At 44.2% G+C, this 144,179-nt stretch overlaps 2 protein-coding genes across 2 annotated transcripts; both read right to left on the bottom strand.

Annotated features, from left to right (window-relative positions):
- Window positions 1-1,799: 1,799 nt before the first annotated feature.
- C7H2orf73 (chromosome 7 C2orf73 homolog) lies at window positions 1,800-42,538 on the bottom strand. The gene is made up of 6 exons (XM_056853397.1): window positions 42,480-42,538; window positions 36,989-37,208; window positions 36,471-36,624; window positions 24,680-24,795; window positions 21,796-22,134; window positions 1,800-2,162 (listed from the first exon to the last, which is right to left on the bottom strand). The coding sequence occupies exons 1-6, from the start codon at window positions 42,536-42,538 to the stop codon at window positions 1,800-1,802; spliced, it is 1,251 nt and encodes a 416-aa protein (XP_056709375.1).
- Window positions 42,539-62,893: 20,355 nt separating this feature from the next.
- ACYP2 (acylphosphatase 2) lies at window positions 62,894-127,373 on the bottom strand. Its single transcript, XM_056852730.1, has 4 exons — window positions 127,288-127,373; window positions 123,245-123,261; window positions 117,942-118,051; window positions 62,894-63,015 (listed from the first exon to the last, which is right to left on the bottom strand). Exons 1-4 carry the CDS (start codon window positions 127,337-127,339, stop codon window positions 62,898-62,900), a joined length of 297 nt encoding a protein of 98 aa, XP_056708708.1. The 5' UTR covers window positions 127,340-127,373; the 3' UTR covers window positions 62,894-62,897.
- Window positions 127,374-144,179: the final 16,806 nt, after the last annotated feature.

The following is a 144,179-nucleotide window of genomic DNA, read 5'->3' as shown; positions in this document are numbered from 1 at the left end:
GCTCCTTCCATTGCTATTGCAAATGCAGCATGTAGTTTCCCCAACGCTTTTCTTGCCTCTGTGGGTCCCCCCACCCATTGCCACTACATGGTTTTTAAAAAATTGATAATTGACAGATCACTATGGGGGTGGGGGTGGTAGCTGTGGTATGTGACACAAGGAAAATGGTGCTAATGTGGGCCTTATTCACACAACATGCAAAGACGACTTGATTGCAGGCTTTCCCAAAAGACCGTATCAAATCAGGTTTGGGAAACATCTCAGCAAAGCAGGAAAAACACAGAAATTAGACAATTAGGGGATGCAGAAAACTCAGCTAAAGCCAAAGCACAACCCTCATGTGGAAAGAACCACACACTAAACACTCATCAGGAGCAACAGCCACTCAAGGTTCTCAGGCTAAAGCAGCCAAGCTGAAAACCTAGAGATGCTGCCTACTGTTTTAAGTGACACTGAGATATAATTTAGTTGCTGTATCACTTGCTTTAGGGAGGGAAGGCGGCATACTATAGCCCAATCTTGTGAGATCTCGGAAGCTAAGCAGGATCAGTACTTGGTAGGGAGACCACCAGGGAAGACTCTACGGAGGAAGGTAATGACAAGCCACCTCTGCTTCCCACTTGCCATGAAAGCCCCTTGCTTGGGTCGCCATAAGTCAACTGTGACTTGATGGCACTTTACACACACACATCTCTTGCTTTGTTCCTCCATTGGTTCCTTGGCTTCTCTTCCTCCTCCACTTGCCATATAAAGAAAAATAGGGCTCTTATCTTTCACATGGGGATACTAATTTTCACGTCCAGTAGACAGAAGATGCAGTACTTTAGCAGTTGTGGGGAAGCCTCCCTTTATCACCTTAGCTGAAGGAATCCTACACCCTCATTGTTCTTCTGCACTCTTGGCAACCATTACACCATGGTGTTAACATGGGGATAATAATAGTTGAGCTAATGGTTTTAATCATGGAAATGGCATGGCAAGAAAGAGTTAACTCACCTGTTCCATGGCAAGGCTTCTCAATTCATCTTGCTTCCACCCCTTTAAAGACTAACAGTGTAATCCTAAAGAGAGTTATTCGAGTCTAAACCCACTGAAATAAATGGGTTTAGACTGGAGTAACTTTCCTTGGAATTGCAGTTTGTTAGCCAAATTGCTCAGTTATGAATATTTATATGGGGAATTAGCAAATTAATAACTGGCAAATGACATAACTGCAGGATCTAACCTGTGTCTACCAGAGTCCATTCCGTGTTTCAAATAATAAGGCAGAAGCAATGGTTTTGCTTTTAAAAGGTTTACTTAATAATATATATACACACACACACAATTACATATACACAACACACATTCAGAGCCTATGGAATAAAGGTGGTAAAATAGAGACGTTCACCAATGTGGCAGTTTCCCTTTGAAGAGGGGCAATACTTCACCTGATCCTGTAGAGGGGGCGTCCAAGGTTCCGTGCAGCTAAAGGAGGGGAAAGGGGTAGGGATTCCCGTGGCTTAACCAGCGAGGCTGGACAGCTGGGTGGTCTGGCTTTGCTATGCAGACCAACAGAATAACAGCAAGTGTGGGAGGGAGAGAGAGAGCTAGTTTATGGATGAGAGCGACCCTAGTTATACTCTTTTTGGGGTGGGGGATGATAGGATTATCCCTTTGTGGTTCCCATGGTGAACAAAAGGTGAATTAAACCTTAATGGTCGGCTGCTAAGGTGTGACAGAGGGGCAATTGAGACAGGCTAACTAAAACCTATGGCTTGCGCAATTCCTGGAGGGTCAGGAGACGATAGCTGATGAGTTTATCTGGCTAGATACAAAGGCGCGAACAGCTGCGCCGGGCGAGTCACTTTCGCAATGCCGGAGGAGCAATCTTTTATTGCTGATATCAGGAAGGCTTCCGATGGGTCGCTAATCATGCAGATGGTTAGGTGGGTGCTGGCTACGTGTCTGGTTGTTCCTTGCGAAATGGCTTCTACTGGACACTCGAACGGGGTCACAGGAAAATGGATTCCCTCTGATTCACTCGGAGGGGCTGTCCTGCCCGTGGTTCCTTCATGCCTGTTTTGTGGGACAGTGTGGGAGCCCTTTCCATGGCGTTTGGGGCTTGCTGCACGTCTGGGACGGAGGCTACACATAGCTTCTGGGGTTGCCATGTATCCAGTCTGGGAGATGGCAAGCATGGGGTAACAAGTTACCCGAATCTTCAGTGTAACATGCAATTCTGAGCGACTGGTTTATGAGATACTATACCAGCCATTGCATTTCTCCTAAAATGGAATTTAGAGCAAATTTTGGGCTTCCATACCAGCATAATCCTTGTTTGTCAGCCCTAGCACAAACTGCATCTGGGAATCCTAAAGCATCCCTCTGTGTCTCAGGATGATGACCCTGTCCATATATTGGTGGCCAGTGGAGCATGGAAGCATCTCCTCTCACTGGCACAGAGTGGTGAATCAGACATCCACCATGGCAGTGTAGGTTTTGAAAGAATATTTCAGATGTTAATGTACCCCTGGCACCCAACTTGGGAATCACTTGTCTAGAATCCTTGAGAAATGATCTAATGGTTCTACGAAATCATCCCTTGCCTGTAGCAGAATTACACCACTGACTAAATTGCCCTGTTAGTTTGGAATCTGATATCTTTACTCAACTCTGTTTTTAATCTGATTATTATTAATCTCTTCCAGCAACTACATCCTCTGTTATTTTTAATCTGCAAGTGAAAGCAGTTGATAAGGGGGAAATTGGAAATAATTTGACAAATAAACATAGATACATACTTGGGTGGGGTCCCTAAGCTCTAAATAAAAACTTTCCTTTTGGAAAGAACTGGGTTATATATAAATACTGTTTCTTTTTCCCCCCCGGGAGAAAGAAATAGGTGTGTCTGCTGCATTTTAAAATTCCCCTTCGACAAAGAATCCAGTCAGGACCAGACGAAAGAATCATGTCTGGCATGTCAACTCCTTTAGCTCCACTAAGGGGAAAAAAATCCTTATCTTCCCTTTTAACAGTATAAAATCAGACATATATGCTGGTTTTCTCTCTCATACATTTCAGTGACCGCTAATATCACAGCAAAGACCATAACCAGGGTTTCATCGTAAGATGTGCTTTAATAAGCCGAGAACTGTAATTTATGTTTCTCATTTGAATCTGAGGGGCAGTGAAGAGTCTAGCTTTCTAAACAGAGGCCAAGTAATTAAAAAGCTTGATTGTATCACAGGCAGAAAACCAGTGTTTTTAAACCTGAGCAGACTAATTTCATTTAGGCTACAATGGAGGAAAAGTTCAGGTGAAGAAGTACCACAGAGCAGCGGGGGAGGGGAACTGGCACTAGAGACACTGTCTGGGAATGTTCCCTCCACACTGGTCCGGCTCAAGGTCACAGACCCAAGGCAGTCTGAAGCATTTCTTGCTTCCAGTTCAATGCAGCTATTTCTGGGCAACGAGTGTTGGCAAGCAGGATGTTGTTCTGCAGATGCAAAGGGGTGTAGTGACTCCCCTTTTGGTCCTGCCACCCAAATGCATCTATCAGCAAGCAACAGAAAAGTGATGACCACAGCCTTTTATGCATGGTCTGTTTCTGCTGGATCTGCGGCTCTCTAACTTCACAGTATTTGCAGTCGTATTCTCAAAACACTATGCACAGGGGCTTTCCCCAGCCCGAAGAAATTTCAGGAGTACCTTGTGATCAGTGATGCATCCCCAGCAAAAATGTGCAGCCTTTGAGTCCCTCCCCCTTGAAAACGCTGCTTTGTAATTGGCTGTAGTGTATATTTTTTTAATACGTCACCAGCCCCTGCCAGCCCCGCAGAGGGATTATTTCATTTTAACTGAACCGAGTGGCCATTTTACAGCCAAAGTAGAGAAGGGTCCGGACAAACACTCTCCCCCAACCAATTTGTTTCTGCCTACCTTAATGCAGAGGTCACAAGAACATAAAAACACTCACACGGTCATTTCCATCGTTCCATTGGTAATCTTGCACTCACAAATGGGGGAAAAGGCCTATAAGAGGACACTTATAAGAAGAGGGCAGGAAATCAGACCAACTCTGTTCCATCCCCAAGTTCTGAAAACACTGCCTGTGAAACTGACCAAGAGGTGCAGGGGGGAATCAGCTGGGCTCTGTTCCATCCCAGAGGTCTGAAAACACTTGCTGTGAAACTGACCAGAGGAGGCGGGGAAATGCGAGGGGAGAGCGAAGTTACTAAAGGTCTGAAAAATCATGCATAATTCCAGTTAAGCCCCGAAGCGACGCAAACTACCCATGCATAAAAGACCCATGTGTTACATCTGTTTTCTGTCACTATGTCTCTATGAATGAGCAGCAAACATCTTGAGAATTGGCATGGACCACATAGGGCTTGTGGTTGTCATGATGGAATACTTGCAAGCTCTTGCATCTGAAAGTGTCCTTAGTGTTGAAAATTACTTTTATTTAGTTTTAACACACAGCATAATCACAGAGGGGCCATTTCCCCAAAACTATTTTAATATGCAAGCGAAACACAATGCATTTGAATCCTCCACCATGGAAAAATAAACTCAGAAAGCTAGCAAGTAAGGAAGATACTACTCCCTTCAACTTGTCCTAGCATTATTATCTTTTCCACTGAAGCTTGTCTTCTCATGATGTGACCAAGCTATAAAATGAGATGGATTGATTCAACAAATTAAGCCATGGCCTTCAGTTTGCAAGACCTGAGCAAATTTGTTAATGATAGGAGATTTTGGAAGTTATTAATTCATAGGGTTGCTATAAGTTGGAAGTTTCAGAGGGTAGCCATGTTGGTCTGCAGTAGAAGAGCTAGATTTTAGTCCAGTAGCACCATAGAGATCAAGATTTTTGGGGTGTAAGCTTTTGATAGTCAAAGCTCTGGTGAAGGGACTTTGACTCTCGACAACTTAGACCCCCAAAATCCTGTAATCTTGTAAAGTGCTACTGGACTCAAATTTAGCTGTAGGTTAGAAGCAACCTGATGGCACATAAAACACACAAGGAAGATAGCTAGAAGTTGAAGAGCTTGGCTGTACTTTCATCTCATGAAAAATAGGCCAGGTTCTAAGGGAGTTAGAATTCTGAAACTCCTGGAGACAGGGAGAGATTGCTTGAGGAAATCATAGGCAAACACATGGAGGCAAGCGCTGCTGGCTGGTTCTCCCCCTTGTTGATCTTACCTTACTTTCTCTCTTGTTTAGCCTCTAATTATCCATAGGAATTAAAGAAGCATGGACAATTAGCTGCTAAAGAAGAAATAATCAGAGATAAGAAAGACAGTCACCAGCTCCTGCTTCCCTGTGTGTTTGCAGGGACGCTTCATGTCCGAATTAGACATTCCATAGAAGATCCTTGATTAATATCTCCAGCTTTTCTATTAAAAATGAAATGATAATTTGCAGTTTCCCATGGTTGTTTCGAGAGTCAGGGAAATGGTGCTGTGTTGGTGGTGTTTAATTTTTTTCCTGTCATGCTGTTTCTCCTATTTAAATCACACACACCCTTTTCTCTTGTGGAGCTAATTTAAGATTGGGGGGATTAACACTAGGATAATGGCATAGATGGAAAGGTTAACCTCCCCTTTCTCCAGAGCTATTTCCATGATCGTCAAAGCAGCCATGTGGGGCTACTAATTAGGGGTTTTAAAAGGGATGATGGTGGACCTGATGACAAATGTTTAGTTGGGTCCTGAGAACTGTCATCAGCCACAGTGTGGCTTCACATGTGGCTACTTTTGGTATGGTGACAAATAATCCACTGTTAACTCATTTTCAAATGTTATCATGCATTTGGTTGGTTCCAAAGATATTTTTAAATATGTGATCATGCATGTGATCATGTCTGAGTCAGCCATGTCAGATCACATGTGACAAGCAGAACTTTCTTATTGTTTGACATCACTTTGAACGCAACAGAGGCCATTCACACTTTTTGCTCCTTTAATCAAGTGATATGAAATAACTACGAGTTATAATGTGAAATGTGTGAATTAGTTCTTAGGGACTGACCTGGGGACCTAGGAAGCCCCAATGCATACTTAATTTACATTCAGACTGTGCCTGGCTAGAGCAGACAAAACACAAAAGTCAGATTCAATTATGGCTATTGGGTAGGTCTTTAGAGTGGACAGTTGCCTCCAAGGATTGCTTGTTGTGACCCACTGACAAAGGAGACTGCAGACTATTGAGATTCCACACAAACAAGGTAAGGAGGTGCAGAAAAGAGCAACCAAAATGGTCAGGGGGTTAGAGCAACTGCCCTATGAGGAGCGGTTAAAACACTTAGGACTGTTTAGCTTGGAAAGAAGGCGGTTAAGGGGAGACATGATAGAGGTCTATAAAATTATGCATGGTATGGAGAGAGGGACAGGGAGAAGCTTTTCTCCCTCTCTCATAATACTAGAACATGGGGTCATCTGCTGAAGCTGGATGGTGACAGATTCAAAACAGATAAAAGGAAGTATTTCTTCACACACCACATAGTTAAATTGTGGAACTCCCTGCCCCAGGATGTGGTGATGGCTTGAGTGGACATGTTAATGGAGGAGAGGGGTATTCATGGCTACTAGTCAAAATGGATACTAGTCATGATGCATACCTATTCTCTCCAGGATCAGAGAAGCATGCCTATTATGTTAGGTGCTGTGGAACACAGGCAGGACAACGCTGCTGCAGTTGTCTTGTTTGTGGGCTTCCTAGAGGCACCTGGTTGGCCACTGTGTGAACAGACTGCTGGACTTGATGGACCTTGGTTTGATCCAGCATGGCCTTTCTTATGTTCTTAAAATGGCTCAGTTCCCAGGTAGACAAAGACAAGGAGTTTACAGTATCCAGACATTACAGTGGTATTGTACAGATGGACTGACTTATCTGCTAGCAGGTAGCAAAAGAGGCTTGTGCTTCCAGTGGAAAGCCAGCACCATGAAGTTGGCAAGAAAGAGGCGGGCCTCCTTATCCGGTGGCAAGGCAGTATCTTATCAGTCATATGGCAATGAATAGAATTAATCTTGTCTTATAGGATTCACAAGAGGGAAGGAGGCATTGTATAGCCTGATCTCATCAGGTCTTGGAAACTAAACAGGATCAATACTTGGATGGGAGACCTCCAAGGAAGACTCTGCAAAGGAAAGCAATGGCAAACCACCTCTGCTTCTCACATGCATTGAAAGCCCCTTCTTGGGATTACCATAAATCTGTTGTGATTTGACAGCACTTATGTATGTAAATGTAAGGTGCACATGGTGACTAAACTGCCATGTCCATTGATGAATTGTTTCAACTATTAGTGACTATCTCTGTTAATAATGTGGCTAACTGGACTCTGGATTTTTGTAAATTGTGATTTCCACCTGTTGGAACTCAGTAACTTTGCCACTGCCAGCTTGATCAAAGCGGTAATTCCTATACATACTGGAGGTAATATATACCTCTAGGCCCTAATCCAAGGTCCTCAATAGGGTAATGAAGTGGCATTATTTTTGTGAATGTTAACAGGGTTTGAGTCAGGGCTATGAATATGTAGAACCATATTAACTTGAAATTCAAAACTACTGTTTTAAAAAGAGGAAATTGCCTACTGGGGAATCATCAAACTAGAGGAGAGATAACTGGTCGTATAACTGCTAGCAAATATTGGAAGGGGAATAGCTAAATTCTCACCTTGGGCTGCCAATCTCCAGGTGAGGGCTGGAGTTCTGCCAGAATTACGACTGATCTCCATACTACAGAGTTCAGTTCCCCTGAAGAAAATGGAGGATGGATCCTATGGCATCTTATGCCTGCTGAGCTCTTCTTCTCCCCAAACCCCAGCCTCACCAGGTTCTGGCCTCAAATCTCCAGGAATTTTCAGAGCTGGAGTTGGCAACCCTACCTCTTCCAGGGGCATTCCTGTAGTACTTAGCACTCCCAACAGTTTTCATGTGAACAGAGATATGGTTATTTCACATTACGACATAGATCCTTATAGTAGGGGTAGAGATGGGCTGCCAGCTGTCTGCTGGCGATGGGACACCCCCCCACCCCCTGGCATTTTTGCCCAGTTCTGCTCAGCTAAGCAGAAGTAAAATGGTGGGTGAAATGGGGGTGCTCAATCAGTGTCCCTGGGATGACAATGCCACTTCTGTTGCAGCCCAGAAAAGATGTCATCGCATCAGGTGATGCTGTAGCATGCCCCCCAAACTCTATGGTTCAACCATGTTTGGGGTGGATGCTAGAGTGTAACAGCCGGCACAATGATGCCACTTCCAGGTTGTGCCAGAAATGACATTATCATGCCAGGGACACCAGTCATGTGCCCCCCCATATATCTTTACGTCCCCTATCTCCAGTTGGTTTCCAGGCCTTGTCTGGCAACGCTAGGCACAGATAGGGCGGCCAGCCAACACCTGGTGATCATTGGGAGCTGGGGGGTGCCATCAGCAAATGGCATTATGTCAATTCCAGGGAAAACCTGTAAGTGACATCACTCACATTTACCATAGAGTTTCCAGTGAAGTGACATTGCTTCCAGTTTTCCCTTGAAAGTGATGTAATGCTGTTGTTCTGACAGTAGAGTTGCCAACTTCCAGGTACTAGCGGAGATCTCCTGCTATTACAACTGATCTCCAACCGATAGAGATCAGTTCATCTGGAGAAAATGGCCGCTTTGGCAATTAGACTCTATGTCATTGAAGCCCCTCCCCTCCCCAAACCCCACCTTCCTCAGGCTATGCCCCCAAAACACTGGCTCTAGCAAATTATACCATAGTGAAATTTAAAAGCTACTACCTACCTACATAGTGATATTCTTGCCTTTATGAAATGTTTGCTCATAACTGATGGGTCAATTGACTGGTGTGCCAACCCTAGGTACACTGCAAGCATGGTAAGCAGGCTGTTTTCTTAGTGTGGTAACCACCATATTGTGTAGAAGTATTTGGGGGGGGAATGTTTTGATGAACAACTGCAAAATATGCTTGTTACGAAATGGCTATAACCACATCTAGATATTAATTAATTTGCTTTACATAGTTAATAAAGTGTAGTGTCAGACTTGGGAGACCGAGGTTCACATCTACTCAAGTCATGAAACTGTCTGGGTGACCTTGGGCCAATCATTATCTCTCAACATAACCAAAGGGTTGGCTAATAGAACAGGAGAGGGGCAGTCTATATCTGCCACCCTGAGCTCATTGGAAGACGGGTGGAAGGCAAATGTTATAAGGAAGAAAAATGTATTTTATTATATATAAATCTGTTAGAATGTAACAGTATCATAATAATAAGTATTAATAGAGATTATAATTCAGTCCAGAAATAAAAATATAATAAAGAGGTAGAAACTCAAATGTACATATAGAACCTAAGTTCATAAGAGAAAATCATTCTATTAGGTAATTAATCTCCATCCTTGTACCCCAACCAGATGCCCGTTGTTTAATAGTTTGGGAATTGCTGAATTCATGGACTCTTGGGTATTCAGATACCCTGGTAACTTGGCTTCAGATGCATTGATAGCATTGCATTAGGTAGACCAATGGCTGATTTGGCATTAGGCAATTCTTGAGAACTGACTTGAACAGCAGTTATAGTCAATGAGTGTGTTTAATTAGAAGAATCCTGTTGAATTTTCAAGCTTTGGGGAGCCAGAAAACAATTGCAGCTGATGTTGGCAAAGGTACAAGAAATGAGTTGGATCAACTTCTTTTTTTAGATTTCTTGTATAGAGTAGATATCTAGCTGTAACCAATACTGTATCCCAAATAAGGGATGGGCAAGATGTCAGAGGAGTGATGTGAGGAAGTTGACAGCATGAGCATGACTTTGTGAAGCAGAAAGTTGGATTCCAGCCACGGGACACCAAATCCACCTCTGCTTCTGGCAGGCTTCAGTTGGTCTCTCTTGGGTTCCCGGTCTCCACCCAGGATGGAACCCTGCCTGCAGCTTCTTTCCATAACAACACAATCCCCTGTTTTGATGAACCAAAGCCCCCACAAGGGGAAAGGCATTAGAGGAAGCCACACCTTACTTCATCTCCTCTCTTTTCTCCACACTTGTTGCCAAGCTGCAGTTGAAAACGAAGAGGGCAAGAACCGGGAGGAGGCTGTAGGCCTGCTGGCGCCAGGCAGCCTCTGTGTTTCTGTGTATTTGTGTGCTCTGTCTCTGGCCACTGGTTCGCAGAACAGCCAGTCCTTGTCATTCAGGGAGCAGCTGCTGCCCAGAGCAGGGAAGGAAGTTTCTTTTTATTCCTTGAAGCACTTTTTGTTGTTGAAGAAGAATTAGCAGCAGGAGGCCGCATTCAAACTGGAATTAGATGTCTCAAACTTCATCTTTAGTTAGTCTTCTAAGGGGGAGAAAGGGCTTAAGCTCAGATTAATCTGTTTTTCCACTTTCTGCCAGCACTGGCTTTATTGTTTCCTCTGCCCAAGGTGAAAAGCAGGTGCATCAGACCCAGATCATGTGTATTTATGGGTGAGGGAAAGGTGGTCTGTAGCCAGCAGAACAAGCAGCGTCTACTGACTGCTCAGATCAGTATCACTGGACCCATTCAGGTCTATTGTGTGTAAAAGTCTTCCTTACAAGATAGGCTAGGCCCCATCAGTTTTTTCCTTTAGTTTGAATGGGACAGTGACGGCTATGAATGCTATGAACCTGACCCCTGCATGAGAAACTGGCACCAGCCCTAAGTTTCCTTTTAAATTAAGTTCTGCATGAACTCTTGGCAAAAATGGCCTTCCTCTTCAGTAGGTGTTCCGAAGGCTCAGCTGAAACACTTGAGGTGTTGGTATTGAGTAATCAGCAAGTAAGCTGAGTTTTAAAGAGGTCAGCATTGTCAAGAATGAGAGCTTTGGATAGCTGGATGGAGATAAAAAGGGCGGTGTCAGAAGTGCACTTAGAACCAAAGAATGAAAGAAAAGGATGTGGACAGAGTCGAATGGGTACAGAGAAGAGCTACGAGGATGATCAGGGGCCTGGAGACCAAGCCCTACAAGGAAAGGCTGAAGGAGTTGGGAATGTTCAGTCTGGAGAAGAGGAGGTTGAGGGGGACATGATTGGTTTCTTTAAGTATTTGAAGGGCTGTCACTTAGAGGAGGGCAGGGAGCTGTTCCTCTTGGCAGCAGAGGTTAGGACTCGCAATAATGGGTTTAAATTGCAGGTGGAAAGGTACTGGCTGGATATTACAGGGGAAATTATAGTAAGAATTTTCAACAGTGGAATCACCACCAAGGGAGGTGGTGAGCTCCCCCTCACTGGCAATCTTTAATCAGAGGTTGGACAAACACTTGTCAGGGATGCTCTAGGCTGATCCCGCATGAAGCAGGGGGTTGGACTAGATGGCCTGTATGGCCCCTTCCAAATCTATGATTCTAAAAAAGGGATGACACTAAATGTTCCAAAGAACAGATTGGCAAGCTTCCACCATGCGCACCACATAAGGCCAAATGCAGTAGTGGTGGTCCACCAGGGGCTGGGTAAGCCTTTTGTTTTTGTAGTCCCAACCAGGTGACCAAAGCTGGAGCATTACAAAGACCTTCAATGGTCTCCATACATGGCTGGTGAACCACAGCCAGCTTGTTGAGTCACAACTTGTGTTGTCTGATTTATTACCCATAGTAATCTAAGACGACACTTCAGTATGAGGAACCCAAGCTAAAGAGGTCTATATACTAATGAATATTGGGGAGCAACCACAGGGGGCCCTCTAATCTTTATACCCCTGCTTATGGGCTTTCCAGGGGACACCTGGTTGGCCCTGGGGGAAGCAGGATGCTGACCGGATGAACCACTGATGAGATGCGGGAGGGCTCCTGTTAAATTCTTATGACTGGCGGGATGTGAACCTGCGTAAATTCTCTCTGCTTTGTGATTCCAGTGAAATTTTGATGGGCAGCAACATCCTCCACATGCTGAGGTGTAGATTATGCATTTTGCCCAATTCACTGGGTCTGTTCAAGAGGAAGTGAGCCAGGAGACACCTCCGCTTTTGTTAGATACAAGAACCATTCCTCTGCCATGAGAGTCAAAAGACACCAGGCCTATGCATTGGCGCTTGTGGCAAATCACGTCACCGCTAATTGCCTCTGCTCCGGACTCCTTCGTGATCCTCGCCTTGCCGCAAGGTTGATCAGCCAATTAGTTCCCATGTAGCTGCTTGGTAACCTAGGAGATCTGAAAGTTGCAAAAATAGTTCTGTTTTTTCTTCTACACTGAGAAGGCTTTTTGGTATTGTATCTTACTGAAGAGAAAACTCTGGATAGCTGGTGCATTTTTGAAGCTGCAGGGATGCTAATTTGGATCAGTTTTTCTGGGGTGATTTTTATTTCAGCCAGGAAGACTTTACAGAACGAAGGAGAGGACAAAGTGGACTTAACAGCCCTCCTGTTGCATGCCATTTCAATGTGACAGAATTGGTTGAGGTATTTATCATGTTTCAGGCTTTTTTTAGATCCTCTTAGCTCTATGCCCATGTCAGCCGTATTAACAGATAGAGGCGGGGAGACAGGTTGCTTCCACACACAACTCTTGCTCTGTGCCCCCCCCTCACAGAACAGCAACTGATTGTCTTGCAATCATCCACCTTCCAAATTATCCCCCAAGTCTGCCGCAAGGTTTCCCAAGCCTGCTTTGGTACAGTTTTTTTGGGATAATCACACCCAAAGCAGGTTTGGGCTCTATGTGGACAGGAAGGTGTGGATTTCCATACATCTCCACTCACATCGGATGCCATTTCATCCCTATTTCTCGTACTGCCGGCCAAACCCCCCCCCCCCACTGGTAAACTTTATGCTGTTTTTAAGAAAATAGTACTGCCAAGAAAAAAAACCAAACAGACACAGGGTGTCTGTTGTGGGGAGGGGAGAGATGATGAAGAAGAAGAGTTGGTTTTTATATGACAATTTTCTCTACTTTTTTAAAGGAGAATCAACCCAGTTTACAATCGCCTTCCCTTCCCCTCCCCACAACAGACACCCTGTGAGGTAGGTGGGGCTGAGAGAGTTCTGAGAGAACTGTGACTAGCCCAAGGTCACCCAACTAGCTTCATGTGTAGGAGTGGGGAAACCAACCCGGCTCACCAGATTAGAGTCCGCCACTCATGTGGAGGAGTGGGGAATCAAACCTAGTTCTCCAGATTAGAGTCCACCACTCCTAACCACTGCACCACACTCGCTGGATGAGGAGAAACATGGAGAAAATCCCTGGGCAGAGATACTGTTGCCACTGTGAATGCCTTTGCATGTGCAGCAGCAATTAGAGTGAAACATGGCATCATCCCCATGTGGAAACAAGGATAGACATACTCAAGTTTGCCCCTTTGAAAAAAATGGGGACAATTGTGCTGTCCAGGACAAGAAAGGAAAAGAGCACAAGTGCTGCATATGTATCCCCACATTTAGCTGACAACAAGGCTGCTCTCGGCCTCTGGAAATGTTAATAAACAAATAAATAAATAATGAAATGAAAAGCTTTCAAAGCTCAAAGAAGAGTGTGGAGTTATAATAGTCACACAGAGGCTGTTCTGGCGCCAAGGTGTTTCATGAAGCAGTGGTAACGTTTGAAAGCTGCTGACTGCCTCACGGAGCCCCAGGACTGTCACAAAGTAATGGTTAAGAGATTGATAGTGGGCTGTTGGGATCGTGTGACCCCTCCCCTGCACATGTGACCTCCTCTCGCCTTTCTTGGACTTAGCCATGACGAGTACAAACAAGGGTTCCTTCTTGACCAGTATTTGGTAGCCAACTTCTGATCCAGCAAGGGAAAGTTAAAGGAAATCCATGGATGAGACCTGTGTTTTTGGAGAGGGAGTGAGTGTACAACTCCATGCTCTCGATTTTTAAATTATAGATCAAGTTTGCACAGGGTCCATGGCTGAGGTACTCTTATGGTGAGGCTCCATGTAGTTAGGTTGTACCCTGTGGTAACCAGCAATGTTGATGCTTCTGGTAAGTGATTTTTAGCAGTCTTTGCATGGGGGTCATATAACATTAGACTCAGCCTTCATTCTCTAAGATGGTATAGGCGCAGTGGCTCAGTGGTAGAGCATCTTCTTGGCATGCAGAAGATACCAAATTCAGTCTCTCCAGTTAAGAGTATCAGGCAGCAGCTGATGTGAAAGATTTTGATGTGATGTGCAGCAGGTGATGTGAAAGACCTGGGACTTTGATGGACCAATGGTCTGATTCAGTAGAAGGCAGCTTCATATGTTCCTTCACAGATTTCTGATGGGACTGTAAACTCCATCTACAAGTGATAACATTCCTGCTATTATTTCTGGAGGAAATCCCCTGTCCTTGCCCAGGAACTGTTCACTTTCTGTCATTTTGCTTCTGATTTACCCATTTAACATATAAATAAATTAGAGGTTGAAGTGAACTCAGGGGGAGATATTTGTCCATGACAGCAAATGATGTAAGCAGCAGGCCCTAAACCTGCCCTACTCAATCTAAAATGTTGAGGAAGTAGACGTAGACACCTTTTTGGCTTTTGTGGTGGGGGTGTTCTTAGGGAGTACCTAAGAACCTAAGTGCATTGCATAAGAGTATGTGTTGCAGTATGACCAAGTAAGGCCTGCTCTCCTAAGTAAGGTGGGAGGCAGGCCACTTAAGCCTCTCCCATTGACCTGTGAGGACATAATGCCCCCTTTAATCTCCTCATAGATGCTTTGAAGAATTTTTAGTTCACAGATCAATGACCCAGCCAAAGAGTTTGTGTAGCTGCTTTCTGAGGTAATGCCTCTTATCCAGGATCCTGAACAATGCTTTTGAAATGTTACAAAAAGTCACTGCACATATTGGAGAGAAATGTGTCGATTTCTGGCAGCTAGTGCTGGGGAGTCATGGGGTTTATTATTCAGTGTGAATGACCCTTATAAATGCCACGGGTTTCAAAGGATTTCACCATGGTTCGGAGGGCTTCTGGTGAGAAACTACAAAATCATACAAAATAGTAGTAACAAAGGCTCAAAGAAATTGCAAGACATGTATTGCAGTATACATATAACGAGCAAAAACCGAAGTGGTGATAATATAACACAAAACCACAACAGTGACAAGACTGCTGAAGAGATATCGAAACGGGATACTAGCCAGCAAACTTGTCGCTGTCGCGGTTTTGTGTTAAATAATCAACACTTTAGGTTTTGCTCATTATAGGAGTACTGCAATACATGTTTCACAATTTCTTTGTTACTACTATTTTGTATAATTTCATAGTAGCTACGAGTTGTTGGATAAACACCTTGCAACCTCTGTCGCTGTGCACATTTTTTCCTGTCTTGTAACAGAGGTTTCTCCCCCCTTCTTCTTTTTTTCTGGCAAGAAACACCAATGGCTGCCTAGATCTGATGTTATTTGATCAAATGTTCCACAGTTAGAGACTCAGTAACTAGGGTGTCTGCATTAGGGAGCAGTTATGAAATAAGGGGTATTGCCTCACGTTCTGTACGTATATAGAGTAGGCATAGACCAGAATGGCCAACAGATGGCCCAAGCAAGGCCAGCATTAGCATACCTGAAGGGAGGGACGCTGCCAGGGCTTTTGATGGGCCCCCCTGGCTTCTACTTATCAGCAGATTATTCCCAGCTTAAAGACTGGGTCTACAAATTTGATGCCCTGATGGACAGAACACAGATTCTGAAATCAGGAACTGTTCCTTGGTTTAAACTTTTCAAAACTGACCATCTTAGAGCTTCTTATTTAAATAAGATAGGTACAGATTTCTTGTATATAGCCAAAGGCCATTACAATCAAGTACAAGCTTCTTATTTAGCCAACATACCCAATCCAAAGTTTAGAGCAGCCTTTACATCCCTACGGTTTCAAACAATGCCAACAGCTGTATTGACTGGGTGTTATTGCCGAATTCCCAAAGATCAATGTTTTTGCACGTGGAACGTCTATTCTGGAGGACTTCTACCACTACTTATTTGAATGCCCTCTATATGTGGGACCCAGGGCTAAATTTCTTGCTAGGTTGGTTTCTGGCCTAAACACTTGTCCTGGTGCTGAGAAATTAGTATTTTTGTTAAAAGACTCTGATGGGTTTGTTTCTTATAGAACCTCCCTGTATGCTCTGGCGGCAAAGAAAATAAGGTCTAATATGTTTGCTAAGAGAGCTGATCAAGTTGATTTTAATGGTTGCTAAGTCTCATTGGCCGATTGGGACACCACCACATATTTTAGCGATTATTGCTCTGTATCCATCAATTTAGCCTCAGTTTTATTATGTATATTTATTATCAATCTAGCAATTTTTAACCTAGTATTTTCCTTTTATTATGTATTTGTGGTAGTGTTGACATGTTTGTAATGGCCTAAGGCTATATGCAAATAAAACAATTCATTCATTCATTGCTTCTGCTTCCCTGCCTGTGCACCTGTCCTCACTTACAGGCCTCCTGCCACCCATGCTCCCAGCTGCATGGATTGCCTTGGCCTGTTGGGCAGGTGTTGTGCATGTGGCTGGGAGCATGTGAAATAAGAGGGCTCACAAATGAGCAGATGGGGAAGAATGCACAGATGGGTTGTGAGAAAGGGGCACATTGTTACCCAAATCCCTGGAAGCTACACTGCGAATTTGGTGACTCTACCTCGAAAAATGCCCCCTAGGAGAATTTTTTAAAGACATACTTTTCACAGTCTGTAATGGCCGCTTCCTCTCCAAAGAGTCATGGGAAAACTCAGTTTCCCATGAATGCTTGCAATGAGCCTGCACAACCTTTGATTTGAGCCAGTAATGAAAATCTTCTCTCTGTGTGCGCTTAATTCTTCTTAACTTGGCTAAGTGAATGGCTTCCATATGGTGAATTTCCCATTCCTGGTAGCTGCCAGCACTGGCATGAAAGCGGAAGAACTTGTGATTGGTGGCATCTCAGCAGTGACATGGAAGAGCCATCAGGTGGGGGTTGATTCCTGCTTCTACTAATAGAGGTGATTTGTAGAGGTAACAGTCCTTTCCATGGACCCTCAGTGGTGTGGGAACTGGTGTAGCATGGCTTGTTTCTGTATTGCTCAGAAAAATTATAAGCCCTTGAATCCAGGGGAAGAGCCTACATTGGAATGAACAAGATCTGTGGTATAGGCTCTGCTTACAAAGCTGTTGGCTTTTGACATGGCCAAGGAATTCAAAGGAGCTGCACCATGAAAGGGGCTCTAATCTAACATGGAACATAAGAACATAAGAAAAGCCATGCTGAATCAGACCAAGGCCCATCAAGTCCAGCAATCTGTTCACACAGTGGCCAACCAGGTGCCTCTAGGAAGCCCACAAACAAGTGCAGCAGCATCCTGCCTATATTTCACAGTACCTAATATAATGGGTTTGCTCCTATGATACTGTAGAGAATAGGTAAGCATCATGACTAGTATTCATTTTGACTAGTAGCCATGAATAGCCCTCTCCTCCATGAACATGTCCAATCCTCTATTAAAGCCTTCCAAGTTGGCAGCCATCACCACATCCTGGGGCAGAGAGTTCCACAATTTAACTATGCGTTGTGTGAAGAAATACTTCCTGTTATCTGTTTTGAATCTCTCACCCTCTGCTACACTCTCATCTGATGAAGTGGACTCTAGCCCATAAAAGATTATGCTTCAATAAAGCCTTTCAGGTATCACAAGATTCTTTTTTTTGTTCTTGCTGGAATACACAGCTACCTTGCTGGAATTTCCAAGGTTCTTGTGATGAATTGGCATCAGCCAGAAGACTGATCAGTGCCAGATCTTTCTTGGCTCCTTTCCTCCACCCCTATCCTTCTAAAAGTTTCCATGCTGAAGGCCCAGGCTAATATGCCATACTGGTTAGTGTGTCAGGCAAGGAGCTGGAACAACTGGGCTCAAATCTCTTCTGGGCTATGGAGGCTTAGCAAATGACCATGAGCCCATCAGAGTCTCTCAGCTTAACCCCCCCCCCACACACACACACATACACCAGGTTGTTGTTGTAGTGGAAGAATAGAAAACTGAGCCACTTTGGGTCCTGATTAGGGAGAAAGATATCAATTGAAATAAGCATAATAATAAGATTTTAAGCCAGGATGCCTTGTTTTCTTTGTAGTTTATAGTAGCACTAAGATTCCTCTCTTCTGTGTGCTTTGGATGACTTTTGCTTCTACCAGTCTGTATTCTGTGTATGGCTGAGCCTTGTCTGACAGGCCTGTCTGCACAGTCAGAAAATGTATGTTGCAAGCACATTTCATTCTGCAGGATATTCTTGCTAACGGCCACTCCCATTGCCACTGTATTGCAAAATATCACTGCCTGTTGTAATGACCATAGTAATTCCTTCTCTCCTTCACATAGTAATTCCTGGCTGAGACACACGAGGCTGCCAGGAGGAAAGTCCTGGAAAGCAGTCAGAAATAAAATCAGTGAAATACTTAAATGCTTCGATAAGTTCAAAGGACCCTGCCCGCTGTGTCTCTGCATGAGTCACTCCTCCTCAGTCTTCACTGATGGTGTGTAATCCTGACAAATCTCCACTACGGACATGGTTGGAGCTTTCACTTACTCCCAAAGCAAAGACACAACAGAACTGTACACAGCATGTTATAACCTCGCCTGCTTCTATGCAAGAGGCATGTGTATAAGAAATATATAGTAGTTATATACTATTTATTTATTTAAATATTTGTTTCCCATTTTTTCTCCCAAAAGGGACCCAAAGCAGTTGTATGAATTCGCTGGCATTGTATGCATCTGGGATGATACCACCTGGCACATAAAGAAATCAGAGATCTTTATTTCCTTTTCCAGGTTGAGCAGGAGATTCTCCAATTTGATATTTCAGTGCAAAATATCACAGCTGCGAATACATGCAAACCCCCCCTCCCAAAGCCAACTGTGAGAACCCTTTCACTGCAAGAGCCCTTGTCCTTGATAAACAGGAGAGAGCTCCATGTGGGGGAAATTCCATAATCATGTAATACCGAGACTCTGTCATAATCGTGTGGTATAACCCGATGAAATATTTATGCTGCTGTTTTCTCATCTCCCACAGTGTTCTTGTTCAGTTCATTGGAGAGCTGGTAATTGTGGGTCCAAAGTTTCAGTGTATGTGTGTGCAAATTGCCATCAATTTGTAGCCGACTTCTGGCGACCCTGCAACGTTTTCAAGCAAGAGACCAACAGAGTTGGTTTGCCATTGCCTTCCTCTGCATAGTGACCCTGGAATTCCTTGGTGGTCTCCCATCCAATTACTAACCAGGGCCAAATTTGCTTAGCTTCCAAGATGTGACAAAATTGAGCTAGCCTGGGCCATCCAGGTCAGGTACCTGCATGTGCTCAAAAACCTCTCCAGACAAAGCCAACTTCCCTCCCTCTCTATGCCCCAGTTCAGATCCTGCTTGGTTTGACCCACAAGAGAAAGGAGGAGGAGGAAATCCCCAAATATCAGAGTGGGTACACATGAATACAGGAAGCTGCCTTATATTGAATCAGACCCTTGGTCCATCTAAGTCAGTATTGTCTACTCAGACTGGCAGCAGCTTTCCAGGGTCTCAGGCAGAGGTCTTTCACATCACCTACTTGCCTAGTCCCTTTAACTGGAGATGCCAAAGATTGAACCTGGGACCTTCTGCATGTCAAGCAGATGCTCTGCCACTGAGCCACAACCCCTCCCCATTTTGAGGGCTCTCTCTTCAAGAGGTAGAGGGAATATATTGTGTCAACCAGATCCAAAAGCTCCAAGAGAACTAGTATTTGGGAGACAGTGAATGTCACTTGGGAAAGCAACCCAAGGCTAAAATGCAAGTGGGGTAGTGGTCCTTAAGTATTGTAGAATCCATTGCTTTCATCCTGCCACAATTGCTGATCACCTTAAACTTGTTCTTAGTTTCTCATTTTAGTACATCCCTCTTCAGCTTCTGACCTTAGTTTGGCATTGTGCTTCCCTCTGTTAAAGAGCGTGTTTGCTTTTGAGGGCTTTCTCTTCAAGAGGTCCTTGAACATTGGATAAAACAGCCTTTCGGCAAAGGACCCCCTCTAGCGTTAGATGTTGACTCAGCTCTGGAGGAGTCTATTCTGGCCTGTGATTAACTGGAAAAATTAATTACATAAACCAGCATGCTGAAATAAAAGGAGTTTAAAAGACACCATGTGACAGGATAACTCAGCTTATGCAGCTGCATCTGTTTGTCAGAGGGGGAAAAAGAAGCAAATATTTGTGGGCCCTCAGGCACAGGATCTCTGGGGTCCTATCACAGCCCCCTTCCTCTCTAATATTTCTGGGTCCACCAATAAATACTGACCAAATGGGTCAAAATAAATATGAAGAGCAACTATGTTGTTGGTACAGCAGCCTGTAAGCCCTATTCTAGAATAAAGGATATGTGTGATCTCCAGGCAAGTCCAAAACTTAACAATTCCTTAACACTGAAAAATTTAAGGGACTAGCTCTAAACGGTAAGGTTCCCTCAACCCCCAACATTGGCATTTGCAGGATCCAACCCTAGGCTTGTACTGGGTGAACTGCTGGCTGATAAGAATTCCCTGCCGGAAGAGGTGGAGATGGCAACTAGCTTAAGTGGAGAGTTCATGGAGAGAGATCTATAAGTGACTTTTACTCATGATAGCTAAACAGAACCTCCATGTTAAGTATGCCTCTGAATATACAGTGCATAAACCACAGGTTAATGGTTGTTGCCCTTCCAGCTTTCTTGTTAGTTTTTTGGAGGCTATCCACCATCCGAAACAGAACGTTGGGCTGGAAAGATTGGACCAGCAAGACTCTTTCTTATGTGTAAAGTGCCGTCAAGTCACAGCTGACTTATGGCGACCCCTCATGGGGTTTTCAAGGCAAGAGACTAACAGAGGTGGTTTGCCGCATAGCAACCCTGGTATTCCTTGGTGGTCTCCCATCCAAATACTAACCAGGGCTGACCCTGCTTAGCTTCCGAGATCTGACGAGATTGGGCTATACCATGCTGCCTTCCTATCCAAAACTCTTTCTCACTTAAGGGCTTATCTAGTAGAAAAAATATGGAAGATACTAGGTTTCAAATAAAAGGCATGACATTAGAAATCTATATAAGTACTTTAAAACTAAGCTGCATTCCTGACCTGAGATTAATACCATTCAAAGTTCCAGGAAAATGTTACAGCAACAGTGAAGGTTACTATAAAGGTGTCCTTCCTGACTGTGTCAAGCAGTGGAACATAACTTGCATTCTTACAGACTGGAGCAAATTGTCCCTTTTAACTGTCCTTATTTCCTACTGAAACAACAATAGCCTCTATCACAGGATGACACCAGATCAGTCAAAAATCATATTTCTTACACCTACGTGCAACCATCTGCAGTTCTTTTTACAAGCTCAGAATGTATTACTTTTAACGATATCAGACAGTAACTCAAAAGCATAATTACTTTAAAAACAACAACCAGAAACAGTTAAACGTTAGGGAAACAACATGTTTACTTTCATTCCTGACATTATTGTTTAACAATCAGTCCATACTAAACAAAACACCCTTCTCCCTTGCAAATGAGGAACCCAGATAATTTTGCCTAGGCACATGAGTGAAAAATCCAACTGCACCACTGGACAAACATAAAAGATTCATCGTTTTTATGAGCCTCTCATTTTCTGGAGGCATCAAAGCACGCTGCAGCTGTTGTTATGTAAAGGCAGAGTGTCTTGCCTTGAACAATTTGCTGGTGTCAGTTAGTGTTTGGCGTTACTAGCATTACACCAGGCCAGCTCCCCCTCACTTGGACAGCCCTTCTAGGCCATCTGAATTTCTACTGGAGATGGTTCCGCTGTAGGCAGAGGAGGTAAGCGGTCTTGCGATTCAGAGAGGGAAGTCTCTCCTCACTGGACGAGAAGGTGCCTCTCCAGCTGGACAGCTCAGATCCCCTTTGTTTTCCTGAGAAATCCCTACACTCTTCTGCCCCTTCTCAGGGGCGCTGGGGTCTGCCTTGGCTCTCTCGCCAATGTCTGTTTTTGATAAGCCAGTGTCGGAATCTGGTGTCTCCTGGGAATCCGGCAAGCTCAGGCAGGGTGAGGTCATACAGTTTTCCACTGAGTTTCCTTTCTCCGTTTGTGGCTGTTCCAACAGCACTGACCCTTGCGTGTTTGTCAGGGCTTCGGCTCCCTCAGGAACTGGCGTCCCCCTCGCTGGCTTTATCTCTTGCCACACAAAAGCACCCTGTCTCTAAAAAGGGGGGAAAGGTTGATGTTAACCAGGGGGATGTAAGTGGTGAGGAGTAGCAGCTGTAAGCTGAGTTCATTTGTTAGCTCAAGTGCTGGCACGGTGTCATTCTCTCTCCCCTCTGGCCAATGGAGAAACATTTTGATAGCGAGAAGCAGAAGAATGGCCGAGCCACCCGTTGTTCTGATTTGTGGAGTGGGGGAGGGGCAACGCTCACAAAGAAAGAACAACTTACATATTGCCCTCCCTGCCCCCACCCCCACCCTCCACCCCATATTCAGCGTCACAAGTGTTCCGGTACTTTGCAGTGTGTGACTTGCATATATTGCTGCTGGGCCAAGTCTATTCCCATTCAGTTTCAGTTCTCGCAACATGCGTTGCTATGGATACAGTTCTAAACCTTTGCTTTTTGCAGGCCAAAGAGATTTATGAACACTTTCCAAATGCCTTTTTGTCATTAAGGGTCACATGAGAATAACAGGATAACAATTTTTAAAAGGAGGGGAAGAGACCAAGAAACAGAAGGGGAAACCAGCAGAATGGGTGTGATAACAAGATCTGTTATTTAGAGATCCATTTCAAACTTTGCAGGACTTAGTGGGCAACTGAGCTAACTTGAATGGCTCTAATCTCACTTCTCCTGGCCTTTTATTGATTCTTCCCTTTTCATGGATCTCCCCTTCCCACTCTCATCACTTTTACCTCTCCCACATCTGTATCTTGTCGATCTCTTGTAGTTCGCAATCCTGCTCAACAAAACCAGCAACCATGTCATTTGGGGGTTCCAAGCGGTCTCTAACACAACACTGATGTTTAATAAGCATCTAGAAATAGTCACCTTTATCACTAGTTGTCAACATTCTGTCGCACTGGAGTGTGACAAAGAAACAGAACTCTGGATATGGCGAGGCAGATGAAAAGGCAGAATTATACAGGTAGGGTCAGGCTTGTTTTTAAAGAAAGAAGCAGATTTACTTCGTACCCCAATGGTGCACTCCATTACTTCCACCAAAGTAAAAGCATATTGGCGCTTTACAGTGCAATCCTAAACAGAGTTACACCCATTTGAGTCTGCCGAAGTCAATGTGCTTAGCAGGGTGTAACTCTGCTTAGGACTGCACAAAGTGGAAGGTTATGACTTGACTGTTCTGCCTGTCTGTGTTTTTATTTTTCTGGTCTTTTGCTGTCAGTCCTGTATTTGAATGGGATATGTATGTGGTCAGGTGTATATTTATTATGTCATATTAATTTCTGTTAACTATTAGGAGCCTGCATCAATGTTTTTGTATTCGTAGATACACATTTATTATTAAGATACGACATAAAATATCAACACTTTCTCTTTCTCTCATGACTGTTAACACATTTTCTTCTTTCCCCCAGAAGACACACTGTGGGAAAGCCTCTGACTATGCCTTGAGAGTCAGTGTGGTGTAGTGGTTAAGAGCAGTGGATTCTAATCTGAAGAACTGGGTTTGTTTCCACACTCCTACACATGAAGCCTGCTGGCTGATCTTGGGCTAGTCACAGTTCTCTCCGAACTCTCTCAGCTCCACCTACCTCTTCTTCTTCTTCACCGGGGTGTAGTGGTTTGGAGCGGTGGACTCTGATCTGGAGAACCAGGTTTGATTCCCCACTCCTCCATGTGAGCGGTGGATGCTAATCTGGTGAACCGGGTTGGTTTCCCCACTCCTACACAGGAAGCCAGCTGGGTGACCCTGGGCTAGTCACAGCTCTCTTAGAGCTCTCTCTGCCCCTTCCTACCTGTGTTTGTTGTGGGGAGGGGAAGGGATGGTGATTGTAAGCTGGTTTGATTCTTCCTTAAGTGGTAGAGAAAGTCAGCATATAAAAACCAACTCTTCTTCTTCATCATCATCTTCTTAAAATGTGGGAAGGCCCCCATAGGTTGGCTTAAAATTGCTCTGAGGACCAGATTCAGCCAACAAGGCTTGCACGGCACCGTTAACTGCACCAGTGCCTTGAGCTGGGATGGCAGCCCTTGCTCCCAGAGCAGTTTTTATCTATTGCCTTTTATCCCACCTTTCCTTGAAGGAGATCATGGTCTCCCACTCCTCTTCTCCACTGTATCCTCACAACAAGCCGGTGAAGTAGGGCAGTCTGAGACAAACTGACTGGCCCAAAGCTCACCCCAAGAGTTTCATGCCAGAAGGCAAGTTTGAACTCAGGTCTCCTTAGTGCCATGTTCTAACCACCGTTCCTATAATCCTTCTGTTTTCAGAAAGCAACATCAGTGTGCATGGCCCTTTGGGCACTGAAACTGCAGGGGTAGCCGTGCCGTGTCTGTAGACTCCGACTTTGTCCTGGGAGTCTTTGTTAAGGCAAGGAATAATAACTTGCCAAAATGCTTTACACCCTACCATGGCCAACAGGACAGCAGGTCAGATATTTATTCATACCTAGTACTGGCAATTCTAGCATGCTTAATCATGTTCCCTAGTGCTAGAACAATGTGCTGGAAACCTTTGGGTAAATTCATCCTTCTGGTTTCCTGCTGAGTGTTAATAGTACAGGATACACATTGCTTTACCTTCCCTTGGTAGGGGATGCAGGGAGTTGCTCTGGCATTATAGTGATGTTTGAAAGAGATCTTCTCTTGGAAAATGTTCGGAAGGCTGGTCAGCGTCTCAGGAAATGCAAGTGGAACTGGAATAGAAAACTGTCAAATTCACACTGGAAACCAGGGATGGGATCTGTTTGCACCACACCATAGACCTTGACCCAGATTTGCAGTGGGAAACCCACAGAGCCTGAAATGTGACATAGCAGGTTGGATGTTGGGGCTTCATGCTGAAGTCCCAGATTCAAATTCCTGCTTTGTCATAAATTTACAGCACACCCACAAACTAGTTACTCCCAATCAATTTACCCTACCTCAAAGGTTTCTTATTGTAATAATACTGCCCCAACAGACAAAGCACGAAAGGATGCTAAACAAATAAATACCAGAGGGCTGATTTGTTAGCTCGGAGGCATTGATATGAAGACCTGGGTTTAGATATAGGAAACCCAATTTCAGTTTTGGATTGGTACGGACTGTGCTCGCAGTCATTAGAGTTGGACAGATGCAGAAGCTCAGCCCTCCTAAAAGGGCCTACTTTTTGAGGGTCAATCTCAAAATCTTGTTCCTCATTGAGTGCATGACCTTGATACCTACAAGACATACATGCAGATACCCACCACAAAGATCCTCTGACAGTCCAGAATAAAATATACAGCTCGATATTAAATTGGGGGTGTGGGGTGGAAAAGGTAGGAATTCCCCTAGAGAGTCAGCATGGTGGAGCGGTTAAGAGTGGAGTGGTTAAGAGCAAAGGACTAATCTGGAGAACTGTGTTTGATTCCCCACTCCTCTACATGAGCAGCAGACTCTAATCTGGTGAACTGGGTTGGTTCCCCCACTCCTCCACATGAAAGCCTGCTAGGTGACCTTGGGCTAGTCACAGTTCTCTCTGAACTCCGCCCCAGCCACCTCACAAGGTGCCTGTTGTGGGGAGAGGAAAGGAAGGTGATTGTAAGCCAGTTTGAGATTCCTTAAAAGGTAGAGAAAATCAGGGTATAAAAACCAACTCCTACTCCTCTTCTCTAAAAAGAAAATAGCCCACATGCTGGAATACTCTATGGAGTACACTGATACAAGGCCTTTTTTCTCAAGCCTCTAGAGCTCCCTCACACCTTGGCTATGAATACTTGACTCAAGCTTGCAGGACAATAACTTAGTCTGCCCAAATCCCTCCATGCCCAAAGCTCCAGGGCAGAACTTCCAGCCCTGCCCCAGCCATTGTCAACCTGAGGACATCTCACAGTCATCCCAGCTTCTTTTTATCACTCCAGCACTAGTTGCCTCATTCAAGCTCCCCTGATTTTCAAACGCTCCAGTAAGATTTCAAGTTTCTACCCTAAGTCCACTCCCATTCCAGTGAAGTCACCACCTCCTTGATGATATAAGTAGAGGTGGATAAAAATCACTCTCTAGGCCCTCCTACCTTCATAGCTGGTTTTTGGACCCAAGCCTGCTTCCTCAACCTTAGGGGACTCGACTTTCTGGAACCCCACTCTTTGGCTGAAATCACTGAACTTTCCCCTTTTTTGGACCCTGGAAATGCATCCCCCAGACTTGCTTTTTACCATCTGTCCCTGGACTGGACTCTTGCTTGTTTTTTTCTTCAGGGTTGGGCTCATGTATGTTTTCTTTCTCCCCTTAATTCCCCCCAAACACCCCCTGCTAGCCTGACTGCAAGTTGGTCCCCTTTCCCTCTGGGTTTCCCCCCAGTAGCTCACAGGCAGATAAGCTTATCCAAAGGTTTTGTATTTGTTATTCGATTCAACTGTTTTACTATCTCATTTTGCAATTCTTGCAATTCCATGTTCAATGCTGTATCTTGCAAGGGGAATAAAGATTTTTCTCATTTAAGAGCGACTTCCCCCCTCATTCTGTTGGAGTGCTATCCTGAAGTAGGACACTGATATACTGTGCACCTAAAGGATGCTTTGCATGTTATAACCCCTGTACAAATACCTATTTGGACAACAGCTGGAGCATATCAGAGGTAGGTAGCTTCACACAAAGGGACAAATTACTTAGAAATCCCAGGCATTTTACATCCAGTGACTACTGTTTCCTTTCCTTTTGCTCCTTTGCCTCTCTGAATCTCTTCCCACTAGTTTCCCAGCCCTCAAACCTCCTTGCCTGCTCAACATCATTCCTGTCCTATGCACTGTGTGAATCCCCCCCAGCCTAAGTGACCTTTCTCTTCTCTCAGAAGCTGCGTGCTCTTGATTACACTCTATCTCCCTAACCAGCTAGAATGTTCAGGAGCATTCCATGACAACCCAGCAGCCCAGTGTGTGGCTCACAAATAGGTTGCAATCCATTTCCTGTCCCTCAACCTTCATGCTTACTATGAGATTAGCAAGAAGCTGTTGGGAAACTTTCAGCTTCTGACTGATCTGTACCCTTACAAGTGGGGGCCTATGAGGGAGGAAAAGTGCCAACCTCCCACTGGTCCCTTCTTCTTTCTCCTGCCTCTTTCTGCCCCTTGCTGCCTTTCTACACATTACCCCTCCACTCTCACTCTGCCTTGCTTGTCCACCCACCTGCAGCACTCCAGGGGCCTCCCTTCCCCACTGCCCGTGCTATCGTTGCTGGTTCTGCTGCTCTCCTGGCCACCTCCTGCTTTCCCTGCTGCCTTGCTCACTGGACCAGCCAAGGCTCCTGCCTTCTTGGCTGCTGCCTCTACAACTACCGTTGCCTGCCTGGCCCTCCTCTTCCCTTCTTTGCTATCTCAGTTGGTTGCTCCACTGGTCAGTTGCCTGCCCTGCCGCTGCTTCAATTGCCCCCCCCCTCCCGACTTAGTGGCATAGTTATCATAGTCACATCTGGTGAACTTTTCTAATTGTCTGCAGCCAAAAACAATTTACTGAGCTAGATGAGCCACTGGCCTATTCTTATAGGTCTAAACACAATTCCTTTGTTGTAAGATCCCATTCAGATGTAACAGCAATCCCTGCATGAGCATTTAGAGACTGTTTGGGAAAACCAACACCTCCACATAAAAGCTGTCTCTGCGGCTGCCATGATGTGCACCACCACTCTGCTTGAAGGCATTGCAATCATGCAAGTTATGGCAGCTACACGAACAGCACGTGGAGGCAGTAGTCCTCACAAATAGCACCCTGGGCCTTGACATCAGCAGGCCCACATGGTTCCAAAGTCTACAACAAGCCTAGCTTGCACGGGAGGTGAAAACAATAGGACTTGCTTCCAAAGAAATATATTTTGGAAAACAGTGACTGAAAGATATACCAGTCAATTCCAGTCATAGAATCACTGTGAGCCAGATCTCCTACCTGGACTCCAAGACCAATCATATATCTGCCATGGACGAAGCCAAAACTGGAAAAAGTTCTTGAATTTCAGGGTGGGCCTATTTCCTCAGCAAATCAAGGCAACGCGCCCAGCACATTTCTTGTGTTCTCCAAGCATCCCTGAAGGCCAAAAGCCAAATCCTGGAAATGTTGAAAACCATATTCCACCTTGTTTTGCTGTACTTTTGCTCCAAGACACTCATGCCTGAAGAATTCTGTTAGATTTGAAAGCTGGCCCTACTTGTAACCAGCCAGTCATTTAAATAAAATGAATTGTTTAGCTAGTCAATGCTTTTTGTTGAAGTGGCACCAAGAAATTTACAACAGACTTGAACAACAGCAACTAAATTTTCCCTTTTGGATGGCACCACTTCAGAATGCAAGAGGGGAAGGTTTATGGCTCCCAAAGGAGAAAAGCTAGCTCCTCTCAGAGGAAAGTTGTAGCTTCAGCCTCTCTCTGATGAAATGAGTTTTTGACAAGAAACGAGCAATTCATGTTAGGAAGCATTCTACACTGATTCCCTGCTTGCAGTCTGAAGCAGTACACATTACCATGTGGATTTTGCTGAACTGTTAGATCAAGTCTTTTGCTCTAGTAAACAAGCTTTGCCTATTTCCATGTCACCCCTTATGACTTACACTGCCTCCTAGATCATCTACATGACTCCTTCAAATCCTTCCTCAAAACACACCTCTTCCATGAAGTGTTTAGTTCAACCACCTAAATGATTACCCACAGCTGAAAGCTTCTGCTAGGATTTTTTGGTTTGTCATTGGTTCTGTTGGGCTTGCACTGCCATATTAGACCTGGGTTCTGCTTAGATTCTGTGGTTTGGCATTGATTTGACATTGGTTCTGATGGAATGGACTCCCTTCCCTCGCTTCAGTTGGTTTGGTGTGGATTCTCTAGTTTGACACTGGATGTATTGGGCTTGCCACACTGCTATGTTTCTGCTGGGATTCTCTAGTTTGATGTTGATTTTGTGGGGCTTGTTGGTTTTGGCCACAGGATGCGTGCTCTTGTGTTTGTTTGTTTTTGCTATTCTTTGCCCTGGAGAAAGCATGGATTTTTTCCCCCATAGCAAACAATGGAGGATGGCTGGGGCACCTTGTTCAGGGGCCCATAAAATGGACCCCTTGGTCCAATTCACTTGAACCTTGGGGATAGTTTAGTGGACAGGCAGCAACAGTTCTGCTGCAACTAATCTGTATTAAGTGAGCGTGCTCTTTTGCCTAAAAACACAAGGAGGTACCAGGCTGGATTAGGCCAAGATCCAGTTAGTTCAGCATCCTTTGCAATCATCCTAGCAAACAGCAGGCATGTGGTGGCTTGCCTAACATTAGCTAGCAGTCACCAAGTGGACCATCTCCTCCCAATCCTTCTTTATACTATTTGCTCACTGAATTGAAGTCTCAGCTACATGTAATTCTGAAAGTTCCATGCCCAATGTTGTTTTTCTAAACCACCATTATTAGGCTGTGGAGACCCAATTCTGATCACAATGCAAAGAAAGGGGGGGTTAAGCTCCCCCCATCCTTATCTACTGACCTGAAATCAGCCACAGGAAGCTGCTATTTTGCCCCACTGGGGAAACAAAGTTCCTGATACAGAAGTTTGCTGCTAGAACAGAGCAAAGAGTGACTTCCTGTGGTTGTCAGGGGGCAAACTTCACTCCCCGCTTTGTGTAGTGGTCCCAATCATAACTGGGCCCCTGCGCACCTGAGAATTAAATATAAAAATGCCCACAAGCTTCACACAGTTGAGTCCCAAGAAGTAAGTTTGCTCCTGCCTCCAACTGTTCTGCCAATGAGTCCATAGATGTTGTATTTTATTACATTAAATTGTTTTATCATTAACCCCTTTGGATGTTTTTAAACAGAAAAGGGCGGGATATATCTACTAAACAGCAATGAAACGATAACAATGTTGTTTAAGTGTCATGCTTTCCTAAGCTAGTGACACGATTTCAGAACATGTTTAGATGACTTGTATTTAAATTTCCGCCAACCTACACTGACTGAATATCCAACCCTCCCCATACACACACACGGATCAGACCCAAAACACACACACACCATCGCCACCAACGCAAATGTTTTGGGCAGGGGTCTGAAAAGGCAGAATTGGCCCACAGACCCAGTTTCTTTGTGGCTCAGTAGGTCAAAACAGGCTGGGTAAACCACTGCCGGGAGTGGCTTAAGAGTCAGACTCGTGAATCCAGACACAAAGCACTGCATTACGATTAGTGACCCAGGATGTCCTTTTCAGCTCCTATGAATCTAAACTAATGCCCAAAAAAAGACTAGCTGTCGAGCGCAGTGGTCATTGTTTCTAATGAGCACCAAAATGCTGACTTCTACATTGAAAAACAAAACAAAACATCATGTCCAACTCCTGTATAAGACAGACCCACTTCGCTTCTTACAGAATTTCCAATTGTGTGTAGCTGTTTATAAAGAAAAGCCACTAAGTCCCACATCTCCATGGCAGAGCGTCCTCTTGTTTCTAGGAGCTTCAGCCTAAATCCAGACAGACAGCCGACTTTGCCTTGGCAGTCTATAAACTCACGGACATATGAAAGCTATTCTTCTCCCCTTATAAACTCAGGGGTGCGACGGAGAATGTAATGTTCTGGGTGTGTGCTTAGTATAGCTCATCTATCCGTCATTCATAAACAAGCTGAATATTTATTGGTGATGAATTATATTATGGAGAAGCGAACCAGAGGCAGAGCTGCAGATCTGTTTGTGAGAAGAAGCAGAAGGGGCTTTAGGAGGCTTTTTAAAAAGGATTGAACAAATTAATGGAGGATAAGTCTATCAACAGCTCTTCTTCATGATAGCTAAATGGAATTTTCTCGGTCAGGGGCTGCCTCTCAATAACAAATGCTGATGGAGGGATGTTGCTTTCGTGCCCTGTTATAAAGTATCCAGAAGCATCTGATTGGCCATTGTTAGAAACAAAGTAAGAATGCAAGAAGAACACTGGATCAGGCCAATGGTCCATGTAATCCAGCATCCCGTTTCACAAAACAGCCAACCAGATGCCCCAGCAAGCCCACAAGAATGATCACCAAAGCCGTTCTTGTTACTGCTGCTCAGCAACAGAAAATCAAAGATACACTGCCTTGGAAAATGGAGGTTCCATTTAGGCATCGTGGTCAACAGCCATTGATAGATCTGTCCTGCACAAATTTGTCTAATCATCTTTTAAAACTACCTGTCCGGGTAACCATTACCCCATCTAGTGGTAGTAAACTCTACAAGAAAGCTATGTGTTTTGTGAAGTACTTTCTTTTGTCTGTCCTGTATCTACTGTCCATCAACAGAACTTGAGGGCACTTGGCTGAATTATTACAGGAGAGGGAGGAAAAGTTCTATCAGCTTCCTCCACACCAGGCCTAATGCCATACCTTTCTGTAACCTCCCCTGCTGGTCATCTTTTTCCTGAATTCATCAGCCCTCAATTGCTTGGACTTTTCTAGTAGAGAAGATGCACAGGCTTCCTTCATCATTTTGCTTTCTCTTTTATGTACTTTACCCAGCACTAGATTAGAGGCACTTTTTGTCCAATCCAGCTGGGTTCTTTCATGTTTTTGTGTTCATATTTTCTCCTGAAAACATTACACAGGAATAACTGGTTCTTATTGATGCTCATTACCGCATTCTAGGTCATCAAAGGCTGCAATATCATTGGCCATCAGTGCCTAGTTCAAAGGTTACAAAATTCCAACATGAAAAGCATTTAGATGTCAAAATTAGCATGCCATTAGTGTAGATCACTAAATGAATGAATATGTATGCACTGTCTGTACAACAGACATTTCTGCTAAGGCTTCTTCTTGCTGCAGCACCTCACATCCCACTATGTTTCCAGTAGTCCCATAAATCTCAGGAACAGCTTTCCAGAGAACATTGGGGGCAGCAGAGTTCATTCCATGAACTGGTTCCATTCACAGTTAATAGGATCCCACCACAAATTTTCCTAGCATGCACATGGCAAAAGTACACATACATGTGCATTTTTATATCTATAGATCTATGTACAGATTGTCCTCTAATGCCTCCATAAATCAGGGACCACCAACTATGTCAAAATAAGGAACAAGCACGAAGAAAGGAGTGAATGCTCAAAGCCAGAATAGCTTGCTCTAAAGAACATAACGATATCATAAATACTCTCCTCATTCTTATCACATGTGTTGGACATGCTCTGAGAACCAAGCACAAAAAGCCAGCAGGCTAACATTATAGTCTGTCCATGAGAAAAGAATAGAAGCCAAAATCAGGGAACCGAGAAGGTAAAATGGGTGCTACCGTTCTGTTCATTTCATACTTCAGGTGTCTCCAGCTGAAAGGTGACAACATGCAGACTGAGCAGCAGAGGTTGAACTAAGGGGAGATGGTGAGACAAAGTGATCGTTTCCCATTATAAACATACCCAGTGCCCTCTCTGGTCAAATTGGTTTTGGAGGCACTGTGGAACAGCTGTAGGACAAATGTGTACAGCACAGACCGGAATGCCTCTTTCAGACCCCCTTCAGCTCTCATCTTACTCCATTCCAAAACTGGAAACCTTGGAGCTGAAAATTAGGGCTGAGAAATTTGTCTAAAATACAGAAATTCCAAAAACAAAGAAGAGACAGAAGACAATTGGGCGTTCCATGGAGAAGAGGAAGACCCTGGAATGTAGATGGGAGACAGTGCCAGTATCAGGTTTTTGCACAGTGGGTGATCTCCTGAAGGCTGGCTGAAAAGCTGACCTTTGACTAGGGTCGACCTCCCACTTCCCAGCAGTAGAGAAAACAGAATGAGGATCATCTGCCTTCTCCAGGCACCCTTTCCAGACAGCCATTGCCTATTTTCGTAAAAGGAAATGGAGTACCAACTCTGTCGTGCTCTTTTTTGGCAGTGATGGGGTTGTGTGTGTGTGTTAAGTGCCGTCAAGTCGCTTCCGACTCATGGCGACCCTATGAATGAAAGTCCTCCAAAATGTCCTATCTTTGACAGCCTTGCTCAGATCTTGCAAATTGAGGGCTGTGGCTTCCTTTACTGAGTCAATCCATCTCTTGTTGGGTTTTCCTCTTTTCCTGCTGCCCTCAACTTTTCCTAGCATGACTGTCTTTCAGTGACTCTTGTCATCTCATGACATGACCTAAATACGATAGCCTCAGTTTAGTCATTTTAGCTTCCAGGGTCAGTTCAGGCTTGATTTGATCTATAACCCACTGATTTGTTTTTTTGGCAGTCCACGGAATCTGTAACACTCTCCTCCAACACCACATTTCAAAGGAATCTATTTTCTTCCTATCAGCTTTCTTCACTGTACAGCTTTCACACCCATACATAGTAATAGGGAATACAATGGCATGAATTAATCTAGTCTTGGTGGCCAGTGACACATCCTTACACTTCAAAATCTTTTCTAGCTCCTTCATGGCTGCCCTTCCCAGTCTCAATCTCCTTCTGATTTCTTGGCTGCAGTCTCCCTTTTGGTTGATGGTGGAACCAAGGAATAGAAAGTCTTGAACAATTTCAATTTCCTCATTGTCAACCTTAAAGTTGTATAATTCTCCTGTAGTCATTACTTTTGTTTTCTTGATGTTCAGCTGTAGTCCTGCTTTGTAGTCCTGCTTTGGTGATGGGGCTAAAAGGAGCTTAATAAAGGTACACTCTGCTCTTCCCAAATGGCCAGGAAGACAGCAGCTGTGATGGAGGGGCCCATGGGCACTCTGCGGTCAAGGGTCCATAAGAATCAGCGTATGGCCTTCGTGGGAGGGGCTGGTGGCCAGAGCTGCCTCCAGTTGATACCACCAGGTCTCCGGGAAAAAATTACCAATATTTATGTACGCTGATGACGCGGTAATTCTTTCCCAGACTAAAATGGGCTTGAAGCGAGCTCTGGGAATTCTGGCTACTCATTGCCAGGAGGATCAACTGTTCATTAACTATTCCAAAACAAAAGTAATGCGCTTCATTAATAGATATAAAAAGTCACAGCGGTTCATTGATGGTCATGAAATAAAACAGGTGAAATGTTTCAAATACCTGGGTGGTCTTCCAATATAATGGGAATCAAATAGCCCATAGGCAAGCAGTAGCTGATTCCGCTCAAAGAATCAACGTAGCCATTCTCAGATTTTTCTGGACCAAAGGGGGCCAATTCATTCCTGCAGCTATCCAACTATACAAGGCAAAAACCCTCCCAATATTAATTTACGGCAGTCAAATAGGGCCCTACACCAATTTTTCATTATTAGAAAGAACCCAAGCAGGTTTTTTGAGGCCCTTTTCAAAGTCCCTAAATGCTGTGTCAACATAATCCTGCGCCAAGAAGCAGGACTACTAAAAATAGAAACCAGGGTATGGATGGCCACCATCAACTATTGGCTGAAAATTCACCTCCAACCAACACTTGGGAAGAAAGGATAATTAGTAAATTGCGCACAATAGGATTGGACCCTATTGGAGTTAGGCCTTTAAAAAGCAAAAGATTTAGTATCCCAACGCCTTACTGACATTGACTTGCAAACCGAAACAGCACTCCTTCCAAGGTTTTATAGGCCCTTAAAGTCGTGGACAGGAATTTCTATTGCTCCATACTTGCCCACCATTACTTTCTCAAAGCTTAGGTGGGCCTTTTCTAGAGCCCGGTTTAATGCTTTCCCATGGGCTCTACTAAAAGGAAAGTTCCAAGGGCAGCCCATGATATGGGTTCATGCTCCTGCCCTGATAAGGCTGTTGAGTCAATGGAACACATTCTTTTGCATTGCAAAACCCATAGGGATGCCAGAAAGCAATTAATATTGCCACTTATACTACACAAGTATCCCGGATATGATTGTAGCTCTAATCATGGTAATGATTCACTGGTAAAATTTCTGTTGGAAGATAGGAACTCTACTGTTTCCCTCATCGTAGCAAAGTTCTGCCACGCTGTACTCAGGAAGAAGGGAGTTTAATCACCTTATGAGAAATCAAATTAACTGCATATTATTTAGGACTGAACCTCAATTGTAGGGTGCCGATCTGGTAACAAATATTAGAATGTCTAGATTATGTAGTCTGCAAATGTTACTGAATCAATGTAATAATGCCTTGATCCCCTTTTCCTGCTTTTTTTTTTTTAAAATTATGGATGTATTGAATTTTGTATGCTGGCCAATGGCTGTAAATAAAAGTATATATATACCACCAGGAGCACCATGTCTCATGCCCACACATTCACAATGGTGATAACATAATGTACAATTTACGGTTTCAACCTATGTCACCATAGCAACCATCAACAAGAGAAACACATGATGAACCATGGTTACAGAGAACTCTGGGCAGCATTTGTAGAGTTCAGAAAACTGCGTTCAATATACTTTTCTTTAAGACTTATGAGTGGGAGCAGAAGTATAGACAGTAAATAACGTATCCCATTACATCTTTGCAATGCTTCTAATTAACCATAGCAAACTTCTTCCTCAACTTTTGAGCAGCCACTACAATATGGCTACTTTGCAAATTTAATGTACTTTGGTGGTAAAATGTGATGGTTAATGGTGATATCTAGGTTCTGAGCCCACTAAAATAAGGAGCTCACTGCATCATGATCTGCGTGATCATGATCCAAGGGTCTAAGGACCGACATGAACGTTTAAACCCTGCCCATGCTGTTGTGGGGTATAGTGCTGCCAGCTGGATAAGAAGTGATGCTGCAAATTCCTAGAGCATCTTGATGTCACTTCCAATCCTGAAACACCAAGTGACATCCTGGAGTCAGTCAACACCATTTCCCCACTGCTGCTCCACTGAGTGAGAGTGCAGGACAGGGAGTACTGCCCCCTGCAAAACCAAGTAAGTGGCAACCCTAGTGGAGAGGAAGGAAAGCGATGTAATTTCTCCTTCAAAATGGGAGCAAAGATGGTTGTCATCCAAGAGTTGACTGTATATACTTATGACACAATGGTAACCTCATAGAACACTCTGAGGTTATTTAGGCCCTAAAGTTTTACATTGGTGGGGTTCCTATACCAGTGTACACGTGTTACGGGAAACCTCATGTGTTGAGGGCTACAGATTCAGAGAAACATCACCCATTTCAATAGGATTACTCCCACTACAATATGAATGTCTGTATCTGAAATCATAAAGAAAGTTCAAAATACAAATATCCTCCATGCAGATAAAATGATTCTGTGTAGGATTGCAGTCTTAGAGCTACAAGGTGGAGAACACAAAATAATTGAAAAATTAACAATTAAGATTCGATTACAATGGATTGGCTGTGCATGCTATGCAGCATGGGGAAGCAACCCAATCAAGTAGCAACAAAGATTTGTTGGCTGTTTTCTGTTCCTACTACATAACGTCAATGAAATTGCTAAGTAGCAAAATATAAAGTCTTTGTTTGCTACTGTTACATTTTAGTTTTTTTCAAGCGGGAGGGGGGAATTTAGCCTTACCTATTCCACGAGAAGGTAGCATCAAACTGCAGTACTTAATAGGCCGAGACAATTTACAGTTTGGCTTCTGGAAATCAATTCTTTGAGAGCTTTGCTTGTCATAAGATGGCTTAGGACGATGCACTAAGGGTTCGCTACATGGCCACCAATGACCCTTTACAGATAAAGGAAAGAATTGTGTTGGTCAACATCAAATCAACAGAGGTACACATATGTCGCTGCCTTATACCAAGTCAGGTCATTGACACATCTAGCTCAGTACATCTAGCAGCAGCTCCTCAGCATCTTTGGCAGAGGCTTTCCCCAAACCTGCTTCCTGAGACCCTTTTAGCGAGCGATGCCAGAGGCTGAGCATAGGACCTTGTGTTTATAATCTTGTTTGCAACCATTGGGCCGCAGCTCTAGCCCTTCTCTGAAGGTGCTGCTATTTCAAGAAAGATCTTGCATGGTATAGGCAAGTCATGTTGGTTCAATTATTTAACCTCTTCTCACTTTCATAATGTATAAACAACCCTCACCTCCTTGGCTTTTGGCTCTTCTGTGTCCAGAAAACCAATTGGTTTATTTAAAAACCTGGGATTGGTCTTGATGAACTTGACATAATACGGTTGAGCGGTACCACGCCATTCAAGCGACAGGTTGTGATCATGTCCCCTTGGTGTGTATCTCTCTTGGAACTTCTTTAGGATGTTACTCCTTTCTGGGAGCTCAAGGTTAAATATTCTGAAGGTGTCTACTCTGAAAAACACAAGTAGGCACAAGGACCATTCATTTCCCTGGACAGGTATGAATAAGTATTCCCCTACTGTTTCTTTTTTTGTTTTTTAATTCCATTCTGCTTTACCAAATAGTTTGTCCAAAGCAGCTAACACCTGGTCAAAATAGATTAATAACTCCAATATCAACAAAAACAGTATAAACTTAATAAAACAGCAGCAAAATAAAACAAAAGAGATAATCAAATCATTGCCCTGCACTACACACAGAAGGTGACCACAGAGAGGAAGTTAGGCAAAAGCACAAAGAAACCTTTGGCCAGAGCCCAGACTTGAACACATGAAGCTGCCTTATACTGAATCAGACCCTTGGGTCAGTATTGTCTACTCAGACTGTCAGTGGCTCTCTAGGGTCTCAGGCAGAGGTCTTCCACATCACCTACTTGCCTAGTCCCTTTAGCTGGAGATGCCGGGGATTGAACCTGGGACCTTCTGCATGCCAAGCAGATGCTCTACTACTGAGCTATGGCCCTTCCCCAACCCTCATCTACTTGGCTTTTGACTCTTCTGTGTCCACATAACCAAATGGTTTATTTAAAAACCTGGGATTGGTCTTGATGAACTTGACATAATATGGTTGAGGGGTACCACACCATTCAAGCAACTAGTGGTGCTTAATTTACATTATTTAAAGTCCACCTTTCTCACTGAGATTCAAGGCAGATGACACAAAGTAAATCAACGCAATCAGTAGGATGATATATCTAACAAGCAATGTAATAGAACTAGGGACTGCAGGAATTTGAAACGGAGCTGGTGTCTGAACAAAGCATCAATATTAAACATGACAGGGTGAACAATGCAGAACATGGTATTACAGCAGTCGAAACAGTATATTTTCTTGGGTCAATCTTTTATGATGTAGCCCTGTTTTACTTCCTATGACCTCCCGAACAATTCTGTTTTACGTAGTTAGCGAAATGCCAGATGTGTGGGAGCCTTCCTGACCTCCTCAGGCAGGCCGTTCCACAGGGTAGGGGCTGCTACAGAGAAGACACATATATGGGCAGTGGTTGACCTTGCCTATCTGTAGGGTGGCACCTGCAGAAGGTTCTGCCCAGATGAGCAAAGCTGTCATGCTGAGACACAGGTGAAGAGTTGGTCTTGCTGGTTTGAGAGCCCAAGGCCATAAAGGCCTTTGATGCCAATACCTTGAAATGTGCTCAGTAACTGATGGGCAGCCAATGGAGTAACTGCAAAATGGGTGTAATATGCATACTCCATCTAGCTCCCAAGAATAATGGAACTGTTGCATTCTGCACCAACTGAAGTCTCCAAATTAATTTAGAGGGGAGACATATGTGAGTGCATTACAGTAATCTAGTCTATTATATGGATCCAGGTGGCCAGGCCGACTGAGTCAAGCCATCTTCCAAGCTAAACTAAGTTGGGAAAAAGCATTTTTGTGGCTGAATTAACTTGCTTCTCCAGCAGTAACGGCAAGTCCAGTATAATCCAGGCTCTTCACCAAGTCAGCCAAACCCCATCAAAAATAGGAAGCACAAAACCGTTTAAGACCAACCAACCTCCCTTCCATCTTGTCTGAGTTCAGTTTTAGTTTGTTCTCTTTCAGACATTTAACCACAGCAGTCAGTGGCTCAAGACCTCTACCCCACCATTAGAGAACATGGATAGAGAGATATAGAGTGGAGTGTCATCAGCATATTGATGACATCCAGTTCCAAAGCTACTAATGATTTCTCTTAAAAACATTACATAGAGGTTGAATAACAGGGGGATAAGATGTGTTTCCTGTAGAACCCCCAGGACATCTCCTTCACTGAAGATAACTGATCTCCAATGGTCAGTTCTCACAATGGCGGGATGTGAGCAGTGGGGTGCCTCAGGGATCTGTGTTGGGACCGGTGCTTTTCAACCTGTTCATCAATGACCTGGAGTTGGGGTTAAACAGTGAAGTAGTCAAGTTTGCAGATGACACCAAATTATTTAGGGTGGTTAAAACAAAATCGGACTGTGAAGAGCTCCAGAAGGATCTCTGCTTACTGAAAGAATGGGCATTAAAATGGCAAATGAGATTCAATGTGAGCAAGTGTAAAGTGATGCATATTGGGGCAAAAAAATCCCAACTTCATATATATACTGATGGGATCTGTGCTGGCAGCGACAGACCAAGAAAGGGATCTTGGGGTGGTAGTGGATAGCTCAATGAAGATGTCAACCCAGTGTGTGGCTGCTGTAAAAAAGGCAAATTCCATGCTGGCCATAATTAGATGAGGAATAGAGAATAAAACTGCTGATATCATACTGCCCTTATACAAATCTATGGTGAGACCACACTTGGAATACTGTGTACAGTTCTGGTCACTACACCTAAAAAAGGGTATTACAGAGCTTGAGAAGGTGCAGAAAAGAGCAACAAAAATGATTAAGGGACTAGAGCAACTGTCCTATGGGGAGCGGTTAGGACGCTTAGGGCTGTTTAGCTTGGAAAGAAGGCGGCTAAGGGGAGACATGATAGAGGTCTATAAAATTATGCATGGTTTGGAGAGAGTGGACAGGGAGAAGTTTTTCTCCCTCTCCCAAAATACTAGAACACGGGGTCATCTGCTAAAGCTGGAGAGTGAGAGATTCAAAACAGATAAAAGGAAATATTTTTTCACACAACGCATAAATTGTGGAACTCCCTGCCCCAGGATGTGGTGATGGCTGCCAGCTTGGAGGGCTTTAAGAGGGGAGTGGACATATGCATGGAGGAGAGGGGTATTCATGGTTATTAGTAAGAATGGATACTGGTCATGCTGCATACCTATTCTCTCTAGTATCAAAGGAGCATGCCTATTATTTTGGGTGTGGTGGAACACAGGCAGGATGGTGCTGCTGCACTCGTCTTGTTTGTGGCTTCCTAAAGGCACCTGGTTGGTCACTGTGTGAACAGACTGCTGGACTTGATGGGCCTTGGTCTGATCCAGCAGGGCCTTTCTTATGTTCTTAAATTAATGAATCATGAAAGAAAAAAAGATGCATTTCTGAAGTGACAGAAATAGCCAATATCCTAGAACTAAGCCTGCAGATGGCTCCATCCCACACCTGTTAAATTTACTTGCTCACCTACACCAACTCTTTCTCCTGAATGCTTATGCCATATTTGGGAAGAAGGGTCATTAGGAAGACCTAGAAAACTGTGTATGTTCAGGCTGCATGCTGTGCTGTGGCACCAGCTCTTTACATTGGTATGTCAAGTCTGCAGACGTTCAACTAACTGGATATCAGAAATATTTCTCTTTGTTGATAAGCAGCTGTTCAGGAAGCTGTCCTTCTACCATTCATGAGCTGAGCTGATCCCTCCTCCACATTCCTCCTTACTCTGCTTAGTGTTCCTGATTGACCCTCCCCACCCGCCTGTCTTCAGTCACAGCCTTTCCTCCAGACATATTAATGACTTGCCAGGATCTCATTCCAGCACAAGTCTCACTTCTATTCTTATCCTTCTCGACTTATCAGCAGCCTCTGACATGCTGGGTCAACTCAACGTCTTTATCACCCTGGTGTATATGGTTTGCATGAAGCTCACCTCCAATGGGTTTTGTCTAACTTATCCAGGGGCTTTTTCCTAGCATCCTAAGATAATAAGAAACATCCTCTCCACGTGCCCGACACCCCCCCTTCCTGTGCCTGTCTATTGTATTCTGGTAATGACATCCTCTCTCCATTACAGGTTCTACATAAGGCAGTTTATGAGCAACATTGGCAGCCAATGGTCAATTTAATTTAAAACTATATTGTTTTAACTGTGTGCGTGGAAGGGTGCTACATGGACTTTCCACCTCCAGCATCAAAATGTCTTGGACCACTTATGCACCCATAATATAAATTGGTCCCACACAGGTTTAGTGTGGAATTACCATGATTCATTTGCTTGATTTTTACATAGAATCCAGATAACACCATAGCTATCCAAACTACTGAATTTGATTGTTTTCTGTATTGTTTTCTCATAATGATTCAGACCTGATTAGTGGTGATTTTTTAAAAAACTTAGAAATTGTAGTATGAGCCAGTCTTGTGTGGTGAGTCAAAGTGCTTTTGAGTGTTATTGTCCCTTTAAAATTTCATCTCTTTCTTTTTCTTCCAGTCTGATTAATTATTTCATGCATTCTCAGGGCACCCATGGATCTACTGTAACTTATTTATTCTTGTTTCTTTGGTGGGATGGTGTTGGTGGGTTCAGTGCTGTTTTGCACTTCTTAGCCAGCCAAAGCTACTGACCCTTTAAAAACAAATTATAATTGCTATTTCATAGTTGCCCTGCACAAATATCATTATGAGCTGTGGCTCTAGTTTGCTACAAAGTAAAAAATAAACATGAACAGCCTAAGCAAGACTATGAAGTAATTGTTTAGGTTGAAAACAAAGGCCTTTTATGCATGGACGTTTCCCGCCGACTGCTTCGGGGTTTCCTTTTGATTATGCTTGCCTTTCCCGACTGTCAGAGGCCGCCACGCTCTCCTCAAGCATTTTGCCTGCATATTCCAGATTCTGGCTAAAACAGAACCTGGAAAAATGGGCAAAATGCACGGGGAGAGCATGCATAATCAAAAGGCAGCTGCCGAAGCAGTCGGTGGAGGTGACCGTGGGGAAACATCCCTGTATAAAACGCCAAAGAAACAAAAGGAAAACATGCAAGGAGAAAAAGGACCTTTGCTAAGGAGATCAGGAAGGCTCGCACGATTCTCTCATTCCACAGAATGTGCAAACACATGTCCAGGAGGGCATTTTAACAGAACTGCAGTTGAATGGAACAGGATTGCAATCCACTGCAATGATTACTCTAGGTATCACCTTGCTTTTCCTGCACTGTCTTCTACCTTTGTGATTCCACTGTACCTTGGCTGCTTATCTACTAAATTCGACATCCTAGTCCAGTTGCACTGTGGATTGGATATCTTATGTTGTCTAATTGCACTGTCCACCCCCCACCCCCGGTAATCCATCTTGAGCTTCAGCGAGAAAGGCGGGCTACAAATAAACCCTTTCCCAAGTCCGTGAATAGAACTGGGCCTGTCTTCCAGCTCTTTCGGACTCCCTCTTAAAAACAAACAAACAGGCGCCCAATTCTCACTCGGCCCCTTCCCACAGCGTCCCCGCACGGGCCAGTTCTCGCAAAGAACTGCGCGTCAGAAAACCCTCTTTCGATCTCCTTCCCCTCCCGCCCTGCTGGGCGTGCTGCACAGGCGCCAGGGGGAAGAGCAGCACCCACAAGAGCCGCACTTACAACTTGTGCGGGGGCAGCCTCGGCGGGCCCTCCGAGCGCAGCTCGACGGCCGGGTACATGGCGGCGCCCAAGGGAGCAACACGGGGGCCGCGCGCGCCTCCGGTCGCCACGGCAACGAGGGAGGCGTCCCAGAAGGCGCCGCGCGCGGCGGCTGAATGGTTGCTAGGCGACGGCGGAGCGTGAAAGGCGAAGGGGCGGGGAAAGAACGCGGAGGGAGGGGTCTACGGCGCGCGCGGCGCTTTGCAAGGCCGCGCCTTCCCCCGCCATCGGGGAGGGGCGGGTGGAGCCCGGCTGGAAAGGGACGCGAGGCAAGAGTCACGGGGAAATCCCAAGGCCCGCTCTTCTAGTGTGTCTTGAGTAAAGGGCAACTAGATAAAAGGAGTGTATTCTTTCAAAAGCCTGCAGTTTCTATACCGCTCTTCCTTTATTGTCGAAGGCTTTCACGGTCAGAGTTCATTGGTTCTTGTAGGTTATCCGGTCTGTGTGACCATGGTCTTGGTATTTTCTTTCCTGACGTTTCGCCAGCAGCTGTGGCAGGCATCTGCAGAGGAGTAACACTGAAGGACAGTGTCTCTCAGTGTCAAGTGTGTAGGAAGAGTAATATATAGTCAGAAAGGGGTTGGGTTTGAGCTGAATCAGTGTCCTGCAATGATACTTTTTGATACTTTTTGCAGGACAATGATTCAGCTCAACCCCGACCCCTTTCTGAGTATATATTACTCTTCCTACACACTTGACACTGAGAGACACTGTCCTTCAGTGTTACTCCTCTGAAGATGCCTGCCACAGCTGCGGGCGAAACGTCAGGCAAGAAAATACCAAGACCACGGTCACACAGCCCGGATAACCTACAAGAACTCTCTTCCTTTATATTGTCGAAGGCTTTCACGGTCAGAGTTCATTGGTTCTTGTGGGTTATCCGGGCTGTGTGACCGTGGTCTTGGTATTTTCTTTCCTGACGTTTTGCCCGCAGCTGTGGCAGGCATCTTCAGAGGAGAGACACACAGCCCGGATAACCTACAAGAACTCTTCCTTGGTTTGTTTAAAGGCTTAAAACGCCACCTAGCTCTTGCCGTGACACATGAACACAGGAAGCTGCCTTCTACTGAACCAGACCCTTGGTCCATCAAAGTCAGCATTGCCTACTCAGATTACCAGCGGCTCTCCAGGGTCTCAGGCAGAGGACTTTCACATCACCTACTTGCCTGGTCCCTTTAACTGGAGATGCCGGAGATTGAACCTGGGACCTTCTGCATGCCAAGCAGAGGCTCTGCCACTGAGCCACAGCCCCTCCCGTGGTTTGATTTCGGTGCTCTCTTCTTCCGGACTTGTAATCATTTTATAAATAAAGCGTAAGCCTATTTGTCCATGGCCTGTTTTCTTTTTACGCCCTGTAAAAGTTTTTAGTTCATGGTATTGCATTGTTACTGGATGTCTCGTGCTATCTGAATTATTTTCTGTGTTTTGGAATCTGCCTTGAGTCTCAGTGAAAAAGGCAGACTGTAAGTAAATAAAACAATTTATTATTACCCACAGTCATATTAATATGAAGCTTGTTGATGGTAACAGCCTCCTAATAACAAGAGGTATGTACTCCTGAGGAATAGGGTTGCCAACTCCTGCTTGGAAAATTCGTGGGGGCAACGTCTTGGGAGGGTGGGGTTTGGGAGAGGAGGGAACTAAGCAGGGATGTGATGCCATAACCATGAGGGTTATTTTACTTCATTTATACACTGCTTTTCTCCCCAATGGGTACCAAAGCGGCTTTCAACATTTTCTCCTCATAACAGCTTTGCAAGGTAGGTTAGATGAGAGCAAGTTCACCCAGGAAGTTTTTATGGTAGTGAGGGAATTTGAACCTCGGTCTCCCATATCTTAGTCTGACACTCTAACCTCTACACCACACTGTCTGTGAATCACTGATTGCTTGCAACATGGTGTCTTCTCTGCTGCAGTCTTTAAATGGTGGTGGTGGAAAGTGCCGTCAAGTCACAGCTGACTTATGGTGACCCTGTGGGGTTTTCAAGGCAAGAGACAGAGATGTTGAGAGGTGGTTTGCTTTAAATGGTACCCTGGAAAAGAATCGGCTCACTGTCCTCTACCTCAGTTGTCTTTTGCTCTGCTCAGAGGAATGAACCCCAACTAATCCTATCTGTGCTTGTTGGGAAGTGTGTCCATCTGAGATTAAGAGAGTTTACTCCCAAGTACCTGTGAACAGCTTTACAACCATAACTGGGCACTATATCCTGGCTGTTGCACTGTTTCTTGAGGAGAGATACCCCATGAACAGGCAATCTCTTATGGTCATCCCAATAATCCCCATGGAAAAGAGACTCCTTCCCCCAACACATTGACTCTGGCCATTGGTCACTCTACTGTACTGTTAGCAGACTCCCTTCCCAGAATAACCTATTTTCTAGTAGTGACTTTGTAGAAAGGCAGAAATTCACGCGAGAGGTTTCTCCCCAGCACAGAGAGATGCAATGATGGGGAAAGATTTGCCTGACATTCTCAGAATGGAAGAAAGCTGTGGCTACCCTCTTGCTCCTATCAGAGGAGTGTTCTGCATCCAAGTCTTTGCCTTGGGAGTTTACTATTACCTGCTGCATAGTGTGGTTATCATCCTGTTCGTATAGATAGGCCCAGAGAGTCCTGCCATTCCATCTTGCTCTACTCCACTCTCATCCCTCTGCTACCCTGAGAAGGCCTCCTGCTACAGAAGACATTTGTCATAATTGCCAAGTGACCCATTGTCAAAGATGCCCACAAGCTACCCTTGGTGGTGGAAAGTGCCATCACATCACGGCTGACTTATGGCAACCCTGTAAGCGTTTTCAAGACAATAGACCAACAAAGGTGGTTTGTCATTGCCTGCCTCTGTGTCACCACCCTGGTATTCCTTGAAGGTCTCCCATCCAAATGCTGCCAGAGGCTGGGGCTATAGCCCCTGAGATCAGGCAGGGTTTCAAGGATCATGCAAACAGCAGAGAATACAGACACCTGAGTTGAGGGAAGCCAGATACCTTTTTTTTTTAAAAGAAAAATGATTGCATGCAACATGGGCAAACCACAATTCAGCCAATGGCTGGCCAGTGGCCAAAGTGAGCTTATTGAACGATGATTGATGCACCAGCAAGCAGATGAATTATCCAAATGGTCCAAGAACTAGACCAGACAGAGATTGAGCAACCTAGAGGAGTTAGACAAGGAGTAGCTGAAAGAGGGTGGAGAGGGAATAGAAGCTTTATTTAATAGGACTGTTTTTAAACAGAAAACAGAACCTTTATTGGCATTTACAGTAACAAAACAAACAGGTAAAGCAGCTAGATATGGATCTAAAAAAAGAATGAATACACAGTTCATCGGTAAATTTTATAATAAACAATTAAATGAGGGTTCCCCTCCTTCTTTCTCCCTCCTTTAGGACCTTGGCCAGGAACTCGGCTACTTGAGTGGTAACTTCGAAGCTTTTGTCATCCAATAAATGGCCTATTTTTCCAGTAGTCATTGCAGTAGTAAATTGAGGAAGAGAGCTAATTAAGCTGCATCGAAGCTGTGTGAAAAGTGGACAATACAAGAGAATATGTTGTATTGTGTCAGGTTCTTTGCATTGACACCTACAACATCTTGCTTCGCATGGTATTCCCTTGTATCTACCACTAATAACAGCTGAAGGGAATATATTAAATCTGGCCAACAAAAATGCTCTACGGTGAGAGGGTATAGTTAAGTTAGAAAAATACTGGGCCATAGAGTTTATTAAATAAAGGCCTAAAAAACGAGGGGAGCAGATACCTTCAGCACCGGCTTTTATTATTTGGGAATCACTGTCCCATATCCTTTTTTGGATTGTTCTAAAAATATATAATTCACTGGAATTGGACAAGGAATCAAGATCAATCCCGAGTGATCTGATCCTATTTAAAATAAGCCGAGACCATCTAGAAACAGTTGAGTCAGTATGTAAAGCTGCCAATAAACTACTTGGGGGGGATCGAAAATGAGAGCGTAACCAGTATTTGATAGTAGTGATCCAAGCACCAGATTCTATCGTGTGCAGTTTAATAGGACTGTTAGCTAGACTGTGTTCAAGTACCACCTCTGGGGACTTTGTCACACCACACCCCCGTGCTGTGGAAATCTTCTCAACATATTTTTAGGCAGCAGAGACCATGAGAACTCACCCAGTGGGAAAAACCCAGAGAGAGAAGAACAGGGTTAAACTCCTGGGAACAGAAATGAGACTACGCTCAAAACTGTACATGGATTAAACTGGGAAGAGAGTGTGAACGAGAAGGAATGCCACACTTGGTGCAAAACTCAAGAGTCCACTGTGACAGGTTCCCATAAATCAATTAAGGGAATCCACACAAACTCGTAAGGTTTTGGGGAGCTGGGCTCTTTTAAAATAAAACTTTCCCCTCAGTTACAAGGTATAGTTGGGGCAGCACGTACAAAGGCTTTGGGTTTGCTGCTGTGAGGTAAGTTTTGTGGTGAGCAAGACGGACACGGAGATCACTGAGGCAGGAGTTGTATAAAAATAACAAAGATTTATGTACAGGTAGTTTTAAAGAACAGTTAAGCAGCATAGGTCTCCAGTCAGCCAGAGGAGAAGCCTCACTGAGGTAATTGAAAAGAGAAACTGCTGAATTACAGTTGATATTCAAACTAAAGTCAATGCATTTACCTGGGCTGAATTCATGGCCCATTACCAATGCTGATTTCTCCACACCCATCTCTCCCCTGGACATCACAGACTCTTCTGCATATCACACCTAATCCCATCAAGCCTGCTATTCACATTTACATACTGTTCCTCTACGTAAAGACCGATGGATTCACATTCTAGCTGTATCTGAAGAAGTGAGCTGTGGCTCACGAAAGCTCATACCCTACCAGAAAATATTTTTGTTAGTCTTTAAGGTGCTACTGGACTCTTGCCCTTTTTGACTACTGCAAACAGACTAACACGGCTACCCACTGTGAATTAAACTTAAACTAGTTGTGGCTTCAGGTTGTGATTTGAATTCCCTTTAACACTTGTGGTTACAAACAGGCTTTCACTGCCTAGTCACCATATTGGATCCTTTTACACACGCACACAGAGGACTCCATCCACACCAGCCTGCCCTTTCTCAGGAGTCAGACTAAATGGCATGAGGTCTGCTCCTCACCAGAGACAGGACTCACAACTGGTACTCTGTCCATTCTCAGAGACAGAGTTAAACCACTCTGCCATCCTACCAGGCAGAGCTACCCTTTAAACCCTCTGCTCTCTTGCTGAGGGAGACCCAAGAACTGACTCCCCCTGTGCTTCCCTCCAGCATCCCATCTCCCACCATCTGAAAGGAGATTGGATGCTGGAGCAGCACTCCCATGGGCTCAGGTGAGAAACGGCTGGCTAGGAACAGAAATGAGACACAAAACCGTACTTGGAATAGGCTGGAAAGGCAGAGAGTGTGAGAGAAGAAATGCCACGCTTGGAGCAAAACACAAGAGTCCACCAAACCCCCTGAGCATCTGGAATATTAGGAAAGCCATTTAGCGAGGCATTCAAAGGTGGAGAGACCAGGGCTGCATTGCTGTCTCACTGGATATTTCACAGATGTTGTGCTACACCAGTCATTTGCCACTGAATTCTCTTGTGTGATCATTTTGCGAATTGTAGTGCAAGGTTTGCAAGGCTGTACCTGTCTGTGTTTCAGTTTTTGGCTGCATCTGGTAACCAGCGGGAGCTTGAGGAGCAGGGACATGGGGTGTGGTGCAGCATTGCAGGCACTATGATGTCACTTCCAGGAAAAACCAGAGGCAATGTCATGTTACTCTAGGAGTTGACAGAAACTCTGTTGTAAAACCATAGAGTTTCCAGCGATTCCTAGAGCTATGTGATGTTGCTTCTGGTTTTCCCCCAGAAGTGACGTCATGCCACATGCAACACCAGCATTTAAAGAAAATTCTCCTGCCATCACTCAGAGCAGTGGCAGGCAACAAGGCTTACTGGTGGAAGGCCTCTGGCCACAGCAGAAGGCCTGACAACCCTATAGAGGGGCTTCACTATGGATCGGTGCCCATCCCTCCAGTTATGAATGTAGCTACTAAGAGAAAGCCCTCTGCCCATCCTGAGATGCAGCTCAAGAGAGCAAGCATCAGGTCTAAAGGGTGCATGTGTAGCATCTAGGGTTGCCAGCTTTGTGTAGGGACATACCTTGAGATTTGGGGGGTGGAGTCTGAAGAGGGTGGGGTTTGGGGAAAGGAGGGACTTCAGTGGAGTATAATGCCCTAGAGTCCACCTTCCAAAGTGGCCATTTTCTCCAGGCGGACTGATAGTGGAATATCTCCACTACCTGGAGTTTGGCAAGCCTAGGAGCACCTGAAGTAGTGGCAGACAAGGGAGGTGTTGATAAGGATGGGAAATGTCCTGGAGGACGATGCCAGCCCCCAGATCCCAAGAATGACCGTGGGACTTCCAGACCTCCCCTAAGAGATCCTGACAATTGGCTAGGAGTGAATTGCTGGGCTTCATCAAACCGGTCTTAAAACACTCCAGGGAGCCCAGAACTGGTAACATCACAATGAGAAAGAAGGCAGGAAGTCCAGAAAGGAACTGGTACAACTCCTTTCCTGTCAATTGCGGGCCACAGAGTAGATTGACAGGAGGGAGTCCTTGAGCCATCGCATAATTCAGGAAGGAACATGCTAGCCTTGGTTCCCAAGTCCAACGGCCCATTGTGACATGTACTGATTTCCAGGGAAGGAGTTGCATTTCACTGTTCTGTGCCTACCTAGTGCCCAATGTGAGAAAACATTGGAGGTAACAACAGATGGAACTGGAGGAGGTTTGCACAGCACTAACATTCTCCCCCTTTTTCGACTACCGACAAGCAAAGCCTTTGCCGTTGCTGAGATAAGCCCAACTCCTATTGTCTGTTGGAGGACAGCAGGAGAAGTGTGCCCAGCAGGTATAATGCTAGAGGCCAGGCAAGGGTCCAGGAATCACATGGTGCTTTAAAAATCACAATTTCCTAAGGCGACAGGAAAGACTTATAAGAATCTGATGAAGAATCCCTGTTTGCCAGTGGAAATGTCATCATCAAAGTGACATGACTTTGTGCTAATCATTAAACGTCAGCTTCAAATGCCTGGAAAGGTTGTTTCACACACATCCATTTTCCCCTGTAAACTCTTCCCTCTGCAATCTAGTTAATTGCTGGCTGACTACTTAATAGTTTTACATAATTACAACTGTGGCATTCTGATGACATTCAGTTGTGAGGGTTCCAACCTCCGCTCCCCCATTCAAATGGATTTTTAATGGATTGATTGCTCAGCCATTATGAAATTGACTCATGGTTAGAACTTGCATGGGGTCTCAGCTTTGCCAAATGGCAGTCTGTCCTCGCTAGGACGGCCTGTGTAATGACAGGCGTATATCTGAATCACCTCAGCAACATTCAGCGATTTTAGAGCCGCAGACGGTTTTGTAGGCAGAGAGCTTCAACGGAAACATTCTACTCCAAAACTAAATTCAGACCAAATTCACACTGCTGCTTCCCAGAACCCAATATTCATGTGATTAACTCTCTTCTTAGCTAAGATAACTTAAACGGAACCTCACTGTACTGAGGCAGTATTCGTTTGAGTACAAGTTGATGAGAACAAGGAACAAGAGAAGGCTATCACACACCTTACAAGTGGTAGCTGAAGCAGTGGGGGTATTGATACTTTAAAACATTTACTTAAATAAATACATCATGCCCCAATTTGAAGCACCCTGAGGCATCTCACTGGCCACTGCTGAAACAGAATGCTGGAGTGGAGAGATATTTGGTCTGCTTGCACCAGGCAATTGTGTATCCAGGAAGTTCCAAATTTTTCTAACATGTGAGTTAGAAATCCTGAATGGGATGGGTGCAAGTTGCAGGGTTAGCCTGCGGTTCCTCTTATTTCCCCCTTCCTCCGGGGGGGGGGGCAGCCAGGGTCTCCCAGCATGGGGCCCTGGGCTGCTGCCCTGATTGTCCATTGGCTAAGACCACCTGTTCTGCTGAGTTCCCTCCCTTCCACAATTCTGTTCTCCCCAAGCACTGCCCCCAAATCTCCAGGAATTTCTCAAGCTAGAGTTGGCCATCTTACTCACCATTGGGTGAATACAACCCAATGTGTTGCAAATGGCAGCTCTCTTTTCTGCACAGCCCTGACTTTCATCTCCATAGCCCTGCTCTGCATCTGATCCGAGCCAGCATGGAAGTCAACTGACGGGGAAATTTTCATCCGCCAAAATGTCAGTGTATCAGGTTGCTGTTAAAGGCCAAGAAGTAGGCCATGCCAAAGACGGACCTTATCTGGGGTGCTCAGGTAAGATGCTGGGGCTTAGTCATTACCTACAAAATGCACAACCAAAGTAGTTTTAATTGGCTGACTGCCATGCTGCCTTGCTCCAACAATCATGCCATTAACTGGCTTATCACATCTGTTCTTTTGTGCTTTAAAATGACATTTTCAAAATAAAGAAAGCATTTCATTTTAATTAACACACACATTCCTATTGGGAGGCCATCCAGCTGAAAAGAAGGATAACATCATAACCAGCAGGCTAAACCCTGTCTCTGCCTTTTGCACTTGTTCCCTCTCCAGTGTCTGCCTGTTTATTTTTCTTGGCTAGCCAGCCTTTTTCTCTTTGCTGCATGCCTGGTTACAGGGATCCCCTGTGGTTTTATGCTGTCAGGGAAGATCTTTGCCACAGACCCAATGGAGTGTGCCCCAGCCAATCCACAGGAAAGCCCGCATTCCACTCCGCAGAGGTGTGGAAGCCATTAGCTACATTGCCTAAAACGCCAGCTGTAAATAGCCCCATGGCTAGAAGAAAGAAAAAGAAAATAATAAAATAAAGTAAATCAAGGTATTTCTCACAGAGCTGACATATAATGAAGCCAGATTCTTGTTCAGTCTGCAAACAACCTGATGTAAAACTCAGAGGCAGCTCCCAGAGGGAAATTGATGCTTTTGCAAGGGTTTCTAGGAGTTTTCATGCTATAAAATGCTCACTGACCTTACACTCAAGAGAGGGCTGTATAAGCCTTTGGGAATGCTTGGATTAAAGGAAGTCTGTATGTGGATCTCCTGATTCACACTGTTAGGAATGGTTACAGAACACAGCAATAGCTTAGTTTGGCTGTTTTGAGTCAAGCTGCCATTTTTGTTCTATACCCTGAGTCAAGCACAGTGGAATGGGGAGATACAAATGTTTTGCTTATGCCCCTCAATTTAAATAAATAAATTTTTAAATAAATTTTATTTGCGGCAGGTATGCCAGATAAAACAGGTAAAATAGAAACTGACCATACAGAGTAGATGTTTATAACCAAGGCCAACAAAATTAGGAATCACCCAATTTTACAATTCCACAGATTAAGGATGTACATTAAGGTGACATAACTTCATTGCTACTGCACAATATTATGCCCCTCAATGAATCTTCTGTCGAAATGGTGAGACTATTAAAACATTAATGGATCCTTGAGGTTCCATTTCTGCACGCTGAAATGGCGAGTGCAGTGTAAAGCTCTGGGAGACTGAAATGTGATTGTAAATCAACCCTTCCTCATGAGCATCAGTTGGCTTGGAAATCTGATGCAAGCTCATTTAAACAGTGCGTTTGCCGCATTCTTAGATGCACACCAACCCCCCCCCCCAAAAAAAAACCTTAGTGCATATAGAGGTCTTATGCAAAAGTGGCCCTGTACATAGCATTAACATTAACAAACATGTGCAAAATAAAAGCAGGAAGGAAAGGCTGAGGAGGGTACAATTCCAGCATGGTGAAGTTTGCTGATGGTCTTAAAACAAAACAATGACTGGGGTACAACACGCTCCTAACAATGGATGGCACAGCAAGAAGAATAGTCCGTTAGGCACTCTTTATCAGGGTTAAGCCCCTGTCTCAATAATGTATTGCTGATGACCTAAATGTATTATCTATGCAGCATAATCCAGCAGTCCCCTAATGGGCTGATGAAAAGGAATGCACTCTTTCAGACCATCCCCAGCTCAAGGCAGAGGAGAAGAAAGGAGGGGTACAGATATAACCAAAAGTCATCTGTGGATGGCACTAACTGGCCAGCACCCCTGACATCACTTTATACTTTTCCTGAATGCTTAGAATAGTTTTCAACAGTTTTTATTTAAATAAGGTTGTCTGAGAGCAAGCCTACTCCCATTGCCAGAGATGCCCCTGGATTTACCCTAAAGTCATGGGATGCTCATTTGGGAACTCATGGTGCTAACAACAGGGAATCCCACCAGGATAAGGAACAATAACTATAACTTAAGGCCTTTAAGGCCCCAACTCAACAACATCTACTAAGCCAGCCAGGGCAACAGCAGCAAGGAGGAGGGATGCCGCAACAGTAGGGATGTAGTTTGGCCCTTTTAAGACCCCACGTCAATCACTGCCAACAGCTGCTGGCAGTTTAGCCCAGCCAGGGCAATGGGAGGGGAAAAGAGGCTGCAGGTGCAGCCCAAGATTTTCCTGAGGTCTCACTAGATTGCTAATTCTCCTGAGAAATCAGGGGAATTGACTGAGAATGTGCAGAGTGTTGCACAAGTCTCATAAGGGGCTTAGAAGCTTGCCAGTGAGGTAGGGTTGCCAGGTCCCCTCTGGCCACCAGCCCTGGGGTGGGGGAGTGGAGTAGGGATCCAGCTCTAGGTTGGGAAATTCCTGGAGATATGTGGGTGGAGCCTGGGGAGGACAGAGACCTCAGTGGGGTACAACGCCATAGAGTCCATAGTCCAAAGCATCCATTTTCTCCAGGGGAGCTGATCTCTGTAGTCTGGAGATGAGCTGTAATTCTGGGAGATCACCAGGCCCCACTGGCATCCTGGGAGGTGGCTGCATTCTATCTCTGGGCTGTGCAAGAGAGACCCTGGGGTGGGGGGCAGCAGGAGCAGGACAGAAAGGGGCCTGATGGTTAAGGGAGCTGCCGAGGCCTGGGACATGCAGTAGGGTTGCCAGGTCCCTCTTCGTCACCAGCGGGAGGTTTTTGAGATGGAGCCTGAGGAGGACGGGGTTTGGGGAGGGGAGGGACTTCATTGCCATAGAGTCCAATTGTCAAAGCGGCCATTTTCTCCAGGTGAACTGATCTCTATCGGCTGGAGATCAGTTCTAATAGCAGGAGTTCTCCAGCTAGTATGTGGAAGTTGACAACTCTATCATGCTGGCCTCTGAATCCCACAAAGGTGGAGTATGCGAATATAAATGGGTAGACATTTCCATTGGAGAAAGCCAGTTAAGTTGGAGGAAGTCTTGCAAATTTGCTCAGTGGAGTGAGAGAAGACAGGCCAGTGTGTCCAATTTAGAAACAAAAAAGGCAGGAAGCTTGCCTGAAATTAGCCTGAAAGAGAAGGGCCAGGCTAATGGCAATGGCAGCTATCCACTCATGGGTAGGTTGTTGTGTGACATGCACAACTTTGTGCAAAGCAACCTGGCAAAGCAGACAGAATTTGAGCTCACAGAAAAGGTGGAGAACTCACTGTGTGCCTGCAGTTATGTATAGCGTTTGTCTCCGTCTTGTATTTCAGTGTTTCTCTTGGGTCCTTTAATTGTGTGACATGATGTGCTAAGAGATTCTTATTTGTGACACACAAAAGAAAGGCTAAGGAATATCTTGCCTGTGTTTCACAGTGACAACTCCTCCTCTCAGGTTTATAGATAATATACGCATGGCCATGCTGTCAATTCCATCCCTTCCCCTCCCCTGCAGCCATTTTTTGCTGGCTTCTGTTTTGTCAGGTACCGCACATATTTTCCCCCTTTTGCCCACAGCGTAAATGATCCTTGGACAACCAAACAAAAGGCTGAGCGAATCCCTGCTCCACTGTCAGCTGAGTTGAGCAGGAGGTGTTTATTTTGCAGAGCTGTAAGGGATCACCAATATGGTGCTCTGCTTTGGGGGTAGTAGTACAACTGTTGCAACATAAAGAATATACAGGATGTGGTTCTATACAGCTGGAAGTTCAGGGCATGGGGCCTTGGCAGCAAGAGGCTTTGCGTTCCTGGCCTTTGGCTCTGATTTCAGTTTTCAAAAGCTGCCCCCAAGCTGAAGCAATCGCAATTCTGCACTAGTCATCTGCATGCTTCAAGAAGGTTTGCTTTGGAATAACATAATTTAACTATTGCTGTTTTTTTGTTTTTTTATTTCCCATTTATGTCCGTTTTGGGAGGGAAATCTTTGCTGCAAGTCTATTCATCAAATTTCCGACCCCTTCTTCCATCAAGAGATCATTCTACTTTATCCTCTGGAGAAAATGAGTTCTTTGGAGGGTGGACTCTATGGCGTTATACACTGTTAAGGTCCCTCCCCTCACAAACCCCACCTTCCCCAGGCTCCACCCCCAAAATATCTAGGAATTTACCAATCCAGAGTTAGCAACCTTATGGGGAAATTAAAAACTGATAAATCTCCAGGTCCTGATGGTATACACCCGAGAGTTTTTAGGGAACTGAAATGTAAGAGAGGTTACATATACGGGTTGGTAGATCAACTATCACTAAATTCAGCTGCTATACCAGAAGATGGGAGAGTAGCAAATGTAACAATGGTTTTTTAAAAGGGGTCTAGAGAGGAATGAGGAAATTACAGGCCAGTCAGCCTAACATTTGTCCCAGGCATATGAGTTGAAACTGTAACCAAAGATAGGATGATTAGACACATAGAGGAAAAAAGCCTGCTGAGGGAAAATTGGCACGGCTTCTGCAAAGGAAAGTCCTGCCTCACCAACCTTTTAAAGTTTTTTGAGAAAGTGAAGAAGCATGTAGATAACGGTAGCCTGGTAGACATTATATATTTGGACTTTCAAATGGGCTTTTGACAAGGTACCTCACCAAAGGCTCCTGAAACTTAGCAGTCATGGGATAAGAGGACAGGTTCTCTTATGGATTAAAAACTGGTTAAATGACAGGAAGCAAAGAGTAGGAATAAATGGATAGTTTTACCAATGGAGGGAAGTAAGCAGTGGGGTCCCACAAGGATCGGTATTAGGCTGGTACTATTTAATTTGTTCATAAATGATCTGGAACTAGGGGTGAGTGGCCAAATATGCAGATGACACAAAATTATTCGGGAGGGTGAAAACCAAGGATACCAGGAGGACCTCCACAGATTGGATGAGTGGGCAACAATGTGGCGAATTAAGTTCAGTGTTGGTAAGTGTAAGGTGATGCACATTAGCACAAAAAAATCCCAGCTTCAAAAATAGGCTAATGGGGTCTGAACTTGCTGAGACTGAGAGGGGAAAAGATCTTGGGGTTGTAGTAAATAGTTCAATGAAAGTGTCAGTGGCTCCTAGCCATGGTGACTATAGGGAACCTCCTCATTCAGAGGCAGTCAGCTGCTGAATCCCAGTGCCAGGAGGCAACATCAGGGGAAGGGCTCAACATCTATGTCCTGTTGTTGGCCACTGTGTGAGACAAGATGCTGGGCTAGATGGACCACTGGTCTGATCCAGCAGGGCTCTTCTTATGTTCTCATCGTTGGCAGGGCAGACTGTATTCAGGCAATCAAACTAACCATAGTTAGTTTAATGAAACCATGGTTTCATTGCCATGTCTGAATTATGTTTGAATTGTAACCAAATTTTGCTTTGCCACATAGCAGTACAGCCCAATAGAGTAATTTGATTTGGGCATCCCTGAGTGATAGTCATATAGCTTGTACGGAATGAAAAGATACGGGTTTATATCCCTGTGCAACTTGGTGGCCTGCCAAGCACAGACAGCCCTACTGGTCTCTTCTATGAAACCTTAGTTTAATGAGCCCCAATCCAGTGCTCAGTGACTTGTGTGCAATGATAGCAAGCATGAATTAATTTTTCACACTGCTTTGCCCACATGCACTGCCCGAGGATTACTGGTTACAGGGTACGGTTTGGTTTTCAGGCCTTTGTTGCTGTTGTTTATTTTTCTCTTTGCTTACTCCTCCCCCTCCCCTTAATTTCAGATCATGCCAACCTGCCGGTGGGACTATCACTCATCTGGCAGGAGGGGGGGCAGCCACCTATTAACCACTAATCTCTCTTGACTAATCCTGCTCTCTCCCCGTCTCTCTTTTTCTGGGTAAGAGGATTCGGCTAGCAAACAGGCACATGGATTTCCACGAATAAGAGTGCCAGGAGAGGCGGCTCCAGGGGACTTCAGGGAAATGAAACGCGACAGATTGGTGTCACATAAGGGAAATGATGGCAGTAATGCCCACCATGCTTTATTGAGGAACATGGCTACAAGCCCCTCTAGATTTTGGGGGAGACATCCAGCGGAAAGGAATGTCAGAGGTCCAAGTCTGCTAGTGAGACACAATCATTGGCCTTGACTACATGGGAGACCCACATCTAGACAGGGCCTTGGCCCATCCAAATGCAAGCATGCTGATGCACATATATGCACAACTTCAGAAAAGTCAGGTCATTTTGAAAAATTCGATGAAATTTCTAATGTCTCCCACAATGCAAAAAATAAGAGCTGGCCATGCTTGTGATAAATGCCATGAGCAGAATTTTTCTGGCTGAGGGCACTCACAGAGGGACAGTGTTTTGCTTGTCACAGAGGTATGCAGATCATTTTGGGTCCAGGAAATACCGATGAATAGTCTCTGGCAGAAGAAAACTTCAGCGACCAAGGAAGTCCTCCACTTGATCTTTGCCATTCGGCATTTCAGTTTAACAAGGGTCACCCTCGAGGAGTTTAACAAAGGATGCTTGTGGATTATCACAAAAGCTGTGTGTATTTGGAATGATAACAGCTCATTAGCAACCCAGGCAAGAACATGAATGAAATCCCCAGGGCTAGACATGCACAAAAGACCCAATGAAAATAAATCCGGTAGTCGGAAGGAACACGCTTCTCTTCATGCATTTGCTGTTCTGTCCATGGCAGGCAGCGTCAAGTGCGCAAAAATTAATTCATGATTCAAGAATAACATCAGAGCAGCGGTCCATGAGAATGCAACGTTAGATTTATTTATTTACTTCATTTATAGCCCTGCTTTTCTCCCCATTAGGGACCCAAAGTGACTGTCATTGTTCTCCTCTCCTCCATTTTATCCTCAAAATAACCCTGTGAGGTAGGGTTGCTGGGTCCCTCTTTGCCACCGGCAGGAGGTTTTAGGGGAGGAGCCTGAGGAGGGTGGAGTTTGGGAAGAGGAGGAACTTCAATGCTATAGAGTCTAATTGCCAAAGCAGCCATTTTCTCCAGGTGAACGGATCTCTATCAGCTAGAGATCAGTTGTAATAGCAGGAGATCTCCAGCTAGTACCTGGAGGTTAGTACAGGAATATAGCTGTTAACAAAGCCAAATATAATGTAGCTGTATTTTTTCACAGTATGAGGCAATATTACCACCCTCAACAATTATATATACTACAACAAAGAGATGTATAATTATACAGGGTGAAATATCCAAGCAGGTAAATCACAACAATTTCCTCTAACAGGTAAGTATTGAAGTACAGTTCACAAGAAATGTTCTTTTAAGATGCTCTTTCCTCATACAGCAGCGAGATGTGCATTGAAGGAGAAAACGATTTATTTACCAATAAATTACTAAAATTCTATCACAGTTAATAATTTAATAATTTAAATATATACAAAAATACTTCATATACTTGTTTCTTGTAAATGGGCACTGTCACTTTAAGAATCGCTCTCTGATAGAAGTGCATCAGCCGGGGCACGAAGCACACACCGGATGGTTATTTGTTATTTAAGTTACTCAGAGGACTACGAGAATAACGCCACTTGAGTCCTTACCTAGAATGGAAGGAACTCAGTTCTTACCCCTATGGGGGAAGCATAATGCACTTTATTCCAGAAATGGTTATTCGTTTGAAACCAGATACTGTGGATGATGATGTATAACTGCAAGCATTGTATTTTTGTAAGTATATGAAGTATTTTTGTATATATTTAAATTATTAACTGTGATAGAATTTTAGTAATTTATTGGTAAATATGGCAAGTATTCCAAAAGAATTGGAGACAATGGAAAAGTATTTTTATTTATTTATTGTATTGCATAGGAAGAACTGAGGAAGAATTGGGCTTCATGCCCCGAAACGGTCGTTTTCTCCTTCAATGCACATCTCGCTGCTGTATGAGGAAAGAGCATCTTAAAAGAACATTTCTTGTGAACTGTACTTCAATACTTACCTGTTAGAGGAAATTGTTGTGATTTACCTGCTTGGATATTTCACCCTGTATAATTATACATCTCTTTGTTGTAGTATATATAATTGTTGAGGGTGGTAATATTGCCACATACTGTGAAAAAATACAGCTACATTATATTTGGCTTTGTTAACAGCTATATTCCTGTACTAATTTCCTCATCCTCTTGATACGGGTACAGAGGTGTCTTTATTTTCCTTCAGTACCTGGAGGTTGGCAACCCTACTGGGAGGTAAGGTAGGTCGAGAGGGTGTAACTGGATGAGGTCACCCAGAAAGCTTCTGCGGCGGAGTAGGGATTCAAACCAGCTCCTAATCTGATATCCTAACCACTACACCATGCTGGTCATACAGTTGCCTATGGCTTTGCATTCTCACAATTTTCTTTGCATTCTCCCAATGTGGAACGGTATTGTCAGATCTCGGCAGCTAAGCAGGGTCAGTACTTAGGAGACCAGCAAGGGAGACTTTACAGAGGAAGGCAATGGCAAACCACCTCTGCTTAATCACTTGCCTTGAAACACCTACGGGGTTGCCATAAGTCAGCTGCCACTTGACAGCACTTTACCCACACAATCAGCGTATGGAAGTCCTACCACTAGTAGTGCTGTTTTGTCACATCACCAGCACTTACCCCATGACTTAACTACACACTGTCCCAAGAGTTGGAAGGTTTGGGATGCTGGAGACCCAGCAATCCTTGCCACAAACCATCTCACCACTGAAGTGTTACTTTGAACACACAGCTTTCAGCTATACTTCAACATTAAGGATCCTGAAATGGGGTGCAGAGCTGCTTAATATGATATGATAAAATTTGGGAACTTCTCCAACAACCAGCCATAGTCATTGACATAGAAGATAATGTGCTCCACCACAGTGGCCAAACCAAGAGCTTCTACTGGTGTCTGCTGCCACTGCAGCCATCCACAGAGCTGCCCCTGGTATCTGCCACCACAGCAGCCAGGCTTGGAACGGCTCCCAGCATCTTCAGTCATGGTGGCCAGGTCTGGACTGGATCCCTGCAGTGCCAGCCGCCAGCTCAACCAGTAAATGTGTTGCCTGCGCATGGGCAGACAATGTTTTTTTTAATTGGGGAATTTAAACCCCCAATGTATTTTTTTCAGATTTTTCTGCAAACATGGGGAGTACCCCAAGTTTGGAGAAAAATCTGTTTAGCATCAGTGTGGTCCCAATCTGTGGATTTAAGTATCCACAGATGGGGCCACATGTCGCTATTAGATATATAGATGTCCTATCAAGATATAGTGCAAGAATATTTTTCAGCCAGGTAAAACCACCAATGCTTATTTTCAATGACAATTTATTTTAGCATAGTTGTTATCACACCCACACATTGCCTTGAAAAAATAACATAAGAATTTCTGTTCTTTATTTTGATGTGGACTATACATATTGATGAGATGAGATAATAGTTAAACTAGGTGTGAGCCAAATTACCTCTTCCTGCTTTGTTCTGTTTGCTTAATTTCCCACAATTGTATGTAGCTATTTGAAACTATTTTTTTCTCTTTTAAACTTAAAAGGCCTGAATACAAACAATGAAGACTTGCGAGATAAGGCAGAGCAGAATGGGAACTGTAGATTCGTCATGATCACTACACACCAGAAAACAAAGTATTGTCCAGGAATTCCACAGTGAAGAGCAGCATGGTGTAGTGGATAAGAGCAGTGGTTTGGAGCGGTGGACTCTGATCTGGAGAACTGGGTTTGATTCCCCACTCCACATGAGGCCGGCTGGGTGACCTTGGGCTAGTCACACTCTCTCAGCCCCACCGACCTCACAGGGTGTCTGTGGTGGGGAAGGGAAGGTGATTGTAAACTGGTTTGATTCTTCCTTACGTGGTAGAGAAAGTCGGTATATAAAAACCAACTCTTCTTTCTCTCTTCATTTATACCCCGCCTTTCCCCCAATGGGGTCCCAAAGCAGGTTCCATTCTTCTTCTCTCCTCCATTTTATCTTTACAACAACCGTGGGAAGCAGGTTAAGCTGAACGTGTGTGACTGGCCCAAGGTCATCCAGCAAGCTTCCATGGCAGAGCGGGAATTCAAACCCATGTCTCCTAGATCCTAGTCCAACACTGTAACCACTACACTGTGCTGGTTCTTGCAGATCACTGCATTGGAACAGCATTACAGCCTATTAGAAGACAATGTAATTTGTCAATTAGTGATTAAATTTGTTTCCCCCCATTAAAACCATCACCCTAATTATATTTGCTGGCTGTAGCATATCAAGTTTCTAGCATGTCTGATGAAATAAGCACATGTCTTCATAAGCTCATTGACACAACAAAGGCCTCATCTTCAAGAGAACTCACAATGCGACCCTCATCCATGATCTGAGTCTGGCTTCCTTCCTGGTTTTGAAATTTTAATGATTGACATACAGACCAACAAACAGAATACAGGCCCTCGGCTATCAGTTGTCCCTCCCCTAGCATTCAAGTAGTAGAAAAGAGCAAGAGTCCAGTAGCACCTTAAAGACTAACAAAAATATTTTCTGGCAGGGTATGAGCTTTCGTGAGCCACAGCTCACTTCTTCAGATACAGCTAGAATGTGAATCCATCTGTCTTTAAGTAGAGGAGAGTGAATTCAGACAAGCATTAGTATGTAAATGTTAACAGTATGTAAATGTGAATAGCCGGCGTGATGGGATTAGGTGTGGTATGCAGTCTGCATACCACACCTAATCCCATCACGCCTGCTATTCACATTTACATACTGTTAACATTTACATACTAATGCTTGTCTGAATTCACTCTCCTCTACTTAAAGACAGATGGATTCACATTCTAGCTGTATCTGAAGAAGTGAGCTGTGGCTCACGAAAGCTCATACCCTGCCAGAAAATATTTTTGTCAGTCTTTAAGGTGCTACTGGACTCTTGCTCTTTTCTACTACTGCAGACAGACTAACACGGCTACCCACTGTGAATTACCGTAGCATTCAAGTTAAGCTGTCCGCATATTAAATACATGTCTTCTGTTCAGTTAGCACCTTGTAAATTAAAAAAGCAAACAGAAACATCTTTCAAAAATACAAAACTGCTCCAGGAATTATAGAAGGAGGAGCATTATATACAGCTGTTTGTAAAACTCTTCTCCCCAGAGCTCAGTTTCAGAGAGGAAAGGTATGTTTTTACTAAATGCAGTGAAGGTGCTTTCAAACCAGGCTTGCTGGTCTAAAAATATTACATCTCTAGGGTGGAGATCTTCTGGAATTACAACTGATCGCCAGACCACAGACATCAGTTCCCCTGGAGAAAATGGCTGCTTTGAAGAGTGGACTTTATTGCATTATACCATGCTGAGGTCCCCTCCCAGACCCTGCCCTCCACAGGCTCCACCCCCAAAAATTTCAGGTATGTCCCAATCTGAAGTTGACAACCCTAAAGCAAAATGGCAGATCTCTGCCTGTGATTTATAAAGTGTGGGAAACAATAGAGAAGGCCCAGGTTCAAATCTCCATTCAGCCATGATGTTCACAGGGTGCCCTTTGGTCAGTCACTTCTTCTCCACCTCTCAACCTGGCCTACCTCAAAAAGCTATTATGAAGATAAAGCAGACCCAAGGAGAACCATCTACACCACCTTTTTGTTCAGTCTTGGCTTTTGGTAGCTGGGGTTAAGTTTGTAAGGGGATCTGCATACGTTGTTTGTAGTCTGATTTTAAGTCAGTGTATGTGTGTTTTAAATTGTCACCTATGCCTTCAAGCAATAAATGGATAGATAAATAGATTAGAGCCAGCAGCTAGAGGTAACCTAGAAATGTAAATAGATAAGCAGATAAACATGCATGCTAATATGGGAATTATTCCCCAAACCCTTGTCTGGTTCAGCTGTGTGCACAGCAGTCCCTTTGAAATCAATGGCTGCTTAACTATATACTAAATAATGGACTGAGCCTGCTAATATTGAGAGAAGTTCCTGTTTGCCTTTTTCAATCTAGAAGAGGCAGCTTTACCATGGGGGAATTTTGTGTTTAAAAGAAGACCTTTTTAGCGAAAAGGAAGCATTGCTACATTTCTAATTCAGATTGTTTCAGTTTCTCCCCACGGTAAATGAAACAACTGTTACATTTTCCTGGCATATAAGAAGGCTTCCCAAAAGTACAGATCCCACTTTCGGGAGGCATGGAAATTGTGATGCAACAGTAATTTGAGACTCCGTGTTTTTTTTCTTTTTCACTGGTATCTAGTGGTAAATCCATTGAAGTCCAGCTTTGAGATCTCCTTCTCATTAGTAAAGTCGGCCCGTTCGATGCGAGCACTGGGACTTCCCACACTGGAAAGCCAGTCCTTCCTGTAAGGAGAAAATAAGAGGGTCAGGAGTACTGTAATATTTGTTGTGCAATATTCGTTCCCCTGATGAACTCTGGTGTATTTAAGGGGGTTCTTTTCTACTTCTATCAAAGCCGAGCAGTCTTCCTCTGCAGTGCAGAATGTCGTTTTCCAGCCTCATATTTTATGCTTGGCAGCAGCTGCTAACATAGGGTTGCCAACCTCCAGGTACTAGCTGGAGATCTCCTGCTATTACAACTGATCTCCAGCCGATAGAGATCAGATCACCTGGAGAAAATGGCCGCTTGGCAATTGGACTCTATGGCATTGAAGTCCCTCCCCAAACCCCGCCCTCCTCAGGCTCCGCCCCAAAAGCCTCCCGTCGGTGGCGAAGAGGGGCCTGGCAACCCTATCCTAACACCATTGCTAAGAGAAGCAGCACTGGATCTGGTCGCAGATGTTAACTCCATGCAAGCTCTGATACAGCCTTCGAGAGTGGTGATGTTCCACCATGGTCTGTTCCTGGCCAACGAGGGCTCTGATGGGGGCGTGCAGAAGGCTTTGAGGGAGAAGCCCTGAGAAGAAATCAGTGATGGCTTCTTACACAGTAGCACCCTTTATCAAAGCAGGCTCTCTCTGTCCCACGCTTCATGACCGGGGGGACAGCTGATCCATAAAGACAACACTGTTTTCTAATGATGTGTTGAAATATTAATGCCCACCTCACTAGGGTGGAGTTGGCTTGACAGAAAAGAGTATTAAAATCACACTTTAAAAAAAAATCCATGATGCCCACTCATAAAACAATATGAAACTGTCACCGACTAAGGTAAACATTCATAATGACAGTAACATACTTGAGGCAGCCAGCACCTGCCAGGAGACTGAAGAAGGGCAGAGACATGGTCACCATAGAATTTCTGCTGAATCCTAGAGTGGCATGATGTCACTTCCAGGTTTGCCATGGAAATTACATCATGCCCTCCTCAGCACAACTGCCTTTTTGTGTGTGTCTCATTCCCCACTCCAGCCTACCAAGTGTGAGCAGAGGTTGGGGGGTCAAAGCAGGGGATCCCCACTTGGAGTGGGAACATATCAACTGTACTGAGGCCTTATAATTCCTGTGCAAGTTCATGAGGTACACTAATGTATCTCCGCAAGCAGTTCATTCCACAATATTGTACAACTGGAGAAGACCCTGTTACTTCCTCTTTCACTGAGGGGATTTTAAGCAGGATGGAACCTACAGATCGTAATTAATGGGGGAGTTCACAAGAAGAGACTTTTTTTCTGATGTATGCATATACTAAACTATGAAAGCCAGTATTAAATGGCAAGGCCCAGAGCTCTCTGTTACAGGGTATATTCTTGTGTGCATAATGTCTGAGATTCAATCTCCCCTATCTCCGTTTAAAAGATCTAAGGCTGCAGGAAAAGACTTTTTGGTGAGGTCACACACAGCCTCTGCCAAGCAGGATAGACAATACTGGGCTAGGTGGACCAATAGTTCAACTTGCTGTAAAACAGAATCACTTATTTCATAACTGGATGGAAGCCACCTTCTACTAAACCAATGTTTGCTTTATATAACAGATTGTAAACAGTCTGCATAAATTTAATTGACCTCTCCTCTCTGCAAATGCAGATGTTCTGAAAAGAAAACATATTTCTTGAAAAGGAATAAAGACAAATTACTGTTGGCTTTGAAATGTTTGGAAGGGTCAACCCAATAAATATCAAGTATCAAAAATCCAACAAGAGTAAAACACATGTTGTTAAATTCAACAAGAGGCACTAAGGAGTTTGGAAATGTGAAGATTCTGCCCAATCTTTTAAAAAAAATCTAACAGAAACATAATAAGTGATAAAACATGTTCCAGTAAGCTATTAACAAAAGACATTTTTAAAATTCAACTTTCAGACAATCCATTCCAAAACACAGCTATATGACAATGATTCTGATTCCAAATATTGTATGAGAAATAACCAACCCTATATCTTATATTACTAAAACATTGTAAGGCACTCAATTTATCATCCTTATGTCCCATACTTTTAGCAACCAATTCCCATTTGTTGGGGAATAATTGGGTCTTCCAGTATTTAGTGAAAATTATTCTTGCTCCTGTTGACATATTTAACAACATTTCTCTCAACATTATTGGCACTGTACTCCATAAAATACTCCATGGACCATTCTCCAGAAAATTCTGCCCAATCTTAATTAAACGTCTTTGGGCATTATTATATAAACACACTGACACGATATTACATTGCGTAATAGTGTCTTTGCCCCAGCTTCTTTGTGCCCATGTCCTGGCATTAGTATGTGTGAAGGCTGCAAACTATTTACATTACAGTAGTGTCCTGTTAGTGTGACAGTGTGGGGTAGTGATTAGAGTGTTTGACTAAGAACAGTGAGACCTACGTATCAATCTCTACTCCACCATGAAGATCTCTGGGTGATTTAGGATTCTATTCCAAGGATACTTTGCTAGCAGGGAGCCCTATTGAATACTATTAGGGTTATCAGGTCCCTCTTTGCCACCGGCAGGAGATTTGGGGGATGGAGCCTGAGGAGGGCAGGGTTTGGGGAGGGACTTCAATACCATAGGATCCAATTGCCAAAGCAGCCATTTTTTCCCAGGTGAACTGATCTCTATCGGCTGGAGATCAGTTGTAATAGCAGAAGATCTCCAGCTAGTACTTGGCGGTTGGCAACCCTAAATACTACAGGACATACCTCTAAGTAGACCTGCTTAGGAGTGCTCTCTTACAGTGAAATCCTAAACACCCTTGTAAACCCAAACTGAATTGATCATGTCTCCATTCATATCTTAGCTTTTTTTTGTAGCGATTTCAAATTTTTCACAGTTCAAGTAAGGTTTCTCTTATCTCCAAACTGTATGGGACACTTACAATAAATATTATGACAGCCTCTGAGAATGGTATTTAAAAAAAACACACACCTCATAAACAGTACATTATACGACACACCCAAGATCACCAACCCCAGTCCCTGCTTTGGTTATTTGTCCGTCCCTCTGAACTCTCTATATCTTGGACTGTGGCTAAGGTTTCTACCTAGCATTTCATTCCTAGCATTTCCCTGGCCCTCCTTTGGGATGTCCACATCCACGAAGAGAAATCAGGGTTTAAAAGGAACTGACAACGTTGTCCTCTAGAGTAGAGAAGTCTTGCCTGCTGAAGCAGAAGGCATCCATCTGCTAAAGCTCTAAAGGTAACTTTCTGTCCGCCTCTGCTACCATGGCAACATAATTCACCCCGTTGGTTAAAAAAAAAGTTTGGCTAATGTTAAGGTTGTCATGTCTCCTGCTTGTAAATTATCAAGGAATCCGATGATGTAACACTATTTGAGGCTTAAAAGCTATTACTGTGTGAGGGTACAGGGGATCCATATATCTGTGGGCAACCCAGCAGCCCATCAAGTGATTAAGAAGCTCTTTCTTTTTAGAGAAGCTGTGAAAGCAGATGGAGCCCCTGTGAGTGGAACTGCCATGCTTGTCAATGTATGGCATGTTTGCTGAAATGCATTCAGCTAGCAAAAGTCTGCCCTAAAGGCCCACCTATGCACATTTGTGTCATATTGGCGCAGCGCCAACGCACATAAATTCATCAGCTCCAGCTCCATTATCAGAAATGTTTTGAAATCAGCACCCCTTAGGATTGCTTTCTAAATTAAGAAAAGAGAATGCTACTATTCTTTCAGTGGCTGCCAGGCTTCTTGGTAGAATTTTGAGCTGCATACAACAGCGGTGTGTGATTTACTGTTTAAATTAAATACATCAAGCAGCATTTGTCAAGGAAAGACCTCAGATGCAATCCTGCCCATAGTTACAAGCAGCCAAGCCCTATTGCACGTCTCAGCGGAAATTATGTACTTATGTACTTTGCAGAACTGTAGCCCTAGGAAAGATCCAATTCACCATGGATTCATGTCTTATTTTACAGCCTCTAGCTACTATTATAATACCACTGCTTATAGGGAAAAATGAAACATGTAAATGGAGAAAGACACTTTTGAATAATCAATATTCCATTAAAGAAGACAGCCTTTCCAATAAGTACTTATAATTAAACTCAGGAAAGAATAGGTTTCACATGCAGGAAAAGCCTCATTAATTTTACATGATTTAAAAACACACACCAAAAACAGCCCCCAAGCCCTGTTTCTAGCAGATACAGAAATAGGTTTTTGTTTTTTGTTTTTTTTGCTGTCTACTAATGCAGGCACAGAATGAAGGCACTAGTGATTCATTACAACTCAGCAAACTCATATATGCACATAGATCACGATGGGTAGCCATGCCTGTCTGTAGCAGTAGAAAAGAGCAAGTGTCCAGTAGCACCATAAAAACTAAGAAAATTTCTGGCAGGGTATGAGCTTTAATCTCAAGAAGTGAGCTGTGTCTCATGAAAGCTCATACCCTGCCAGAAATTTTCTTAGTTTTTAAGGTGCTACTGGACTCTTGCTCATATATGAACATATATGTGTTGTTCAACATATTTATAAATGATTGGGATGAAGGGATGCTTATTAAATTTGCAGATGATACTAAATTGGGAGGGGCAGCGAATACAGTAGAAGACAGAGTCCGAATACAGCATGATCTTAACAGTCTGGAAAACTGGGCTAAAATTAATAAAATGAATTTCAACAGAGATAAATGTAAAGGTCTGCATGTAGGCAGGAATAATCAAATGTGTAATTATAGGAAAGGGGAGACATGTCTTGGCAGTAGTGTGTGCAAAAAGGACCTAGGAGTCTTAGTTGACCATACACTATGAGTCAGCAGTGTGATGCGGTGGCTAAAAAGACAAATGAGATTTTGGGCTGCATCAACAGAAGTATAGTGTCCAGATCACGCAAAGTGATGGTATTGCTTTACTCTGCTCTGGTTAGACCTCACTTGGAGTACTTATTTTCAGTTTCGGTACCACAGTTTAAGAAGGATGTTGACAAGTTGGAACATGTCCAGAGGAGGACAACGAAGAGGGTGAGGGGTCTGGAGACCAAGTCCTATGAGAAAAGGTTGAAGGAGATCGGTATGTTTGGCCTGGAGAGGAGATGACTGAGAGGTGATATGATGGCCATCTTCAAGTATTTGAATAGCTGTCATATAGAATATGGTATGGAGTTGTTTGCTGTTGCCCCCAGAAGGTCGGACCAGAACCAACAGGTTGAAATAAAATCAAAAGAGTTTCCATCTAGACATTAGGAAGAAATTTCTGACAGAGCAGTTCCTCAGTGGAACAGGCTTCCTCAGGAGGTGGTGGGCTCTCCTTCTTTGGAGGTTTTTAAGCAGAGGCCAGATGGCCATCTGTCAGCTTTGCTGATTCTGTGAACTTAGACAGATCATGAGAGGGAGCATTGGAAGGGTTGGGTCAGTGCTTGGCTCTTGTGGCCCTTTCTTACATGCCCAGGGAAATGCCCATTGCCACTTTAGGGTCAGGAAGGAATTTTCCTCCAGGCCAGATTGGCTAGGGATACTGGAGGGTTTTTGCCTTCCTCTCGGCATATAGCCAAAGATCACTGGGGATGTGTGTGTGTGTGTGTGGGGGGGGGAAGTAGTTGTGAGCTTCCTGCGTTGTGCAGGGGGTTGGATTAGATTACCTTGGAGATCCCTTCCAACTATATGTTTCTATATGAAGCTGCCTTATATAGAATCAGACTATTGATCCATCTAGCTCAGTATTTTCTGCTCTTACAAGCAGCAGCTCTTCAGGATCTCAGGCAGAGGAAGATCTTTCCCAACACCTGCACCCCCTGCACTTTTTAAATGGAAATGCCATGGAAGAAATTTGGTGCCTTGTGCATGCAAAGTGGGGAGATCAAGAACTTTTGTTCCATTGTTATTTTCAATATGACCTCATATTGCTTGGAATTTACTTATAGACAAACTTGGTTTAATCAGCAAGGAAGCAGCAGTATTTTAAAAGTCCCAATTCAGCAATGGCTATTAGCGTAAGGTCTAACTAGACATGAATGGTTCACTCCATGGGGCTGTTAATTTGATCAGAGAAGCAGGATTTTTTGGGGAAGGTATTTAATCCTCCTCCTATGCCATTATCATAATCTAAGTTGTCCCCCATTCCACTGCCAACTGCAGAAAAATGTCCTGCCCCTTGAATAGATGTTTGATGGGGTGTTATTTACCTCAGTGCCATGAAAAGCTTCAGGCAGCCTTTTCCACACATTAAGCCTCTGTTCAATGGACAGGACATTCTCCAGGCCCCTGCCCACCACCATCCAACCTGCTGTTATATTAACAGAATAAACAGTATCTGTGTTTTTTCCCAGGGGTGGGGCAATTTGGATCAGGGAATCAGCCCAAGAAGAATTGATCCTCTTTTGTTTTATAAAACGTCTTTTTCCTGCTTTTTTTTTTTTTTAAATGATGTCAGAGAACCCATCTTACTGGAGGTTTTCCTCCAAATTTATTCAGGGACCAGCTGTGAGTTCATTTATAGTGGTTATTTCTAAGCTTTTATTGCATCGGATCTGTATTGGGGCTTCTCTGGCTTGAGACATTTTATGATGTTTCCTAGTTACAGCTGAGGCATGCTAAATAAAATTTAATGTGCTGAGATGTAAAAGTTCCCGTTACCATTACAAATATTATCTGAAGAAGAGGCTTCTCCTCCAAATAGGAGGATTAGCAGGTTCCAGTTCCAGTATCTATTTATAAAAGCATTGTAATTAAATGTGTACATTTCATATTATTTACATAAAGTTGATCACATAGTGAAACTAGGCTTACTTTTCCAAAAGGAGGATAAACCCATGCACCTGGGTATTTAGATCTGTTTCTTTATTAAAAGAATATAAGGGGGGAATATGCTTTTCCATTCTCCTGTTCTGCTTCCATCCCTGAAATTGACCTCCATGTCTTTCTATCCACTACCCAGTTTCTTCCTTCCCTATACTCAGCTGGTCAGCCCTACAGCCAAGTGGTATCTTCCAATAGCATCTCCACCTGGTTAGAAATCACATACCATCCTATCCTGAAAACCCCACCCTGCTCATCCCTTCACATATTCTGGTTCCTTTTGTGGCAATGCTTATACCTATTTCTTCCCTAAGCTGGTTTCTTTAGACTAACCATGAGGGAGGAACATAATTTGTGTTAACACTTTGATTGGATATCAGTTTAAATTGCTATAACTCAATGCTAGGATTGTGCAAAAGTGAATGCTTTTTGTTGGACTGCCACAAGTAAATTGCTACTGTATTATTGACATTGAATGGTTCAGTCTCACTGTCTTGTACTGCTATCATTTTGCTTCCATTTGATATTCTGTATCTTGGCTAGGCCAATGAAGTTGGTTAAATATCTGACTGCCTCTTCCCTTTTTCGTCCCTGGGAGACTTATTGACCTGAACTAGGAACTGTGTATGTGTATTAAGTGCCGTCAAGTCGCTTCCGACTCATGGCGACCCTATGAATCAATGTCCTCCAAAATGTCCCATCTTTGACAGGAACTGTGTATACACACTCAAAAGATCCTCTGAAATCTATGTCTAGTTTTATACACGTAGGGGACATTTTACATGTGATACCACAACACACAATTTGGGTAACAGCCTAAGTGGTTGCTTCCATGGAACACAGGGTAACACCTACACATGTACTATTGGCGGAATGTTTGGTTCCATACCACATTGGCAAGAACCTCCATAAGTGGCCATCACCAGCTTGGAAAGTAGTTAAGAAAACTATCACGTGAATGAAGGAATTATTCCTTCTTCATTTATAGCTCATTCCAAGGAGCTCAGGGTGACGTACTTAGATGGGGAGATCCCATTTCCCCTCTTTACAACAATCCTGTAAAGCAGGCTCTGCTAAGAATGATTGGCCCAAAGTCATCCAATGAGCTTCATAGAAGAGTAGGGATTTGTAACCACTGCACCATATTGACCTTCACCATACCACACTGGTTCTCAAGATATACAAGTTATACATGGAATGCAGTCGGCCTGATCACAGCGTGGGTGCAACAATATTGCTCAATTGCTCAATGTGTAAACTAGAAAATCCAAAATAGAGGTTTACCTGATCAGGAAAGAGCTTGATTCGAGATCACTGTCAGTGTGTGGGTGGTGAAACGTCAAGTGTTTCAGCCGTACTCTCTTGCCCATCTCAAGCCATTTCCTTTGCTTGCATCAGCCCTGTCGTCTGCCTATCACATTACATGAGCAAATTTTAGCTCTGCTCTGTTCCTTCCATTACCCAGCCCCTTAAGATACGAATTTGCAGGTTTGTTTGGTTGAATGAGTCACACTGTGCAGATCTGAGCATCAGTGCATACAGCACCAGCCTGATTCCCATACAGGCCTTTGCCAATTCATCTGCACGTGAGTGAAATAGCACAGACCAGGTTTCTGTATCACTTCAAATGCACATGCTTTTAAGCTCAGGAAAGGGGAAACAGCAATGTTTGCTCTGTCCATGTAAAATCAAAACAATGCACATGCATGTGTGAACCAGCCCGAGTGTACAATAAAGGATAAAGCACTCCTCCTCAGATAGCACTTGTGTAGTGGAAAGCTGCAGCCGACACTGTGTATCACATCAAGGCAGGAAAATGAGAATCGTGTACTGGGCATGGAGCATCCAGATATAGTATACTGCAAAGGAGGGGTGCAGATGTTGTAAGAACAGATCGTAAAAGGGGGCTCGTTAGAAAGGAAGAAGTGATGGAAGACAGACAGCTAGAAAGACCACCCAAGTGGTTTGAAAGGACCAGTGTTTTCTTGTGAACGTGGATGCTTGTTATGGCTTTTAAGTACCATAACAATTGGGTCATAAAAACTGTAAGAAGCGGTCTAGTGGCACACATTTAATCTGTCACATCAGCTTCTGCTCTCCCTAGAGCTTTATTTATGTATATACTAAATAAATCATGTGGAGCTGTTAGCATTATAGAAGTGTTATAATATTTTGGCTCTTCACTGTGTGAGTGGGAGGATGCAGCTACTCCATGCAGGGTTTCTAGGGTCTGTTTCTTTCAGAAAGAGCCCTGCTACCTTTCAGTGGCATTATATATTTGAAGAGCGGAAGGTGTCACCCTACTTTCACCCTACCATAGTGGTTTTCAATGGAGTCAGTTGACAGATTCAGAGTAAGACTAGACATTGATTTATTGGTATCCCCATTTGAAGGCAGCATGGTGTAGTGGTTAAGAGTGGTGGCCTCTAGATTAGAGAACCGGGTTTGATTCCCAACTCCTCCACATGAACGGTGGACTCTAATCTGGTGAACCGGGTTGGTTTCCCCACATGAAGCCAGCTGGGTGACCTTAGGCCAGTCACAGTTCTCTCCGAAGACTCTCAGCCCTACCAACCTCACAAGGTGTCTGTTGTGAGGAGAGGAAGGGAAGGAGATTGTAAGCCAGTTTGATTCTCCTTTAATAAGGTAGAGAAAGTCGGCATATAAAAACCAACTCCTCCTCCTTTTCCCCCTCAAAGATTGTTTTTATTTTATACTTACAAAAAACAATAACAAAAAATTAATTTGTACCTATCATCCTTAAAAGCTATTTATGTCTATGAAAAAACAATATTGAGTATACCATACTTAATCTTCCTAAATGACTGTTCTAAGTTATTTTAAACTGTTAGCCTTTTCCTTGTAGCACGTATATCTTTATCTTCTAATCTATGGTGTTAATTAGTTAGCATCAGATATATATATTTTGGCTTATTTAATCTCTTAATATGCAACTAAAATAATAAAAAACATATCATTTATACCATGGTAATTTTCTTATGTCACTATTCTTAACTATTTTAAGTGGTTTGCATTTTTGCTCTTGATCTTATATCCCAATCTTCTAAACTATAGATAGATAGATAGATAGATAGATAGATAGATAGATAGATAGATAATATTTCTTCTTCATCATCATCATCTGCTTCTTCAGAGCAGCATCCACCACTATGTGGTACAGGAGTTTGGCATCAGGTAGGGTCAAAATATTCAACTTCCGGCTGCCAGTCCATATGGGGCAGGTAAGTCTCCATGAGGTCAAAGTTGCAGTGGACTGTGGCTTTTCCCCTTGGTTCTTGCACCAGCAGCTCCTATCACTCATGTTGTGGAAGTTTATGAAGTGTGGATACAGTCACATCAGGACCAAAGGTCAGCTGCAAGTGTTGAGTTACCAGGTGACAAGAAATTAAGCAATGCCCCTGCATGTGTGAATGGACCCTTTCTGTGACAAAGATGTGGCTCACAAAGAAGAAGGGGGATTCCCGCAGAGCGGCTTGCAGTTGTGGCGTTCATGAGAGAAGCCACCCCTGAAACAAGAACAACATGGCCATTCACAGCAGCAGTGACCTCAGCTGCAGAGGCTTGCACCAGAGAAAGCTTTGTTTTCCATTACCAGCCAGACACTTTCATTGCTATTTCATTCCATGTCTTCTGCCTGGCTTCTCTTTTAGCCTTCCTGGGTTTGCGGATACTGCAATCTGGGGCTCTTATGCCCTGGGTCACCTGAAAAAAGAGGCCCTACACTTGGCCCAGAACTCCTTGCCCTGCCCATTAAGCCAGCAAATGGCATTAGACAGAAGGTGCAGGAGAGAAGTTGCTCTACTCTACTCTCGTGCTGCACTTACACAACATAGGCCGAGGCTCTTCAAGCACTTAGAGTAAGCTAGAAGATGGCATTTATTTATTTATTTTGATTTCTAGCCTGCCCTCAATCCCCAACCAAGGTCGAGTTCAGGGCAGGTTACAACAAATTCATTACAATAAACCAATAAAATCACAATACGTCTCCTAATGAAAATTATTAAAACAGATAGTAATAAATTAAGTACATCAATGGCATTTAACAAAACAGTTGCTGGAGAATTCCAAGAAGCAGCTGGTGACCCACGCCATCAGTAAACCAAAAAGGTGTGGGGGATAGGGGGAGGGAAGGAGGCCAGCACTGATGACAACATGTGGCTGCCCTCAATCATAGGCCTGGTGGAATAACTCTGTCTTACAGGCCCTGCATAACTCTTTATGGTCCTGCAGGGTCCTGATGTCATTAGGGAGTTCTACAAGTAGGGTTGCAAGTTCCCTCTTCACCACTGGCGGGAGGTTTTTGGGGCACAGCCTGAGGACGGCAGGGTTTGGGGAGGGGAGGGACTTCAATGCCATAAAGTCCAATTGCCAAAGCGGCCATTTTCTCCAGGGGAACTGATCTCTATTGGCTGGAGATCAGTTGTAATAGCAGGAGATCTCCAGCTAGTACCTGGAGGTTGAAGAAAAGAAGGCAGCACAGAGGCTCAAACGATACACAATTATTCTCTATTGTCCTACTATAAATCTAAACCACCATAGTGCAAACATATACAATATAACAGACTGCCATAAACTACTACATGCGATCCAGCTAGAAACATATAGACCGCTGATGGAAACAACAATGTCCAAAATAAATGTCCAATACAACTTTAAAAAAAAGTTGGTGTGGAAAGATATTCATCTAGGATACAGAAGGCTGGGATCCAATAAGACCAGACAAGAATGTGAATTCCAGATAATTAGTGCGTTTCATATATCTTCATCAGCTTGTCCATTGCAGATTATTTCCACAATATTCTTAGTTTGAAGTCTCCATGAAACGTGGTATAGTTCAATACTCCAAAACAGGATGAATAGAAATACTAAAAGCCAACCTCCGTGGGCTCAACTAGTCTTCTAGTCTATTTACCTACCAGTACCTGGAGGTTGGCAACCTTATCCCCCAGGCCGATATAGTCATTGGCTGAGAGGGCATCTGGTTTAGCTTGGCTACGTGCCAGTGTGGTGTAGTGGTTAGAGTGCTGGACTTTGACCTAAGAGTCCCAGCTTCACATCTCTGCCTAGTCATGAAGCTCACTGGGGGGGGGGGGGGCTTTCTCAGCTTAACCCTATTTTCACAGGGTTGTTGTAAGGATAACATAGGAGTATGGAACTTTACTACCCTGACCTTCTTGGAAGAAATATGATAGAGAGCTTTGAGGCACATGCTGGAATTAAATTTGGGAGGCAGAACAGATTGTGGAAGCTAAGCTGGGTTGGCCCTGGTTAGCACTTGGATGGGAGACCACCAAGGAAGTCCAGGGTTGCTACACAGAGGAAGGCAATGGCAGTCCACCTCTGACAGTCTCTTGCCTTGAAAACCCTCTGGGATTGCCGTAAATTGGCCGTGGCTTGACAGCAATTTCCACAACCAGCAGTCATATTTAAATGAGAGGCAAACCTTTGTGATGCTTGTGATGTTGATCTTCATAACAAAATAAATATTAACCTCTTTTTATTGGCGTGAAGGGTGTTTGGGGATGGTGCCATATGGCTATGAGACAAGCTAGGGTTGCCAGCTCCAGGTTGGGAAATACCTGGAGATTTTGGGGGTGGAGCCTGAGGAAGGTGGGGTTTGGAGAGGGGAGGGACTTCAATGCCATAGAGTCCAATTGCCAAAGTGGCCATTTTCTCCAGGGGAACTGATCTCTGTTGTCTGGAGATCAGTTGTGATAGCGGGAGATCTTCAGCTACCACCTGGAGGTTGGCAACCGTAAGACAAGCCCCAGAATGTTTCAGCGACATCATTCAAGCCATTGTCAGTTGGCATGAGGACGCAATTTGGCTGCAATAAATCTGAGTATTTAAAATTCCAAGGTTTTTATCTTAAATGAACTGTAGGCAGGGCTTCCTTTTCGCTATTCCTATGCAATGGGGCCCAGCTAGGTTGTTTTTGAGATGGTTGTTCTTTTGTACAGTGACATTCATATTCTAACCTAATTTAAAAAATAAATCTTTTCTGGCTGCAAACCCAGCACAGGAAGTTACAAGCCAGCCCAAATATTTCTGGACTTCGCTGTAAACCCCTGAAAAGTAAGAGTTTAGAAAAGGGAGTGCTGACAGATCCTTTGCTATTGTGGTACAAATGGTTCTGCTCTGATTACATCATTTTCCTTTCTGTACTCATGTGGGAGGAAGACCCAACAAGAGATGGATTGACTCAATAAAGGAAGCCACAGCCTTCAATTTGCAAGATCTGAGCAAGGCTGTCAAAGATAGGACATTTTGGAGGACTTTCATTCATAGGGTCGCTATGAGTAGGAAGCGACTTGACGGCACTTAACACACACACACACTCATGTGGGAGAAACGGCCCTTTATTTATGCAATGTTGCCTCTTCAAGCTGAAATTGCAGTAGAGAAAAAAACACATCTAACTCAGTCTTGCCTCTTACATGAATAATTGCTCCTTTTAATATTATTTAACAAAAAGGAAGGGTGTGTTCTATTTGAAACTGGAGATATTCTGAGCACTTTCTTTCTTTGCACTCTGATACTCTGATTTAGGGATGCCTCATGGATGCTGCAGGGGTTCCACAGCACATACACACATATATGAGTGGGAGATATATCCCATCATTGGGGAGAATGGGAAAGGAAGAAGAACAGAGTACAGTAGGACACCAGGGACCGGCAGACACCTGATGAATTCTTTGGTTCCAGCAGGAAGGAAATAGCTGTTAGAGGAGTAGAAGGAGAGTGTTTCTGTATAAAGTGAACAGATATGCTTGGGGCGAGACCCCCTTTAATGCTAATGAGAACTGGAGCCACGAAGTGGTGGATGTCCAAGGAGCTTGAGGGTGCTTGAGGGTCCCTAGGCTACCCGAGGCCTCGTTTTATCCGATAGGAAAAGCAGTTTGGAAGTAGATGGATAAATACAAATCACTGACCCGGTGTATGTTCCTCACCCTCTCTACTAATTGCTCAGTGGTTTCTTGGAACTGACCGGAGAACAGGAAGTGCGGGAAGGGCATGTGTGTGCTTACTTGGAACCTCACACTTTGGAACACCCTTCAGACTGGATGGAAAATGTGTGCAAACATCCCCTGATCCAGATTTAAGGCAGCCACCCCAATGCAGTCAAACGCTCCTGTGAATGCAAGCTTCCCCATCCTCTTCAACAGATGAACCAGATCAGCACGCACAAAGCACATGAAATTAATAGAGAAGCTACTGACGATCAGGGCTGGGGGGCTCTTGTGTGCATCAAAACTCCATAGGCAAATGCTGAATCAAGATACATGCAGCTCTTGGTTTTTGTATACCATGATTCTGTTTAGCATGAGACTTTCCCCTCCAGCCAATCAAAATGTGTAAATAATACATGGCTGCCTTTGGATGTCAGTGCTTTACCTATGAAATATGTAAAGGGCCAAATCATACGGCAGGGAACTAGAATGTGCTAACCCCCTTTGGGAGGATTAATTTATAGACATTTCTGATCCCAGAAATGTATTCCTTCTTACATTTATAAACCGTATAAGTTCATGATAATCTAAGGCCCCTCATTTAATCACGCATAGTTTATGTAAGGTAGCTTTGTAGGGCTTGGATCTAACAACTTGCGCAAAGGCATCAAATATGTATATGGCCATGTGGAGGAAACACTGTTCTCCATCCAGACAAAGGCACGTCACGTGGATACAGCAGGGAGTTGGCAAGACTCAATTCAATGAAATATTAATAGCTACTACTTCCTTGCTTTGCTCAAAAGCAGCTGTAAAAGAATTTTTTTTAAATGCAGCAGGAAGCAGGGAGAAGGAAAGAGATTCAGAGCTTTCCACTTTTACCCGGCATGCATGTATATATACTTTAATCAAATCAAGGCAATCACGGGCTCATTCTGAAGAGTCACTTTGCAGATCTTTAAATCTATCACACTCGAAACGGATTTTAAAGCCGTGAATGTGGGATGTGGGGAAAGGGAGAGAAGCCCCCCCATGTGCCAGCTGTGACTGTTGCCAGGAGTACAGTCTGGCTTCTATTTCGCAAGGTCTGCTTGAGATCTGAATAGGGGAACCAAAGGTTACTTGGGCTCTCATGGGATTTGAAAGAATATGCTTGAATCTGGCTTCTAAAACCATCCTGTACACTCCTACCAATTATTGAGTCAAAACCATGGATAGCAAAACTACTGTATGTGTGCACCAGACAGTAAAGAAACGGACAAAACCCAGCAACTGTGGGGGTGCCTGGCAGAATGCAGATGCTGGTGCTTGTGCCTCCTTAAAAACAGAAATCTTTGGAAAGGTAGAAGGCTCGAACCAGAGCTGTGAGCATTTTTTGTATTCATGGGATTGGCACACAAACCTACAGTCTCCTGGGGAATCTGGCAGCATGAAAATGCCCAGGTTTTAAGGCTCTAGCTCTCAAGGTTGCAAAGAAGCACCATTCCGTGAGTGCAGAGGGTTCGGCAAAAGCCTGGCAAAACATCAAGACCTTTCTAGATTACCATTTAACGGTACAATGAATGTGCCTGCATGGAACCCAGAGGTCTTCATCCAAAGAAGCACTTCTGTTTCAGGGAGATTGCAGTTTCCCAACATGCAAATTATTGTTGGGAAAGCCAAAAGGACCATTGCTGTGAGGGAAGAGCTGTTTAACACACTGTAGGGCTCTGTGTGTTGTGGTCAGTACATGTGCAGCCCTGTAGAGGGGCAAACAGGGCCTCCCATGGCTGTTTCAGTTTAGGAAAACAGCATAGGATGGAAAGCTGAAGCCATTGCCCCTGCATTGTTTTGGATTCTGAGCCAAATTGGGCCCTGGATTGCTTGGGAACGTTAATTCCCTTACGTCACATGTGTTTGCAAGACGGGTCATGTGATCCCTGACCAACTTGTGTTGCAGGTATCATCTAGAGTGTCCATTAAAGAAGCCCTTGCAGATATTGGGGGGGGGGCATGTGTGCACCCAACCTGCTGCGCCAGATCAAGAACTGGAGTGTTGTGAGGAACAGGAAGAGTGCCTCTGAGCAGGTTCTGTGTAGATTCTCTCACTTTGCTGTTATTTTCAGCAGTACCCAGGGGTTTGAGGTATTGCAGGATAAGCACACCTCTAAAAAGGCCCTTTTCAGTCCAAAACTGTCAAGCAGAGAGCTCGCAGTTCCCTCTCTGACCCTTTTACATGCACACATGCTTTCCATTATATCTTCGCAAGGTTAGTTTGGGGCACCTGTAAGACTGCCAGAGCAGGGTCCCTTGGGCTATTTTAAGTGTGCAGCTCTGTAGGTCTAAAACTTGTTAAGTACTCAGAAGACATCACTTTGCCAGAGTTATTCGTCCCTGGACTGGAAGCGTCAAGTGATTACATAAAAGACATTCCAACAAGAGGAGAGAGAAAGGATAATACAGTACAGAGGAAGTAAATGCATACACACCACACCCAGGCAATGTAACAGAATTTCTGTTCCAATCCAATAAGGGAGATCCGTGTGTGTAAGTGATGCCAAGGCAGGCGTGTATCTGCGCACAAGTAAAATGCATTGACAACGCACAGTGTGAGCTAGTGTGGTGTTGTGGTCAGACTGTCAGACTGGGATCTCAGAAACCCAGGTTCAAATCCCCACTCATTCCATGAAAGCATGCTGGGTGACTTTGGGCCAGTCACACATTCACAGCCTAACCTACCTCACACGGTTGTTGTGAGGATAAAACGAAGGAGACGAGAAGGATGTAAACCACTTTGGGTCCCCACTGGGGAGAAAGGCAGAGTATAAATTAAATAAATACATGTTCAGTTAGTTACCGATCAATAAATTTTTATCAGAACTTACTATTTTATAGTGTTTTTCCTAAGTGCTTAAAGAGATGCACGATCATTATCTTATGACAGCAATGTAAGGTAGGCCACTATTATGATCCCTATGTTACAGATGGGTGGAGGTGGGCAGGCTGAAAAAGAATGATGTCTACAGGCGAAATTCCATCTTATGCTTTACACGAGTTGCCAACGGGGACTGCAAGCCAGGCAGCAACTGTGAGTCCCCAGTTTGTACTCTTGTATAAAATCAGGAGAGGCCTGATTTGGATAGGGACTGTAGCTCAGGGGGAGGAGGGGCTGTAGTTCAGGGGAAGGAAGGGCTCCTTCCTTCCCCGGATGCTATATTAGGGATGCCAGCCTCCAGGTGGGACCTGAGGATCCCCCAGAATTACAGTTTATCTCCAGACTACAGAGAATAGTTCTCCTAGAGAAAATAGATGTTTTGGAGGCTGGACTCTGTGGCATTGTACCTCACTGCGGTCCCTGTCCTCCCAGGCTCCATCCCCAAATCTTTTGGAGTTTTACAACCTGGATCTGGCAAATCTACTCTCCATCCCCTGCCAGTGGCTAGAAGGGACCTGGCAACCTATGCCATATTCAGGAGCCAAATTGTCCGGGGCCATGGGGGGTGTTATTTGACCCATCAGTTGGGTTGCCAAGTCTCTCTGCTCCACCAGTGGGAGCTTTGCGGGTGCGGTGGGGTGGCTGGGGGCCGAAACTCTATGGAAACCATAGAAGTTTGGGAGACACTGCTAGAGCGTCCACATAGCTTCTGGGTAAACCTGGAAGTGACGTTGGCACGTTGCACAAGTCGCACTCCTCCTCGTTCGCTTGGCCCTCTTTTGCCCTCCGACCCACTGAGGGTCGATGCTTTTGCCCACCCCCACTGGGCAATTGGGAAGCCTACCCATCGGAAGGCTGCATGCACAAGCATTCAGTGCATGTGCAGCCACCCAAAAGGACAAATAATGCCCCCTGTGGTCCCTCCAGGCCATTTTGGCTCCTGAAAACAGCCCAAGGACAGATTACAAAATATGATAACATCAATCAGTAACTGGATAATAAGATATGATACATCTGAAACTAACAGCAAAGATTCCTAGTAAGACAAAATAATGAAATTGGGCTGGGGTTGTAGAATGGGAAAAACAAACAAGAATGACGCATCCAAACATATCTATTTAAGGCAACAAGACCATCAGCATAGGAAATACTTTATGCCTAATGCAAGTCACCTCCTGAGCTGATCTATTAACTGCAGCTTTACTCCCTGTGGAAGAATGTCCTTCTGAACAATTCTGTTTTGCACATTTTGTGAAACAATACAAGTGTGGGGACCTTCCTAATAACCTCAGGCAGACAGTTCCACAATGTAGGAGTCACCACAGAGAATGCACACAAATGGGCAGTTGCCGATTTTACCTGTTTGCAGGGTGACATCTGCAGAAGGCTTTGCTCAAATGAGCGGAACTGTTCAGTTGAACACAGAAAGGTGGTCCTGCAGATATGTGGGTCCAATGCCTTTAAGGGCTTTGTAGGATCACTAGAACTTTGGATTGACCCCGGTAACTAATCAGTAACCAATGGAGTTTCTGCAGAAAGGGAGTGATATGCAGACTTCACTTGGTGTCTGATAGTAGCTGGGCCTCAGCATGGCTGTATACATGATTTGATGCAAATAGGATGGCCACTACTCCTTAAATGGAGAGAATGAAGGGCAAACAGACTAGGGAGTCATCTGTGGGCAATGCCACAAATTAGAAATACCTTCCTATCCAGGAGTACTTCGTGTTCCAGGTGCCCTTTGTAGATAGCGTTTGCAACTGAATATTTAACACCAAGTCATGCAACAAAAATACTAGGAATTAGCAACTCACTTCACATTAGTATTTATATAGCACTCTTCCCCAGTTACCCAGCCTGCATCCCCAGGGTAACAGAACAAACTGACAGTCAACCAGCCCCAAGAAGCAAATAAGATAACTGCAACAAAGTGCTTTTCAGTTCAGCAGTGGATTCCAGCCATTCCAGTGTCCACAGATAATGGAAAACTTAGATACAGTGATTGCTATGGGCTGCTAATGTTTTGGAATTTAAAAAACCCCAGGGAAGGTAGGAGGAGAAAACTGGCAGGTGTCTGAGTGGTAAGTCCTTGAAAGAGGTCAGAAGGCTTTCTGGAAATGATCACCACCCTATTTAGCCAAAGACGGCAGCATAGTTTTGCTAAACAAGGGGACCTGTCTTCTCCTAACTGTAGTACTGGAAAATTATATAGTGAGAAGGGTATAGTGAGTCAAGCTGGATTCAGAAAAGGAAGAGGCACTAGAGATCATATTGCAAATTTACGTTGGTTACTGGAGCATACGGGAAAATTTCAGAAGAAATTCAGCTTGTGTTTCATGGACTACAGCAAAGCTTTTGACTATGTGGATCATGAAAAGCGATGGCTGGTTTTAAAGGAAATGGGTGTGCCACAGCATCTGATTGTTTTGATGCGCAACCTGTACTCTTGACAAGAGGCTACTGATGAAGGATAAAGCAGAAAGTGCCAAAGCAGGACTACAGCTGAACATCAAGAAGACAAAAGTAATGACTACTGGAGAATTACTCAATTTTAAGATGGACAATGAGGAAATTGAAATTGTCCAAGACGTTCTATTCCTTGGCCCCATCATCAACCATATGGGAGACTGCAACCATGAAATTAGAAGGAGATTGAGACTGGGAAAGGCAGCCATGAAGGAGCTAGAAAATATTCTTAAGGGTAAGGATCTGGCAACCAAGATTAAGTTAATTTATGTCATAGTATTCCCTTTTACTTTTATAGGCGTGAAAGCTGGACATTGAAGAAAGCTGACAGGAAGAGAGTTGATTCCTTTGAAACATGGTGTTAGAAGAGAGTGTTACAAATACCATGGACCGCCAAAAAAAACCCCAAAGCAGTGGGTTCTAGATCAAATCAAGCCTGAACTGCCCCTAGAAGCTCAAATGACTAAACTGAGGCTATCATACTTTGGTCACATTATGAGAAGACAAGAGTCACTGGATAAGTCAATAATGCTACTAAAAGTTGAAGGCAGCAGGAAAAGAAGAAGACCCAACATGAGATGGATTGACTCTACAAGGGAAGCCATGGCCCTCAGTTTGCAAGACCTGAGCAAGGCTGTTAATGATAGGATGTTTTGGAGGACATTGATTCATAGGGTTGCCATGAGTTGCAAGCGACTTGACGGCACTTAACACACATAGTGAGTCACATGGCTATTTATGCAGCTATCAAGAACAAACTCTGGTTTGCTCAGGATGACAGCAAGCTTATGGTTTATCCTCAGGCTCATGCCCATCCTGGTTTGTAGGCAATTTGTCGTAGCACCCAAATGCAAACATTATAACAAACTATGGCTTCTTTTAACCTGGACGTTTTTTATCTTTGCTCTTTGGGGGGTGGGGGGACGACAAAATGGAGTTTATTGCTTTTTAGAACATTTAGGGCCGCCTCTCTCCACAACCAAACTCATGATGTTCATGATGTATGAGAATCCATCTTCTCCATCTCAAAGGACTTTACATGTGTGCCAGAAATGCAGGGGAAAGGGGCTCATGCTGCAGTACATCAGTTTTACATAGCAGGCAGATCCATCAGTGACTATTAGTCATGGCAACAAAAGGGAATTTCTGATCCTGAGGCAGTATACCTCTGAATGCCGGAGCTGGGAGGCAACATCATGGGAAGGCCTTGGCCTCTATGCTCTGTGATTGCCCCTCCAGGACAGCTGGTTGACCACGGTGTGAAAAAGGATGCTGGACTAGATGGACTACTGGTTTGATCCAGCAGAGCAGTTCTGCACTATCGTCCATGTGTAATCCTTTGTCAGAGCAGACAACTGTGCCAGTGACTGTTCTGTTATGCAAAAACAGAGAGATTGCTTTCTCACTAGGATCCAGAAAGCCACTTTGCATGACAGAACAGCCTAAGACATCGATATAGCAAAACAGGCACCACACTGTAGCTGGCCAGGCAACAAATGTAAAGCAGATGAAAGGCTCTAATCTGACCTTCGCTCTGCATGATGTTCAGAAGCTGGTTCCAAATTTAGGGAGGGGAAAGGAGACAGTCAATCCGCTGGATGAAAGAAGGATCTAGAATGTGAAGAACATTATGCAGCACTTATGAGTAAATGCTGGTAGACTGACATCTAGTGTTGAAGCACAAAAGTACACGTTTTATATCTCTCCATCAGTTTGCCTCTTTTTTGTAAAGATGCTCAGATCAAGATACCTTATATTACAATATGCTGAATAATGGCTTATTATGCTTCTCACAACAGCTCGATTAGAGATAGCCAGCCAATAAATCATCTCTTTTAATATTGACTCTTGGTAAAAACAAATTTGGAAGCTGCCTTCTGCTTACGGAGAAGCTAACATTTCAATAGAAACTGTCAAGAGGCCTACTAAAACCAGACTCTTTCAAAATAAAAATGGCACATTCATTATGTTTGTGAACAAAATCCATAATGTGCTTAGACTGCCTTCTTAGTAAAAATCATTCTGGTTAGACTCAGATATTATGTAATTGTTTCCTCCCTTGTATTTGCCATTATATTTTATTCAGCATCTTTAAATACAGCAATTTAAACTCTCTTTTAAAAATATGTCTTCATGTTAAGTTTTTATGCGTTCTGTTAACTTTGTGTTTGCTAACCAGTAATAATTCTGTAGGATCACATCTAAAAAGTTTGGAGACAGAAGAACGTCTGGCTGCGGAAGCAAGAATCTTCCGGTGACCCCATAATGTTTTCAACGCAAGAGATATATGGAGTTGGTTTGCCATTGCCTGCCTCTGCGTCATGACCCTGTTATTCCTTGGATGTCTCCCATCCAAATACTAGCCAGGGTCAGGGCTGAGAGTGTGTGACTGGCCCAAGGTAACCCAGCAAGCTTCCATGGCATGAGTGGGGATGTGAACCTGGGTTTCCCAGGTCCTAGTCCAGCACCTTAACCACCACACTGTGCTGGTTCTCCTGTCTTATATCTTCTAACTTGTCTTATATCAAGTCCAATCCCTGGTCCCTATAAACCACAGCTGACCACTCTGACCAGCAGTGGCTCTCCAGGCAACTCAGGAAGGGTCTTACACAGACTTGCTTCTTCAGTTCTTTACAGTTTGAGATGCCAGGGTCTGAACCTGAGAACTTCTGCATGTCAAACATGTATGTTCTATCACTGAGCAATACCCCTCTCATTATTAAAGCAGCACCAAAACTCCCACAGTAACCTGTGCTAAAGATAAAGCCTTTATAATGTCAGGTGAAACAGAAGAGGGAAGATGCATGGCAGAGCTGTCTGAGCAGGTCATTTTGAATTCGGGGTTCAAAACCAGAAAAAGTTATGCCTTGCATCCAGGCCAAGCTGACCTGCAAATGAATAGGGTTGCCAGCTCAGGGTTGGGAAATACCTGGAGATTTTGGGGGTGGAGTCTGAGGAGGGTGGGGTTTGAAGAGGGGAGGGACTTCAATGCCATAGAGTCCAATTGCCAAAATGGCCATTTTCTCCAGGGGAACTGATCTCTGTTGCCTGAAGATCAGTTGTAATAGCAGGAGATCTCCAGCCAACACCCAGACGTTGACAAACCTACAAATGAAAGAAGATAAAGAGCACAACCAACAGATCATGGCCAAAAATGGCCATCTGTGATTCCTTTATGTGGGTCAGAGAGGTCTGGTGAATCTCTGACCAGGGCTTGTGTGGATTTTCAGACCTGGATACACTGCATGAGTATGTTTGACTGTTGGAAAAGATTCTCTGTGTTTCCAAAATAGCCTAAAATGCCCTTCATCTTCCATGCATCAAATCCTGTTTGCTTCTTCCCATCCTTTGAGATCCAATGATTTCTCACTCCATGTACCTCCATTTATTGAGAGAAGACCAATCCAAGCATGAAGCAGCATTTTCTCAGGTGCTCCCTCCTCCTTACAGAATGCCATATCCAAAGAAATCCACCAGTTGACATCTTTGGCTTCATTTCGCCAACAAGTGAAAACCTATTTTCTTACCTGTATATCCAAAAACCGATCAATGTGATTTTTCTACTTTTATGATTGCTTTTAGCTGATGCTGCTGTTTTATTTACAGTTCTAACATGTTAACATTTTAGGTGAATTTGTGTCTGATTATTTGTCATTATATGTCATTTTGAATATATTTAAGCAATAACAATGCAAAGAACAAGGGTTCTCATTTAGAAGGGCCTACAGGGAATCCTGTTTTTCCAGTGTAACCATCCTTCAGGTGGGAGGGAGGAATTTGCCCCAGAGCAGGGGAGGGACAGAAGACAACTCCTTATTTCTTCATTATGGTTAACAGATCCAGGCCATGGCTGGAGGCAACTGGAATGGTGGGGCCAAGAGTTCTCTCTCCTCTCTTTACAGAAGCTGCCAATTTCCTACATCAGCCTATGCTTACGATAGGTTTAGAATTATCACACACGCTTCCCTTTGTGCCCCTTTAGACTGGCCAGACTACGTCTGTTTATTAAATAGCTAGGGCTCTGTCTGTCTCTGTTCGAGTGCCAGGCTGGCACTTTCGTTATCAATAATGATTAATCATTTGGCATCTCCAATTCGGGCGCATTTCCTTTCTTCTTGCCATGAGATTACTCAAGACTCTTCTCAGAACACAATGTCTCTATTCCTTTGAAAAGCAGGCTACAACCCATTTGTCTGAACTATCCTGAAGCCTTTGAGTGCCTTTCTATTAGGTGTGGAGAGGGGAAGGGAGGGGGGCTTTTAGTTAGCCTCTTTGTTACTTATTCCCCAGCAGCCAGTAGGAGAAAAGGAGAATACTTATGCTAGCATGAGCCCATAAACTTGAAACTTGAGCCCATAAATCTCCATTAGCTGTGGCAGGCTCAAACAGTGGCTTATGCCACTGCAGCTGAAGTGACATCATAATCCAAGGAAATGGCTCTTTCTATTACCACAGGAGGCTTCTTCACAGAGCCATTTGTCATTGCTCTGAAACCACAAATGCTAATTTGGATGTTAACCTTCCCCTCCCCACCCGGTAAACAAACATTTCTTTTATTTTAGGAGATTTATATGCCGCGTCTCAAATATCAAATTCTTAAAGCAGAGCACAACACATAAGAACTCCAGTAACAGAATAAAATCTGGTAACAGATTTTTTTTAAAAAAAACTTCTATTGATAAAAATAATAATTTTAAAGCTTAACAGAATGTTTTTTTGTTTTTTTTTAAACCAAGCCAAGAAGATCAGGTGGTAGGCAAATAGCTGAAGGGAGGGTCGTTCTTCAAATGAGGAGCCACCAAAGAAAAAGCCCCTCCCCTCTGGTAGCCACCCATTTTACCCCAGGAAGGGGGAGCAAATAGAGAAGGGTTTAGCAGCCCTCTCAGCTGAAAAGACAAAGAGTGCATTTATTTATTTACCTCCCTTATACCCTGCCTTGCTCCTTAATGGGAATCCAATGCAGCTTTCATCAGTCTCCTCCTGTCTGTTAGCACTGGGGGTGGGGGGCAAATCTTAGTCTGATGCTAACCACTACATCACAGTGGCTCTTGTTTGGAAGGGTAACTAGCAATGCTCCCAAGGTCAAGCTCTGTCCCAATTCCTGCTAGCTCTCTCAGCTATGGAGAGTGGGGGGGGGGGCAGGAGATCTCCAGCTAGTACCTGGACGCTGGCAACCGTATTAAGTAGTCTTGTGATTTAGTGGACCACTATGGGCAGCAGATTATGCCATATCTGTACTCATGAATGGTGAGCACTCAAAGAAAGCTCCTGACTCCTGGAATGCTTGCAAAATGGATGTACCAGATGTCTTCAGTTTTGGATACAGGAGTATCATATTTAGGATAAGAGGGGCGATGGAATATATCAAGGCAACCTTCTGGACTTCATATGAAGGACACCTCAGAAGGGGAAGGTAAACATAATTTCTTTTTTAATTGTCCCTCTACAGATGGTAATCTGTGACTAATTAGTTATGGAAAATGTGTAATTCACCGAAAAGGGCACTCATTAGGCCTTATTTATTCTTGGCTCCTTGACTCAATTATGTGATTTTTATGGCTTAACAAGAGATCAAAGAAAAATGACCAGAAGTTAATAACTTGCTGTCTTAATTATGCTTGTTACTGAATGTTCTAGCTTTACGGTAAAATTCTAAAATTGTCTTGTGACACTTGAACATGTCTTGTAGCATAATAATCAAGCAGTACATGAAACAGCTTTGCTGGGACCGTACCACTTTATTTATTTAATTTCTGCACCACCCTTCCTGGCCAATGCCAGGCTCAGGGTGGCTTCCAACAAATATACAACTATAAATACATCAATGAAAACATACCATATTAAAATGATAAAACTAGACTCAATTTAAAACATAGAAGGTGCCCTAATTCAATAACCCCAATAAATACACACCAAGGAGGTTGGCAAAGGTGGAACTCTGTGAGGCTGAATACCTCCAGGGGACCCACCGGCCAAGGCCTGGAGGCAAACAGTGTCAGGGATAGAGAAGGCACAGCAAGGAAAGGGTCAAGAAGGATAGCGTAGGGATTATGGGGAAGGGGAGGGGAAGAAGGGGAAGGGCAAGGAAGGGGCAGGTAGTGGTAGAGTCACTGCAAATGGTAGTGATTGAGTCAGCTATCTTTTTAAACATCCTACGAAAAAACTCCCTACAGACAGGAAAAGAATATGTCAGAGTGAAGCCTTTTTATGGAGTGAATGCAAACATGCGGAATTCCCACCTTCGTCTTGAAGTGGTACAGCCCAGGATCAGCGCTCTGACTCAGTTCTGCTGATTCTATAAACTAGTTGAGAGAATAGTCCTGCTGCATCAGGCAAAGGTTCGTGTCATCCCAAAAGCTGCTTCCAAAGTGACCAGCAGGATCCCCTGCAGGGGGCATGGCTTGTTCTGCTGGTGAAAAAGGAAGGTGGGGTCCATTTTGACCAACCAAAAAGGCTATGCTGGACTTTAATTAATACCTTTTAATGCTTTGCTTTTATTATTTGCCCCAGACAGGTTCCTGAAGAGGCAGCGTTTTTTTTAAAAAAATAAACAAATACTTCTAGGGCACCTGCTTGTGCTGCAAGAGGTCCAGGTTCAGTCTCTAGCATCTCTAGATAAAGGATCTTAGATATCAGATGCTGGAGAAGACATCTCTCTGCTTCAGACCCTGGAGAGGCACTGCTAGTTAGAGCAGACAATACTGAGATGGATGGACTGTCTTGTGGTGAGGCAGATTCACCAGTTCAAGAGCACAACCACCTTTTCCCACCCCACCCCACCCCGTTCTTTCTTCTTAGCATCTGGTCTTGAAAGCAAACCATCTCTGTACATTAGGGTTGCCAACCTCCAGGTAGTAGCTGGAGATCTCCCGCTATTACAACTTATCTCCAGCCGATAGAGATCAATTCACCTGGAAAAAACGGCCACTTTGGCAATTGGACTCTGGCATTGAGGTCCCTTCCCTCTCCAAACTCCACCCTCCTCAGGATCCACCCCCAAAATCTCCAGGTATTTCCCAGCCTGGCGATGGCAACCCTGCTGTACATCAAAGTTCCATTTGCCTCTCGTGGCTCATAGCTGTCGATGGCCCTGTCCTCCATTCCTTTGTCTGCTCTATTTAAAAAAGTCATCCTCACCCTTAAGAGCCATGAAATTACAGGAACCGGCAGTGAGACTTTTTTTTCTAAAAGGATGTTTACTACTTCTGCCTCTTACTCCCACAACTAAATGTGAAACTGACAAAGTAATGGAAAACAGGAGGCCTGTGGGTGGATGGGATTGGAGGCCAAGGCCTGTGAGCAAAATATTTCAGGGTTTCATGGACAAGAAATTAATTTTTTTACTGCCATTACTGAATTATAGCTGTCTAGCTCTAACTAGGAGCTTTAATTTGCTTTTATCTCTCCCCTGCCCCTTCCTCCACATCCCTCTCCAATACACTTGTCGGTTCTGGCTGTTTTAAAACTGCTGGTTATGCCATTTAGATGGTTTTAATGCACAAAATGATTATCTATGTTGAGCATTGGGTTGGATCCAACCAGCTTTTCTGCTGATGAAAAAGGAAGGAGGGGTCCACCTTGACCACCAAAAAATGCTATTCTGGGGATCACAGGCCCTGCATGGACAAAAGCCATGTGGGACTGGGGCTGCTGTAAGGATTTGGGGGAGACAGAGTGGAAACGTCGGCTGGATGCAAACCATTAATTTATCTCTGCTATTGGAAAGATGGCCAGTCTTATCTGAGTGGATAAAGAGACCTTTGAGAGAAATTGTGGCTCAAAGTAAGAACACGTGCATTTGGTGCGGAGGGTTCCCTACTCCATGTTTGGCCTCTCCAGCAGCAGCAGAGATGGCCCACCAACTAGGCAGACCTAGGCTATTGCCTAGGCCAGGGCACCAGAGGACAGGGGTGCGAGGGTATCCCCAAACCCAGTGCCACCACTCCGGCCAGCCATCTGCTCACCTGGTGGTTTGGAGTATGCCCTGGCCAGCAGGACAGCCACCTGGCTTTGACCACACTTACCTGTCAGTGTGGCAGGAGAAAGCATATGTCTGTGGGGAACTGTGTCAAAACCCAGAAGTAATGTCACTTCCAGGTAACGCTCTAGGAACCCCCAAAATGTCTATGGCTTTGCCATTTTCTCTCACTGCATTGGCAGTAAATGCATACCGACACACCCAGCTGGGCAGAGGGGGCACTTAGGCCAGCTTGACTGTGGCACAAAAAGCCCTTGGGGTGACCCTAAGCAGCAGTTATTAGGGAAGTCCTGATCCTGGAGAATTGCTGCCAATCAGAGTAGACATGCTGAGCCACACAGACCACAGGTCTGATTCTGTACCACATAGCTTCATATCTACACTTCCACAACTATATTGCGACTGGTCCAGATGCGCATATTAACGAGCGGAGAATTATGTTTAAAAAATTCTAAATTATTATGTGCCATAAGGAGATGAAATAATAACTTCCTCCTGCTCTAAAAAATATGCCAAATAGTTCTTCAGTCCCTGGGGTGTGTGTGTGTGGGGGGGGGAGGGATGGGAGCCTGTGAGAACAGAAGCTATTTGCAAATGAAGACAAAAAATTTTAACTGGGGGATTTGGGAATTCCCTTATGTGGATGAGCAACACACATCACCAAAGACTATTTACAGATATGCCCTTTAAATGTTAACAACATATCTCTGCAATTAACGCAAAGAATGCCAAACAGAATCCATTAGAAGCATGAGAAATGTGTATGGTTACCATAGTTTGATTTTATTTTATTTTTAATGCTAAACAGGGTCTGCACAAGCAAATCCATACTAGAGATGCTCTGATTTCCTTTTATTTGTCTGCAATATCAGGCAGGCACTCATATACAAATGCAGCAGGAAAGCATGTAGTCATGCTATCTGGATCTGCAGAACGAATCTGTGTCTTCTTAGATACTTTATCAGTTTTTACAGAGCCCTAAGGGCCAATGTACTCACACTACCACTGGTTTTTACTTGAATGGCTGATTTATAGGGCACGTCAAGCTATAACTCCAAGCGGAAAAGAATTGGACCCAGTTCACTCATAGCAATTAGCATGCACAAATCATGTCAGTAATTCTCTGAGTAATAATTTTAGATTTGTGGTGGGGGAATGGAAATCATTTCTGCGCAGGGGAAATCATTGCCACATGGACTGTACTGAAAATACACAGGTGCAATCTCCTGTACACATGCACACATGTAGTGCATGCGCACACTTCACTCTTTTCTACATGGGGCTTTTTAATCCGTTCTGGCCCCATACTGCTTCAGTTCAACCCTTGATTTCTGCATGCATTTTTCTGCTTCTAGCTTTCAGTTTCCTAATCATTTATCCCCCACCCTTGATTCTTCACAGACTTTCAGCTTGCTCTGGTTAATGAGGAACTTGATTATTGAGTGTCCATTAGCAAGGGGGAATGATTGACCTGGTATGCCAACAAAATTTGCACATTAAAACAGCACCCAGTACAAAAAGAAGGGGAAAAGCCTGCCATCAGGATGTTGAGTACAGCTGTGAGTCAGTTAAAAAGGAAAATTAGAAAGCCAAAGGGAGATGAGAAAATTAGCCTGCTCCAACCTCCTAAGAATTTACAGTACCCTAGAGGGGAATTTTTGTTTTGGGGGCAGAAATTTAGCATTTATCCATCCTCCTATGCAACGCCTCATGGACTAGCTTGTTATTATTAGGTAGACACTCACCAAATGGGTAAGAATATGCCTTGAATGACTCCCTCTTGCAATCTAAGTAAGTGATACGGTTTGATAGCATTCCCACTTTCCTATATCTGCAACCTCTTCCGTTGCTCCAAACCCACAGTCCCAGAAATGTTCTCCGTAGCATACACACACATTTTTGCTTATAACCCCCTGCTACCTCTCACCTAGGGTTGCCAGGTCCCTCTTTGCCACCGGTGAGAGATTTCTGGGGTGGACCTTGAGGAGGGCGGGGTTTGGGGAGGGGAGGGACTTCAGTGCCATAGAGTCCAACTGCCAAAGTGGCCATTTTCTCCAGGTGAACTGATCTCCATTGGCTGGAGATCAGTTGTAATAGCAGGAGATCTCCAGCTAGAACCTGGAGGTTGGCAACCCTACTCTCCCCATGCCTCCTTTCCATAATCCATGAAATAATCTATAAACCACCACAATTGATAGTACAGATTTTATGCAGCTGCCATTTATTTCAACACTGATTGTGCCAGGGGAACTTGGTATGAGGCTAGGAGCCATAAAATGAAACAACTGTCAAATCTTAAAAGGTATTGCTTGTTGTTTTAAATTACTGTTGACCTGACCTGAATTTAGGTATATGGTGATTACTCATTAAAAGGAATAACAATGCAATATGGGAAAGACTTCATTATACCTTCTTCCCATCAAGAAATATAGCAAAATGGATCCAGGAGTCATTCCAGAAATCTGCTCAAAGCCATTTTCCTAGGTACAGAACAGGTAGCTAGAAGCCTATACTTAGAGTAAAACCTTACTATTAGTAACGCCATAGTTCACTGCAAGTCATCCAGAAAATGAATTAATCTCTTGGCACAGTTTTCAATCCGTAAGATTTTTTTTTAAAGAAAAAAGTATTTTCTCCTCCCCGGACACCCTGCCAAATCCAGAATACTCCCTTCTGTTTCCCAGAGGCATGATTCTTAGAAACTGGAACCAATGTGAGAAAGCAGAAACTGCATGCAGCAAGCATTTTGTAATCTGGTTCAGGATGTAGCAAACTAACTAGAGAAACTCCACTTCGCCCAAGTCAAATAAAACATTCCTCTCCTCTTTACCAAGGATGACTGCTTTGGAAACCAAAAAATTAATGAGTGAAATCAAGAAGTTAATACTTTGACCTTTCCAGCCCTGCACACTCAAAATACCACCCAGGGTATAAAGAACCTCATCCCTTGTTCCACGTGCCCAAGTGAGATTTGGACTTGAGTTTTGCAAACACAGAACTCTCCTCACATAACACTGGCTTAGTATTTTCTGGGTAGGCCCCATGACAGTCACAGACTTGTTTTACGGGATTTTTTCCATTCTGGAACTAAAGCAAGCCCAGAGACTCAACCTGAAGGAGATATAACATGCTGGCTCTTGCTAAGGAAGGTCAGCTACCTCCAGCTTCATCACTTCCAGCGTGGTGTAGTGGTTTAGAGCAGTGGTTTGGAGCGGTGGATTCTGATCTGGAGAACCAGGTTTGATTCCCCACTCCTCCACATGAGTGGTGGAGGCTAATCTGGTGGACTGGATTTGTTTCCCCACTCCTACACACAAAGCCAGCTGGGTGACCTTGGGCAAGTTACAGCTCTGTTAGAGCTCTCTCAGCTCCACCTACCTCACAGGGTGTCTGTTGTGGGGAGGGGAAGGGAAGGTGAATGTAAGTCAGGTTGAGTCTCCCTTAAGTGGTAGAGAAAGTCGTCATATAAAAACCAACTCTTCTTCCTAGGGTTGCCAACCTCCAGGTGGTGGAAAACAAATCAGACACCTCTATACATTTATCATAAGATGAGAAATTCAGTATAGGAATAGCTGTAAATAATGCCAATGAAGTTATGGCTATATATTTACAGTATGTGATAATATAACCACCCACACCTCATATTACCAACAGACACATGTATTTATTTCTTTTACATATAGAATTTTAAACAACAACAATTTCTCAGCAATTCCTATAAAAGGTAAGTATTGCACTAATTCAATATAATTAAAATGTCCTTTATGATGTATTTCTTTTCTTTTGCAGCAGCTGATTGGTTGAAGGAGAAAACAATCATTTCAAGGCACAGGGCCCGATTCTTCCTCAGTTCTTCAAAAATACGTCCTATGCAATTACTCATCATCATCCATAATCTCAGGTTACCACCGAATAACCATTTATGAATATAATGTACAATAAGTCCCCAGTCAGGGTAAGTGAAAGGATTCAGTCCACGCGTGCCATAGCCCGATAGTGTTATAGTGCTATAGCAATTCCTGATTTTTAAAAGCCCTCAAAAGGCGTTCTGGCGGTGCTCAGGGGGAAATGAAGGCTGTGAGGAGGCTGACAGAAAGAAAATGGCCCAAGGTGGGCAGGACTTTCGAAACTGCATACCTTCCAATCCAGACATGTTAACACATTCTTTTGACAGCATTCTTTCAGAAAATGATCATAGTAAACCGAAAGAGCATGCCAAGGATGGGGGGAAAACAGGACCATGGATGATTAGAGGATGACACTGTGTGGATGCTTCCTAAAACAACACTCCAAATTGGGAACAAAGGTTGAGAAAAAGAATGGCAATGAGGACGCAGCCATAGTATTAAGAGCCAACCCAAAAGTTACCCAATGTGTAACTAAGGGAGACTTTCATGTTGTATAAGAACCCTCAGCTCCTAGTTGCTTTTCTGATATAATGTTGAATACCCTTTTGGTCATCAGGCAAATCCTATTCCAGCAAACCAGGTTAGGGTCAGAAGATTTATGTTTCTGAAGCTCTAGCAGAACTCATGTTGCCAAAACCCACAACAAGAAAGACAGATTCTGATAACTGTGTTGCAATTGGGAAGGTTGCAAAAGCAGTTTGTGATACAACATGGTGAGGTCTCCTGACCAAAGTAAAAGTGCCCCACTTAAAAGTTATTCTGCATGCCCAGTGTAGGTCATTGAATCCTAGCAATCATGATGCACACATTACACATATGAACATATGAAACTGCCTTATGCTGAATCAGACCATTGGATCTAACTCAGTATGGTTGCCTCAGACTAGTAACAGGTGGGTGGCTACGATCCCAGGCAGAAAAAGTCTTTCCCAGTATCTGTGCCTGAGATCCATTACACTGGAGATGCCATGGACTAAACCTGGAACCTTCTACATGTTCTACCAATAAGCCACGTCCCCTCTCCTGAATGTCTTGTAGAAGGAATAGCTTGTGAAATAGTTTTCTTAAGAAACTAAATGTACTAGTCCATTTAATAGGGGTCCTCCCAGACACTGTCATTCTCTCAACAAATACATAGTTGTTATTTGTTTGTTACACAAATCCAGATGTCTACTAAAGGAAATGCTTCTGATGCAAGGATATTGCATTTTTCTGGCAACATCACATTTTTATTCCACCTTTGCTCCAAAGAGCTCAGGGAGGTATTTTAGCTTTACAATATCCTGAGGTAGGTTAGGCAGAGAGAGTGTGCCTGGTTGAAGATCCCACTGTGCATTCTTATAGCAGAGAAGGGATTTTTAAAACTTGGGTCTCCACAGTCTGGCACTCCAGACTACTCTTCTGCAATGCTGGGTGTGTTGTTTTGTGGTTGGGTAAGAAGAAGAACATGCTGTCCAGTTGCAACCAACTCATGGTGACCCCTTCCATGGGGTGTTTACAGAATGAGATGAGCAGAGGTGATCTGCTACTGCCTTTCTCCACTTAGCAACTCCAGTCTTCCTCGGCAATCTCCCATCCAAGTACTGACTGCGGCCAACCCTCCTTAGTTCCCAAGTCCTGATGAGTTTGGGCCTAACTGGGCTAATCAGGCTGCTCGTTGGGTAAATCCACCCTCAATTAATACATCCAAAGCTGTTGAGAGTATTGTCTACAATGTGGTTACACAAGTGTCATAGGCTTCTGTCAGATCATCCCTATGCAAAGCACAACTAACAAACACCAGAAATCCTCCATGTCTACATTCTATGATCTTTTAACAGTTGGGTTTTTTTGTTTGATTTTTTAAAACAGTGCTTTAAACTATTAATTTAGAGAAGCTCCCCGCCATATCACTGAGTCTAGCATACACATACTCACCTGTTTAATGAACTTCTGGCATTGGATTGTGGTAACCTTGGACATTGTGCTAAGAATACATTTATTTAAATGTGTTTTTAAAATAAATAAAATAATAAATACAATCCAGTGTTGTACATCAGCTGGAAAAGCTTAGTTTTATTCGTAAACTACGTATAGATAATTAGTTAGGAAGAACAATGGGAGGGGCATTTTGTTCTGGAGAGTACTCAGCCCACCTAGGAGTAATTAAAAATGATCCACTCCCGTGTCAGTTTCTCAATCACAATCTGGAGATTCTCTTTAAATCCACCAGTTAATTTGAGAGGAAACAATGGCCCTTTCTCTGGTCCAGCTACCCACCCCATCCTTTCATCTCCCACCTCCTTTGTAGCAAATTTGGAGTCCCCCTTGCTTTTGCAGCTGTGGGAGAAGGCAGATGAAAGAACAGAGAGGAAGGTGACCCCAGGAGGGAGAAGTTCGGGGCCATCTCATCTCCCAGTTCAGCAGTGAATTTCAATTTAATGGCATGAGAGGAGTCTTTAGGTTATGACCTCTGTTTTTCTGGGGTTTGGTGCAACCTTTAACTTCCAAATATACATTTCTATAGGGTCACCTTGGATGTGTATCCTTTGATATTTTGCTACCGCTGTTTCACAGAGGGGACTAAACAGATAACAGACCGAGAAGATTTGCTTTCACTGACAGCTGAAAAGGAGCAAAGGTCCTTGCTAGCAAAGGTCTTGATCCTGCAATGGATATCCCTGCAGATTACTGTTTAATCCCCTATGGGATTCCACTGCATGTGATGACACACTCCATGTAGGTATGAAATTCCTCTCACCCACCAAAGCTGGTGGCCAAGGGAAATATTTTCTACATTGCGTTAGCACAATCTGTTTTTAACTCACAGTGTAAACTGCTTATGGCTTTTTAGATAGTTTTATGGAAGGGCCAGGTGAGCTACATGAACGTGCTCTCTCTGGAATAGCAGATCCCTATATACAACTTTGTTCTCTTCTTGCAAGCATACTGTGGTCAGAATTAAGTTAGGGGAGGAGTACATGATTTGCATGCAGCAGGTCCCAGGTTCAATCTCTGCCACGTCCTCATAAAGTATAGCAGGTTGGAAAAGAACATTCTCTGAATAGCACCAGTCTACCAGAATAGATAATGATGAACTAATGTTCTCAGTAGAAGGCAGTTGTTTATAAGCAGATTGGTCTTTGGTAGGGAAGATGATAGAAAGCACATGGTTCTTCCTTGGAATACTGGGTCAGGTGCTACGGTCTTTTAGTAGCCTTTCTGCCAAGTGGGGTTCTTGCTCCCATTGCCTACCCGCTGGCAGCAGAGGCTCAGGCTTCCACTTCTCCTCCCCCCAGGGCTGCCATAAGGACCTGTGAGAAGCTTACGGCAGAGGGGATATCCTGGTGGCAGTGGTGCCCTGCTGCTTCTCCTTTTGATCGCCTGCCTGCCCACTGTTCACAGTACCATTTTATTGTGTACCCAAGCACAATGTTCCTTTGTTTGGGGGTTTGTAAAAATATCTCCCTTCTCTCCCCACAACCCCAATCTATAGATTTAACTATCCACAGATGGGTCCATGTTGGAAAGCCAGTGTGGTGTACTGGTTAAGAGTGTTGTACTAGTATCTGGGAGAATTGGGTTTGAATCCCCACTTGTGCCATGGAAGCTTACTGGCTGACCTTGGGCCAGTCACATTCTCTCAGCCTAACCTACCTCACGGGACCCAGCCTGACAGGAGGGCTGTGAGAGGATTCGAAGCGTGGAACCAGCCTGACAGGCTGAGAAAGTAGTGGAAGCTTGAGACCAGCCAGAGAGGGCTGTGTGAGATCCAGAGCTGGGTAGCAAGACCAAGCGGAAGCCAGACTAGACTCGGTGAACCTGAGGGTTCAGTGAAAGCCAAAGCTATTGACACACACAACCTGTGGGAGGGACAGTAGTGAGAACTGGGTTAGAGACTGAGGGCCCATTCTCAAGTCACGAGGGGAATTAGTCTCTGAGGTAGAGCTGTTCCAGTGGCAGGAAGGTGTGGAGGATTACAACCACTAAGGTGGGGGTAGTCAGAGAGAGCTAGGCTGGGAACAGAGTGAGAGTCTGAAGCTGAATGACAGACTGAGAGTCTGAACAATAGTTCTGTGAGGTACAACTAAGCTTGAGAACTGAGTACTGAAAGTAACTTGAGTAAAGGGAACATCTAAGCTATTTCTCTGAAGTAATCTTGCTTGTATCAATCTAACTCTGAGTTTTCCCTCCAAAATATTCTGCCTTTTCTTAAAAACCAATCTCTGTAAGTTCTCTTTAATAAACTTCCCTGTTTTCTCTGTTTAAGTTGAAAAGCCTCTTGTCTCCTATTTCTCGCTGAGGTAAATACGGGTGTGGGACTGGAGGAGGAGAAGGGAAATAATTCTCCTCACAAATATACTCAGGCCAACGCCTTTTCCCCTCAGCATATACAGCCGGGCTGAGTGAGTGGGATATTGAAGTGGTTGGAAGGGGGGGGGGTGCGTCATATGAACAAATAAACATGTCTGCCTCACATGTTGCAATTCGAGGTGCAGGCTTGTAATACAGAACAGTTAAAAATGTCGTTATGTGTGCCAGCCCTTAAGAATACACAAATTAGAGCCAAGCGATATTTCACTCTTGCCTTGGAGATCCCATTGTACATGAAATCCACAGGAATCCACCCACTTTTCACTGTAATTTTTACAGACTTTTTACTACGTGACTTGACTCCATTGCATAGACATGCCGCCACCCCACACCAACAGCTGCCAATGTTAACTATAGTACCTGACAGAACTGGTTGTAGTTCTATGCATGATAGACAGAGGTGGCAGAATTCTGCACTGTGCTCCTGCTGAATGAACGTGGGTGAGTTCGTTCTTTAAAATGTTTGGTCACATGAAAAATCTCTACATAAAGTAATGTGCACACATAATGGAAAATGATTTAACATAGCCCTTTTCCCGATGCGCTAGAGATTATATTTCATGTATCATTATACAGAGATATGGATGAAGGGGAACATACATTTAAAATGCCTCCATGCCCCACTGAAAGCTGGCTTATATTAAGCTTTCTAACTCTGAAATAGACACAAATTCTGTCTCTAGCAGACTTCCAAAGAGAGAGAGGATTTCAGAGTTTGGGTGGCCAGCAGCAATTCAGAATACCTCTGTATGTTTTTATGATTGCCAGTACAAAGGGAAGTATTTATTTTGGATTAATTATTGGGTGGGCAAGATGAGTGCCATTATATTTTGGCAGACGGGCCAGTTTATTTAACATACAAAACTGCCTTATAAGAAGTCAGGCCCTCTCCCCCAGCACTTCGCTATCCTGACATGCCGCAGTGCTCCAAACTGTTGGGGACAGGTCTTGCGTCACCCTGTGACCTGAGAGCCCGGGACCTTCTGCATGCCGAACAGGTGCCGCTGTTCTATGGTCCCTTTTTGTGCTGTCTTTTTATAGGACAGCCTGTATATCTCTGCTAAAGAAAGGCACTGAAACTAGGGGGAAAGTACTCACATGGTGAGTAAACAGACTAATGTAGAAGTGCATTTAAGGGCCTTCAACTTCAGGGAACTTTAATTCACATCCTGAAACTGGTGGTGTGTTTGACACAGCAAGTCACTTCGTTCTCAGTGCTTAAGTGCATTTCCCTCGCCTCCTCCACAGCTACCGCTATCAGCCACTTTCTCTGTTCTTCCTCCAACGGAGAGGAGGAATAGTTTCCTGAGTGCCAAAAAAAGCAACTGATGGAATAATAATGAGAGAGCTAGCAGAGTTCATTACCGGGACAGGCCGGGCTAGATCAGCTTTGCTTTCTCCCCAGTAGTCCTCCCAATGACATGTGGGGGAAGATTATATCTGAGTCCTTCTAAAGGCATGGTGATAAAAATGTCAAGTCAGTCTATAGCAAACAGGGGGATGGAAGAGACACAAAGGAGCATTCTGCAGGAGCTTGCGGGGAATCCAGGGATCCCTGCTTGCCCATCTGTGATGGATAGCCTGAACACACCCTCGTTTTGACAACAGGCTATTTAAGAAACTTTCAAGAAACTTTCAAAACCATGTGTCTGAGATGAGCAGCAAGAAATTGTGGGCATGAATCTTACCTGCCAAGCTCATCAAGAATCCCTCTGATAAATGAATCATGATACAATTAATATATTCCACACTAGAGCCATGGAACTAAAATTCTCAACATGGGGTATGGTGCCATTATCCTTTTAAACCATGTTATCCCTGTGACACTTATTAGCTTCATCTCAGGAAGAAATTAATTTTAAATTGCCAATCCTGGCGAGGTGTTAAGCAAGCCAATTAGTCCCTTTGCGTTATTTCAGACTGGTGAGAAAGATGTGATTTATCAGACATTTGATGTACTGAACACATGAAGCTGCCTAATACTAAGAGCATGGGTCCATCTAACTCTGTAGAATCACAGAGTTGGAAGGAAACCACCAGGGTCACCAAGTCCAACCCCCTGCACAATACAGGAAATTCAAAACTACCTCTCCCCCATACCCCAGTGACCCCCACTCCATGCCCAGAAGATGGCAAACAAAAATCCTCCAGGATCCCTGGCCAATCTGGCCTGGAGGAAAATTTCTTCCTGACCCCCAGGTGGTGATTGGCATGTCCATGGGCATGTAAAAAAGGGCCATGCGAGCCAAATACTGACGTAAACCTTCCTGCCCCCACCCCTGCTCATGATCTGTCGAAGTTCACAGAATCAGCATTGCTAACAGATGGCCATCTAGCCTCTGCTTAAAAAACGTACTGTCTACTTTGACTGGCAACAACTCTCCAAGGCCCTAGACACAGAAGATTGTCTCCTAACTTCTGCTAACCTGAGATCCTTTAACTGAAAATTCCAAGCACTGCACCTGGAACCTTCTGAATGCACTCTACCATTCAGGTGCATTGCGAGAGGTCACCCAGTGAGCTTTCATGGCAGAGAAGGGATTTGAACCTGGATCTCCCAGTTCTTAGTCCGACACTCTAACCACTATACTACAGTGGCTCTCAGCAACTCAGGGAGAGGGGATATTTATCAGGAAAATGGCACCTACCCTTCAGCACTGCAATTCTGATCCAAATTGCCTCTCACTGCTACTTTTTACCATTAAACATCAGGGAATCCAATAATGGATCGCTAACATAATATGCAGTGTGTTAGTTTATTAATTTCTCTGTTTTTTAATATTGTGCATCATATATACAAATTTATCTAATTCACAGCATTTATTTTGTGCGACTTGAAGGCACTTTACACACACACACATTTTATACATATTGTTTTGGTTTCCTTAGCACACACATGGCCTTGGTTGTGAATTGATACATTTGGAAACTGGTAATTATTCTGATAAGTATTTTCCTAAGAAACAAACTTCTATTCTGAATTTTAAAAAATCAGCCATATAATTTAAGCAACCGCCTACCGTACCCAAACCATAGCAACCAGTTACAGCAATCTCATTAAAATCTTTGTACTCATAGGACACTTATTCTAGGCTCCGTTTGTGACATGATAAACTGTAGCTATTGCATCTGGTTGTTTATATAAAGAAAAAGTATGGAAGAGAGGAAATTGTTTTTTCAGACCATGTTTGCTTGACCAGAATACCCAAAAGTCCAGTGGAGTAAACAGGCCCAATAAATCTGATGAGATCCAGTAAACAGAAGAGGAAACAGAAATTAAAAATAAAAGAACAACATATCACAATCCATCCTTACATGGAAAGACTCCTTTTCAAACCTTAGCTTCTAATCCTCTAACAACTGGAGCAAACAGCAACAGCCAAGGATTCCTTTTGGAGAAACAGTATGTATCAGGGGGGTTATGGGTGAGACCCCAACACCCATACATTAATCTCCTCATTTCAGTTTCTTTTAAAGTTAAATTATGTGAACCTCCCTCAGCAGTCTGAAATAGTTGAGCTCATTCTCCTAAAGCCTGATTTTGGCACAGCATAATCCACGGGTAGGGTTGCCAACCTCTATGCGAGCCCCGGAGATCTCCTGGAATTACAACTGATCTCTATTCTACAGAGATTAGTTCACCTGGAAAACATGGCTGTTTTTTTTGTGTGGGCTCGATGGCATTATATCATGCTGAGGTTCCTCCACTCTTCAAACCCTCCCCTCCCCAGGCTTCAACCCCAAATCTCCAGGAATTTCCCAACCAGGAGTTGCAACCCTATCTATGCTATACCTTTATTAGAACCAAAATGACCCAAAACAGCGTATAAGCTTCCGGGTTCTTCAGAACTCTTCATCTGTCTAGATGTTACAAAACAAAAAAGAGTCCTATAAGGTAAGCTAGTACTATTATCCCCTTACTGAGGCTGGAAAGGACTGAGGCTAAGACTGTTTCAGGTCCCTAAAGAGTTGGTGGCAGGCGTGATATTTGAGCCCAGGACCTCTTAGATCCATTCTCTTTGCACTGTAGTGCATTAGCACTAGCACTACCGCATTAGCACTACAGCATTAACTCCTAAAAAAATCAAATGAAGCATAGAAGTAGGTAACTTTGACTCGAGTGGGTTCTTTGTTGCTAGTATTAATATAGAATACGATACGGGAACACATTGCATTAGGTTTATAAAAGTCTGTTATAGAATGGGGAATGGTTAAGTATGAATTCAGGATCTACACAGAAGCCTCGAAAACACAACATTTGTATGAATGCAATAGAAAACAGGGCAGGATGCTCACGCCCAATTGCTGGCTAGGCATAGCTTGTGGCATTTCCATGCTAAATGACCTTTGAGAGCCAAAAATATGCCACAATTCAGCTTCTGTAAGATAGTGTTCTGCGGATCCTCATTAAAAGACTGTATTAGGCATTCAGCTGGCATAAAGAATTTGTCATGTTCATACAAATGAGGAATAGCAGCTCAGTGGAATTGGGAGCCACGATTTGGAGGATTGTAAAATGTGTTAATTACTCTAATTTCCAGCATTTAAAATGTGTACACTGGCAACAGAATTTGGTACAAACAAACATTAGATGATACAGCATCAGCCGCAGCTTGCAAAACGCATGTGCGCACACCAATTTTTAAATAATAGGTCAGAGGAAACTCTGGGAAGAAACTCTGGGAAGAATGACCAGAATTGCCAGATAACTGACTGTCCTCCTCTAATTTCTCCTGCTCTATAGCATCATAACATACAATGTGATTTATCAGACAGGCAACCCTGGTTTAAATCCCACGTTCTGCCATGAAATCAACCCAAAATGAGACATGAAACACTGGGGCCAATTTGGGATCAGAACTGTTGTTTGAGGGGAGGCAAGGAGGTTTTTTCCTTTCTGTTCCTTCTCCATCCCTGTTGCTACTGTTGTTTTTCTGGCCTTAGGCCAGTAGGGCCCCCTGGAGGTTATTTACCTTGCTGTCTTCGACCTCTGGCCAACTTCCTCAGTGAGGACATTCTTTATAGAAGCTGGTTAGTGAATTAAGGCACCATCTATGTTAAATTGGGTTTAGTTTTAAAATTTTAAGTTATATGTTTTGATATAAATGTATTTATATGTATTCTTGTATTCACTCTGTTGCAAGGCGATCTGAGCCCAGCAATGTGGGGAGGGTATGGTATAAACTTAATAAATAATAATAACAGTAACAATTAACAGTGTAATCCTAAACACAGTTACACCTTTTTTAGTCTATTGAAGTCAATGGGCGTAGAAGGGTGTACCTCTGTTTAGGACTTCACTGTAAATGTTCTCGCTGCACCATTTTTCTAACCTAAGAAGCCCAGAGAGCCAATATTTACCTCTTTGAGGAAACCTGGGGCAAAAACGCATGGTCGCTTCAGCCTCCTTTATTCCCTGTTTCAGCCAGGATTCAGCCAGGATTCGGCCAGGATTGAATGAAAAACAACAATTGGGCACTCTGATCAAAAGAACTCCAGTTCATGTGGGTTTAGCCTTCTGTGGCCTTAAGAAAGTCACTGTCTTGCATAATAGCGCTGACCTACTTTCCGGACTTTTTGTAGGGGGTCACTGAGCTAATGCATATGAAGTAATTTATATTCTTACAGAAAAATGATAATTAAGTGGAGGGAAGACAGAATAGAGACATATAAAATGATGCATGATTTGAAAAGATTTTTTTAAATCCCTCTCATAACACTAAGGGTCCCCCAATGAAAGCGAGTGGTACTAGATCCAGAGCAGAAGGAAAAGACATTTCTTCACATACTGTGTGTGTGTATGTGTAAGTAAAGTGCCTTCAAGTCGCAGATGACTAATGGCGACCCCTTTTGGGGTTTTCATGGCAAGAGACTAACAGAGGTAGTTTGCTAGTGCCTTCCTCTACACAGCAACCCTGGTATTCCTTGGTGGTCTCCCATCCAAATACTAACCAGGGCTGACCCTGCTTAGCTTCTGAGATCTGATGAGATCAGGCTAGCCTGGGCCATCCAGGTCAGGGCTCTTCACATGCTAGATGTATGGAATTAGCTCCCACAAACTATGGTGGCAGTCATTGGCAGAGATGGCTTTAAAAGGGGATGAAGACAATTTCATAGTGAGTCAGCCAAGCAAGTATCAGTCTTCATAGCCAACTGGAATCTCCAGGTTCATCATCTGGGTAGCAACCAACAGTGGAAGGATATAGAGATTCTGTGCCATTCTTGTATGCTTCCTGAAAGCATCCAACTAGCCACTATTGGAAACAGGATCCTGGGCTAGAAAGATCTTTAATGCAGCACCTTTAACTGCAGCTTGGTCTGGTGAAATCAGCACCTGGAGCTTTTATGGCATGGAGATGGGCATTATTAACTGCTAATAAGTGAGTTCCTCTTAACAGCACAGGCCAAGTTGCTGTTAAAGGCCTAAGAGTGAGGTCTGCTAAAATGGTGGTAACCTTAGAACAAAGCAGTGTCTTAAATATGTGGAACTGTAGAAACTAAATTCTTAGTCTCCAGCTTTATCGGCATTATTCGTAAGTATTTCAAGGCTTCACGTGTAGATTTCTGCAGATCAAGAGTCTGTTCAAGGAACAAGAACCACCCAGGCCCTTCCCCCCACCCCCGGTCAATTGGGAGACTGAAACCACTGGTGAAAATTGCAGTCATCTTAACCCTGCTGAAATTCAGTTGTCATCGATCGCCACTTCTGTTCAGATTTTCTACTCTTTACTAACACATTTACTTCTAGCTTCTGGCAACAAAGAATGCTCTTTTAGAACCATGTTGAAATTTGCATTTTGTCCCCATCTCAGGAGATAAATTTAACCTCCACCTCCAGAGAGCTCCCTGGCTCCCTTGTCATAAATAGGAAATATGCTGCAGTGTAAATGTGAACAAAATTCTCACCAAAAAAGGAATGCCTGACATACAGCAGCGGGTTACCATAGCAACAACAGCAACAGCTTCATTTTGTGACTAAAAGGCACAGCTGGGAAGGGGGAAGAAAACCATAGTTTGTGTCCCTTAAGAAAAAGGAAATATCTGTGGGTTTTAATCCAATTGTTACAGTAAAATATTTTGGAACAGTTAAATTAAAACAGCTAGAATATAACTTTGACTTTTGAAACCACAGCTAATGGCTGTTGAGGGAGGTGCTGACCTTTTCAGCTAGGAAAAGGCGAAAGATGCTTTCCTCAGTAGACAATGATGGCTAGAAAAGGCTTGCTCCTTCACTGTTGGGGATTGGCAGTTACTAGCAACAGGGCATACCCAGCTAAGCAGCCAGAGATGGCCTGATATCAGCGGGGTATGTGGCTATGGAAAAACATTACAGCATGTGGAACATGGCCAGCAAAGGACAGAGACACCTGAGGTTTTGCAGCTGTGGGGGGGGGGCGCTTTACGTGACTGCTCTTGGGCGGACTGATGCTGAAAGCCCTGTCAGTTGAGGTTCTTGCCAGCTCAACATTGCTATTTCTGAATAAAGAGATGGCATTTCTTGTGCCTTGAAAATCCTACTGGGTCACCATAACTCAGCTGAGACTTGACGGCATTTTACACACCCACACACACACACACACACACACACACACACACACACACACACACACATTTGTGCTATACCAGTCTCTAGTACCCTCTCCTCCCAAGGAAACAGGCTCTGTAAAAGGCTGTCCTTCAGAAATGTCTTACTGTTCAGAGGTGTGGTAATCTGCAAATAAGAGTTGCTAACAACCTGGAGGGGGGAAAAATGTCTCGCCCCTTTAACAGAGGCTTAATATGAGGAAAGGGGCAGTGGAAATTTTTAATGGCACAGAGGTAAACAACATAACCTAGTAAATAACATCCCATTAAACTTCTATGAAAGGGCCGGGCCACTGTTGTTGGCAACCTTAGCTATAAATCAAAAACATGGGGGTTGGGGGGCAATATTGTGATATGGTAACATATTAACCACAATTCCTAAGTAATTAGTAAGAATAAGGGCCAAAATGGACTTGGCTCTGGAGCTCCGTGACTGGCATTCCCCACATAATATGCCCTGAAAAAAAGCAACCATTTGTCCTGGCCCTCCCAATACAGATCACAGCCGTGGCACACGAGGAAAAGGGGGGGATTAACTCTTCTCCCTTATGTTGTTTCCCCAACTGAAAATGCCTTCCTTGCTCTCAGATGTGACTTTTAATGTGCAGGGATGATCACACAGCAACAGAATGAACCGCTGCATAACATGATCGACAATGGATAACAGAGAGCAAAACACAATAGGAAATGAAAGCCCAAGGGAGATTGACTCCGAATAAGGCTAAAAATAGACGAACGCTCAGCAAGCAGGCTGTTCATTAGCCATCAAACAGCTCCATCTAGAGTTCCAGAGCCATCAAGCCAGCTCCTGTGGGAAAAATTGCGTGGCAGGAGTGGACCTGAGCCACCCTCCCCAACCCAGACAGTATCATCTGCTGTGCCCACTGTCCCGCCAAAGCAGCCTGCGCTGCCACTGAAGGAAGGAGGAGGATAATCTCCTATGCTTTGGTTATTCCGCAAACTACGATTTTTCTCCAGGGGCACTGATTTCTGCTATCTGGAGACAGGGTTGCCAATTCTGGGTTCGGAAATCCCTGGACATTTGAGGGCAGAGCTTGGAAACTGACCTCAGCAGAGTATAATTGTATAGAGTCCACCTCCAAAGCAGCCATTTTCTCCAGGGGAACTGATCCCTGTAGACTGGAGAGAAGTTGGAATTCGGGGAGATCTCCAGGCCCCACTGGAGGCTGGCCGCCCTACTTTGCTGTCATATGGGCTAGGCACTGATTGGATGTTCATATGGGCTAGGCACTGAGTGGATGTTCTGACCCCTTGCGGTTGGCTTAAGCTTTGAAACCCTGAAGTCTCAAATGTCCCAGGAGATACATCCTTCCAAACCCTTCTAAATACACTGAAGTTAATTCGATTCAGAAAGGTGTAACTATGCATATGAATGACTGCAATCCTAAATAGAGTCACACCCACCTCAGTCCAAGGGTGTAACTCTTCTTAGGACTGCATTGTAATTCCACTGACACACGTTCCTATTGTCAGGCTGCTATCTCGGTTTCGTTATTGCCTCTGTCTCTGTGCTGTATTGTCTGCCCTTCAAGGTCGCATACCGAGGCCTGGGAACTCAGCTCCTGGGAAACTGTATTCATGCGTGTATTCTCCCGCCTTGCCTGCCTTATAATATCTCCCAGTTAGTGAGCCTCTCAGAGCTGTCATTTTATTCGTTTGCACTGTATGCCTATTTGATCAGTAAAAACCATCTGTTTGGACTCTATATGACTTTGTGGTGATTTCTGGTTCTGTGGGCCAAGGGCTGACATTATGACAGCTCTCTCTCATCTTCACCGTTCTTCTAGCCAGGCTGGAGCCCAGGGGGGTTCGCCTGCCACTTGGATGGGAGCTGTGCAGCTCTCCAGGTGATCTACTACCCTGGAGCCCTTCTCAGAGGATCCTACTCTGTTACAAGACTTAATCGCTGAACTTTTCCGGACGACCCGAGAGGTTTGCCGCTTGAGGGACCTGGTACAGGCGCAGTGGCAATCTCCTACAGGACGTCTCTGGATGTTAACATCGGAGGATACTGATGCTCGTTTAGATCTTCAGGACTTGGATCAATTACTGGACGATGCCCGATTGGCGACTGAGGATTTACAAATATTAACTGGACTTTTGGATAATCTTATTTCTCGACAAACTCTTTCTACCATGGCGGGAGCCCCGCCGGAGGGTTTTTCCCTGATCCCGGATGCGGCCAGCTGCCAGGCTGAGGCCAAGCGAGTCGCTATTAGCACCGCTCTTCTCCTTGTGGAATGTACAAAGGACACCCCGGTAGCCACCTTGGCTCAAGTTTTGACCCCGACGTTTGGAGCCGAGGCATCCGCACTGGCGGTTCGAGTACAACCTCTGCTGGGCGGGGAACCTGACCCCATACTCTTGCTCCTCGAGACAGAACTTTTGCCGCGCATTACGGCAGAGGCTGCCCTTAGACTTGAGAACGCCAAAGTTCTTGCGGATCAGCAAGCCGCCGAAGCGGCTAGGGTCGCAAGAGAGAGAGAGGCGGCGGAAGCAGCCAGGGCGGCTGCAGCAAGGATTAGGAATCAGGCGAACGTGGACACGCGCCCCAAGGACTATGTACTGGGACTATCAGGTCTAACTTTTTCCCCGGCGTTTGTCCCGTCGCGTGCGACCCAACGCGCACGCCGTTTGGCTGACCGACGTCGAGACTCAGATGAGTCTGAAGACGAAGATTTATATGGGGATAGCTCTCAATGGGCCACGAGCTTCCGAACCAGTAAGCCTCATCTTACTGGTGGCCCAAGTGAGGAAGTTCATCTTTTACGAGCCCAGAATCGGGAGCTCTCCGACCGTGTTGATCAACTCCAGGAAGTAATGGAACTTATGCTTCAAGAGAACAGGCAATTACAACACACCCTGATAGCTCAGAGACAGCCCGTTCCGATACCGGGTCAGGGGGTACCTGTACAACCACCCGCTAATGTGCCTGCTCCACCCTTACCTCCTGGAGCTCCTGTTGCTCCTCCGCCCGGACCACCCGTGCAACCACCTGCTAATGTGCCCGCTCCACCCTTGCCTCCTGGAGTCCCTGTTGCTCCTCCGCCCGGACCACCCGTGCAACCGGGTCAACCCGCGCCCGGCCCTTGGAAGCAACTCAAATTGAGGACTACGTATGACGGATCTCTTGAGACTTTGCCTTGTTTCTTGCATCAAGTGGACAGTTATATGCGAGAACAAGGTCAACTTTTCCCCACGGAAGATAGCCGGGTGCGGTACGTAGCTTCCCTCCTGACAGGCAAAGCGGCTGACTGGATGGTCCTCCAGTTTGACACCCGCTCTCGTGCGATTCGTTCCCTCAACAACTTCATGACTGCCCTGAGAAGGAGGTTTGAGGACCCCTTCCTGGGGGAAAGAGCCAAAACGGAACTCTTACAATTAAAACAAGGCTCTGCTACAGTTCGGGAATTTGCCGATGAATTTCAGCGACTGGCAAGTAAAATTGTAGGCTGGCCCGAGACCACCCTAATCCATCATTTCAGGGAAGCCTTGCATCCTGACATTCTGAACTGGTCTTACATGCGGGGCGATCCCGATACCCTCGAAGGCTGGATCCTATTAGCCGAGGAAGTGGAAAGCCGCCGCCGCTTTATTTCTCTCGTACGTCAAAAACACAAGGAGAAGGGCACCCAAAAGCCTCAACCCAAGGCACCACTGCTCGTCCCGCGAAATCCCCCACGTCCGCTCCAGGAACGTGAAGCCCGATTTCAGAGGGGTGCCTGTCTTACATGCGGAGAAATGGGCCACTTTGCAGCCGTTTGCCCACGCCGCCAGGAATTATTTCGTCCCAGCACGACAACCCGCGCCCGAGGTCGTCCACCACGCAGAGGCACCGCGGCCACCCGCAGCGCAGCTCCGGGAAGGTCCACACCCTCTGCACTCCATGCCGGGGACCCAGCCTCCCTGCCTGCTTCCAACGACCCCGCCGGGTCTCGGATTACAAGTGCCCCATTGGGGGACAGTTTTCCCTCTTCGGATGAGGAAAACCCTTGGATTTCTCCAGCCTTAAACCTGGAATCTCCCCTCGACTTGTCAAAAAACGGCTCCGGTCTGTGGTGAATGGAGCATCTCCACAGACCTCTCAGGATCTTCCTATCAAACCAAATGCTCCTACCAAAATCAAAGAAGTGGACTCCACCGTCTACGTGGATGCAGTTTTACAACAACTTAACGGAGGTCCACAAATCCCCGTCAAAGCACTAATTGACTCCGGTTGCTGTCGCACTCTCATAAGTGAAGCCACGTTTGCTGCACTCAGAGCCGACTCAGAGGCTTTACCCGCCCCCGTCCAGTTTGCTCAAATGGACGGGAGCCAATTCCAGGGGGGTCCAGTTGATCACCGCACCATAGGGGTGGCAATGGGAATTGGTTCCCACTGGGAACAAATAGACTTCACTATAGCCCCTATCCGATTTGAAGTGGTCTTGGGAATTAACTGGATTAAAGGACATAGTCCCAGTATTGATTGGGAAACAAACACTATCTCTTTCACTAGTCCCACCTGCGACCAGCATCGGCAAAACTTTGCTCTGCCATTTCCGCCCGTTCCAGCATTAACCTCTACTGCCCCAGTACCACCAGCTCTACCCGCTGTATACCGGGACTTTGAAGATGTCTTCGACCTTAGGGAATGTGATGCCTTACCCCCCCACCGGGCCTCAGACTGTGCGATTGAAGTAGTGAAGGACTGCACATTAACCAAAAGTAAGATTTACCCTATGAGCGCTTCCGAGCGCACTGTCCTCCGGGACTTTTTGGACAAAAACCTCGCCAGAGGGTTCATTCGCCCTTCGAATGCCCCAAACTCGGCCCCCGCGTTTTTCGTCCGGAAAAAAGAAGGCGACCTTCGCCTATGCATTGACTTCAGAAAGCTCAATGCGGTTACCCAGACCAACGCCTATCCTATCCCATTAATATCGGATATTTTGGGACAATTACAGGAAGGCCGTGTGTTCTCTAAATTAGACTTGGTGGAAGCCTACTACCGAGTCCGTATCCGCGAAGGAGATGAACACCTCACTGCCTTCTCTAGCTGTTTCGGAATGTATGAATTCCTTGTAATGCCATTCGGATTAAAAGGGGCCCCGGGGGTCTTCATGCAACTCATCAATGAAATCCTACATGACCTTCTATATCGTGGGGTGGTGGTCTACTTAGATGACATTCTCATTTATTCGAAAACTATGGACGAGCATGTGACTCTGGTCAGAGAAGTTCTACAACGCCTGCGTAACCATCAACTGTTCGCTAAACTAGCTAAGTGTGAATTTCACCAAAGCAAACTCACGTTTTTGGGATACATCATCTCCCACCAAGGTCTTCGCATGGACCCCGCCAAAGTCCAAGCCGTTCTCGATTGGACTCCCCCCACCAACCGTAAGCAAGTACAGCAATTTCTGGGATTTGCAAACTTCTATCGGGGATTCATCCCTAACTTCGCCCAAGTGGCTCTACCCATTACGGACCTGCTGAAAACTAAGGGAAAAGTAAGCTCGGCTGCCTTGCCCTCCGCAAAAATCCTATGGACTGAGCAATGCCAAGCCGCCTTTCTGGCCCTCAAACGCCTCTTCACTTCGGAGCCGGTGCTACGGCACCCAGACCCAAATCGAATGTTCATTGTGCAAGTCGATGCTTCCGATGTAGCCATGGGAGGGGCTCTCCTCCAGCAAGGACCGGACGGTCTTCTTCACCCTTGCGCTTACTTTTCAAAAAAATTTGCGCACGCTCAATTAAACTGGTCCATCTGGGAGAAAGAGGCTTCTGCAGTTCATCATGCACTGACTTTATGGCGGCAATTCTTGGAAGGGTCTAAAGTACCCTTTGAAGTTTGGACCGATCACAAAAATCTAGCTGCCCTCACGGGGTCCCATAAGCTATCGGCGAAACAACAACGGTGGGCGGAGTTCTTTGCTCAGTTCCGTTTCACCCTGAAGCACGTCCCTGGGAAGCAGAACGTTCTCGCGGATGCCCTCTCCCGTTTACCACAATATCCGGTAAAACTCGAAAGACCCACCAATTCTCTGTTCACCCCTATGCAACGTGGGGCCCTACCTATGCTGGCTGTGCAAACCCGATCCCAGCATCAGCACACCTTCCCTAACTCGCAAGCTCCGCCAGCCCAACCGGCTGCCCAGCCGCCACCGCAACAGACCGGAGTTCCCGCCCCTCCTACCCCTCCGACCGCTCAGCCGCCAGCAGTCTGCGCGCCGCCGCACGTAAGCACTAACCCTATAACTGTTTCCCAGATCTCCATGACCGACGGGGGGGCTCCCTCCAAAATCCCCATCTCCGAATCCTTTTTAACTGTCCTTCGGGACCAGTGCCTTTTAGAACGTTCCGCTCATACCCTACCTCCTGGTGTTTTGGAACAAGGGGGGTCCTGGTACAAAGACTCAAAATTGTATGTACCCAAAGCTCTCCGGAAAGACGTTTTACATTTAGCTCATGGAGCCAAAACAGCTGGGCACTTTGGGTTTCTGAAGACCCTTCACTTATTGCGCAGACAGTTCTGGTGGGGGGGAATGCGTTCCGACATTGACTCCTTCATCCGCAGCTGTCCCGTTTGTGCCGCTGCGAAACGATCGCAGGGCAAACCCCCGGGACTGCTACAACCTCTTGAAACGCCCAGCAGACCTTGGGAAGTGATTGCTATGGACTTCATGACTGATCTCCCTCTCAGTGGGGGTAAAACTGTGTTGTGGGTTGTTACTGATTTGTTTTCTAAGCAAATACATTTGATTCCATGCGCAGGGATCCCCTCTGCTCAGAAACTGGCCCGCCTCTTCGTGACGCATATCTTTCGTTTACATTCGTTTCCGCGTAAAATAATTTGTGACCGCGGAAGTGGTTTCGTTTCTAAGTTTTGGAAAGCTTTCCTCAAGTTGGTGGGGGTGGAACAGGGATTGTCTAGTGCATACCATCCTCAAACTGATGGTCAAACTGAACGTGTCAATGCTGTACTTGAATGTTATTTGCATTGTTATGTTAACTACCACCAGGATAACTGGGTGGAACTGTTACCTTTAGCAGAATATGCCTACAATAATGCCATGCATCAATCCACAGGTTTTAGCCCGTTTTTTGCTGTGTATGGACAAGATTTCAGTCCCATCGCTCCTACAGATGATGTAGAGGGGGAGGGGAACCCCGACATTGCCTCCTGGGCACACGCCCTCCGTACCACTTGGCCCTGGCTCGTTAGCAACCTCGACCGGGCCAAACGTAAATACAAAGCGCAAGCTGACAAACATCGCTCCCCCGGGGGTGATCTGCAAGTGGGTGCTTTGGTTTACCTTTCCACCAAAAATCTCCGTTCCACCCAACCGTGCCATAAGCTCAGCGCCAAATTCATTGGCCCTTTCCCCATTACTCGGGTCATAAACCCTGTCACAGTGGAACTGGCTCTCCCCAAATCCTTGAGGCGTGTGCATCCTGTTTTCCACATAAGCCTCCTCAAACCCCATGTTGCTTCTCCACGATGGCATCCGGACCCACCGCCTGCGCAACCCATCATGGTGGGGGGGGAAGAACACTTCGAAGTCTCCAAGATCCTTGACTCCCGTATTCACCATGGCAATCTGCAATATCTAGTTCGTTGGAAACATTTCCCCCCTGCCTATGACGAATGGGTGCGCGCACGGGATGTCTCCGCCCCCGACCTCGTCGACGCCTTTCACATTGCTTACCCGAACAGGCCAGCCCCCTTGCGAACTGGGAGGGGGCCTTGAGGGGAGCAGAATGTCAGGCTGCTATCTCGGTTTCGTTATTGCCTCTGTCTCTGTGCTGTATTGTCTGCCCCCCAAGGTCGCATACCGAGGCCTGGGAACTCAGCTCCTGGGAAACTGTATTCATGCGTGTATTCTCCCGCCTTGCCTGCCTTATAATATCTCCCAGTTAGTGAGCCTCTCAGAGCTGTCATTTTATTCGTTTGCACTGTATGCCTATTTGATCAGTAAAAACCATCTGTTTGGACTCTATATGACTTTGTGGTGATTTCTGGTTCTGTGGGCCAAGGGCTGACACCTATCTTGAAATCAGAAGACTAAGTAAATGAATGGCTAAATCACTTGTTATATAAAATGATAAATGATCTTGGCAGAAAAACAGCATCTCTAACAGAGTAATCGCTTCTGTGTGTGTGTGTGTAAAGTGCCGTCAAGTTGCAGCCGACTTATGGCGACCTCTTTTGGGGTTTTCATGGCAAGAGACTAACAGAGGTGGTTTGCCAGTGCCTTCCTCTGCACAGCAACCCTGGTATTCCTTGGTGGTCTCCCATCCAAATACTAACCAGGGCTGACCCTGCTTAGCTTCTGAGATCTGACGAGATCAGGCTAGCCTGGGCCATCCAGGTAAGGGCCTTATATAACAGAAATTAGAGACTGTTTGATTTACAGTATTGCATTTCCCCAGTATTACTCAGAGCTCTGTCTCCTGATTTCCTACAGCTAGACTAGAAAGCCTCCCCCTTCTGCCGTCCTGTCTTTGAACTCAGCCCATGGCTATATTTAAATACAGCTCTGCTTCTTGGCTGGATTGTTTAAGCTTGCACACTTTGCCAGACTCCACAGATTCAGAACAGGCCACTATATTTTTAAAATGTATAGCAACTGGGGTCCCGGGGTATAGCATCACCTTGCTAGAACTAAGGAAGTATGTGTCTGGCTGCCTTGCATTTTGTAATGGAAGGAAGTGGGTCATAATGCAATAGAACAAACCTTGCATTCAAGCAAAAAATGTTTCAAAAGTACAGCAAATGAAAGTTATTTAATATACGAAGGTAACATCAAATTAATCAGATGGGTGGGAGGAGAGAGACAATTGACTGGACTAGTACTGCTAATCAAGAAGGCATTCCTGGAATACATATGTCTGTCATATGCTGCTGTTTGCAATTTTTCCTATTTCCCTATTTTAATTAAAATGTTTATACCTTGCCTCCCAGCACTATGCTCTTGAAGTGACTTCCTTAAAAATAAATAAATAAATTTAAAAACCATATAAAAACATAAAACCTGCTGTTAAAAACAAATCCAGTTACTTTCATCAGGAACTCAGCCTAACAATAAAACAGCAACGAGATGACATGCTGGGAAAAGAGCCAAAAAGATACCCCCTTGGCATGTCTAACTTGGTCCTCTGCTTAGATTTTCTAAAAACACACACGTGTTACGATTACAAAAATATGCTGGAGAGCATGAGGACAATGTCTGCTTTAATCTTAAAAACTGGAGATAAGAACATAAGAAAAGCCATGCTGGATCAGACCAAGGTCCATCAAGTCCAGTAGTCTGTTCATACAGTGGCCAACCAGGTACCTCTAGGAAGCCCACAAACAAGACGACTGCAGCAGCATTATCCTGCCTGTGTTCCACAGCACCTAAGATAATAGGCATGCTCCTCTGATCCTGGAGAGAATAGGTGGATGGATGAGATTTCCAGTATTTGGTGGTAGCACTTCAGTGCCCAGTATACTTCATGGCCTGCCCCATGATGACTATCAAACCCAGATTAAATTACATGCGATACTAAGATCTTCAGAATGTGTAGGCTGTAAAATTCAATCTTTCCTCGGTGCAAGATTTGGATTGTCTTTGGTGCAGAATAGTTCTTTTGAAGCATATAGCTCAGAGCTGGTTCAAATGTTACTCTGAGTGCTGTCAAAAAGTTCTTCCCTATGTTGGCACTCTACAGCCTGAGTTGGCATACGCAGTGACAAATCATGAGATGCTACCACTTCCACCTTGAACCCATGCAACGTGAGAGGGCTTTCTGGGTCACTCAGGCAGAGGCAACCATGTCTACACCTTATTTAGTTACATAAGGAAGGGATGAGAAACTGACCTGAAACACTTCTGCACAAGAACACTGGATCTTCCCAAAACTCCAAATGCAACTTGCTTTAAAGCCATATCTTTATTTGCTAGTTGCATAGATAACTGATCAGCCAGCCAAATATATTCTGATGATTCGTCACTGGGAAACACAAGATCATATCAAGGCTTAGCTATGAAGCTTGCTGACCTTGAGCTAGTCACATGACCACATTAAGCTGCCTTATAACAAGTCAGACCACTGGTCTGTCAAGGTCATTATGGTCTATTTTGGCTGGCAACAGCTCTCTAGGATCTGACAGATCTTTCACACCACCTGCTACCTAGTCCTTTTAAGTGGAGAGGGTGATGACTGAATCTGCAACCTTCCAATGAAAAGTGGACATTCTACTACTGAACTAGGGTCCATCCCTGCCAGACTAATCTACCTTGCAGGGCAGTTGGAAAAGGACAATCCTTGCATATGCTCCCCCTGAACTGATGGGAAAAAAACATAGGATTTAAAGGTAATAGTCTAATAACTTTTCCAATAACCAATTCCAACAGTTTCTCCACTTTGAATACTGATTACTGATGGTTAAAAATGTTACGATTCCTAAACATCTGAACAAATTCCTAATGTGTGAACTCTGCAACACATTTACAAGGGTAGGATAGAGTACTTTTGGCTTCCAAGTATGTATGACAACAACCAGTACAATGTGTTTCTACAGGAGCAACTCAGGAACATTACAGAACATGCCCTTTCACTGTGGCGCTAATTGTGTACATTTTCTACCCTATCCTACCCTTCATTTCTGCTCCACAGCTCCTGCTACCACTTCCTAGCTCTTAAGGATGGAGCCAATGCTGGCCATCAGGCACAACATGACCAACAGACAGCTTGAGTGTGGACCACATAGCAGTATCTGAGGCTAAACTGCATCTAGTTTGCAGATCCAGCCTTTTCATCAGCGATTGCACGCAAACTGTCCATAATGTTTACAGCCAACATTCAAACTGCAAAATATCTCAGCAGGTCCCAACTTTAGTATGGCCCTTTGCTTGGGGTCAGGAGACAGCTGAAGAAAACCACACTAAAATAAAATCATGCATAGGGCCTCACCATCTAGTGAGGGAAAGGGGTGGTCTCCAATACACAGAACACTTTAGAGGCTGAGTGGACGCATGCAATGTGAAGCCTTAGGATATTACCTGCTTCTGCCCTTGAGCCATGCAATGTGGAAAAGCCTTTTGGTTCATTCAGACAGAGGCAATGATCTTTAAACCTTATTTTGTTACATAAGGAAGGGAACAGAAGCCGATCTATAATACTTCTGCTTATGAAAATTGGTGGATTCTGCATTCTGCCAACTCTTTAACTAATTAATCCTAGCAAATGGGACCCTTGGTAGCATCCGCAGATCCACCAAGTGTTTACCACTCAGAAGGAATAGAGAAGGTTCCCAAGAACTATAAAGGTTTGGGATGGCAGTGCTGGTCTTCAGATCCTCTTCAAACCTTGGTGCTCCACACCCAAGCTAGGAGGGCTTCAACTAGGCATGATCAGAATTCATATCTGCTCATCTCAATAAACCAAAGCCAGAGCAGCAGCTATCATTTGGCTTCCAATGGGAACCATCCAGACTTCCATGGACTACAAGAGCACATTCTGCGTGGTTTCATTTAAGCCTTGAACACGGTCTGTGCTGCCCAAGCTTCAACATCATTTCCCCACACAATCTGGCAAAATGACTATTTGTTAAGAACATAAGAAAAGCCATGCTGGATAAGACCAAGGCCCATCAAATCCAGCAGTCTGTTCACACAGTGGCCAGTCAGGTGTGTCTAGGAAGCCCACAAACAAGACGACTGCAGCAGCATCCTGCCTGTGTTCCACAGGACCGAATATAATAGGCGTGCTCCTCTGATACTAGAGAGAATAGGTATACATCATGACTAGTATTCATTTTGACTAGTAGCCATGAATAGCCCTATCCTCCATGAACACGTCCACTCCCCTCTTAAAGCCTTCCAAGTTGGCAGCCATCACCACATCCTGCGGCAGGGAGTTCCACAACTTGCAGAAGCATTTTAACCCAACTTAGCAAGTCAGCACAGCCAGCACAAATTGAGGAAATGGTACTTACATCTCATTTACTTTGTCTTCTGGTCCCTGAACTTGGCCAGTAACTGTCCCTTGTCTTGAATTTCTAACCCAGCCAACTACTCCCACTCTCCTAGCTTTTTCCTCTGCGTACTGGTTTGGAAAACAAAAAAAGAGAACAAGAGAAACACAGAATTTATTCAGTACCCAAAAGTCTGATATCCTGGTGAGTTCCAAAACTTTCAATTTCATTTTTATGACTTGTGTTCTTGGGACCAACTTTCCTCCCAAATAACTAGTATGTATTGATTTTCCTTATTTTTCCTGCCAGTTCTGGACTTGGAGCTTAAAACAACCCCTTTCTTAAGGGACTGAGAGAATAATTTATTTTGTCTCTTTGTCACTTGCTCTAATTTTATAAAGTGTCAGACAATTCCAGTACAATGTTGTGAATTATCCCTCTATCTATGCAATAGATTCCCGCATTGTGCAGGGGGTTACACACTACACTTGATCTTAGCCAAAAGGCCGAGAAGCGATGTGCAGGGGGTTAGACTAGATGACTCTGGAGGCCCCTTCCAACTCTGATTCCATAATTTGTGTCCGATGCCTTATCTCCAGCTCAAATATTTCAATTCACATGTAGAACAGTTCAGAGGCTTTTTATATCAATAGAGAAGCCTCATTACTTTAGTAATGTCCAGAAAATGAAGGAATGGGGTAGCTTTTGAGATTTTTGGAATATTTGACTCTTGCGGAGTTGCCACTCAAAACGGCTTCCAGCAAAGGGTTAAAAGGAATTAGTAACATTCCTGCAGAAGTGAGTCCAGCCAATCACTCCAAATTCAGATTATTTTCTCAAGTTAATGAATCTGTTTTTGAAGGTATCCTTTTTGTTTGGACAAATTAATATTTCATTTTCCCCTATTCCTCAAAGTGTAAGCATCACAAAAGAGGCCTAAATCCTTTCTAGGTGCTGATTGACATATACCTTGCTTGTGCCTGGAAGCAAGGAGCTAGATCCAAAGCACACAGGAAACATCTTCCACTCCCAGAAGGGCTGCTTCACATCCCACACTAGAGAATAATGAGGAAGAAACTAAATCCAGGTAAGTCCTTCCACCTGCACGAGTGACAGCAAGACTACAACAGAACCCACGTATGGCAGCACTGTACACGCTCTCACACAAGTCTTTGCTGCATTAACAACTATGGTCTTTCCTCTCATGGTACCTGCAGTGTTATCTCTCTTCTCAGTCACTTCAGCATTTGGGACTCCAGGCCCCTACATAACATTTCACTGACATTGCCAAGAAACGGTGGGACTACACCTTTTCTTTTGAGAAATGAAAGCAACCCTGCCTTTTCAAGCCTACCCAAAGTTGTCTGTGTAATTAGTATTTCCATGTAATGGAGACAAGCTTACAAAGGGTCACCCTGCCATTTAACTAGAGAAAGACACATTAGTGTAACTGACGTTAAAGGATGGGATACCACACATTGTGTTATGCTTCCTACCGACTGTACCATTATTATTCATATGTTTGCCAATATCTACCTAACAGGCATTCTTTCAAGGGTGAAGCCGGCATTAGATTTCACTGGCATTGACTATGGACTTTACTGCCATCTTTGCATTCATTTTCTACAGATCTCGGCCAGTGTGTTCTGCCTCTAACCAGCACTCTCAATTCAAACAGGGCTTCATGTCAGAGGAATGATCACTATACCACACCATGGCAAGGTACATGCTTAATGGATGCTCCTGAGCCTTTAACATCTGCATCACAACCACAAGTATCACAGTTCCTGTATCACAACCAATGAACCAACTAGGCCGCAGTAAGGACCTATGGAACCTAACATATATAACAAAGGGATCTTTGACTCTCAAAAGCTCATACTCCCCAAATTTTGTTGGCCTTTAAGGTGCTACTGGACTTGAATCTAGCTGTTCTACTGCACACCAACATGGCTACCCGCTGAAACTATAAACAAGATAAACACCTGCCATGAAGACTTGTGGAGGTGTGGCTGTCTGAATGTTGAACACTTGAAGGTGCCTTATATAGTTCAACCATTAGTCAAGATCAGTCTTGTCTGCCCTGACTGGCAGCATCTCTCTGGGGCTTCAGGCGAAAGCCTTTCCGTATCATCTACTACCTGATCTTTTGGCTGGAAGTGCTGGGGTTTGAACTTGGGGCCTTCTGTATGCAAACTGCATGTTCTACTGCTAAGCCATAACCTCTCCCAAACTACAGCTTTCTAAACACAACCCTGTGTGAATTGTATGAAACACAAGCAAGAAAATGGATGCAACTATGCATCATGTTTTTAAATTGCAGAATTTGAATGTTGCTTGGTTGCCAAATTTAGAGCTGTAATACTGAACTCTAGCACTGATGGCAATATGGCACACATCTTAGTAAATATATTTCACCGGGCCAAACTATGCTACCCTAGCATTCCAGATCCATATTTAAATCACAATACCCTGCACCCTTCCCACAGTAACTACAAGATGACTTGAGCAGAACAGCAGGGGGAAAAGGAATTACAAATGAACTGTGCATCATATCCCAAACCCTTCCCCTACATGGTGTAGTAGTTAGAGCACTGGACTAGGATCCAGAAGACTCGGGTTCAGATCTCCACTATGACATGAAGTTCATATGGCGACCTCAGGCCAGACACTCACTCTCAGCCTAACCTACATCACAGGCTATTGTGAGAATAAAATGGAAAAGGATCACAATGTATGTTTGTTGATGTGGCACAAGTAAACTCCAGCTACGGCCTTATACAGAGCAACTGAGATGGGCTGTACTAATTCAGACTACCAGTGGGAGCTCGCATGATTGAATATACCTCTGTGCTGAAAAAAAATCCTTGTACATAGAAAACTAGTACGACAGGGGGAAAGATTCTAGTCTCACCTTCTCTCTGGCACATTAGTTGTCTACATGTAAGAATTATTTCTCCTCACAGAACAGCATTCTACCATGTGAGGCCCATCTTTATTTTGAAGCAGAGTCCAAGGTGTTGATTTAAAACCTCATCTGCTGCTTAAGAGAACTAAACCTGTATCAAAAGGTAAAGGTCCCCTGTGCAAGCACTGGGTCATTCCTGACCCACGGGGTGACATCACATCCCGACGTTTCCAAGGCAGACTTTGTTTGCGGGGTGGTTTGCCAGTGCCTTCCCCAAAACCTGTATTAGGGATGTTCTTATTTTTTATTAAGAAACTGCTCACAGGCACCCACTGAAAACCAGAGTGACTTTAGACATGCCCAAGCTCTTTCTCGTGCCCAGTGGGAATTCTTTTTTCTTTAGATCCCTTTTTACTCTACCACAAACTGTTTTGAAACCTGTCTCAATTTCAGAAAGAGCTTGCCATGCTGTACTGTGGGACTGCTGTGCAACAAACACAAAAGCCAAAGGCAACTGGGCCTCACAAAGCTAGCATCATAGTTCTTTGCATTCCACTGGAAAGAACTAAAATGCAATGCAATACCAGTCCACATATTTTAAGAAGTTCTCTCTGCCCTTTGGAATTATAAACCGTTTTGTTTTCAAAAGGGTGCTCTGCTCAATGTCCAGAACTGGCAAAGGAGACAAGATGGGATCTGAACTGTAAAGAGTATGGCTTTAAGAAATTAAACCCTGTAGACAAGTTTTTTTAAAAAAAAAAAAAATCTTTAGCAAGTCTCTAATGCTTCACTCAGAAATTCAGCACAGGCAAATAAAAATGACAGCTTGTCTCAACTCAATCACTCAGATCAAGATTCAAAGGCTCATGAAATCCTCAACCACCTACAATCTGAAAATTACTCTTGAGCTTACAAGAACCACAAAAAAAATTAGCAGATGAACCCATGCTCTGGACAGGATCCCCTCTGCATGCTTGGAATAGCAATCTTAATGGACAGCTTGTGTTATTTTCAAGGTCAATGCATGCCAAGAGGCAAATGGCTCTGTGCCACTTACTTACAGTAGAACCTGATTTTATGATCTGAGGAAAGAGTTCATAAAATAAAGTTCAGAAAATTGCACAGTTACAAATTACAGTAGGTAGAGTGTTTTCGGTCAGAAGAACATAAACTGAAACGCTTATGTTAATTTATTTTTCAGTGATACTGTACATAACACCAACAACTGTCAACTGTGTCAACAGATTAGACCGCGTCCACAAGTAAGCTGCCTTAGTCTTTTATTGGTGCCAAAAGTATCAGTCCTATTTTGACTTGAGTGAACTGGCTATCTTCTGTGCAGCCAAATCTCTCAGGCTTTTCAGAAACAGAAGCTGCACAACGTCGCTTTCCTCTTGATCTTCCAGCCACTGCAGAGCAATCTCTAGTGCATTGTAAGCTTCAGAATGGGATGGACCGGGGACGACTACGGTGTTGAAAATGCTCTCAGCATCAGAGTCCTCCTCTGTTTTGAAATCTGTAAACTCCTGCTTTAGGCACTGAACAGCCGGCTGATCAACAGAGAGTTTCTCATGATGAACACCAAGATGGTGAATCCCGTGGCGGGATTTGAACCTTGCCAGCCAGCCCGAGCTGGCCTTGAAGTCAGGGTTACCGTTCAATTTCCTGTTCATTTCTAAGGCCTTTTCACACAGAAGTGGACCTGAGACCGGCTCACCAAGACTTCTCATGTGGGAAAACCAAGCATAGAGAGCGTCCTCTAACGTCGAGTTCTTGGCACATTTCATTGTTTTCCGTTTCTTCTTTCCATTTTCACTGCCCATGGTTGAGACGAAATGTAAGAGGGTGTCTTTGTTTTTCTTCAGTTGAGAAATCGTTGATTTCCCGATTCCAAATTCCTCTGCCAACACTGTTGCGGTTTCACCCTTTTCCAGCCTCTCAACAATTTCTATTTTGCTTTGGAAAGTGAGCACAGTTCGTTTACGTTTCTTGGTCATTGTGAAAAATGGTGTGTTGCCCATACAGAGTCTTTCCATGCTGTTATGTTTTCAAGTATGGAACACAGGAAGATCAGTGTGCCCAAATTTTAAGTCCATGCAAACTTTCTACAGTGCTTTAGTTCATACACATAGTACCGTGGTGGGTTTTTTTCTTTGCTGGCTGGATAAGAGGGGTCCTAGGTTTAGTCATTCATGCAGCTAGTGTTCATGAAATCAGGGGTCTACTGCATTGTAAGAAGGCTCTCCAAATTACAACACACACCACATAGACATAATGCTTAACGGTTTAGTTAAGCATCAAAAACTTGGCACTGCAGACTCTTGGGGGTTGCTACACAGGTCACATGCTTTATTTTCATTATGAAAAAAAATTAAATAGTAGTGATGCAAAACTGGCATACTTCATGTTGTCTTACCATTCTGAAACACACACCTACAAAAGAATTAAAAAAGGACAATTAAATAAATACCAATTGTTCAAACTAATATACTAACATATTATCTTTCAGAAAATATAATGCCAGGTTTGCTGTGCAGTTTTATGATGGTGGAATAAAGCTTGCAGAACGGTAGGGAAGACTATGAATGACTGCTTTGGGGAACTAACAACAGGTGCTCTGTATTGTGATGTTCAACTGAGCCCTGCTGACCTTGATAGATGCATCTGTTGATGGGGATGGGAATGCACATCAACATCTGGGGCCTCTAGCTATGTTGACTGGTATTTTATCTGCTGCTTCATCATGTGAGTTTTGTATGAATCTGGCTTCTTAAATCAATGGTTCATGTTAATATTTATACGGTTCAAATTGTGAGATGTGAAAGTTGCCCCAAGGACTCTGTTGGCCAATACTGGCAGAGTCCCAGAGTACAAATGTAATCAATCAAATACAGGAAAATCAGAGCCAGAATGTTTAATTCTTAAGGCCTCCTTTTTGGCTAATCTGCTTATTACAGTTGGCAGAGAAGAAAAATGTTAATGGAGCAGTGCTGTGCAAGCTATCGTTTCTGGCTGCAGGAATGGTGATTTTCTGCCCAGTGCTGCTATAACGTTCTTCTGCCATACTTATTCTGATTGCTACAAGCAGGCAGAGGGCAACAGACAGAGTTGCTGATCTCCAAATGCCTACTAGAAATCAACTCGCTATTTATGAAAATCAGGTGCTTTTCCCCCCAACCCTTTAAGTCATGAATTTGATCCAAAGAAATTCAGGTATATAGTTCCTGCTCAGTACCAGACTCTCTTGAGATCGGCTTCATAGCCTCCATGTCAAATAGGGGGAAAGAGAACTTACTCATTATGCAAGAAAGGGGGTTCTGTGAGGAAATCTATTAGAGATTCTTAGTTGTTCAGCTGCCATAGTAACCAGAACACAAACTCAACGAAGGATCCAGAGAATTACAATAACTGTGTGCTGGAAGATCACTTTGAATAAAAAGTCTATGTAAAATATGCAGAACGAAAGGGTTCTGAAAGCTAATATATACAGTGTGTGTATAATACTGGTTGCCATCCTTACACTGAGGGTCAGCTTCAATAGGATACCTGTTCATTAAGGATGTAATCCTAGAGTTATAACTGGCAACCAAATTCCAGTGAGTAAACATTATCCTCCATGAACAGGTCCACTCCCCTCTTAAAGCCTTCCAAGTTGGCAGCCATCACCACATCCTGGGGCAGGGAGTTCCACAGTTTAACTATATGTTGTGTGACTACTTCCTTTTATCTGTTTTGAATCTCTCACCTTCTAGCTTCAGCAGATCTAGTACAATGAGAGAGGGAGAAAAGCTTCTCCCCGGCCACTCTCTCCATACCATGCATAATTTTATAGACCTCTATCATGTCTCCCCTTAACTGCCTTCTTTCCAAACTAAACAGCCCTAAGCGCTTTAACCCCTGATCATTTTGGTTGCTTTCTTTTTGCACCTTCTTTTCACATGCAACCCAAATCCTATATTTTTTGAATCTCAATCTGTTTTGCCTTTTTAAAATTATATAGTGCCTTTCTTTCTAACCAAGGTGCCTTACAATAGTGAAAACAATGGCACATACTTAAACAGAGTAGATAAAATCTATGAAGACAGTTTGTCATGCCACTGACAAATTTTAATTCACACATTTCAGATAACTGGTTTGATACTAGGGAACTTCACACAACTCTGCTAACAGCTCATATTCACTGTACTGACGCAGGGCACATATCTATGACAGTTCTGAAATTTATGAGTGACATGCATCAGCTCACACTAAACAGCCGTGTTCACAATAAAGAAAAGAAGTAGCCAAGGGGCTCGTGCTATCAGCTCCAAATGAGATCTTCTAATATTTTTAAGCTGTAAGCTGCCTTAAATACTTTGCCAGAAGGGCTCTATATAAATGCAATAAATAAATAAATGTATACCAGTATTTCAAATTATCATCAAAACCCACAGCTAAAACCACCTTCCTATTACCCCCAATTCTGAGGCTTAGTCCATAGAAATAGCAGGTGAGATATAGCAAAAATAGCAAAAATATCTGGGGAGGGTCTGTGGCTCAGTTTGTAGAGCATCTGCTTGGCATGCAGAAGGTCCCAGGTTCAATCCCCAGCATCTCCAATTAAAGGGATTAGGTAAGTAAGTGATGTGAAAGACCCCTGCCTGAGACCCTGGAGAGCCACTGCCGGCTTGAGTAGACAATACTGACTTTGATGGACCCAAGGGTCTGATTCAGTATAAGGCAGCTTCATGTGTTCAATTCCTCGGCAGCCGTGCTACTATAGCCTTCCAGGCAGAAAAGACCTGGATGGTAGAATGTTTCCAATTGTAATAACTCCTTGCACACATACACTACCATATCAGAAAAAGGCTAAAATATTCTCCTGCCATCTTTTTTAAAAATCTGTACATGGAAAGTTTTTAATCTACTCTCAGTTAACTTGAACTGCACCTGCAGTCTTGACACACCACAAGACTAGAAAAGGTTTGCTTTCTCCCCAATTGAAACAATTGGCATCAATCCTCAATCCACTTCCTCAGGAGTATCCCACTAAAGTCAGTGGTACTTATTTCTGAGCAAAACTGCATGTACATGCTAAGAGTATTTCCTCACACGTTTTTCCTGTTAGAGTGTCTGCTTGGCATGCAGAAGGTCCCAGGTTCAATCCCTGGCATCTCCAATTAAAAGGCAACCCTGGAGAGCTGCTGCCAGTCTGCTCAGACTATGGGGGTTACTGCACTTTGTATTCCCAGCGATGTATTAAGAGTTTGAAAATGTTATACAAAATACTGTTCGCACTTTCTATGTATTCCCAGCAATGTATTAATAGTTTGAAAACGTTATAAAAAATACTGTTTGCACTTTGTTTGGCCCCTTTAGCAGTGAAGACGTCTTCCAACCATTTATTAGCCGTGGTATCCAAAAACCCTTTTAAAGCGATGTTTTTTATAACATTTTCAAACTCTTAATACATCGCTTTAAAAGGGTTTTTGGATACCACGGCTAATAAATGGTTGGAAGACGTCTTCACTGCTAAAGGGGCCAAACAAAGCGCGAACAGTATTTTTTATAACGTTTTCAAACTCTTAATACATCGGTGGGAATACATAGAAAGTGCGAACAGCATTTTTTATAACGCTTTCAAATTCTTAATACATCGCTGGGAATACAAAGTGCAGTAACCCCCAATAACGACCTCGTGGGGCCAACAGGCTGATTCAGCCTAAAAACGCCACGCACGTGCATACATGTACGCGTGTATACGGTTTCCCCATTCTTCCTTACTCTGCCTCTCCCCTAGTATTATTAACTTCTAGTTTATTGGTTTAACAGTTAGAAACCCTTTGAGGCAAACGGTTTCTGCATCCTCGTGATGCTAAGGGCTGCTGAGGCTTAGGGAGAAAGCTCCTTCTGAAACCAGAACAAACGGAATGGCAATTCCCAGTGGGTAGCCGTGTTAGCCTGTCTGCAGTAGTAGAAAAGGGCAAGAGTCCAGCAGCACCTTACAGACTAACAAAAATGTTTTCTGGCAGGATAGGAGCTTTCGTGAGCCACAGCTCACTTCTTCAGATACAGCCAGAATGTGAATGGCAGTTTTGGCACGGAGCAGGGCAACGAACGGGCACGCCAGAGTGAGTCCTTAATCCTCCCCAGGTGTCTATGGGACTCCTGTGTGCACGGGCAACGTGCCCACCACGTCAGTTCGCACATTCCCCGCGCCGTCCTCATCCTCGATTTTGCCCTTGACCCTGCAGCTAGCTCTTTCGGGCATGCGCGTTGCGCAATTTTGCGCGGGTCCGGATACCCTTCCTCCCCGCAGCTACATCCCTCGCGCATGCGCACCGCCGTCTCTCTCCCAGCTTTTCTCCAGACCCCAAGGGGACAGCCTTACGCATGCGCAAACGAGGCCGACCTCCCTTTCCCCTCAATAATTCGCACCCACCCCCCTTTTTTCTTCTCCCCCCCCCTCTCCTAGCTCACCCTGCACGTGGCCGAACACTTCGTAATCCACCGATTTGAGGACAGCAGACATGATGCTTCCTGAGGAAAGGAATCGGCAACTCCTTGTAAGGAAGGGCAGAAAGCGAGAGAGGATGGTATCGAGCGCGGCTCTCACAGTCTCAGCTGGCGGAGGCCGCGACAGCAACGCGCGAGGCTCAAGCTTCAAGGGATAGCGACCGCCCACCAAGCTCGTTAAGAATATGCCACTGGCTCTATCCAGGGGCTCAGGTCGGAATTGCAACGCAAAGAAAACTAAGCCCCTCCTCAGTTATTACCGCTTCTTTTCTGTTATCAAGGGAAAGTTCTGCGGCGGCGAAGAGAAACCCTCACTTGCACAAACAGATAAAGGGCGCAACCTTCGTATGTGCATCATCCATATTTGGGAGCTATCTCCGTTGGCTTTAAGTGGACTTTCTTGCAAATAATCGGGCCACCCTAGACACTGTCCGATAGCAAAAATTGTAGGCGTTAGCGCAGTGGGGCGGGGAACGGATTTTTAAAACACAGGCACCTCAACTACACATAGGCGCTGTAGCTTGATGAAGCGTTCTGCGCAACCCAAAAGCTTGTTCTCACTGCTTTGTACCAGTTTGGTAGAAAAAAGCCCGGTAGCACCTTAAAAAGTAACAATATTTCTTTCAATATGAGCTTTTGCTGTCACTACTCCTTTGGTGGTGACTCAGAAAAGATCATATTGAAATAAATGTTAGTCTTTAAGGTGTTTTATTTTACTGCAACAGACTAACTCTTTGTAAACAATTTGGTTGATCCTAATTCAAAATTAATATACTGCTGTTGTCCCTTAGCAAAAGAAAAGGGGAAAGGGCACTGTTCTGGGTAAGCATGGTGCTTAGTAGTGGGTAGTTGAAGTCTTCCAATATCACATCTGCTTTAGACACCTCCCTTATTTCCTTCTCCATCTCAAGATCAGCCTCAAGGGTTTGATCAGTTGGGCAATAGTATACCCCCTTTTAAGTAACCCTTGTAAGTAACGATATCAGTAAGTCTAGTTTCCTTAGTTGTTTATGTGTGTGTATGCTCATTTGGGCTCTATACCTTTTCATTTTTGTTCTCTGTCACCAGTTTCCATTCACAGGTCACAAGAGATTTGTATTGTCAAAGTCAATGCCTCTAATACACCTGTTTCAGCTCTTAAAGAAATCTGTCTCCCACTATGAGATTATTGCTGAAGAAAGCTCTTTAATGAGAGAATTTTCAGAATGCAAAACAAGCTTTAAAAAAATCCAATCACTATGAAATTCTTGCTTTGCTCAGGAATGCAATTAAAACTTGGGGAAACTTTGTGAGAGTTCCACAGATTGTTATCTTCACAGACTCAACAATGTAGGTTATTTTTAAGGCACTAGAACTGGTACGCTATAGTACTGTTGTTTCCTAGGAAATGCAGGGGGTTAATTGTTACCCTTTTGCGCAATAATAGCAAATCATGCCAGGCCACATGAAAGAACTCCAGCAACAGGGAAGTGTGTGGGCTTCTCAAGTCATGGCTTTCAATGAAAGTGGGTTGCCACTGACTAGAAGTGCAAAGCTGTTTAATGCACTTTCATTAAAGATGTGAACCCATGGTTCCTGCCTGGAAACAAAAGAAACATTCATTAACAATTCATTAGGCTCTTTTTAGCAGGCATTTCAGTTAGATCGTGCAGCATAGATTCCTCACTTGATAGAAAACTTAAGCAGTTCTCAGTACCAACTGGAGTTTCATTTAATGAACTTACTCGCATAGGAAAGCAGCTCCAAAGGTTGAAAAATCATGAAAAACAAATGAAATTATTTTCAGACACAATCTGCTTTTAAACAAAGTTTATTCTCTGACCGTGAAAGCCTTCGACAAAGTTTATTCTATTTGCAATTTTTTCTTTTGTTCTTTCCTTTTTTCTTTTTCTTTTTTTTTTTACAAGCACGGCTAAAAGTATCTGTTCTTGTGGCTGAGATTCATCCAGTTATTCCTTTGGGTGGCTGGCTGCATGCGACTTGTGTTCACAGGTCACATGGCAAGATAATGAGTAGGCGGGGCTTAGCTCATCAGATTTTGGCATTCATTCATCTTTTTTACAGCATTTCAGCCCAGATGCACGTAGGAAGCCCATGCTGACACATACAGTAGAGAATTACTATTGTGGGATCTGTTCAGACAGTACAATCTATGTATCTGGCTTCCAGTTGTCATTATAGGGAAGCACCAGGAAAAGCCCCATATGTTTGTGTGTGTGTGCGTATCTGTGCCTCTCTACAGATTGCACAGTAAAAGACAGCAGCTACATGCCGATCTGAGTGGTTGACAAGGGCCATGCTTGCCAAGGAGCTGATGCATTCAGATATGAAATTGGCCCAGAGCATCTCCAGATTTAGTCTCACACAGCTCACCTGTAATGTGTGAAGTTATTTTTCTTTCCTGGGGCTATGAATAGTATTTGGGAGGCTTGCCAAGGTTGAGGTTTTTTTTTTTTTTTTTAAAGGAAAGCCTTCTGAGATAAAGATTTACAAGAAATGCCTAAGCAGATATTAGCATAGTTAAAGCAACAGCCTCCCCATGGAACATGGACAGCATGACTGTTGGAATGGAGAGGGCACAGTATGCGGGAGGGAAAGCGTTTGTGGGAGCAGTCTGTTTTTGTAAAGCATTCTTTCTACATGTGCCACAAAAATGGGAAAGACTGGGCAGAGACCTAGAATAGAAACTTTCAGCCCTTCCAGAAATAGTATGTGTGTATGGGGTGGTGGTCAGAATAACCTCTTCATCTCTCACCATCTTCCAAAATTGCTGTTGACAATATCCCCAGCAGCAGAGAACAATGAACTCTGAGCCTATGACAGGAAAGTAGAGCGTGTGATGATAGAGAAATGCAGTATACCTTGATTAACACTCAGGTAGGCCCTGATCTCAGATAAAACATTCTTTCTTGGGAACAAAGCAATAAACTCCTCATTCAGGTAGAGAGGAGATGAGTTTCCTTTATGGAGACAAATAGGCAGGATGAATATTACTATTTGCCTACCTGTTAGGAAGGGACAGGACAAATGGCTATTTAGATGTCAAGCCATATATCAGCACCTTGTTTTGATTTGGAGAAAAGGCAATGTACATGGGGGTCCAAACCCAATTTCATGATAGGTGAAAGGGAAACCCAGGTGTCATGGATCAGTCTCAGTGGAATGAGTCATCCTCTGAGGAAGAACTTTACCAGGAGGATCCAGCCCCGCTGGACCTGCATCAGGCCTCGCAGCCTGAAGTGGTATCAGACCCATCCCAGCCTTGCGAGGAGTGTAGTAGCCCAGCTAGCAGCTCTCAGGCTGCTGACCCCCCCAGAGCCTCTGCAGGACTCGCAGCTGGAAGTCTTGTCAGGACCACTCTTGCCCTGTAGGGAGCCTGGACCCAGTAGCCCAGCTGTGAGCCCTCAAACTGCTGACTCACCAGAGGCATTGTCAAGGGCAGACAGGTGGAGGCAGCGAAGGAGAAAGGCACTAGTACAAGGCACAGTGTGAGGCTTGAAGCATGCTGGCGTTTATTGGTACAACAGAATGGGGAGTCTTCAAAGGATGAAGCCTAGCCTGGGCAGGCACGCTAAAAAAGGGATGGCTGGGCAGGGGAGCAACGAGGAAGCTATGTGTTACGTACCTTGCAACTCGCTGACTCCCACTTTGAACGGCTCTCTCTGACCTTGGACCGGCTTAAGTTGACTACGTGTGTGGATTCTCATTTGGTAAGTTAAATGACTCCAATTTCTGGCATTCTGACCTACGTACTGGAATTTCCTGACTTCCCTCTGCAACCTCCAAGCCCTAACAACATCTCTCTTCAGTGCTCCAAAGACACTTTAACCCGACCCCCAGGAGTTGGCAGCCAGACGGCACGCCAGCTGAGACAAGAAGGCCTGGACAACCGGCGTGGGGAGTGGGATGGAGTGAAGTATGTCTTCACCAGCTTCTATTTTCACACTTCCAGTGGGCTTGTATCCAATCCAAAGAATGGAAAAACAAGGTAACACTAGTGACTGTACAACTGCAATCCTAAGGGAAGTGGAGAAGCGCAAAGGGAACTGATAGAGCTTTATGCCAGCGTATCCCATAAATACAGTGGCATAAGGCTGTTATGCCAGCGCAGACCCCCAGTGCTACCCCATTGCTTTCATGTGCCACTGTGGCACTGCAGGCAACCCATCGGCACAACAGAGGTGCAGGCCCCTGCGCCAGCAAGGTTGTGGGTGAGCCTGAGGGTGTGGCTGCATTTAGTAGGATTCCAAAGCCCTTTGAGCCTGGGAACTCCCCCCCCCCCATCACAGGCAGGAAGTTATGCCATTAAGTAACACAACCCATAGGTTCCAATTGAAGTAAAAAAATCAAGTGCCCCCCACTGTCGCAGCCACGCCTATGAGGCCTGGAGAAGCTCAGGACACCGACTATGGACCCAACCGATCAACTCCCTCCTTGCGGCGGCCAAGCCCCCTCCCTAGCACCCAATCATGCCCCCTCAACCCTACAAAAACCCCAGCTAGGATGCGGCACAACTCATGAGGTAGGGCAAGAGACGGGACTATTTGACAGCTCCCTTCTGTGTTGACTTAGCTCGGTGAGGCACTTTGATGGCGGGAAAAGCACAAAAAGGGAAATCCAGCGACACAGACCTTTTCCTGCTTGGCTAGTCACTGATGAAACCCTTTAGGTAGCAAACTAGTGGCGTGCCACTATACTTACACCAGTGGCTGGCTGCGGTGGTGCGGGTAGCCCTTAGGATTGCATTGCCCATCTCTTATTTTTATTTATTTTCTTCATTCTGTAGTGTTTTGATATAGTGTTTCCAATGCTTTTATAATCTAATGAATTGAGATTGCATTTTAGTAAATAGCGATCTTTCTCCTTTCTAAAGATTTCACCCAGGGCAACAAGCTGCTTGTCTACTCACAGACCAGAAACTCTAAACCAACACAACAGAAGTCAAACAAAGGGTTCCTGCTACAAGCAACCTTCTGAAAACTCAGTGTCGGAATTCCAAGTTCAAATACATTCCTAGAGAGCAAAAACTTGTTTAAAAAGAAAAGGCTTGCAACCCTTTTGAAAACTCAACAAAGGGGTTGCCTTCCTCACTTCTATAGAATTCTAGAAGATGGAAACTGCCACCAAGAACATCCGCTTCCATTCCATTGTACATCTAAACTGATGGCAAAACAAGCTTAATGAAAAGGGTTCAATCTTGGTCTCAATAGGGTTAAATAAATAATGGGGGGATAACTTACTCATGCAAGGTCCCAGGGTTCTAGTATTGCATTTAATTTGGGATGCCTTGCTTGTTTATGCAGGGTTAGCATGCCCTGACCTGGATGGGCCAGGTTAGCCTGTTCTTGTCAGAACTTGGAAGCTAAGCAGGATCAGCCATGGTTAGTATTTGGACGGCAGGCCACCAAGGAAGTCCAGGGTTTCTACGCAGAGGCAGGCAATGGCAAATCACCTCTGGCCATCTCTCGCCTTCAAAACCCCTTGAGTGGTCTCCATGAGACACTACCAATATGCCAGTGTTTTGTGGTCCAGGTGGGTGCTGGTATGCTAATACTGCATGCTTAGAAGCCTGCAATCTGTTTTAGAAGTGATGCCAGATTGCAGGACTCTGCCCAGATAATTTTTTTACGTGTACCCAGGGTCACGTTTGAATCAAGCCTCATACCAGGTTGAGATTTCTACATGGAAGGGAATAATTGAACAGTTCCCTGTTATCTTTTGCACAGCTTCAGAATTTAAAAGCTTATGATGACAACAGATGACAGGAAACTTGGCATGACTGTGGGGCTACGGAAGAGGGTAACCTGCTAACAAGGTCTTTATTATTTTTTGCATGGAACGAAAAGGATGCAGCTCACATTCATGGGGGGGGGGTGAAAAACACCCTAAATGGAGGGAGGTGTCGCTGGTGTTGGTGTTAGTTGATCGAAAGCAGCAAGCTGTCCAACAGAGAAATCTGTGAACAGTTTGCAGTGCTGATACATCTCCAGTGGTAGGAGGATTCTCTTCAATGGAAGGGCTGCATTTCCTTCGCAGCTTTTAAACTTGGCTCCCTTCATTTGTTCTCCAGATTGAATGCCAGGAAATGACAGGTGGCGGTGCTATTTTGAATACTATCAATTGGTGTTCCTCCCACTTAACAAGAAGGAAGACGTTGTTGTTGCAAGCTGTGCAGATGGAATTTTCAGCTCAGGATGTTAAGCTCCCCATTATATGAGTCAGGAACCAACTGTATCTTTTTTTTTATGCCAATGGCAACCAAGACGCAGTGAAAACTTAACAGATGGATTTAATTCTGACTCATGGCCTGTAAAATATTTATCCCAAATGTAAAATCCTTCCCCCTGCCCCTAATGGTTTAGAAGCTTGTTGGATGAGAAGGGGGGAGTTTCAGTCATTGCTTTATTAGAAAAAAATTCAGTGCCCATATCAATAATAAGTTGTTGGAACTTTTAACCATCAGTTTAGTCAGCGCAGAGACTGTCCTCAGACATTTCAGTGCTCCACATTGTTCCTAATGGAGCCAGAGGGCATTTCCATAAATAGTTCTTTTCTGTTTATAGCATCAGAAAATAGAAATCACATTTCAGAATGCTGAGAAACAGACAGGTGCACAATTACTACTAAAAAAAGGAGAGCAGTAGCCATATACAGTGGAAAGCATACATCTCTGGCACATTGCCCCACGATGCTCAGCGTCAGAGGAAAAAGTTGATATTGCTAGGGGGTCAATGCCTTATGAACCTGTGTGGGTTAATCTCAGGCAGCTGTCTATGATAAGCTTCGGGCTTAGGTGATGAGGTTCCTCATTCAAACTCCTGAGCCCCTGCCAACATTGGTCTTTATCTGTGAAAAGCTCCAGAAGAAACTTTCCAGAATGGGTATCTGGGCAAAAAACTAGCAGATACAATCCTGTGTTACAAACTGCAAAGTAATATGCGACAGACAGACATCACAGTGAACAATTCAGCTCTATGCAGCAAAAGAGCAAATAGGTCAAATTCACTTTTTTGGAATTATTAGTAAAGGGCATGAAAACAAGAAGCAAGCATAATAATACCAGCACAGCCCTCCCCTCCCCCATCCCATCTTATGAGTCATAAAAGAAATTTATTTTATTTCTGAAAAGTCATAAACCGACTATATCCTGGTAATGGGCTCTCAGTCCAGGTGGGCTCTTGGGATTCTTGGGCTCTGGTAAAGTGCACCGGTGTCCTGCTCCCTACCCTATGCTTGGGCTGCAAGAACAAACAGTATAATTTTTTTTAAATAACCCCTTTTAAAACTATAGGATGATGATCTTAATAAGCAAGCAGTCTCCTATTTTTAAAGGTCTACACGACAAACAGTGAATGTGCAGGCATCCTTCGCCTACAAAAAGGATCGTAAAAGAGGTACTTTAAAAATGCTGCAAGAACTGGGTGCCGGAGATGGGAACCTGGTGTCACTGGGGATACCTTTTCTCTTTTAAATGGGCTACATCATAGTGTATAGGAATGTGACGCTTCCACCCGGCTCCCCTGCGGGATACTGTCACTCCCCACTCAGGCGAAGAAGCCTTTGAGTGAGTGATAGAGACACAGCCGTGCTTGAAGGCTGGAACAGAAGTTGTTCTTTTGATGAGGAAGATCCAGCCGTCTCAGCATAAATCACTCGCACTTCCAGCTCTCTGTTAAGTTGGATTTGAGGTCCTTCCTTCATGCTACTACCTACTGATTCTTACGCCCCCCCCCCTTTTCAGCAGTGTAGTGGTTAAAAGCAGTGAACTCTAATCTGGAGAACTGGGTTTGATTCCCCACTCTTGCACATGAGCGGTGGGCTCTAGTCTGGTGAACTGGGTTGGTTTCCCCACTCCTCCACATGAAGCCTGCTGGGTGACCTTGGGCTAGTCACAGTTGTCTCAAAGCTCTCAGCCCCACCTACCTCACAGGGCGTCTGTTGTGGGGAGGGGGAGGGAAGATGATTGTAAACCGGTTTGATTCCCCACTCCTCCACATGAAGCCAACTGGGTGACCTTGGGCTAGATACAGTTTTCTCAGAACTCTTTCAGCCCCACCTACCTCACAAGGTGCCTGTTGTGGGGAGAGGAAGGGAAGGGGATTGTAAGCTGCTTTGATACTCCTTAAAAGGTAGAGAAAATGGGGGTACAAAATCCTGTTTGATCAGATAGCGTCACAGGGTGTGTGTGGGGGAAATAAATAGGTGTACCATGAGGAATCACAGCTTTCACAGTAGTGCCTTTAAATTATTGTTTGTACAAAACCCTAATGTCACAGCTTTTTGTGTTGTGTTATTTTCATTTTACTTAAAATTCTCCCATGCATTTTTTATTCTCAGTGATGGCAGCTTCTGCAGTGAGGGTGAGGCAGAATCTTTAATGAAATGAACTAAATTGGGAATGTGAATTTGTTTGGGGGGAGGTGCTTTTAAAAACCACAGCTGTTCTCTAGGTGATTTCTGTCAGACAATTTGATTTCAACAATTATATTTAGGAGACAGCTGGAGATAACAACTATCATTATTATCATATACGCAACACTGGAATTAATGTGAAGACATTGGCATTTTAAACAGATGTTTCTCAAAAGAGGCACATTTGGCGAGTTTAGTTACAATGCCTCTTTGGGACTGCCATGCCCTTATGCTCCCCTCTGCATTCTGCAAGACCAGGAGCAAGCCTCAGGCATTTGCACATGCTTCCCACTCTTCCTCCTCCCCTTATACTATGCTTAGTATCAGAGCACTGTATTTTCAGTATGAGGAAAGAGAACTCACATAACAATGGCAGCGGCCACCTTCAGAGCTTGGTTGAGGCTGCAGTGGGAGCTTGGAAGGTGAAGCTCCTCTAAGCTGTTGACAAGACTGCTCCTCCTCGACCTGTCCTGCCCCTTGGGGAGCAAGCCAGGCCTGTGGTTGGTGCAGAGCTGGGTGAGCTACAGAGGGCTGGAAGACATCTGGAAAGACACTGGTGGAAAATCTGCACCGAGTCCGCACTACAGGGCCCACTGGAAGACTTATGAAGCGGCGGTGAGAGTGGCAAGGAAATGTTATTTCTCTGCAACCGTTGCATCACCTAGCTCATGACCCTCCTGGCTGTTTAAGGCGTCTTGTTGTCTGCTGATCCTAAAACTGAACCTTTACCATCTTAGGAACTGCCAATCAGCTGTGACACCTTTGCAAGGTTTTTTGCTGATAAAATAACATGAATATGCTCTGACCTGGATGCCACTTGTAAGGTAGACCTGGCAGAAGAAATGCTGAATATAGCATCAGGTCTGCTTATGGACCATTTTGACCCAGTTACTGTGATGGATATTGACAGGATCCTGGGATCTGTGAAGTCCACACCACGTGCACTGGACCCTTGCCTATGTTGGCTGCTAAAATCATGCCAGGACCACAGAAATGAGCCCTTGATGACTGTTATAAATCAGTCACTAACCCGGAGCACCTTCCCTCGAGCATTCAAACAGGCGGTGATCGGTCCACTACTTTTAAAAAATCCCTAGAGAAAAATAATGTCACTAATTATCCCCCAGTCTCTAATCTAACCTTTCACATGAACACATGAAGCTGCCTTATACTGAATCAGACCCTTGGTCCATCAAAGGGGTGCAATCTTATCTGCCAAGTAATTCAAACTCTAAATAAAGTCTTTAGGAGAAATCATTCATGGCTCTGGAATTGGATGTCATCAATATGTGGATGACACCCAGCTTTACATCTCTCTGTCTAAATTCCCTGGTGATACAGTAGAGATCTTGACAGTCTTCCTGACTGCTGTGGTCAAATGGCTGAAAGCAAATACATTGACAACATGGAAGTGATGCTGGTTGGGAAGATGGATGTCTTGAAGGACATTGTGCTTCCCACTTTTTGATAGGGTTCAGCTGACAGTTGCTGACTAATGTAAGTGCCTTTGGCTTATATGGGATACATCATTGCTAATGGAGAAGCGAGTTAATGCAGCTGCAAAAAAAACTATTTCTTCCAACTCATTCTGGGCTGCAAGATGGCCCCCTACCTTGACTCAGCTGATCTGGTGACCTGAATCCATGCCATGGCAGCATCAAGGTTAGATTACTGTAATGCAGTCTACATAGGTTTTGCCTCGAAGTCCATTCGGAGACTCCAGTTAGTTCAGAACGCCACAGCTAGGTTATTATCGGGAGATAGGTCACTTCACTAGCTGTCCATCAATTACCAGGCTCAGTTCAAGGTATTGACTATCACATACAAAACCCCTCATGGCCTTGGCCGTCATATCTACAGGGCTGCCTTTCTCCCAACGCTCTGCCATGACAGCTTTTCGCATCTCTGTAGGGCCTTCCGTAGGTGCCATCCTGCAAATGGGCAAAATCAATAACCGTGTGTACTTGTGCATTCACTGTTGTGGACCTCAGCTTATGGAATGGCCTGCCTGATGAGGTTAGGAAGGCTCACAATCTCCTGGATTTCCACAAATGAAGCAAAATGGAATGATTCAAGATGGCTTCTTTTTTTTTACATGGGTAAACAGGCCTGTACTATAATGAAATGGTTCAGAAAGTTGCATTGGTAAAGGGACAGGGACTGTGGCCTATACTACTATATTGTTGCCTATCACTATAAGCATGCTTCAATTATTAACTTGTCATGTTTAAATGCATATGTTTTGTTTCCGCTTTGTTTTCATTTCTGTTTTTCTGCTTGTTTTCAGATTTCTGTAGTCCAAACCCTATTGTGCTGTTCATTGGATGTCCCAGCCTGTTGACTGTATTTGACTTACACTATGGGGACTTTCACACAACCTGAATAATGCACTTTCAATCCACTTTTTTAAAATTAATTTTTAATTTTCAATTTAATAAAATACATACAGAACATAACACAATGCAACCCTTGATACATAACACCAAAACAATCATATCACTACAATATACCGAAACATTTTTTCAATCCACTTTCAATGCACTTTAACAGTTGTTTGCAAGTAGATTTTACCGTTTCACAGTAAAATCCAGTTGCAAAGTACATTAAAAGTGGCTTGAAAGTGCATTATTTGGGATGTGTGAAAGCGCCCTATGTAACCAGCCATGAGTCTCAGCGAGAAAGGCAGTATAAATAACACATATAAATAAACAAACAAATCTGTCATTATTTGTGTGTTCTAAGTATGCAAGATATACGACAGGAGCAATGAGTTATGATAGGAGGCTACAACCTCCTGCTGATAGGCTGCAAAGGTAGCTGGGATCCTATATTCAGAGTTGCATTGTGTGTGGCAGGAGAGGAAGCAATCATTCTTACCTGTTTATGGGATTCAACTGGGGTATAACTGCTTTCTATAGGTTTGTTGCTTGAAATGGCTGTAACTTCTTTTCACTACTGTACCTTGGAGTTATGGCTATCTACTGGATTTGCAGTATAATCCTAATGGCACTTTCCTGGGAGCAAAGCCCCACTGAATAGACCTGACTAGGATTCTGAGTAGATCTGCTTAGGAATTATCTCTTCATTTTAATTCTAACTGGAAGACAGGACTGCACCCTTAATATACAAGAGGAAGAGTTCTATTTTGTTTGGGATTTTCCTGTGGACTAAGGCTTATATCATCACTTCAGTTCCATATAAAAATGCATAGATTGGGCTGCAAGTCTTTAAATAATTGTCCCCAAATTCACATATTCATTTTAAATAATGCTTGCATTAATTGTAATTCAGATCAACTGAAAATGTATCTTCAGGGATGATTTGCAGAATTAAAAATTTACTCTTTTGAGCCTTTCAGTTCTAGCATGTAATTGCATAATCAATGTTTGCAATTACAAAAAAAGTGTCTTTTCTGCCTTATTTTTCACAAAGCAGAGAATTTGTGCTGCCACTAGTACCATAGCTGTATGGAAGCTGCAGAGACAAGGATGAATATTTTCTCACCCACACACACTTGTCAAGGACTATGTCATGCTGGGACAATCTGCCTGATACACTATTCAGGAAAAAGAAACAAAAAGGAAAAGAATTCATGTGCTAATTGAAATATTCAGCACAAGCCTTGCTGGCAAAGATGAAAGAGCCCTGACATGCCCTAGACAGAAACATGAAGTGTTCTGGAACAGGTCAGTATTATTAGATGTTCAAAGAGAACAGTTACCATGGAACAGATTTGCATATTATTTATCTTTCTGGTACATTTGTTTGGTCAATGGAAGGAAATAAATGTTGCTTGCTCACCCACAGTTTTGGAGGAATGACTTAATTTGGCAAAAAAAAAAAAATTCCCAATTTCAATCTCACTCCGTCCAAAAGGCTCTGAGCAAGCTTCCATAATGTTTTAAAAATTAAGTTAAAAAAGAAAGAAATTGCATTTTCCATGGACAGCTCCAAAATAGCTATTGCCCTATAGGTAATACTCTGGAAGCTTCCAGCTGCTATACATATCCATCTCTGAAGGTTACTGGCCTGACACTGGAGTTCCTTTTCCTATGATTGGTGGCTTGGGCCTGATTGCCCCTCTCCATGTCTTTGCAGCCAACAGGCAAATCCAATAATTTACTCTGAATACCTCTGCGAAAGCCCCACTAATCAAATTTAAAGGATCGGATTGTCCCACTCTAGTTTGCATGACAGTACACAATACCTGGGGGGCTGGCATCTAGTTGGAAAAGAGGCAGGAGGCAGGACTATAGATCTGCCTTTAAATCATACATGACACAGACTTCCCAGCCCTACTTCTGTCCAGGAATTCTATGATCATGCTGCTTGCAACACTTGTGGATTGTTTCCCCATGGATTAACTGGCGCTGAATGTGTTTCCATACTAAACCTTAGGGGTCTACCAGTGAAGGATTACTCTCCAGTCTATACCCACTGAGTAACTATGTGCATTTATTGAGCAATTAGCAGAAATGGCACATGTGGCTATATTTGCCCTTTAACAATTTTTCACTACTTTAATGTGTGGTCCCAATCCATGACTGAAACCACTCCAAAGCACATTCCGGATACCTACTTCTGCATTCAAACACATCAACAGGGTGGCAGACCTACTGTGTCAAAGGCTGCAGATAAATCCTGTAAAAGGAACAAAGAAGCATGGCCTTTGTCTACATTCAGACAGAGATCATCAACGAAAGCCCCCATGGCTGTCACTGTCCCATAGTCCAGCCTGAAGCCAGAGCAGGCGAGTTGTCCAGAAAGACCTGGAGTTGGTCGCTGCTGCTCTCTCAATCACTATGCCCAGGAAGGGCAGCTTAGAGAATGGGCGATAATTGGCCACATTGTTTTTCTGTAGGAATTGTTTTAAAGCGGTGGACAGATAACCACCTTTTTGAGTGCTGCTAATCAGATGAGCACCCAGCTTGCTGGGAGTAAAGTGTAGACGACCGGGGAAGGCAATGACAAACCACCCCATAAACATAGTCTGCCTAGTAAACGTCATGATGTGACATCACCCCATGGGTCAGTATTGACCCGGCGTTTGCCCAGGGGAGGGGTCTACCATTACCTTTTTAATCAGATGAATAGCGTACTTGTCTTCTTTTGAATTATTAGACACCTACAATTTTTGTGTGAGATATGTTTCTTACGCTGTTTAAGGATTGTATTAGTTCTATGCTTGAAAGGAAGTAAACAAATCATGAAGAAATCTCAAGTCTTGGTACACACTGTTGTGGATTCAGAGATACAGGGCACATGGAAGAATCCCATGGAGCACATGGAAGAATCCCTGAAACCTTAACAACTGTTTATTTCCGCAAGGGAAGGGCACTAAAATGTGCTAGAGGGTCAGAGAAAGCAGGAAGTAGATTTCAGCTCAGAGACAGCCCTTTGGCTTAACTGCCAAGGGGAGGAGGATGGATGACTGTTGCAAGACACGATCTGCTGTGGGTGGCATGTAGTACATGACATCTAGCCTGACTGGGAAGGAGTTTTGTGGTATCTCCCATGAATGCAAGAGTCCTAAATCTAGATTGGGGAAGGTGCCTGCCAAAGCAGGCAGGAAGGTTCAAAAGGTGGAATCTTTGTTCTAATGCTCTGCCCAGATGCTGTGACCATTAGCTGGGATCCAGGCTCCCCTGCAAAGGGTGAAGCAGGGGGTCTACTGATGAGTTTGCTCCCCCAAAGGTAATTGTCTTGTATTGTAACTTAGCTAGACTTCTGTATATATTATTTTCCTTATATCTGTACTCATTAGACATTATAGCTATTTTCCATAGAGTATGTGCTCTAGCTTAATCTATAGTAATAAAGTTTCTTTTCGGTTTAAGAAAACAGACTGTGATTTAAATCCTACCCACATGCCTAGACTGTTCATACACACTAAAACGTGCACACATGGGGAGGCTAAAGTAGTTGGAAAGCTCGTCCCTTTGTACTTGCTCAGAGGCAGCTTTACCAAGGTACCCCAGGGTACTGGTTATATGACAAGTTCATGGTTGTATAAACTTAGACAGATCATGAGAGGCAGGGCAAGAAGGGTTGTATCAGTGTTTGGTTCGCATGTCCCTTTCTTACATGCCCAGGGTAATGCCGATCGCCACTTTGGGCTCAGGAAGCAATTTTCCTCCATGCCAGATTGGCCAGTGATTCTGGAGCATTTTTTGGGGGGGGCGGGGCTGTCTTCTGGGTATGGAGTAGGGGTCACTGGAAGTGTGAGGGGTAGGCAGTTGTGAATTTCCTGCATTGTGCAGGGGGTTAGACTAGATGACCCTGGTGGCCCCTTCCAACTCTATGATTCTATGAGAGTCTGGGTTTTGTAACTTGGGGTGGTGTCACAAAAAGAGGGAACATGCTTTTACATGCAGGCGACCACACAACACATATGTGAGAACACAAAGACCCAGGATGGGTGTGTGACACACATTAAATGTGAATCTAGTATACTATCGTATTGACAATAGTGATGTAGTGTCCTGATAGAAGTTAAACACATGTCTGAATTTGGTGGCATGACTTGGTGGTGGCGGTGGAAAGTGCCTTCAAGTCACCGGTGACTTATGGTGACCCCATAGGGTTTTTCAAGGCAAGGAGGTGGTTTGCCATTGCCTGCCTGCTCAGCTAAATATATATATGTTAAACATACCATAGGAAATGACTGCAATTCTGGATAGAATGCAATTTGAGTCAGGTTTAATCCCCAAACCTGTTTTCATTGTTGAGGTTCTTCCCAGGAGAACATGAAGTAATAATTATGAAGGAAGCAACTCTTTACAACTTAGTGTAAAATATGTTTCTTTTACTCCTGCAAACTACAGCCCACCTGAGTGTACATTTGGAGGTAGGAAGCAGGATTTCCCGTTAAGCAAGGTTCATGGTAGGGGTCTTTCTCTTTCTTGTGGCGGTGTGTTTGGCTGATTTGTCTGTTTTGTTTTAGAAATTTAATCATTTGGGACTACCCACCCACGAAAAAGGCTATGCTGAAATAATTGAGGAAATTGCCAGGTAAGAAAGCGAGAGCCAGCCAGGGGAGATCTATAACCTTTCAAGTGCCTGTTGATTTGCAGTGCACTTGATTTCCTGGGAGTAAGCGCCATTGAATAAACTCGAGAAGGATTCTGAGTAGACTTGCTTGGGCTTGTTTTCTCAGCCAGGCAACACAGGGACAAACATAAATCGTTGCATATGTGTACACTGGAGAACGGTCCCACTTTAGATGCGTGTAGTCCTTGACAGCGTAACTGCTACAGCTGCACCTGAAGTGCTGCTTCATCTCTAATGCTCACACTTCTACAATAATTCATTGCTTACTTTAAATTCTCACCGGGCAATCTAGCGGCAACTGCTACAGGACCAGCATTAAAGAGAATACATTGACAGTTTTGAAGCAGCTACCACTGTCCTTTCAGGCAAAAATAATTCACTAGATCATCATTATGGAAAAAAATGCTGTCATTTAATTGAGCCAATTATGTGACTCATTGTTTCACGCCTCTTACCTTAGAATATTCAGTGAGTAAAGTATTGCCTTGAATCAAACATAACCTTCATTCAACAGCAGTAACCTGTAGCTTGAGTCTCTTGAACAAAACCAAACTACTGGAATCCAGTTAGCATCACCTCTGCTCAAACTTTACTGCTCTTTAGTTCTGAAAAGAACTAATCTGGCTAAGATGGCGTGAAACATCTCCCCCTCTCATTTTTGTTCCGTACATGTAAATTTGACAAAAAGAATACAGTCTGAAAGCTCACTTCCAACCATTTAAAGACTAACTGATCCATTCAAGGGTATCATCTCACTATCAGTGGTTATCAAATTTATTGCAGTTGATACAGAATCCCTCAGCTCAGTTATTATTGGGAGCTAGGTGGAGCAGGCATATTGCACCCATTCTGCAGTCTTTCTATTGGCTGCCTAACAGTTACCAAGCTCAATTCAAGGTGCTGGGTATCACATACAAAGCCCTTCATAGCCTTGGACCACCGTATCTGCAAGACCATCCCTCCACCTATGTCCCACTATGACAACTTCACTCATTTGAGCAGGGCCTTCTGCAAGTGCCACCCTATAGATGGGCAAGATCAATGACTGCCTGTACAGGCACCTTCTCTGTAATGGCCCCCACCCTGTGGAATGGCCTGAGAAGGACATGAAGGCTCCCATGCCCCTTGCATACTATCAAAAGCAGGGCACTTCTGTAAAGGCTATATCATAACAGACTGGCGCGGGAAAATGCATTGTGTTTCTACTGATGTAATGCCTTGTTCTGAATTAATATTTACACTTTGTCCAGACAACAGCATTGGTTCAAATTACGATAATTCCTAGTCCTATTACATTGCTTATTAGATTATCATCCTACTGATTGCATTGATTTACATTATGTAATCTGCTCTGAGTCTTAGTGAGGAACATGGACTATAAAAAAACAAAATAA

This window comes from Euleptes europaea, chromosome 7 (genome assembly GCF_029931775.1).
Source record: "Euleptes europaea isolate rEulEur1 chromosome 7, rEulEur1.hap1, whole genome shotgun sequence".
NCBI lineage: Eukaryota > Metazoa > Chordata > Lepidosauria > Squamata > Sphaerodactylidae > Euleptes > Euleptes europaea.
The sequence above is the reverse complement of the archived record's forward strand: the minus strand, read 5'-3'. Positions and strand labels throughout refer to the sequence as shown.

Coding starts and splice junctions, on each gene's coding strand:
- ACYP2 (XM_056852730.1), bottom strand. CDS start 127,339: ATGTCTGCTGTCCTCAAATCGGTGGATTACGAAGTGTTCGGCCACGTG. Junction 63,016..117,941: donor GAAGACAAAGTAAATGAGAT/GTAAGTACCATT, acceptor TTCTCCTTACAG/GAAGGACTGGCTTTCCAGTG.
- C7H2orf73 (XM_056853397.1), bottom strand. CDS start 42,538: ATGTACCCGGCCGTCGAGCTGCGCTCGGAGGGCCCGCCGAGGCTGCCC. Junction 37,209..42,479: donor AGGCTGCCCCCGCACAAGTT/GTAAGTGCGGCT, acceptor TGTGTTTTTCAG/AGTAGACACCTTCAGAATAT. Junction 36,625..36,988: donor AAGAGCCAAAAGCCAAGGAG/GTGAGGGTTGTT, acceptor TTATCTGTAAAG/GGTCATTGGTGGCCATGTAG.